Source organism: Acomys russatus, chromosome 12 (genome assembly GCF_903995435.1).
Source record: "Acomys russatus chromosome 12, mAcoRus1.1, whole genome shotgun sequence".
NCBI lineage: Eukaryota > Metazoa > Chordata > Mammalia > Rodentia > Muridae > Acomys > Acomys russatus.
In genome coordinates, this window is record NC_067148.1 from 28,732,173 (window position 1) to 28,876,351 (window position 144,179).

The 144,179-nt window shown below is 46.6% G+C and overlaps 3 protein-coding genes across 4 annotated transcripts; 1 reads left to right on the forward strand and 2 right to left on the reverse strand.

The window, feature by feature from the left end:
* The first annotated feature begins 32,094 nt into the window (after window positions 1-32,094).
* Igfbp5 (insulin like growth factor binding protein 5) lies at window positions 32,095-45,576 on the forward strand. 2 transcript variants are annotated; one of them, XM_051154120.1, is made up of 4 exons: window positions 32,095-32,790; window positions 43,450-43,682; window positions 44,198-44,317; window positions 45,417-45,576. In XM_051154120.1, the coding sequence occupies exons 1-4, from the start codon at window positions 32,457-32,459 to the stop codon at window positions 45,546-45,548; spliced, it is 819 nt and encodes a 272-aa protein (XP_051010077.1). In that variant the 5' UTR covers window positions 32,095-32,456; the 3' UTR covers window positions 45,549-45,576. The 2 variants fall into 2 exon arrangements, with proteins under 2 accessions (XP_051010077.1, XP_051010078.1); XM_051154121.1 differs by having other exon boundaries at window positions 43,453-43,682.
* On the reverse strand, window positions 44,539-44,788 carry LOC127196438 (small nuclear ribonucleoprotein G-like). Its single transcript, XM_051154123.1, has one exon. It carries the CDS (start codon window positions 44,767-44,769, stop codon window positions 44,539-44,541), a length of 231 nt encoding a protein of 76 aa, XP_051010080.1. The 5' UTR covers window positions 44,770-44,788.
* Window positions 45,577-55,257: 9,681 nt separating the features above from the next.
* Window positions 55,258-82,714, reverse strand: Igfbp2 (insulin like growth factor binding protein 2). Its single transcript, XM_051154116.1, has 4 exons — window positions 82,243-82,714; window positions 58,381-58,607; window positions 57,563-57,703; window positions 55,258-55,601 (listed from the first exon to the last, which is right to left on the reverse strand). Exons 1-4 carry the CDS (start codon window positions 82,625-82,627, stop codon window positions 55,437-55,439), a joined length of 918 nt encoding a protein of 305 aa, XP_051010073.1. The 5' UTR covers window positions 82,628-82,714; the 3' UTR covers window positions 55,258-55,436.
* Window positions 82,715-144,179: the final 61,465 nt, after the last annotated feature.

The window sequence follows — 144,179 nt, forward strand, 5'->3', positions numbered from 1 at the left end:
CTCATGGGTTAAAACACAAAGGCCAGTGGCAGGGAAATCCCTTTCCCCTGAGAAATTAATAAGCTAAATCAGATAGAAATAAATTCAATCTTCTCCCTCTCCTCTTATTATCCTAATTGGTTTAATTTTGTGGCAACTTCTCGGCAGCCTTACAATGAAAAAGCAACTTATGGTGCCCTGGAGGCCGAGAGAGTAATTATCCGTGGTTTTCTTCTAATTCACTAACAGACATTCTTTGGCTCCGAGGAGCCCTGGAGAGCAAAGGAGTAAATAATGAAGATTAGAAAACATTTTTTTTCTATTCCTTATGAAAACTCTAAACTATGATAGAAATAATTACTCGAGACATTTTTTTCCATGAAACACACACAGAGTGTAAAGAGCGCAGGTGCTAGCCCTAAATATGGTCATCACGTTCACTGCCTTCATCTGCCTTCATACGGCTGGATATGAGCTTGGTTCCATTCCAGAATTGGAACGATTAAATTCTTTTTGATGGTTCTAACTTTAATATAAATTCTCTCCAGGGTCTTATCCCAAGCCTCTTGTGTTTTGTGTCTTACTTTGAAAAGTTCAAGTGGCTTCTCTTTAACTTTGGTCTCCTTCTAGCAAGAGGCACTTTTGTGTCTTCCTTGCAATTTACTAGGAAAAAAAAAAGTCCAGAATGTTCTGTAAGGTTCCCGGATTCATTTCCTGCTTCTTCTTAGGACTTACTGCCTTATCAAGACAAAAGTGAAAACCATGTAAAAGTTTTTTCAGCTTCTTGTGATTTCCAAGCTAAGCGACATTTGCCAATGCGGACACTCACAGCTCATCCAGGGCAAGGGTTGCTGCTGCCGGAGGCCTTGGTGACAGCTCCTAGACACCAAATTCACTCCCAGCAGAGAAAGGAACTGTTTCACTAGGTCAGAAGACTAGCTTTAACAGGCACTGAGGTGATTCTGTACCATGCTTCCATTCTGTCATCCCACCTCAACCTTCCTGCAAAATCCTTTGATAGTTCTAAAAAAAGAGCAGAAAGTCAGAATCCACCACACTTGTCATCAGAAAGCAAAGGCCTCAAGAGTATTTCCTGAGGGATGGATGGAAGGGGACTCTACCCCATGTCGCCTTCTCTTGCTTCTCAAGTCAGCAGTATGAACCTCGAGTGTGGCAGCTTCCCAGTCCCAGGGCTATGTAACCGAGGCCTTCAGTTGCCAAGCAGGGAGCAAACCTCCCACACAAGTCCATCCATCTCAAGATATGTGGACAGTATGCTATTACAAAGGAGACAGCTTCAGAGCAGGAGTGGGGGATGGGGTGGGGTGGGAAGAATCACATGGATGGAGAGAGGCTGACATTAATGGAGCCCAGTGCCAGAAGACTGACAAGGCCTACAGCACTATGGCACCACACTTCCTAGTCTGTCTTTCATTCTGTCCACGTGATCCATCGCATGTGTGCATGTATGTATGTATATATGTACTTACATCTGTATGTAGTGAGGCCTCCATGGGACACACCTGCCACTCTCTCTTTGTCACCGCTTCTTTGTTCCTTCCCCGTGATTCTTTGGTCTTGGAGAGGACCCCAGGGTTCATCTAATACAGTGGCTTATACTGCAAAACAGTAAATTTTCTTCCAAAGTTTAGGACCAATGTGGCCATGCCAATCCTCATCTTCATGGGTCACATCTGCCCAAGGGAAGTTGGGGAGGCTCCAGCTCCAGCTGGATGAGAAGACAACTCAGTCACGTGGCTAGAAGAGACGTGATGGGGTAGCTTTAGACAAAGGATCATGGGCAGAGTCGTGGTACCTCAGTGCCCCAGGATCATTTCTCTTTCTGCTGGTGTTAATTACTGCTCTCATTGCTGTGACTGACAGAAGGCCTGATGGAAACAATCTAAATGAAGGAGGATCTATTTGGGCTTGCTCTTTGAGAGGGCCCAATCTATTATAATGGAAAAAGCTATGGCAGACTTTGTGGTACCGGGAGGCTATAGCTGAGGTTCTTTCATGTCAACAGACCAAGAGACAAAACATTCTGGACAGAACTGAGGCCAATCTATTATCATCTAGGCTTGCCTACTGGCCTATAGATGACAGCCAGGCCCTGTGGTCAAGAATCAAAACAGTGTCACCGCTGGAAACTAAGTGTTGAAAGGCACAAGCCTAGAGGGGACATTCACATTCAAACAATTTAACACCTCCCTTTTTTATCCACTACGTCTGTGTTGACATTCATGGCTGCAACAGGCTACCATTGGCAGTGCTAACCAGAAGCTTTCATGTCTGTTAGGAGAAAACAGGGAAAGTTCTTCCATGACAAAGCATGCAAATTCTCCCTTAATCTAACCTGACTGCTCTAATTGGAGTCACTTGCATGGCCAACAGCTGTCACCAGACTAGACTGTGGGTTTTAAACTTTTCTTTTAAATTTCTAAAAAAAAGTGTTCATGCTTGGTAATACAGGCCTATAACCCCAGCTACTTTGGAGGCAGAGGCGGGAAGATTACAAAAGCAAGCCAAGTCAGCTTAGTGAGACCATGTGTCAAAAAGTAAAAACCTAGCTAAGAATACAGCATACAGACAGTGCACTTGCCTAAAATGCATAAGCCTCTAAATCCAGTCTCCAGTAACATATACATGCTCACATACACACACACACACACACACACACACACACACACACACAAGCCACATGCTCATATACTCACATACACACCTAAAACTTACTGGAGAGTCCAGAGAATTTATATTCAAGTAGGATATAACTGTTGACATATATTATATTGGAAATTAATACTGAGAAAGTTAGTATTTATCAGTTCATTTCAAATAAAGTCTAATGTTACAAATTAACATAATGTTGACTTGTTACAAAAACTATTTTTTAAAAAGAAAAGTGTGGCATTGTTCCACTTTCTTCTTCTTCTTCTTCTTCTTCTTCTTCTTCTTCTTCTTCTTCTTCTTCTTCTTCTTCTTCTTTTTTTTCAAATTTATTTTACTTCGGTTTGATGGAAGACAGCTGGGTTCTTATTTCTGTTGCCTCTGCATTCAATCTGTTGCAAGACCACATGACAGGCAACGAGTCTTGGAAAAGTCCAGGGTAGCCTGAGGGGGCGGGGGGAAGGAAGTGAAAGTTTAGGGTAGATGCCATGTTGACTTCTGAGACACCCTGCATGGACTGATGGCCACCTTTGGTGACTGCTGGCTAAGCCTCATGCCAGGAACTTCCCTGTAAGGGATGGGATCCCAACAAGAGTTGCTCCCAGAAGATGGGACCTGGGAATGATGGAAACTCCCAGAGACAACCAGACCGTCTGGGAACCAACACTGTAATGGCATCCTGTGTTTAGGGGAGAGAAGGTGGGGCCAGGTGACTCAATGAAAAGCCTGTAGCAGTGTGTGGACATCCACAGCTTAAAAAAAATGGAGTCCCTGCTTGTCCACCTCAGTGCCATTTAAGAACACTTCTGTGGCGTGTGTTCAATAAATGTTTAATCGGCTCATGAGCACCCTACTCATGTCCACTGATGACTTAAAATGAAGGAGAGAATTAACACTGCCCCAAGGAGGAAGTCTGAAAGGACAGCCTAAGTCTAAGGAAACCAAACCACAGGGCTCCCTGCCTCCCTGCAGATAGTTTCCGGTATGACAGACCTCTGCCAGCGGGGAAAGTCCAGCAACTGTCAATGACTCCAGTGACCTAGGCAGAGCCAGTTCACCCTCATTAAAAACAAATGTGATGCAACATCTCTGGGCCCAGGACTGAGTCCCACCTTACACTGGAATTAAGAATTGGAGAGTGTAATGGAGTTAAGGTACCATTTTCTCCATCCCCAGCCACCTACAAATCATACTGCAATGTCACCATGTGGCACCCTAACCTCTAGCCTCCTTCTGAGCATACTCAAGGCTAGGAAGACTTCCTAGTTCCTCAAACAGTCCCCATCACTGTGTGTGTGTGTGTGTGTGTGTGTGTGTGTGTGTGTGTGTGTGTGTGCTACATGAGTGAACTCATGACTTTGCAAATGTTAAGCAAGTATTTCACCACTTAGCTACATCCCCCCTGAAGATTGCATCCTTCTAAAGATTCTTAGTAAGATACTAAGCAAGTGAAAATGTCATTCGTACAGAGGATGGATACACTGAATTATCCTAGAACGTGCTTGATAACCAAGGTTCATAAGGCTCAATTCCTCCCTCTCTCACAACCCAGTAACCCAAACCCCCTTCTGTGGGGCTCTTCTGGAATTCTTGATTAGCTTCTACAAGCATTACTGTCCCCAAATGGTACAGAGCTCAGCCAACACTGTGAGCTTCAATAAACAGCTAACTGTTCTTAGGCCTCCATTTTTTCAGCTGGGAAATGAGAAAGTGAGATTGAATGATTTCTCACTGAAAGTAAATCTAAGACCACCACCACGATCCCGTGATCCTGCTGGGAAAAGTGGGGGTTTTTCTAAAATGTTAGAAATCACCTTGACAATGAAAACAAACAAACTAACTAAGCTGGAACTGTAAACAATACATGTCTTTTGACTTCAGAGCGAGACTTCTGCCCAAGGGGGTCCACCTGCTCAGAGCAAGGCCATAGATCTGAATTCACCTGGGAATATGTTGGGGCAGAGAGGCACCTACCAAACAGCTGTCAGGGCTATGGCCAAGGTGCCCCGAGAACTCACATAAGGCAGGCACGCCCATCCTCACATGGCTCTAGGTCTGTAAAGGGCTTGGCACTGCAGGTGGGCATTAGAAGAAAATGTGCCAGAGTCTTTTCCCAGTGCATTTGGGAAACATTTTCCCCAGGATTTGGGAAACCACTGCACAAACCATAACTAAAAGAGGCAGAGTGGCAACTCTGCGTGGGATGGGGATGCCTAAGAGGAAAAAAAGAAGAAAAAAGCAGGGAAAAATAAGGGTTTATTCGGGACTTGGGCCAATAATCCCAGCACTCAGGAGCTGGAGGCTGAAGGGTCTAGAGTTTGAGGCTAACCTGATCTATAGAGAGAGCTCTGGGTAAGCCTGGGCTACACAATAAAACTCTGTCTCAAAAAAATGAAGAAATAAAAGAAAGAAGAAAATAAAAAATGAAAGAGAGGAAGAAGAGGAGACAAGAGGATGAGGAGGGAAATTATTTCCATATTCAAGAAAATGACACCTCACTGTGCAGATAGAAAGAGTATGGCCCCAAGATAGTCATGCCACGAACCCCAGCCGTGTGCTAACACAGTGCATGCAAAACGAACAAGCTGGAGCTGTGGAGGTGTTCTTCCTGAGAGTGTCTGGCTCCGAGAGTCCTGACATGCCCTAATTCACAGCTGGGCTGTTAGAATATAAAAACTAACCTTTCAAACCCCCATGCTCCTCATCTGTGTAAGGGGCATAATTATATTCACCTCCTAAGGTTCTTTGGGGGTTATGGGAGATTATTTTTAGAACATGTTCAGTGAGCCTTCGGTGTGCCTAATAGGTGCACAGTAATGCGAGCAGTGAAGGCAGGATTGGCAGTCCTTATTTCCTTAGACCCTCCTTCGCCTCATCCAGCCCTCTGAGACAACTAGTGCCCACTCCTGACATCATGGAATTTGGACCAGGTGATGGAAAAGGGGAGGCAGAACAGAAAAATTCTCCCACCATGGAAAAATCATCTCTAATAAAATCAGACAATTTTCTTTCTTCTCTGCCCGCCTCCCAGCAGGCCTCTTGGCATGGGGCCTGAAGCAAGACAGCCAGTGACCCTGCGAGTCATGTGGACTTCAACCAGAGCAGCAGGGAGAAGTCCTGGAGGCTGACCTCAAGGATGACAGACCAGGCAAGTGTGGCAAAGCAATTCAACTAGATGATCCTCTCAGCAGACGGATGGCAAAGGAATGTTTTGTGGTTGATGTGAGAAGGGACGCATGGTTAAGGTGATGTTGAAAACAGCGTTAGCTAAAATGCAATGTGCCGAATTAAAATGGTTGTTCAGAATCCCTTTCCCATATACAGTGTGCTCGTCTCTTGTTGAGGACATCTGGGAGAGGGAAGGTGAGCTACTGCTCCTGATACTGTCACATGTTAGCCAGAGGTGAGGGTGTTTCTGATAACTAACCAGTGAACAGTGTGGGGAGAGCCAGAAGGAACACAGCGGAGCTTCCTTGCTTAACTCTGTTGGCCTTGTGGTTATTCCTGGACATTATCTCCTGGAAGAACCTTCTTGGACCTTTTGACCAGGTCAGATGACTTCCTTGGTCTCCCCGAACACAACACTAGCACCTGTGGGAATGGAATGCTTGGTTTTCTTTGCCTCACACTGGGCCCCAGAGTCCAGACCCCTGGTTGAGGTAGAGGTGTGTGTGTGTGTGTGTGTGTGTGTGTGTGTGTGTGTGTGTGTGTGTGCACGCGCACGCATTTATTGTTGGCTGTCTAGTATTCGGTATGTGCCAGGTCTGATACATGCTTACAAGGTACCTGTTGAAGAACTCTGTGGGTTCTGGGTATGAGATGTGCGAGTCTATTGTCATCCTGATGAAGAAGCCCTCTCCAGTTGGACTCACTCACTGGTTTGCCAGTGGAGAAATGATCATGGAGCTTAAAATCAGATTTTTAAAAAAAAGAAATCTAAGATATGAATTATTGGTTGAGGCTACAGGTGGGAGCATTCTTGCCTGGGCACAATTTAAGGACCATAAGTTGACGTGAATTTCTTTTATTAGGAGTTTTTACAAGATGACACTGAAGGCTTGAGAAAATAGAAAAACCACACAAACACAAGCAAAATCTATTTGGGAAATGGGGTGTATTTCTGGGCTGTCATGGGTGGTTTGTAGGACTGGAAGAAAAACACTGAGGGTTAGGCAAACTAGATCCAGAGCTGGTGTGAGAGTCTGGGGGCAAGAGAAGGACCTCTGAGCTCAGGAGGCCACTCATCCTCCTGGCCCCGTCACTAAGCTCTAGCAGAGAACACCCAGCTGGCATAGCTTGTAGCTCATATCCACTTCTTTCTTACACAAGAACAGGTCACCTTTGGTAAGACTATAGCCACACTCTTGGGTAATTCTGTCACACAAAACAATAGTAGTGTCATTAGCAAACAAAATACCTTTCTGATTATAATGCTTTGCCAAATTGCCAGAATGCAAATGGTAGACCAGATGACCCAAAGAACATTCCAAATCGCCTTTGGTGATTCTTCTAATGACTCATTTATAAATACACTCCTAGGATTGTTTTAAGGAACACTCAATGGAACTAGGAGAACAAAGTAAATAACGTATTTTGTCCCTCCTTCTAGACATTTAAAAGCCAACATTTCAGAAGAACCAAGCCTTTGGCATTGTCCATTAGTCTTTCTCTGAGATGGTGGAAAAATCATGCTTTCCTTTTTTTAGTGTGGTAATAAGCAAAGAGGCTGAGGCATGATGGGGTATGCTGTTGGAATAACCAGCTTTGGGTGTAATGGACATGTCTAATTTATGTAGAGATGTGTTCAGAGCCGCAGGTGCACGTGTCAAGATAAGCATCTAGATGTGTGGATGTGCTGTAGGCAAGCTGCCCTCCTGTTGGAGCACCTGGGGTTTGCAGACTTGGAAAAGACCTCCCTGTGCATGCAACTGTCAGCAATGATGGATGCTTAGGCCTTGGGTAGGAGGAAAGTCTGAGTTCTGGGAACCTGTTGAAACTTAGTTCCATCTTCTCCATCCTTGACTCTTAGTGGTTGGTAATTCTTTCCAGGACATAGAAGCCAGAGCACCACAGAAGTAATGAAGAATACAGAATAGGAGTATAGGGGCATTCGGATGATGGGGAGAAGAGGAGAGTGTGATAAGGGCAGAGACCCAATGGTGGAGACCAAGTGATTTTTGCATGTCAGAAAAAAACTGTGATGATTTTCCTTTGAAACTGTTGTTTAGACCAGAGGTTCTGTATTCTGTATGTAATATCAATCGCATAGTTCCTAATTTTCAAAACATAAGAGTCTTTTCACGGCCTTCCCAAATCCCTCTGTCTTGTTTTCCTCTCCTTTCACTTCCCATGGTTTTGATGTTCACTTGAAATCTCAAGGAGACTGACAAATAAGCACTCAAAATGTTAAATCCCACAAACACTAAGGTCCTCATAAGTAAAAATAAACTATCAGCAAACCTTTTCTACCATAACCACACTGACAAGATTTTCACATAAGCAATTCATGTATGCATGCATGTATGTATGTATGTATGTATGTGTGTGTATGTATGTATATTTCACATATATAGGTTGTTGTTAATTTACCAGTATGGCCTAATAAACATTATTAGGCCTATAATTATTATTACAGCAGTATTTTCTAACCCACTAGCAATCAATCAAGACACAGACACCTGTTATATTTTAAAATAGCCTTTGTTAACCTGGGTCAGGGCAGATATTAATCCCCTAAGCTACTTCCCATAGTGGGGCAGGGTATAGGATACCTGTCCCAATCCCATGCCTTCTGTTTCTAATCATTTCTATCAAGCTACCTCCCACCCATAATCCCAAATACTTGCTAATGTTCTTTATCTGGGCCAAATCTCCATCCACAATGGCCATGTGCTTCTCCTCCACCTAAGCCATGATGGCGAGACCCATTCTCTTCTCTTCTCCTCGGGTCCCTCTTCTTCCAAGATTCTCTCTGTCTCCCCAAGCCCAGAAACCTTAGCTACACCTATCCTATTTTCCCTGCTCAGGGTGATGGCCTTTTATTGGTCAAACAGGTTAGGCTCTTAGGCAAGGTGGGTCACAAAGACCGCAAGCAGTAATTAGCATGGAAATACATCAGACCAACCTCCAACATATATGTGTGTGTGTGTGTATGTGTGTGTGATTGCCAGCTCCAACTTCCACCTCTCTCCACCACATTCTGACTCAGGAGGTATTCAGATATTTCTGAAGGTAAGTTAAAGGATTTACGTTAGTCCCCACTTATGTTGAAGAGGGTAGCCCTGCTTTTGTAGCTGCAAAGAGTTCGCTATGTAAATGGCGCTCCACCTTCTTTAAGACTACATTGGATATTTACAAGTGTTGGAATCTGCCCCATATCTTGTAATGATAAAAACTGCTTTTACCCCCTTTAAGACTTAATCATAGGGCTGGAGAGATGGGTCAGCAGTAAGAGCACTTGCTGCTCTTGCTAGAGACCTAAGTTTGCCCCCAGCACCACATGGTGATTCACAGCCATCTGTAACTACAATTCCAAGGGATCCAATGCCTTTTTCTGACTTCTTCAAGTAGTGTGTGTGTGTGTGTGTGTGTGTGTGTGTGTGTGTGCGCGCGCGCGCACATGCGCACACAAGGCATTCACACATATAGAAAGTAAAATAAATCTATTTAAAAGTTTAACTAAATGAAATTCTAAAAGACATTTATATTATGATATTAAATTATGTGGATTAACATTCTAAATTCTTCTGCTTTCTTCCTGTGTGATATTTAGGAGTTTTCAATGTCTCTATGACTCGTTTTCCTCCTTAGTGGGACAAAATTGCAGCTCCTAGTAAGGAGGAAGCACGCTGACGAACAGAAAGTTTGAGGAAGGCTCTCTTGCACACAGAAAACACTTCACAAAAGTCAACTGCCATTGTTATCAATATCATGATTATTTTAATATCGATTATACTCTCTCAGCGATACTATGGATACCAAGGATTTGCTCATGGCTGTTAAGTAGAGATTTTGCTTTGGGGCTTGTATGCTTTGCCATATTCCAGCAGCCCCTTCCAGACAGGGACCATGCCATACATGATTTATGCATCCTACGTTGCCTAGGCTGGGTCTCTGTATTAAGTGAGCCCTCAGCAATGAATTGTTGAGTCTTTGTCTCGCCTAAACCTCTTCTAACAACTGGTTTTCAGGAATTGCCCCTCATCAGCCTAACTTCCTGATTTACAAGATGAAACAAGTAAGTTGTTAAATTGTCTAATGAGCATAAGACCTGCAGCCAGCCATAAATGGGTTATCTGCATCAAACCCTTACTCTCAGGCTTGGGGACCAATGCAGAAGAGGAGGCAGGAAGGTTGTAAGAGCCAAGGTGGTAGAAGACTTCAGGAAACAGCATCTTCTAGACACACCAGGGCTGATACACGTATGTACTGGGAGAGACTGTGATAGTACAGAAAAAAAAAAAAAAAAAACCTACATGAATCCAAGCCAGACAAAATCCTAGCAGGGAGATAAGGACCAAGTCCCACCCCTAACCAAGAAGCAATCTGTTGCTGATAGCTACCGGAAAAGGGAAAATCAGTCTCTCCAATGGGCACTGGGCACATCAACCATATTCCAGGACAGGACTCGTGTTCAGGAGCAGCTGACCAACGCAAAACTGACTCCATGTTTCACTTTGTTTTGTTTGTTTTTTTAATGTGTTTGTACTTTCTTTTGTTATGGCTTGGTGTTTTTGTTTTTGTTTTTGTTTTTTTGTCTTTTTTTTTTTTTTCCATTTGAGGGAGGTTTAATTTTGGAAGGAAAAGAAAGAGCATGAAGTTGGGAGAAGGGGATCTGAGAGGACTTGTGGGGAGGGAAAGAATGTGATAAAAAAAATACTGTATAAGGTTCTCAAATAATAAACACATTAAATTAGAAATTGTCCAGGCTTGGGGGTATGGCTCAGTGGCAAAGTGCTGCTAAGCATGAACAAGAGCCTGGGATAAACCCCTAGAAATGCACATAATACACACACACACACACACACACACACACACACACACACCAAATAGAGGCATATGCACACACAAAATTTGATGAGTTAAGAGAAAGTTCCAGACACCCCTTGAAGTAGGGGACATAAGGGCAAGTTACTTGTTCTTTGTGCCAGCTTAAAGCAAAACCAAAAAGAACAAGGCTCAAGTATAGCTAAAGGGGATTATGATAGATATCAGGAATGCCCTATGTTTCTCTAGATCAAAGCTTTGGTACAGGTTCAAAAGAAGAGTTAAGTGCTTTCTTCTCTGGAGATTTCTAGGAAAGGCAGAGCCTGCTTGAGTCTTTGTATGGACAACATCATGTGAACAAACAGACATCCCTCCTGTGCAGGCCTGATATTAGAAACTGGGACCAGAGAACTGAATGTGAGCACCTAACTGCCTAGCTCCTGGACCTGGAGCACCATCCAGATCACAGCAGCTGTGACTAGGGCCACCTCTTCCTCCTTTGGCACAGCAGGAATGATCTGGGGGAGAAGCAGGGGTGAAACTGTAAGGACTTGATAATGTCGTCATTTCTCTGTAAAGATGTGATGATGTCATTTTCCTGTGGCAGTGTAAACCTTTTTTTTTTTTTTTTTTTTTTTTTTTTTTGAGAAAGGTACAATGTAAAAGCCAGCTTTGTCAGTGTGAGCCAGTCTCTTCTTTTTAAACATCTTTTCTTCCTCGGTGCTCTGAACACAGCCATTTCTAGGAAAAGAAAACCAGAGGCCGCTTGAGAGGTAGTGGCTTTGGATTGTGACCGAGTAGGGTAAATCTGGGGTCTTGTCAAGAAGGCTTCCCAGACTCTCTTTCCTCCCAAGGATCAGATGTCTCCAAGTAGCCAGACATCCTTCTGTCTAAACAGGAAATTCCCTAACTCTGACCCCAACCTTTCCCTCCTTTTCCTGTTTTATTTACCCTTTGACTGGAATGTAACATAAATATTTAACCTCATTTATTACCTGAAAATTATCTGTGTTTATTCTATTTAGTAGCAATTAGTGGGCTTTTTTTTAAATGCACGATTGGGCCAAACCAATGTGCCTGATTTTTTTCCACTTGAAGCAATCTGGCTTGGTATTCAACCCACATGATTGACCACTGCTCCTCCAGCTTCCCACACATCTCCCTTCCCTCTTCCTTCTGGCCCTTCCTTCTGCACATCTCTCTCCTGTCCAACTTTCAAAGGCTCCTAGAAAGACTTCTCTAATGACCATCACACCTTATCCTTCCTTCCTTCCTCTCTCCCTCCCTTCCTTCCTTCTTTCCTTCCTTCCTTTCTTTCTTCCTTCCTTCCTTCTTTCCTTCCTTTCTTTCTTTTGTTTCCTTCTTCCTTTGTTTTTTGTGTATTTGTTTGTTTGTTTTGAGACAGGGTCTCTCTTCCTGCAGCTTTGGCTGTACCAGAATTAGCTCTGTAGACCAGGCTAGCCTCAAACTCACAGAGATCCTCCTGCCTTTGCCTCTGCCTCTGCCTCTGCCTCTGCCTCTGCCTCTGCCTCTGCCTCTGCCTCTGCCTCTGCCTCTGCCTCTGCCTCCTGGGTGCTGAGATTAAAGGCGAGAGCCACAACAGCCTAGTCAGATTTTTACTTTTAAGAGATGCTATGTTCTCTAGAAGATGGACAGACAGCAAAGACATGTCACACAAGCATCACTCTCTTTTCTGCTCTGTTTCAGTGGCCTGGGTAACAATCGTACCCTGAGTACTGAGTCGTGGGGCTCCCTGGGCCCTCCATGTCCCACGGCATCTATCACCCACACAGTGGAACACTACTCAGCTATTAAAAACAAGAAAATCTTGAGATTTTCTGGCAAATGGATGGAACTAGAAGCAATCATCCTGAGTGAGGTAAGCCAGACCCAGAAAGACACACATGGTCTATACTCACTTATAAGCAGATATTAGCCACATAATACAGGATAACCACACTACAGTACACAGACCTAAAGAAACTAAATAACAAGGAGGGCCCTAGGGAGAATACTTAATTCTCATTTGTAAGGACAAATAGAAGAGACAGCAGAAGCAGTTGAAGAGAAGGAACAGGACAGGAGTCTACCACAGAGGTCCTCTGAAAGACTCCACCCAGTAGGGGATGGAAGCTGATGCTGAGACTCACAGCCTGGAACACAGGGACTCTTATGGAAGAGTTGAGGGATAGAAAAACCTGGAGGGGACAGGAGCTCCACAAGGAGACCAATGGAACCAACAAATATGGGTAGAGGAAGGAGGTCCTGCAGAGGCTGATGCACCAACCAAGAATCATGCATGGTGTGGACCTCGACCATCTGCTCAGAAACAAAAGAAAGGCAGCACAGTCTCCCTGTGTGTCCCATGATAGGGACTACTTCTGACATGGACTCTGGCCCCCACTGGTTGATCACTTCCCCCTGGCAGGGCGGCCTTTCCAGATCACAGAGGAAGAGGATACAGGCAGTCCAGATGAGACTTGATAGGCTGAGGTCAAATGTTAAGGGAGGAGGGCTCCCTCCCCCTTTCTGAGGACCAGGGGAGGTGGAGGGGGTGAAAAAGGGAGGGGGTCTGAAAGGTGATGAGGGAGGGGGCTGTAATCAGGATGTAAAGTGAACAAATTAAAAATAAGAAAAAGAAAAAAAAAAGAATGAGCAACACTCCCTTTGTCACAAGCAAATGTGGGTCATGCTTGGAGATTTGCCATCATAGTTCATTCCACAATCAGGAATCAGTGGGCCTGTCCCACCATCAGTTCCCTTGTGTCTGACCTGGTTACACATTTTTAAGGTTTATTTTTCTTTTCTCTCCCCCCCCCCCCAGTAATGGTGATTGAGTACAGAGCCTTAGATGTTTTGTGTTGGTTCTTTTGGAAGGTTGGAGAGGTGAGAAGGATTTTGGGAGGAGACAGGGAGTGGAAATCGTGATCATAATATAGTCTATAAAAATAACTGTTTTCAGTATTTTTTAAAATGTTCTCATTTAATCGTCTTGGGTAATTTCTTAGGTATCTGAGCTCCCCCTTTGTACCCTTTACTAATGAATTTATTTGAAAGTTGGGATGATGGTGTGACTCAGAGGTAGACCTCTTCCTTACCATGCCCAAGACCCTGGGTTTCGTGCCCAGTGCTGGCCGTTAACAAGAACTCATTCAGCACTTCGTGCTTAGTAGCCATCTTACCAAAATTCATACTTGCTTTAGGGAGATGCACAAAAAAAGAAAGGTAGGGAAGAAGAGTGGTCCAGAGACAGATCAAGGCTGGGAACCCCAAGCCTGCCCTGACACTCAAGGGAAAACCGTCTTTCTCATTTTAGCTTTCCCATATGTAAAATGGGATGAGTGATTTGTACTCCCTCTGTGCCACTGGGTTGTTGTGAGGCTCAGTGAAAACTTTAAAGGAGCAGGAGCATTCCAGACTGTAAAATTCCATAGAGATATGAGTCAGATGCAATATGGTGTAGTGGAAAAACACTGAACTCAAAGTCAGGTTGAACAGGGGGCCCAAGGGCAGAGTCTAACACTTGCTTCCTCTGGGACTTTGAACAAGTCACGTAATCTTAGTTCCCTTATCTATTTTAAAAAAAAAAAAAAAAAAAAAAAAGCTTATTGTGAGAGAAACCACATGTAAAAGATGTAAAAGCATCAATCATTGCCTCCTGGTACCAAGCAGAGCTCCATTCTGTATCAGTTGGCTGATTTGCATCAGATGAAGGGAAAGCAAGGAAGACCATGAACCAAAAACAGACTGCAGTTTCAGAGAGTCGCTTGATCGGAGCAGGCTTGAAGGGTCTGCCAGCCATCATGAGGCATGAGAGTGGAGAGGCTGTGAATGGGGCAAGGAGAGGGGAATGATGGAGTAAGGCATTTGGGAACTATTACAGCATGTGCTTGTACCTGGTAAACACTCAGGAAGAAAGTTATGGGATGCATTCTCCTGCAGAGAAGCCCTCACAGGAGGTGGAAGCTGAGCAACCTTGAAGAACCACTCTGCTCCTCCCCAGCTTTTGGAGTCCACCTAGCTGACCCTGCCATGGATCTGGAGTGAAGGTGGCGGGTGTGGCTGACTGAATAAGTAGAAGAACAGCTCCTGGGCCAGAAGAAGTGTCAGCCAGACCACCCACGGGGTCATCTGCTCTGTATATGGCCACTTGTGGGCAGTTTTTCAGGGACACACACACATACAAAAATAAATAAATAAATAAATAAATAAATAAATAAATAAATAAATAAAACGTTAGCTATTATCTCAACAACTTGGATGAGCATTTTACTCTTGTTATTTCCAAAGGCTATATCTCAAGGTCTTTGTGAATACCCAAATTTAAAGAAAGAGAAAAATTAGAGACAATCCCAAGATATTTTGCAAAGAACTTTTGTTGTTGGTTTAGTTTGTTTGGTTTGGTTTGTCGGTGCAGATTTTATGCTGTAGCCCAAGCTTGTCCGAAACTTACTGTGTAGCCCAAACAGGCCTCAGACTCACAGCGTAGCTTAGCCTCCCTCCCAGGCACTAGAACTCCAGATGTGAGCCATGCCTGGCTTTATAAAGAGATTCTTAACTCTGAATCTAATTTCCATCAATATAGGCTTAAGGGAGAGATGGTCTAAGTGAGACTAAGGGGTGGATGAGGTGCCATCCACATTAGAGAAGAGGACCCTGAGGCAAACGGACTCTGGCTTTGTCTCAGTCCTTATCTAAAGAGGAGTTAAAGATGTGGCAATGAAGAATGCATTGAAGGGTCAGCAGAGGGCTGCCTTATGCTCAGGTGACCAGATGATAGAGGTAAAGAGAAAGCAATGGAACGCCTGCCTTGGTAGGTGAACCCTCCAACTTGGCCACTCCCATGGACTGAGACAGCTTCTCTTTGGTCCATTTGGCCTTTCCCTGGAGTAGTGTGCTCTTAGAATTAGAGCTGGGACCCACAAGTTCCCAGACATGTTAGTCAAAAAAGAGAGGAGAGGATGCTTGCCTGGGCAATGCAGAAACATTTGGATCCAAAGTAGTCCTACTGTACAAACAGAAAGAACTCACTATAATTGGAGAGCAATAGCCAGTAGCTGGCTCCTCACCCTTGTCCCTCACCTGTCACTACTTAATTCTGCCCAGGTCCTGAGACCTTTAGCATCAAGACACCAGAGGACGTGTCTTAAACAGAAAGATCCAGGGGCCACCATTCTGGGCCATTCAAAGTGCTCTGAGAAACTTTTCAAACTTCTTTGCAACTTGTAATGCTGCACCCACCCACCTCATCCCTACCTTCCCCATCTCCCATCCTTCAGGACTCAGTCAGCCCCTAAAAGTCTCTCTTCCTCTCCCCTTTGCACAACCCAAACCCAGCTATGCTCCACTCTGTTAACTCTTCCATCCCTCTTCCTGCCAAGGACTGACTCAAGCTTTTCTATACTTCCTTAAGTCCTAGCCCAAAACCCTTGCTTGCCACACCCATGAAGCCATTGCTGGAGCCCCCTTTTACATTGGAGTTGATGTTTCTAAGAAAAGACTTACTTTACCCCGATTATGCCTAAGTTCTTGTAGCTCTTTCTTCATATTGTAACTCCAAAGAGGAGAAAGAGTGTGATTAAAAAAAAAAAAAAGCAGTCTGAAGCCATAAGAAAAAGGCAGAGTTGGGGGTGGGGCATGCTGCATACTTCTCTAAGACTTTTACCTTGTTCATTGTTCCAAATGGCCTGGTGGGGAATTTAATTAAGGACAGTTGGTCAAATTTTGGACGGATGTTGGAGTTCCCCAACAATCCTTGAGGAGTTGAGAAAGGTTTGAAAATACAAAGATAGTAAATTGAACAATCGCTCAAAGTAGAAAAGCTAGAAACACCGAAATGACTCCAACCCAGTCTTGGCTTCCCATCGTGACACAATGAACAACTGACACACCCTTCCCATATGCCTCTGTACCTTGCTTCCCTTATGCACGTGTATGCACATCTCATCTCCAAGGAAACCAGAAGATGCCAGGACTCTGAGAAGAGGTGCCAGGGTCAACAAATAAAATATAGGATACCCAGTTTGATTTGAAGTTTATATAAGCAACAAATATTTTTTAGGTAAGTATGCGCCGCAAATAGTAATGAGACAGGTGTACACTAGAATCTGTTGTTTTTCTAAATCTCAATTTTAACTAGGCATTCTGAATTTTATCTGGCTTTCTTCTCCCTAAGGCATCTAGTTTTAGGAACCCCATGGAGGCATTCTCACCTAGACCCACCAGAGATGGACTCTTTTCTCATGAACATAACCTTGAGCTGTTGAATCTCCCATGTTTTCACAGAGTCATCTGAAATTTACCCCAGCTACAGATCTAAGGAACAAGGGACTCTTCAGATCCCCAACCATCTGCCCGGCTGCAAATCTCACAAAGAAATGTGGTCCATGACTCAAAGGATAGGGAGGAAGGGATGCTCAAACCCACAAAATGTCAATGGCCTTTGGCATCCCAAATGGTTATTATTATTATGCTACCCATTCTAAAGTCTTCCTTTGCTTCAGTCCTGGGAGAGGAAGTTTGGGTTAAGGAAGAGCTGACACTATTGGCTCATCCAAGAAGTTTAATTCCCAGGTGCTAGGAAAAAAAAATATCAACGAAATAGTTCCAATTTTTTTTCTAGTTTCTAGGGTAACATCACAGATATGTCCTGTACAGTGCTGTTCAGTTTCTCCCCAGAGGAGTGCTGTGTGCCTATTATTAACGACTCCCAACCCTATACTAAGTAGGGACATGGCCAAAGAAAGATGGCCTCAGAATATCAAACAACCTGGAGAACTGTGCTGCCTTTAAGTTAGTGAGCTCTCCTGCCTAGCAGAAAGGAAGAAAAAGATCTCCCAACTCCCTGATAGGACTCTTAGAAACACGTTCCTCCAGGTCATCCCTTGTTGGGCATGTGTGAACAAGGCTCTTTCGTGTCTTTGACTCATTCTGAAATGAACTCTACTGGCACTCAGGTGTCTGTGACAGCTTGACAGGGAGCCCGGGAAGGTTGAGAACGGATACGTTTCCCCCCAAGTCTCCGAAGCTGACTTGCCTTTAGTGAGTCACCCTTGCAGCCAGCCTTCTTGGCTTCAGCTTCAAGGTGGACAGAATGGATTCACTTAAGCACCCAGGTATTGTGTGTATACCAAAGAAATGATGCCTGTGAATGTCTCAGGGCTTTTCAAAGGATACAATAAAGACCCAAAGCATCCATGTCTTACATAAATACGGCTTGTCTCAAAACATTCAAGTCATGTGCTGGGCATAGGGGTGCACATCTTTAATCCTCAGCACTCAGGAAGCAGAAGCAGGCGGGTTGCTGTAAGTTCGAGGCCAGCCTGGTCTACAATGCGAGACCAGGACAGCCAACACTACACAGAGAAACCCTGTCTCGAAAAACAAAAACTCTCAAGTCAGATGTGAACCCAAGAAACACAGCTCAGTGGTAGAGTACTTTTCTGGCATAGCCAAGGCTATGGGTTCTATCCTAAGCATGACAGAGATCCAAATGAGGGGCTGGGAATATGGATCATTGATAAACTGCTTGTTGGCTTAGGGGTAGGGCTCTTGCCTAGCAGGTCTGAGGCCCTCGGTTCAACAGCTGGTGCTGAAGAGAACAAGATAAAAACAGGTCTGTAGGTCCCCAGGCCTCTTCACCGAAAAGCTCAGAGTCTTTAGAGGCAGGGGAAGAAATTGATGCCAGCATTCCTAGAACACAAGTGATTTAAAGAAAATAGATGGAGCCACGAGGCTCCCTGGGAAAAAAGAAAAATAGGATGAAGTATTCAAAGTGCAACATGGGGAACAGTGTTTGACACCCCAGGAAACTCCTATAAGTGATTCATTCGGGTCTATCATGGAAAGCTAGCAAGAAAACAAACGCTTAACACGTGGCACCTGCTTAACGTGCAGCACCAGGAAGGTGGGCATTGCATGAAGAAAGTCCCAATGCTCATCAATGGGGCCAAGCAGACATTATGATACCCAGACACCACTTAAAATCAGGAGATCTAGGAAGATGTTTGAATAAAGTCAGTCTATGGGTGACAAAGAACAGAAACCCAGCTACTTCAGGGAGCACACTGAGGGGAGAAGTCCAGGGAAGATTAGGTCAGAACCCCCTACTTGTGTTATATTCTAAGAATCTGACATGCACTGTCCTGTTTTGTAAGCCCTCCAAGTCTGCACGGTAAGGGAAAATATTCCTGTTTTACAGGTTAAGGAAAAGGAAAAAAAAAACCTAAAGTCCAAATTGTATGAAGGTCACTCAGTCTGTAGAGGTACTCTGGCCCAACTCTGGCCTCGACTATCTTCTGCCCAGTGGCAAAACTGGCCACTGAACAAGGCTTTTCCTCTGCAGACAGAGTCAAAAGAAACATGTTCTTAAAGGGCAGTCTACTCTGAACAGCTCCATAATGAAGAGAGAACAGGAGGGAGATGAATATTAAGAGAATGGAAAAATGCAGGAGTAAGGAAGAAATGATATCAATTTAAGAGCAATAGGCAGAGACAGAAAGGGTGGTACGGGGGAAAAAACCCCAAGGCCATAGCAAAGCACTCACTTTAAAGGACTGATTCTTGTCCCCTTTGTTCCAATACTGGAAGTACCTATTTAAAAAAAAAAAAAAAAAAAAACAGCAACAACTCTGCAGTTGTTTCAGCAATGTGCAGGACAAGAACCCTTAGTTCCAAGCCTTCCCAAAGCCAGATACAAAGTGTCTCCAATTCTCTCCATGCCCCCAACATCTTTCTTGACAAGGAAGAGGAACAGAAGCTGGCCAGCCACACTACACGGAAGACATGGAAACCCAAGATTCACTTGAACTTTACGAAAGTCAAAGATAAGCATGTTGAAGCTGGTGACAGGACCACTGTGGGCTCAGTGCAGATGTTAGGACCACAGTGGGCTCAGTGCAGGCGTTAGGACCACGGTGGGTTCCGTGCAGGTATTAGGACCACAGTGGGCTCAGTGCAGTCATTCTCAAGGAGAGGGCCAGCAACAGAGATCAAAATCAGGCCCTGAAGAGAAGTCACAAGGAAGAAGAAAAGAAAAAGAAAAAGAAATGTCCACACATTCTCACAGATACACACACAGGGAGAAAAAAAAAGACCAAAGAGAGAAAGGAAAGCTGCCTGTTTGTTCGCATGAAGGACATCTGGACTTCTAAATGAGATCCTGACTTGGGCCTCTTCCCCATTTTCCAGCTGGACCCAACCATTCAGTGCCTGGCCAGAGATGCCATGAGTCAGCCACAGATTGGAGCTCAGTCCCTCTGTCCCTGTGCTCTGCTCTCTGCCAGACCACACAGCCTCCCTCCCCACCCTGCCAAGCTGGCTTAGCTCCTCACCCAGGTAACACACTTCAAAGGCACCAGGGTAAGCTGGACCGGTCTGGGCCAGCCTCAGGACAAGAACTGATTCCAAAAGGCTCTGGCCCAAACACTCCTCATCAATTTTCCTGAATGCCTTTCCCCACTTGCCTCACTTTCCTCACACTGTGAATAACCCCTGGAAGTCAGAAGTGGAAAACCTAATTTTTCATAAGCCTCGTCAAGCCTCACTTCTGCACTGCTGCTCTGAGTGGCTTTATTATTGTGAGGTTGACCAGATGTCAGCCAATGTCAAAGCACAGCATAGAATAGATTTTACCTTCTTCCTTGGAGTTAGTCATATTGTCTAGGGCAGTTGGAAGACCTAAGTGACCAGAGAAATAGGACATCATTCAGGGTGTCATGAGAAGCTCACAAATGGCTCTTATAGCCAGTACATGAGCTACTTGCATCTCTCTTAGGAGGTGCTGCTTTGTGCCCGTTCTTCCATAGAAAACTGTAGTGTCTGGGAGCCAGGTACCACATTCACTGATGTGTTCCTAGTAATGTAAAGCAGGGCACTTGGTGCCAAATTGAATGCAGCACATGTCTGGTTACTTTAGTTTGTTTGCTGGTGGCCTCCTTGGACTTTTATGTAACTATAAAACAGAGATTTGGGAGGGGAGGTCAAGGTAGCTTCCTTACCCATGGTCTTCCCTCATCTCTGTGTTTGTGTTTTGTTTCTTCTGGGTCAGCCTTATTATCTTACTGATGGTTAGCCTGAGAATGAAAATGGACTTGCCCTTTTGAGCATCGTGAAAGACAGAAGTCTAAGAGAACCCTTGATGACCCAAGCTATTGTACAAGGCCTTCGCTATGAGTGCTGGTGAGACCTGCAAGCTGCTTCTAACCACCAGACCGTGGCAAGGGACACGGGACATGGCTTTCGAGCTCACGCTACCTTATACGGCAAAGGTGGTAGGACTCACAAGCATAATGTGAATTCCTAAGCAATTGACTTTTGAGTTATTTTTGAGTTACAAAAGGATTTCAGTAACTCAGGGAGTTTTTTTTTTAATGACAAACAAAAGTAAGCAGATAGATAAAGAAATACAATCAAAAAGAACACCAACATAACTTAGTAACAAAAAGACAAGTAACCCAATTTAAAAAGGGCAGTGGATATAAGTAGACTTCTTTCTAAAGAATGGCCAATAAGTATATGAAAAGATTCTTTTTTTTTTTTTTTTTTTTTTTTTTTTTGTTTTTCAAGACAGGGTTTCTCTGTGTAGCCTTGGCCATCCTGGACTCACTTTGTAGACCAGGCTGGCGATCTGCCTGCCTCTGCCTCCTGAGTGCTGGGATTAAAGGCATGCGCCACCACGCCCAGCTATATGAAAAGATTCTTAACAGACAAGTACTCAAATCAGAACCACAGCAAGACACTGTGCCATACCCAATAGGATGAGTATAATAAAAAAAAAAATAACATAATGTGTTGGCAAGCATGGAAAATTGGAGTCCTGGTATATATTGCTCCAGGAAATACACAAAGGTGCTGCAACTGGCAGCAAACCAGTCTGACAACTCCTTAGAGAGTTAAACACAGAGTTAGTTATCATATGAACTAGCAATAGGTATGTCACTCAAGAGGAATAAAAATACATATCCACACAAGACTTTGTATATGTCTGTAGCAACATGACTTTCTCATAGGTTTTTAAATTTTATTTATTTACGTGTATAAGTGCTTTGCCAGCATGTATGAAGAGGTACCATGGGCATTCCTGCTGCCAGCGGAGGTCAGAGGAAGGCACCAGTCCCCTGGATCTGGAGTTCTGGGTGGTTGTGAGCCCCCATGTGGATGCTGGGAACTGAATCCAGGTCTTCTGCAGGAGCAGCAAGTGCTCTCAACTGTTGAGCCATTGCTTCAGCCTCATATGCAGCATGATTCTTAAAAGGCACAAAGTGTAAGATGGGAGATGGTCTATAGACATAACACTGCCCCTAAAGTTGAATAGCCCCATTTTCACCATACAGTCACATATCACCGAAAAATGGGGATGTATTCGGAGAAACATCTTGGGAAGCAGTACGACTGTGTACTTAGGCAATCCTAGTGGGAGCCTACCACACACCAAGAATATATGTATATATTTTGTATCTCTCTATATATACATATGCTATAATATATAAAATTTATATTATATTAATGCTAGGGCTATGATAGATAAACCAATGCAGGATTAAATTAAGCACAAGAGAAAAACCACATAATCAAGAGACATGCTAATCATAAGATGACGACCTTGCTGATGGCATAATATTTTGCAATATGCTGTGTGTGTGTGTGTGTGTGTGTGTGTGTGTGTGTGTGTGTGAGTGTGTGTAAGTGTGTGTATGTGTTCATACATATTCCTATATGGGAGAGTGCACTCGTGTCTACAGGTATGCACATATGTGTATATGAATATGGAAGTCAGACAATAATTTCATATATTATTCTTCAGTGTTTTCCATCTTTTAAGCTAGGGTCTCTCATTAGCTCGGGACTTCACCAAGCACACTAGAATAAGTACTCATGAGCTTCCAGGGATCTGCCTGTCTCTGCTTTTCATTTTGCCATCCCTAGGACTACAGACATGTGCCACAAGACCCATCTTTTTAGCTCCCTACACTTACAAGACAAGTGCTTTACCAACCGAGCCATCTCCCTGGTCCTTACAGTATGTATTTTTAAAATGTAAGTAGGTAAAGTTCATTCTAGGAACAGAAATTATGTATTATAAATACATAAATCAATAACATAGTTTTTGTTACCACTTTCAACTTTCTAAAAGTTTTTAAATGTTTTAAGCAAAAAATAAAGGACGATGACATTCAAAGTTCGAGGCTCAGGGAAAGAAAACCCATCTTTCTTTCTCCTTTCAACCTTTCCATCCCTAGATGGATGGATGGATGGATGAATATATGAATGGATGGATGAATATATGAATGGATGGATTTCTATAGTTAGTTGGATACTGTGTGCTTGGTGGTCAATTGTTTCATTTACCTGTGCCACATATACAGGGGCATAAGTTTCTAGTGAGTGTTTATGCTGTGTAGAATACTCATTCACCAACAAGCTGGTAGCCAACTTTTCTGGCCCTATGGTGCCTCATCTGTGTATGAAACTTCTGACCTGTGATACACACACAAATAGACAGATGATAGGTAGGTAGGTAGGTAGGCAGGTAGGTAGGTAGGTAAGTAGGTAGGTGGATAGATAGATAGATAGATAGATAGATAGATAGATAGATGATAGATAATAGAGTCCATAACATCTCAGGCTACTCATGTTAGATACATGTGTTCAGTTCATGGTTTTATCCACAATGTCTCTCTTAATTGGACAAAGAATCCACATCTCAGCCTAGGCAATGAGCAGCCTAAAAAGAGGTCCCAGGGGAACAGGTCTGAAATGATTCAAAAGCTAGTCACTGCCCAATTAAGTTGAATACATTCATGGCTCCATCAGTAGGCCAGGAGTTGGAGCTGAAGACCTATAAATAGATTTCCTGGAGTTCTGGGAAGCTCGGGGTCTTTAAAACTGTGAGCCTAACTTTAAGTCTTGCATTAGCTGTGTTGTTAAAGACAGAGACATTGATGGTTGTGGACCAAGGAAGAAATCGCGAAATACCATGCATGCTGCCATCTTGAATAATCAGAATAATATTCAAGCAAGTAGACCATTGTTTCTCAAACTGATGTGGTCTGGCAGAGCCTCTTTCCTTCCTATCCCCTCACCCAACTCCTTCAGGATCCTCCCCAACTCTCCACCCACCCAAATCCACACTTTTCTTGCTCTCATTTGAAAACAGTCAGCTAAAAAATAGTAATAATAAGATGCAAAAAAATTAAAGTAGAGCAGGACAAACTAAACAAGTGAGGGAGAAAGAACCAAAGAAAAGACACAAGAAACACATATAGATGCAGAGACACACATATTTGCACACAAAGAAATCCCATGAAAACACAAAACTGGAAAGCATGATATATATGCAAAAGATCTGTTAGGTTAGAAAAAAAATGTTTTTAAAGGCCTAAAGCTGTATGAGACAATAAACCTTCAAAATTATCATTGAGTTCATTTTGTGTTGGCCATCTACTGCTGGGCATGGGGCCTCCCCCAAAGCATCGTTTGTATACTCAATGAGATGCCACCGGAGAAAACTAGTGGTTATTGATTGGGGATAACTCCTGGGTTAGGGATACAGGCTTCGGTCCACTTTCCCTTTCATTGCACAGCAGAGCTTTTTAAGCTTTTTGTACTTGTGGCCCCTTTCTGCCTGAGTATATAGGTATATAAAATAAGTATACAAATCAAATATCTACTGATAATAAACCATAAAAAATAGTTTTTAAACAATCATTGATATATATACTTGATTTACCATTTATGAAAGACAAAGTGAGCTGGTGAGATGGCTCAGCATGCCAAGGTGTTGCCTGCCAAGGCTGATGACCTACATTCCATCCCTTGTACGCACATGGTAGAGCAAACCAATTCCTACAAAGTAGTCTTCTGACTGCCATGTGTATTGTGTGAGCTACACACACACACACACACACACACACACACACACACTAAAATGTAATAAACTCTACTTAGTAATGAGAGAGATGTTTGCTCCTTTTTACATAAGGAATTGAATCTTGGCGCTTAATACTCAAGGGCACGGGGTATCTACAATATTTTTAAAGTTGATCGATATTTTGCTTTACAGCTGTAAATGCAGAGAACACCACTCCATAGAGATAAATGGTAAAAAGTGATGTGTTTATGGCCATTTCAGAAACTGTTAGAAATTCTGTCCTAATCCCAACCCAAAACTCACTTGACAATTTTTTTAAAGGAGACTCAAGCCATCTGAGTCATCTTTAAACTAAGACATTCTAGCACAGTACAGTCTGAAGATATACTCATTTGATGCTGCAGGAAGATGGTAGGAAAATATTAAAAGTCTTTGTTCTCCGTCATCAAGGCACTATGCTCCTGTAAGAGCACAAAACCCTGTGTGTGCAGTAAAGTCAGTGTAACTCATAAAAGTCTAGCACCTGAGTCGATGTGTTTCATGCAGTGTACACTGGTGTGTATGACAAAACGGCATGTTCAGTGTGAGGTTTGCATGCTGCATGCTCAGAGGAGCTGTGGTAAAGTCCCATGATGCAATGCTGGTGAGTACTGCCAGAACCACGTTGGATTCATTACGACTTGACTCTGAGTTCTGTTTTAATCATCACACTTTTAGAACATTTACTATTGTCATAATTTTCACAGGCCCCACATTCAGTTCCATGACTCCATGTGTGAGGGACATGACTCGTGTTTAAGAAACAAAGTCCAACCAACCAAGGACAAAACATGCAACCATCATCAAACCCCTACCCAGATCTAACCAAGGGACAGAACATTCTCCACAGTTAAGTGGAGACTGGGGACTGACTTTCACAGGATCTCTGGTACCCCATATTGGCCATGTCCATTGTTGGGGAGGCCCAATAGCACTCGGAGGAAGGATAGCGGACTACCAAGAAGAGACTTGATACCCTAGCACCATATTCAGGGGGAGGAGGTCCCCCTTGGTCACAGTCATAGGGAAGGGGGATTGGGGTGAAAGCGGGAGGGAGGGAGGAATGGGAGGATGTATGGGATGGGATAGAAAATGAGATGTAATATGAATTATTTTATTTTTCAATAAAAATGTGTTAAAAAAAAAAAAAAAAAGAAAAGAAACAAAGTCCATACGTGTATAGAAGTTGCCTAAGGGTGCGCATTTGTGTTTTGTTTTGTTAGTGAACCTGAAAACTGAATGTGTCTTAGACCATCTTGGATGCTCACCTTCTTGTCTTGCTGTAGAAGGGTGTTTTCCATTTCCCAAAACACCAAAGCTAAGGCATACACCCCACTCACAGTGCCAGGATCTGAAGACAGTGGAGAAGAGCCCAAGTGGAGGCTGCAGGACACAGAGTCAGATTGTAAAAATGATGGGTGCATTTGCTTCTCGCATGATTTAAGAGATTTTCCGGTAGGAATTTTGCCTATACCCAATATCTGCATTGCAACTTGGCTTTACAGCCAACCACTGTGGAGCCAGGTAGTGGTAGTGTACACCTTTGATCCCAGCCCTCAGGAAACAGAGGCAGGCAAGTCTCTGAGTTTGAGGCCAGACTGATTTACAGACAGGAGAGCTAGGGCTATATAAAGAAACCCCATCTTAAAAAAACAAACAAACAAACAAAACACCTAAGCACTGCCAGTTAAGCAGTAATAGAAGGATTAAATTATCAAGCAGGACATCAACCACCACGTGCAACACTCAAAACCCCTTACACTTTAACAGTTAAATATCACAATCAGAAATATCAGCAAGAACTCAGCCTAACACCAACCAATGTACTAAATTAGTGTTGTCACTAGTTTTGTAGAACCGGGAGCTTTGGTTGACTCTGTTTACATTGTTGATGGATTTGACAGTGATGGGCTATGCTGACTTGACTGTAAGAAGGCACACAGCCTTCTTCTCTTACACAAGCAAAATGGCTTCATCATGGAAAATGAAGACAGTGCTTTCCTACCATCTCTCCTCGTCATCAAATGAGGAAGTAATACAATTTGTTTGGTTTTTAAAAATGGCTGTTTGAGTTGTTCACTTGAGTTTTCTTTAAAAGTTGTTCAGAGGATTTTGGTTTGGAATTAAGACTTCAGCCTATTGGTGCACATTTAGGGTGTGCTCAATTTTAAGGCTAACACTGAGAGTCGGGATTTATTTTATTTAAGACTCATTTTTATATTTTTGGTTGTGAGCCTAGCCTTTAACGGCTGAGCTATCTCTCCAGCCCAAGACTCGTTTTTATTTTAGAGTGGAGGAGGGTGGGTGCATATGTTTGTGATGTCTGAAGGAACCAGAAGAGGGCGCTGGATCTTCCAGAGCTGGAGTGACCAGATAAGAGTGCTGGGAATCCAATTTAGACCCTCTGTAAGACTGGCTCGGCCACCTCTCCAGTCCCCAGAATTTATTTTAAGAGTCTGTTATCTTGTAACCAGTTTCTTATGACTAAAAGGAAGGCGACTTGAGGAAAGCCATCTTCTCCCAGTTCACACAAATTTGTCCTGCATGCTGATCCTTCTACCTTCTCGCTCACTGAACCTAGCCCCCAAACCAGGCTCTGTGATTTTATTTGGCCTTTTCATAGCTCAAGCTCATCGCATTAAGCCTGTTTCAGGCAGTGAACCCTCTGTCTCTCTCCTCTTACTCCAATTCCCTACCCACTTTCTCCCCCACCCCCACCCCGTCCCTAGAGCCCAACCTCCGCACCCTGTCTTCTAAGTCACAAAGGATCACTTTTCCTGGTTAATCTCATTTTCCAAAATTAACGCAGCTTCTGAGCTGCCTATTGTAGGAACGTGCCAGATCCCGTGATCTGAGAAGACAGGAGGGCTCCAGGCCCAAACTGTATTTATGGAGCTGTGCTCTGCCCTTTTCTGCCTGGATCTGCTCCAGATCTCCTAAATGTTAATTCGTTAAACCATGAACGCATATACTGCTCACATAGGGATACTGATCGCTCTGAGTCATGGCTGGCCTCTTCTACTTTACAACATCAGCCTCAGGGTCAGTTTCAGCTCCAGTTAAGTTGCCCACAGCGGCAAGCCTCACTATAAAATTTGAACTTTAAAGCGGCGCATGGCTTGACCGTCGAAATCATCCTCTTCTCTATAAGAAATGCCATATAAAGCCTACAAGTCCACTGTGCAAAAGGCTACAGAGCTATCTGAAGAAAGGGTCCCCATCTGCACGGAAGAGGATGGGAGAGGGTGGGACAGGTTGGCTGTCCCTTGCAAACACTGTGTTATTCTTGAGAAAGTCTCCAGCCAGGACGGCAAAATGTACAGAGCAGACAGCTGTGTGTCTTGATTGTGTGAAATAGACAAATTAACATTCTTAAACCATGTAAAGGGAGACAGTGCCATGTGCTTTGATGATGATGATAACATCAGAGGAAATTCTAGAGCTTGCTTGTGTTGAATGAAAAGTCACCATATCCGAGCTGGTCGAACCTTGTCTCCAGGGTAAATCTTGAGTAGACGCTAGAGGTACATTTAGAATGGTTTCTTAACTCAGGCCAGTGTAGTGATAACACAGGAGCAGTGGGCAGGCTTGGCAGCATATGTGGACACATAGGGTGTGGGTAAACAGGTATGGCCCCCTCTGTCAACCTTCGCTTCTCCCTTGCACCTAACCCCATTGTTTTTTTGTTTTGTTTTGTTTTGTTTTTTTCTTTTAAATTTTATTAATTTATTCATATTACATCTCGATTGTTAGCCCTTCCCCTGTTTCCTCCCATTCTTCCCTCCCTCCCACTTCCCCCCTTCTCCCCTCCCCTATGTCTGTGACTGAGGGAGACCTCCTCCCCCTATATACGCTCTTAGAATATCGAGTCTCTTCTTGGTAACTTGCTATCCTTCCTCTGAGTGCTGCCCTAGCCGACGAACAGGATATTCTCTACCGTTGAGTGGAGAGTGAGATCTAACTCTCACACGAACTCTGGTGCCCCTTTTCTGACCACGTCCCCTGGATGGGGAGACCTGGCGGCACCTAACCCCATTGTTAAAACTTCCATTTGTCCCTTCTTTTTCTTCCCCTGCATGAGAGGAGACGTGTTTTCACTGATGTATCTGTTCTGCCACCTAGCCTTCAATGATGTCACTACACCAAAGCAGCCTCGAGCTGCTCCTCTGCCCCGACTCAGTCCCGCTCAACTTCTTTACTGTGGAGTGGCTTGAGCCTGGGTGCCTGTTTTTAAAAGTACCAGAGTGTGGAATCCAGATGAGACGGGGGCATTACTATGTACTCCTGGTACATCTTGGTATGTATGTATGTATGTATGTATGTATGCATGTATCTTGGGGGGGAAAAGTTGTTCAAGTAAACAGCACAAACCTGTCGTTCGCTTTGCTGTTCTTGATGTTTAATTCTAATCATCACTTAATTCTTTGCAAATCAGAGGAGGAAGTGATCTCAGGTGATACGGGATGTGGTGGATGGTACTTAACTTCCAACATCTTCAAGAAGATTGGGTTCAAAACTTCCAACATCTTCAAGAAGATTGGGTTCAAAGGCTTACAGAGCTCAGCTATCCACACACAGGGAATGTTTGTGGCAGCAAAAGTAAGCTAGCCATAAAGGAGCCTCTGGGAATGAGACCAGATTTGAACGTTACTACATTAAGTTAGCCATCTCAATGAAACTCTGTTGATATTAACTCCCCCACCCCACCCCTCATCTTCTAAAAGTTATTGTAAAGAGCCTGGAGCTTTTCGAATACAGGGCAAGGAGAATGGGATCCCGGGAAGCTCTTCTGCCCCAACACTCAACATGCTCATCAGTAAATGCTCCATATGGACTGTTGAGCATAAAACTCATCTCACCAGTTACCTATCTTTGAACAAAAATCCCTACAGACAATCTCAAGATGCTGAGGAGTCTTATTTTCTTACATGCTGTTAAGAACCTAACCCAAACCCATGCCCTTGAAGAGCAGAGTCTATCTCTGGTTTCCTCCTGCCCTTTTGAAAGTGAGGATCAAAATGGCTGCTTAACATAGACATGCTTTCATCGATCTTGCCCCAAGACCCCACCACCATCCTCCAAGGACCAGCTCCCCACACTTTCTCTTCTTTCTTCTCTCTGTCCACCTCTAGTCCTCACATACTGGACTTTCCTCCCACAAGAAGTCAGCTAGGAGGAAAAAAAAAAAGCTATCACTAGAGGCCATCTTTTGAGAGTACAGGATGACAGGAACTGGGCAACTTAGGTCCCCTCAGAAGAACAGCTCTCAGCTTTCCCACTTCCTTCTAATGCTATCCAGCAGGATGAGGTGAACCCAGCCGCTACACAATGCCGTTCCACCACTGAACTTGACTTAAACGAGAAAATAACATTTAGTCTCTCTTGCTTCTATAGTATCTCAACGCAGTTTTTTAACATTCATTTGCTCCCTGCTTTACCAAGTAGAGACAAGTGGTTGAAATCCTTCATGCTTTTGGGGAGGGTGGGGGGCAAAGGGGGGGAATAAGTCAGTGCACGAAGCTCTTCCTCCTTCTCCTAACCAACAAGTCCTTTGGCAATGGGAAAAAAAAAAGCACAGCTTTGGGCTTGTTTTTAAAATGTGCCTTTTGGCAAACAGAGCATTGAGAATGTGGATCGGGAGTGTGAACGGCACCAGGGTAAAATGCTCCCAAATGGAGCTAGCAAGGGAAATATTGTTTCAAAAGCAGTCCTCCAGAAAGAATTCTTATCATAGATAAGGGTGCAGTCTAGTGGCAAAATTCGTGAAATGCAGCCCCTTTCTAAAAGAACAGAGCCCTTAGCCAGGAAGGAAGGGACTTGGAGAAAGGGCCAGAGCTCCCCCTCCCAAGAACTCCCCAGAGATAGTCACTGCTTGGCCATTCCTTCTTTTAACTTGTGGTGAGCAGACTACAGTCCACCTATTATGTCAAATTCAAAATATTTAAAGCTAAAAGCATCATATCCCTTCTTTCAAGGAGTAGCTTTTCTTTCGTTTTCATAAGGGAAGAATGGCCCCTAGTGCTGATCAACTGCCTGGGGTTTCAAGTGGCATGGTGAAGCCCTGGGTGAGGACTTCTGTGCAGGCCCCAGCGTCCTACCATCTCGTACCCCAAAGCTGTACACCTTTGCAGCAACCATGAGCCAAGGTCTCCTGTGATGTGCCCACTCCTGCCCACTCCAGGAACAGAAATGCCCCCTTGGCAGCCCCAAGGAGACTATCACTGTAGTCTGCCTCCCTTACCTTTCTCTCATTTAAAGGGACATTTAAGGTGTTCATGAGAAGGATGCCAGATAAAACGGACAGCCCACACCATTTCAGAGTCTGAGTCACTACTGCCAACAAAGCTGGGTGGGTATCCCTTCTTGAAAATGCACCCAACAACACACACACACACACACACACACACACACACACACACACACACACACACACACACACGAGCTTCCCTGGTCAGCTATGAGGGAGAAGGAAAATAGCCACCGAATATAACTAAAATCAGTATCCCACCAGAACAACAAGAAACTCTTGCTTTAATCCCTTTTCTCAGACTTTTGATGGGGGAGGGGTCTTTTTTCTTACTTTCTTTCTTTAAATTCATCTCAACTCCCCTCACCAGCTAGTATGCACTACTTGTCTCACAAACACACAAACTTTCAGTGGCCTCTTAGACACGTTTCCTCCCCACCCCCTCAACCCCTCACCCCTGGCCAAAGTTGGAAAGGATTTCTTGGTCTGGGCATACATGGCTAGCAAGAAAATGTTAAGTCCTAACAGCCAGTGTCCAAGCTAGTTGTCGGGGAATCTAGTCACTCTATTGTACTCAACCAGCTCCTGAAGATTACTCTCACCTATTCCTCCCTCCACCTTTTCCCTACACTCGTCAGTCCCCCAAGTCCTTTTTGTACATTCCGTGGGGTGGAGGGCACTGTTCAGGGAGAGAAAGGGGGAGCCCCCGTGTGTCTAGAAGGCCTCTCCCCCACCCCCACCCCGTGTGAGTTTGTGCTGCAAAGCTCCTTGGCATCCGTGCATGGGTTGGGTGTTGGGGAGCTCAAATTGCAGCTACAACTGGCTGGCAGCCAGGGGCCGTCTATTTAAAAGCGCCTGCTCGACCAGAGCCCGCAGTCTCTTTGGAAACTTCTGCCGGGGGTTAAAAGGAGCTAGGAAAGAGCTACAAAGCTGTTTGAGCTTTTTTTTTTCCCCCCCTTTTTTTGTTCCTTTTCGTTATTCCCCTCCTCGGTCTGCACCCTTCTTCGGACATCACGCAGAACCTGCGGGTTTCGAAGAGGTGGTGGTAGAGTGGGAGAAAAGAGGTGTTGGGGTCCAGGTTTAGTGCGGTCTGGGTTTTTACCCCTCCTGATTTTAATTTTTCCCCCCATCTTCTTGGCAGCCGCCGACGCTTCTTACCTGTTCTGCGGCAGCGGCGCAGCTGGTAACTGAGGCTTGGATGGCTGTGGGTGCGGTTTAGACTTTAAGCAAAAAGAAAAAACCAAAAGCCTTTTTTTTTTCTTGTCTCCCCCCCCCCCGCCCCGCCGCCCTGCACCTTTCCGCGCCTCCAAGCTCATTATTTCTGTTGCTTTGGGGTGAGCATTTCTGTGGTTCCCCCACCCCGCAATTCTGACTCGATTCCTCCTGGGGGTTTCTTCAATCTCCGCACACTCTCCGCGTGCACCTGGCGCGCCTCCTTTTTTCACCCCAACCTGTTGCAAGTCTTTAATCTTTGCAATTGGGACTTGAGTGCAGGCACCTGAATCCTCCTTGCCTCATATTTTGCAAATGTTAGAGGGAGGGCACCTGCTCTACCTGCAAGAGATTTGAAAAAAAAAAAAAAATCTCTAGGCGCCTTCTTGATCCCTTTCTCCACGCACTCTCACTCTCCTGCCCCGCCCCGAAGTAAAGCGAGACTCGGAGAAAATGGTGCTCAGCGCGGTCCTCCTGCTGCTGGCCGCCTATGCCGCGCCGACTCAAGGCCTGGGCTCTTTCGTGCACTGTGAGCCCTGCGACGAGAAAGCTCTGTCCATGTGTCCCCCCAGTCCTCTGGGCTGCGAGCTGGTCAAGGAGCCTGGCTGCGGCTGCTGCATGACTTGCGCCCTGGCGGAGGGGCAGTCGTGTGGCGTCTACACTGAGCGCTGCGCCCAGGGTTTGCGCTGCCTCCCCCGGCAGGATGAGGAGAAGCCGCTGCACGCCCTGCTGCACGGCCGCGGGGTTTGCCTCAACGAAAAGAGCTACGGAGAGCAAACCAAGATAGGTGAGCGCTCCCGGGGTGCCAGTTGCACGGCACACAGTGGGAGGGGGTGGGCACCTTGGACGAGTAAGGACCTAGGACCGGTTGAGACCCAAGCGCTTTGCGCAGCAAGTCGTTTAGACGCAGGTAGCTCCTGGGAGTAGATAAGGTGGTTCCTTGCACCTCTGACTTGGAGCCCTGGCAGATCCTGCTATCCTAGGCTGCTGTATAACCCTGGCTCTTCCAGTTTGCGACCCATCTCCTTTCGGCCTCCACCCCAGCCCGACCCTCCCCCACTCCTAACTCATGGCAATCATGATTCTGAAGGTTCTATTGAGTCTCAAAGTCCAAAGCCCGTGTATTCATTCTGAAAAAAGAACAGGTTAAATTATCAACTCCCTTCTCCACCCCACCCCATACTTTTCTCCCTAAACTTTAAAAAATCTTTTTGTTAAAAGGTCATTTTAACTGGAGCCTGGAGATGCATTACCCATCTTTAGAGCTGAATCTCCCTTGACGCCCCCCCCCCCCAAGCCTCACGCCCCATCTCGATGCCTCCAGAGTTATCCCTCCATTCCTATTTGGCCAGGGGTGCGCGCGCGCATGCGTGTACACACACACACACACACACACACACACACACACACACACACAGTCTTTGATAACTAATGTCTTTTGGGCAGAGGTGTTGAGACCTTACTCACATGTACACTTGCTGCTTTTGAACTAATGTGATTGATTATGCTCGATGAAAAAACGCATTAGACTGTAAAACGTCTCTTTTTTTTTTTCCTCCCAGGAAGAGAAGGAATACTTCAGGAGAGCTGGGGGAAGGGCGTTGGGTATGGGGTGGAAAGAGTCTGGTGTTTTGTGCTGAATGTCCGTCCCTGAATCTAATGCTCTTTTCCCCTCCTGAATTCAGATTTTTATCTAAGATGAAAGATGGACATAGGCTTGAGAGGTAAAGAGGGATGTGGGATGAAGACTATCTGAAGCTCCCAATGGATGTTGGCCCTCTCCAACCTCCCCTCCCTTTCTCCCCACTCCACCCTACCCTAGCAGCCCCACCCCCTACCAATCACTTAAACCAGACCAAAAGTGAGTGTGGCTAAATGCTGAGGGGCCCTGGAAACGCAGAATGCAAAATTCAAGGGGCGGAGACAGGAAGACCACGCGCTGGGAGCCACCCCTCTGCTTGCCCCGCCCCCACTTGCCCCGCCTCCAAGTTCTCTGTGCCTTGGAGTCTATGATTTAAATGATTGACAGAACTTCTTGTTCAATCAGAACAATTCTGCCTCAAGATAGGTTTCTTTGGGGAGTTTTCTGAATGTGTGTGTGTGTGTGTGTGTGTGTGTGTGTGTGTACATATACACATATATAACATATTATATATATTATATGCATATATAATATTTTTAATTATAATATTTATACATTATATATATATTTAAGCTTAACCAAAGATGCACAAAATCTACACTAGGAGAGATTAACAGCTATTGACTCTCCCCTAGAGGTGTTAAGACTTGGTTAACTGTTTCTTTGGTACAGTTCCTTACAAAGATACAGCCCTTCCCACTACCAGTAGTCCTCCATTACTCACGGACACTACAACGTGAGGGTTTTGGGGGGTTTTTTGTTTTGCTTTTTGTTGTTGTTTTAATACAAACTAAGGACGTACGAACTGCACCTGGTAGGAGATTCCTGCGACCCGTCAGTAGGTGGCGGAGTTTGCGTGAGCTCAGCTTCTCTACCCGGGAACTGCAGGTTTTGGCTACCACAAGTTGCATCCTGAGGTGATGAACAAACCGCGAAAGCCCCAGAGACCGATTTTCGGGGTTATTTTTATTACATCCCTACCCGCCGAAACAGTAAGAATCCATTACCTGGTTTGGAGACAAAATTGTGGCTAGCAATCCCCTCACAACCGAAACGTGCAAGTTATGACTCCGCAGTATTCTGGCCCCACTTTTATTTGCCCAGCCAAGGGATTGATTGGGAAGCGTTGGGCTAGAAGGTCTGCGCGCAGTACGCACGCGCGCGCGCTAATGCTGGGCCCACAGAGAGGCAGCATCCAACTTCCCAAGCGGACCGAGTGCACGCGCGCGGGTGCACACATACAAGCACACACGTACGCACGATTTTTGTCCCGCGCCAGATCACTTTAGAATTCCCTGCAGGCGCTTCAACCCGAAGCAACCCCTTCGCCTCGCCCTCACCTCAACCCCAGCCCACCTCAGGCAGGCAGGTGCCTAGTCACCTATAGTTGTGTCCTGGCTGAGGTCCACAGTGGCAAAGGTTGATACTTTCCTCCCAAATGGGAGCCAGCTGTCGGAGGAAAATCCTTCAACCTGAGAGCCATTAGGTAGATCCATAAAAAGCTAAAGATGACGTCATTCTTAAGGAGCGAAAAATGGATAGTGAAGAGAGGAGGTTGTCCTCTATGTTCTTTAGCAGAATTCCTGCCCCCTTCCCCGCCCCCGCCACAATAGAAATCTGAGTAGAGTGAGCATGGACATGCCTCATCTCCCGGGGAGGCAAACTATAATATATATAAAACTGTATTTATATTTGGCATGCAGCCAAAAGCACACATTATATATTCTTATATTATTGCGTTATGTAACACCCCCGGCCCCAGTACAGTGCATTTCTAGATTGAGAAGTGAAGAGCAGAGGAAAGAGAGGTGGCAGGCAGCCAAAGGTTCGGGAGAGGGAGGTGTACGTAAGCAGGCGGAGACTGGCTTTTTGCTGGGTGCGTTGCTTGGCAACTGGAGAGGGAGTAGCCTAGAGATCATCCAGTGCTGGGAGCACGCCTGGCCTTGCATTTTCTTTTGGCTAGTTCAGGGGCCAGCGATAGATAAAGAAACAGAGGGCAATGTGTATGAGGCTAAAGGGACAAAGGGGACAAGAGATGAAGGTGAGCCTAGGTGGGTTCAAAGGCCCAGGATTTGCCGAGGGCTTTTTCTAGAAAAAAGCCTGTGGCTTCAGCGATGGGAGCCCAGGATACAGGAGGTCCCAGGTAGTATCTCCTGGACTAACGGAGAAGTGAAATCCGAAACGTAGGGAGTAGAGGGTTGCGAAAGTCAATCCTGTCATTGAGAAATAAAGCAAAGAGCAACATCAAATGTGTGTGTGGTGGGCGGGGGGGAGGGGGGAGGGATGAGGGGGCGGGGTTGGGAGGGGGAACCTTACCTAAATGAATTCAGCCTTTGGCCTCCATCGGCCAGGCTGCAGCTCCAAGCTTGGTCCAAATGCCACGCTGGAGTCAATCCAGAGTAAGGGTTTTTTGGCCAGATTCATGTCTGGATTGAACAGGATTGTGGAAAATTGAAGGAGCCAGATACCTTTCCCACCGTGTGCCCTCCCTGCGAAGCAAGTCTATGAGAGCTGGCTTTGTGGAAGCCAACCAAACTGGGTAGTTTGAGCGACTAGGACTAGGAGGGCGCTTTAACTTGCCTTTGCCCTGGTCTTTCTGCGGTGTCAGCAAGGCCCAGTGACACTCCTTTTCTTTCCAAGTGCCCTTCCCCTCCCCCCCACCTTCAATGCCCTCCCCCTTTCTGCTCCCCCCCCCCCCCTATCCACTTCCAACTCTGAGGTGTCCCCTGAGGGCAGGACGTCTAAATTTGAAGAGCTGTTGAGTTAGTCCCTCCCGTTTTAAGCAAACAGGTGGGCCTGCAGCTGCACTGGCAGGGCCAAGGCTGACCTCCGGCCAGAGGTCACTGAGCCAGTTAGAGCAGAGAACAGAGGGGAGGCGAGAACCCCTGCTGACCCGGTCCTGAGAGGAGAAGCAAGATAGAGGGGAAGATAGATTTAAAAAAAAAAAAAGTTTTACTTTGTACCTGAGCAGTCAATGCCTGTGAAACCTTAAGGTGTTTAATGTGTGAGAACAGTTAAAATTTAAAGGAGGGATCATGACCCTCCAGAGCTACCACACTGAGAAGCTGGAAGGACTCTGTGCCTAACTAAGTATGAACAAGGGACACTCCTTACCAGCAGGGGGTATGGTGGGGGGGTGTTACCAGGCACCACAAGTGGGCAAGTGGGAGGGGTTTGTTTAGTTGCTGTTTGCACTTTAGCCAATTAGGCCAAAGTAGCAATTCTCAACAGCTATCCTTGGATTCCAAGCTGGTCAAGCTCACGTCTACAGAAACAAAGCAGGTAACCAAGGAAGCTGGTACATATGTCTGCTTCTGCCGCCCAGCCATGATTTCTATTATGATGCAGCTTGCTTTTCTTTCTTTAAAAACAAAACAGAACAAAACAGAAATCCAAATGACTTAACTGGACACTTGTTTGTAAAATGAAGTGGCCTTTCTTGCCGGGCCACAACTCTTAGGTGTGTCCTAGCTTCTCTCCAGGAACTGTCTGGATACTGGACCAAAGAGCCTTAAAGCTGGAAGAAACCCACAGCGACCATCATGGTCAAGCCCCACCCCACCCCCCCCCCCACCCCACCCCACCCCCCACTCCATTTATAGATAAAGAGACAGGGAGCTGAAACAGAAAGCCACTTGCCCAAGACAAGATCTATTGCGGTCAGGATTTGAACTCAGCTCCTCCCTATGGGTTGTGGCACTCTGTCCTGCTATTTCTGGCTCCTTCAGTAGCCACTAGCACTCTTCCTTAGGGTTGGTCTAACCTGCAACCCGTGGCCAACACTGCCAAATGCTACCCTCCAATGGTAGGTAGGTGTCGTGGAAGTGAATGGAAAACCATCCTCGTAGGGTTAATCTATTTTGTGGGCCAGCAAAGTAGTAAAGTGACCCAAAAATAGGGACTCCAATACCCTCTTGTTCTCATGGCCTCTTCTGTCCCTTTTCTACACAGTCTCAGAGACAGCTGGCCTGGGCCGCTCACTGGTTTGGTCGGAGAAAGCGATGAAGGAGGGTTTGAAGGGCTGGCATTCAGCACAGCCTCCAGGCCTATGGGCCAAAGCTCATTTCCTGAACACAAGAAGTTCTCCTAATGTGGCATGCAGACCATTTGCAGCCGTGTGTTTGTCCATGGTTCCTGTCTCTCTGGAGAACATGGTACCTCCTCGGCCTACTGCCCACAGTAACCTGCCTTGGTGGCACGGGTCTTCCTTGGGGATGGCAAGAGGATGGTGAGACCCTGAGGTAGGACAGGGTGACAGAAGTGACTTACAGGGCTTTTACATCAGAAAGAAAGAGGAGGGACCATCTGCCCCAATGTGGGATTATGCCCAGACTTTTCCACCTCTGCCTTTGGCTGAGAGGTTATAGCTGGCCAGTGAAGGAAGTCTGAGGCTCTGGGAAGACCCATCTTAACCTGCCTCAGAGGCCGGGGAAGCGCCTCCCTTGGGGATTGCTGGGGTAGGAAGCAGATAACCGAAGCCTGTCTTCCTACTACGGCCAACCAAATAGGTGGTCTTATACTTTAGCTCCCAAACTAAACTGTCATATCAATGGCTTTCCCCTGCCAAATCCTAAAGCCTTCACTGAAATTACTGTCAGAATGAAATCTCAGGGCCTCGTGTGATATCTCTGCCAGTTTGTGACTTTATATGGGTTCCAGTTATTGGATCTCTATATTATACGCTCAGGGCTGTAACATCTACCTGTCCCCCACCAAGGGTGCAATCTTTTTTTTTAAGGATTTATTTATCTATTATGTATCAGCAATCTTTTTTTTTTTTTTTAAGGATTTATTTATTATTATGTATACGGTTTTCTGCCTGTATATACACATGTAGGCCAGAAGAGGGCACCAGATTACATTATAGATGATTGTGAGCCAGCATGTGATTGCTGGGAATTGAACTCAGGACCCCTGGAAGAGCAGTCAATGCTCTTAACCTCTGAGCCATCTCTCCAGCCCCATCCTTCAGGAGTCTTTAGGATAGCACATCTAGCCAAAATATAACACAAGCCACATATGTAACATTTAATTTCGCAGTGACCACAATTTTTATAATTTTTATAGCAGACAGAAATTTTAAAGATTTAAAAAGAAACAGAGGAAATTAATTTTAGTAGTGTGTTTTAACAGAACATACCAGAAAATACTATCATCTTAACATGCACCCAAACAATGATAATGAAATCATCAACATTCTTTCACACTGTCTTTGAAATCCATGGCATCTTTTTATGTTTACAGAAGATCTCAAATATATATGTGTCATAAAGATGTCCCAAAACATACTTAAACTTTTTTTTTTTTTTTTTTTTTTTTTTTTTGAGACAGGGTTTCTCTGTGTAGCCTTGGCTGTTGTGGAACTCACTGTTGACAAGGCTGGCCTGGAACTCACAGAGATCCACCTGCCTCCGCTTCCCGAGTACGGGCATTAAAGGCATGTGCCACCACACCCTGCCCTTAAAATATTTTTCAACAAGCAAACTATCAGTTTCAAAATTAAAAGTTCGGGCTGGAGAGATGGCTCAGAAGTTGAGAGCACTGGCTGTTCTTCCAGAGGTCCTGAGTTCAATTCCCAGAAACCATATAGTGCCTCACAACCATCTATAATGAAATCTAATGCCCTCTTCTGGTGTGCAGGTGTACATGCAGACAGAGCACTGTATACATACATACATTTTTTTTTTTTTTTAAAGTTAAGCTACATGAAATTGAATGAGCACTTCTGGCCCTCCTCCCATCTTAGAATACAGTTGTTTGCCTTTGCTTTCCTCTTGGACGGTCAGCTCATTGTTCCGGTTGTTAGTGACCCAGGACCTCTATTACTGACCACAGTGGAAAACAGAATGGTGTCTTCAGGGATCCTCAGGAGTGAGCCAGCAGGGAAGCCAGGGGAAGGAAACTTCACAACATCTGCCCAGAACCCTTCCTCCCTATCTCTATATGCAAATGCACCCACACAGTGTAATTGAGCTAATTAGCATCGTCTGCAGCTGGGAAGCAGTCAGACTTGGGGCAGGGAGACTGAAACACTGCTGCTTACATTTGGGGGTGGGGGGAGCAACGGGCAGCCAGTTCCTGGTTCTCCCACAAGCCTAGTGTTGCAGCAAAGAGCAAGCAGCTGCCTGTTGGCTGGGAGACAAGACAAGACAGGGAGCGGGCAGAGCAGTTAGCCTGACTATTTTTGTCCTCGCCGGTGTCCTGGGCCAGCGCGATCTAGTAGAACTTACTGTGGTTATGGAAGTGTTCTATGTCTGCCCTGTCCAGCACAGTGGCAGCCAACAGCATGTGGCTGTTGGGGCACTGGAAATGGGAAGAGAGCAATTGAGGACCTGGGGGTGGAGGTTGTGGTATTTGTTCATTTAAATATCCATTCTGACTCCTGGATGGCACAGCCTCAACCAATTAGAAGCCTCACACACCAGGGCCTTCAAGTACTGCTTGTCCCTTCACTTCTCTGGGCCTTTCTGTAGTGAGGTGATCATGCTCTGAGGCAGGGGCATGACTGACATGGCCTCCCACAGCATCCATTAAGCTATCAGTTGCCCCATTTATGTTGCAGAAATGCTTCTAGAATCAACTTCTCTTTGCCTTTGGGGGCATACTTGCTTGTGCATTTAAAGAGTATTTCTCGAATACCATCCAAAGAAAGACAAAGATATATCAACTACAAGGCTGTGCCGCTTTAAGAAGACAACACTTAACATTCCACATAGAGAGCTCCCAGAGGGAGACTCTGTGTGTCCCCATCCTGTCTTCTGACTGGAAAAGGAGTTGGAGTCACTCCCCTGGTGTAAGTGGCCTGGCAAAGCCCTCAACCCCTGTTGGGCCATGAACTCCAAGTGTAGCTGTTTTCTCTGCTGGGAGACAAGCCACTACAGCTAAAGCTAACCCCAGGCTTCTCTTTGTGAGATCAAATTGAGCGAAAATCCAATAGTAGCTAACCCAAGACGAGGTTCTTCATGGTGCCAGAATGACAAAAAGCCAGGGTGAAAAGTGATACTTCAGGTAGCAACAGGTCCCACCTGGATTCACCGATTGATAGGACTAGAAAGCATGGTGGAGTGAGATGGCTTCCTGAGAACTTGTGTCTCCATACGTTGGTGAAATATCAGCCACCTGCAAGAAAGCCGCCAGAGTATGGGCTGGTTGGGCTTAGGAAAGGTAACTGCACAGTGCTGCAGTGCCACCTGCAGTGCTACCCCTTCCTGCTGGTGTGCCTCAGCAATCATAAATCTGTACCTGCTCCCAGGTGGATACTCCCTGTGTTTGCTGGGGTGTGGTGAACAGTGCCATCTCTGCGTTCATATGCTCGGTGTGTGTGTGTGTGTGTGTGTGTGTGTGTGTGTGTGTGTGTAAGAAACAGCAGCTCCCACTGTCCTCCACTCCTACACAGCTCTCTCTTGCCCACCCGCCAACCTTCTTAGTGCATAGTGAAAGCAAACAAATATGGGTAAGGGATTAATAAGATTCTCAAACTAGACACCCAGGTGCCAGATTTTCGTTGCATCTTCCCTGGAAATGAGCACAAGCTGAGTGTCCTTGGCCTCCTGCGCCACCTACTGGCCACTCAGAGGTAGAGCCCTGCCTACCAAACAGCCATGGTAGTTTCCTGAAGTGTTCTGTTCTCCTGTAGCCATCCCTTTAAGCACCTCAGTTCATTTTCTCTTGGAGAAGCGATTTGGGGGGTATCCAGGGTACTTGTGCCTCTTGTTTTATCTAAAGGCCAAACCTTACAGAAGCTGAAATCCTGTGTATGATTCGGCCACTAGGCAGCTGAGCGGGGTTAGCTAGCGCTCCACCTCAAGGCTGGCTTTTCCTTTTATCTTCCTAATTCTGCTCTCTGGAGCCTCCAGGTGACCACAAGACTCTGATCAGCATCTTTGATACTCAACTCTCCCTCTGCCTAGGAATAGGTTTCTAGCTTTCATGAGGGTGAAAAGGCACAAAAACTGGGAGGCACGTCAAAATTTTAAGCCCCTCCTTCACAAGCAAGAAGCCTGAAAATTAGGGGGGTGGGGGCACCCCAGAAGCCCAGACTTAGTGAGGCCCAGAGTTTGCAAAAGTCCTTTAAATTCCTTAAGGAAAAGATCTCAGGTCCTACTGTTCTACCTCCACAGAGCCTCCAAACTAGACATTCCTCCTGTGTCCTGTCCACCAAGTCCATACTCAAGAAAGTTGGGTTCACTCCCCCCAAGATATCCTCTTTTAATGCCTAGAGTGCTTCATTCCTCATTGGGCAGTCAGTCTGGGACTAGACATCCCTACTAGTTTCTGATACAGTAAAACCACGCATTGAGGAAGGGTAGCAGGTCTGAGGTCCGCATATAGAGCTTGACTCAGGTACAGCCTGCCCCCCAGCACTGTCATATACTCCTGACCACTCACATTTCCTTCTGGTAGTTGTTTCTCTTCCTTTCCTGTGCATACACACCCAACCCAGCTACCTACCAGGATCAGTGAAAGCCTCCCACCCACCCCTGCACCCCAGAGAATGCCTCGTTCATTAAGCTTGACAGGCCCAAGAGGAACATATGCTTGTGTGCTTGGTGCCATTTGCTCTTCTAACCAGGTTAGGCCAAATCTCCAGGCACTTCTGCCCACTCACACCGGATCTTCCTTCAGGTTGGGAGCTTGGAGACATCACATAATGCCTTCTCCGAAATGCCTCTTTCCTTACAAATCCCCGTTCATCTCAACTTCATTGAATTCTTTCCCCTATTCTTTCACATCTGAGATACCTAGCTGTCATCGTATCTAAGTATCTGAGGGACAGTTGGGTTTTCTTCACCCTACCTGATTATTTTGGGGTATCCCAAAGCCCTTCTTTCTTTTTTGAGTATTTGAAAGGAAAGGTGATGGAGTCTGGGCCCACTCCCCATCCTGCCCTTACATCTGGTCTTGATGTGTGTCAGCGTCGTAGACAATACCACCTGGGACAGCCATCTACAGTCAGGGAGCCGAGAGGAGAATGGTGGGCACCTATGAGGGGAAAATACTTACTGGAAACATGCACTGAAATAGGCAGGTGGCTTGACTAACAGGGACACGAACAAAATCCTGCTTCTTTTTTTTTTCTAAAGGTCATAAGTCAACTAAGTATAGATTGTCACCAAGTTGCTCCTATATATAACTGGTCTGGCCCCAGCCAGCTGTCGGCCTCTCTCAGACTGACCTGAGTAATGGCCAGCCTCCCAGGGCCCAGATCGTGGCACGGAGCCAGTTGGGAGCTAGCGTGGAAGGAGGAGGCCCCTGGCTTCCGTCTGTTTTGTTCCTCTCCAGGGCCTGTATTTACACCTTTCCTATCTCCCAGTCCTCACCACGGTCCCCACCCTCACCCTGGATCCCCAGGTCCAAGCATCTCTCGCCCTTCAGCCCAGCTGCTCTGAAAGTACAAAGACCTCTTTAAGAGGACAGACACACTTGGCTGTTCTTGTCCACGTCTGGGCTGGGCTGTCTTCTTCCCTTGGCCCAGCTCTCCAGATCCTGACAGCTCAGCCTTCTGTCCCCAGCCACTTCCTCATCTCCTGAGCCATGTCGCTGGCCAGTGAACTTCTTTCCATAACCTTCACCTGCTTTGAGCCTTGCCCTGCCCTCCTTTCTTCTCTAGCCTGCCTTCCATTGTACACACTAGTGAGACTTGGTCAAAAACCGCACCCCCACATGAAGTCTCCTACCCCACCCCACCCCTTTGCTTTCCTAGACCCCATCACATCTCTCTGAGCCTCTATGACACCTCCCGATCCTGGTCTCTAGGCATTGCTCTCCAACCTCAGAAGCTGATTCTCTGACCCCATCTCCCAGCAGAGAGAGACTCTCGTGAGCATGAGGAACCTACCACCTCTGAGATGGCAGAAGAGACCTACTCCCCCAAGGTCTTCCGACCCAAGCACGCTCGCATTTCCGAGATGAAGGCAGAGGCCATGAAGAAGGACCGCAAGAAGAAGTTGACCCAGTCCAAGTTTGTCGGGGGCGCAGAGAACACCGCCCATCCCCGAGTCATCCCGGCGCCTGAGATGAGACAGGAATCTGAACAAGTGAGTCTTAAGGATTCTCTCCTCTTTGCCCTGGCCACCAGCCCAATCTGACTCCCCCTGCATCTTACGTATGCACCTGTGGCTACAGAAGATGCATACACTAGACCTGTCAAAAAACCTATTGCTCAAAATGCTTATTGTAACAGTAAACACCCACCAGGTATATGACCCCCTAGAGCTATGGCCAGTTCCAAGAAAAAGCTAGACATTATCCTAGGATATCTGGGGAGTGCAGCTTATGTCTTCATTGTTTGGAAGGGTAGACAAGTTGAGGGTGGGTGACCTGAAAGATAAAATGGGAAAGCAGGGCTCTCTGCCTGACCACATGCAGGCTTGCTATGCAACCAGGGCACCAGACAGGTGAGGGAGAAGAAAGATCCTTAGGAACTTCTAATAAAGGTGATAGATTTTTCCTCCCGGGGTCCCTTTGGATGCCACACATGAGCCATCAGATGGCACATCTGAATGCTTTGCCCTGGGTCATGCCATGCCTCCCGTCCCTCCTGTTTTCACAGGGCCCCTGCCGCAGACATATGGAAGCCTCCCTGCAGGAGCTCAAAGCCAGCCCACGCATGGTGCCCCGTGCTGTGTACCTGCCCAACTGTGACCGCAAAGGATTCTACAAGAGAAAGCAGGTACGTGTCCCTGTGCCACGCTCCCAGGGGCTAGAGTGGACTCCAAGCACTTTACATTTCTTTTTTTTTTTTTTTTTTTTCTTTTTTCTTTGTTTGAGTATCACAAAAGTTTATTTAGCAAAAAGTTTCATATGAAAATGTACATGACCCAATTCTACATCACAATTACCAGTCACACAGGATCTTTGGGGAAGGATGTAGACGCCTCTGCTAAACATTGTTTAGACTCTTTCTAAGGCTTCTAACATGATGATGCTGTTTCCTCGGATGACCACCATTTTGATGTTATTCTGTTGCCCACTAGTTGCTGTCTCCACACACTCATCAATCACAAGGTTCATGAAGGGGTCGAAGCCCCGCAGTATTCCTTGTCCGTGTCTGCCACCACTTAACTTCAATGATAACTTCTTGTCCATAAATTTCTTCAGTTCAGGAGGGTGGGTCTTGCTCATGGCGACTCCTCAGCGGGCTCAGCACCACCCACTTTACATTTCTAACTGAGTGACTGTGACAGTACCTATAGGGGACCCCCTAATCTAAGTTAACAGCTATAAGCTAGACTTCCTTGGGGCATATCTTGACCCAGTCACTTGTAGCTATGTCTCCTTGATCTAGTTATTTAAAGGCCCTGTGCCTTTGGTTTCTCGTGTAAAACGGAGACTAGAGATCCCCACCACCCTGGTGAGGAGAAATAAGTGGTCTTTCTTGACAAAGCACTTAGACCAACCCCTGCCACATGACCCATGTTAAGCTGTGTCTGGCTGTGATAGAGCCACAGAACAATATTTTCTATTTTGATGGTCAAGGTCTTCCCTTGAGGAACGCTGGAGAATGTGAGCTTGGTAGTCCTGACATGAATGACAAAAGGAATATCGCAGGACCTACCCCAGGGCAGGGTGGGTGCCTGAATGGACCATTTTCTTTGAGTTCCTCCATGAGATGGAGATACCAAAACCCCAAGGATTGGCTAAGGGTATACCTTCTCAACTCTCAAGCATAAGGGGTCGGGGGGGGGGGGGGGGGGGGGGTGGAGGGGGAGTCAGACAAGAAGAGAGCCTCAGGGCACAGCTGCCTCACTACCTGTTGCCTCTTCCCCCAGTGCAAGCCTTCTCGTGGCCGCAAACGTGGCATCTGCTGGTGTGTAGACAAGTACGGGATGAAGCTGCCAGGCATGGAGTACGTCGATGGGGATTTTCAGTGCCACACCTTCGACAGCAGTAATGTTGAGTGATGCGTCCCTTCCCGTCCTCCCCATCTCCTACCCACCCCCCACCCACCCCAACTCCAGCCAGCGCCTCCCTCCACCCCAGGACGCCACTCATTTCATCTCATTTAGGGGAAACACATATACATATATATTTGAGGAAACTGAGGACCTCGGAATCTCTAGCAAGGGCTAAGGAGACACTCCCAACCGTGATGCCGAAAATGTATTTCTTTTTGAAGCAAGTTGAATGGACAGAGAAGGGAAGAAGAAAAAAAGCAAGAGATGGAAAGAAAGCATTGGTGTAGAAAAGAGGGATGACAGATGGGTTACGAGAGAGAAGAGAAACAGAAAGGGCCCCACAGCCAAGGCTGGATCTGTCCTTTGCTTCCAGTTCTAGCCTGGGGTCAGGGAGATGTTGGGACACTTAAAAAGCGTTGCATTCGGTGACACGCAGTTTAGATTGGTCAGAGGGAGAAAAGAAACAACTAAATGTGTCTGTGCCCCTCTCTCTCTCTCTCTCTCTCTCTCTCTCTCTCTCTCTTGGGTCTGTTGCTTCCTCCAGCAAGCAGTGTGCATGGCTAGACCCCTAACTCTCCTCTCCCTCTACCCAAGTGCAGGGTGGTTTGTCCCCAAATTTATAAAGACCAAAATGCACTCCATCCCTCTAAAAAACAAAGGACATTGAGTGATTGCAGATAGGTTTTTCCCCAAGCAGATGAGTGAACTCAGTATGTGTACAAATTGTACTCTTGTTGGAGATTTTTTTTTTTTAAGACATCAGGACCCTAGCCCCAACACTGGAAAGACTTGATTTTCCAGAGTGACAGCAAGCATTCAGAAGCATGTGGCTTCAGCCCTTGATTTCACTAGACTCAAAGCTAGCTGGCCCAGCAGCCTCTGTGGAGGAGGAGGATCGGCGGAGAAAACAAAGGAGCACTAATTACCTACAAGGCTCCATGTAGACATATATAGGCATATAAATCTATTTACTTTATTTTCCCCTCTTTCCTTCTTTCAAAGTTTTGCATTACCTCTTCAAAGTAGTTTCTTTAGGACTCTGAAGATCTTCCTCATTCTGGGAAAAAAATTCATATTTTACTGATGCAACCCAGAACACCAGCTTAGCCTACTTCTGGGCAGCCTTTCCCATGAGCTACAAGTTTGGCTCTTTTGTAGGTCACCAACTCAGACCTTGTCCTGATTCCCAAATGGTGCTTAAGTGTATCCACCAATCCAGGTAGCTGCCGGCACCCAAAGGTCCATCAATTATGCAGCCCAGGTCATCACATTTCAGCCCTCAAAAAGGAACTATCTCACACCACACCACACAAGCCCACCAGATCCATCTTTAACCCACTGGCCTGCCCAGGCCTTTCCTTCTCTATGGACAGGACTGAATTTTGAAAGTCTCCCTCAGATGCCAGGCTGGCAGATCAGAGACAAACTGACATGAAAGATGGCCAAGGAGGAGGCAGTTTGGGGGGGGGGGGTCGGGGAGAGAGAAGCCTTCCATAGAGAGATAGAAAATGGAGCAGAGATGGGTCTGGGGGAGCAAGAAAGCGAAAGAAAGCAGGAAATTCCAATAGAAACTCCCTTGGCTTCTCCCAGTTAATGAACTCTCTGGGACTTGAGAGGAAAATGGAGGGATTAGGGGGGCGCTTCTGAGGTACGACATGAGCTCAGTTCAAGTCACAGAGCCCAGGTGGTGGGTAACTGAAGCGGTATCTAGACCTGAGAAGCGTGGTTGGAAACAGTCATCAGTAGCCTGACTGGGTACCAATGGGACAGTGGATGCTCACAGATGCCACAGCCTCAGGTCAGCTTCAGCCCACAAGGAGGGACGGAGGCCAAAGAATCTTTCCAGAGTTTCCTCGTCTCCACCCAGTCCAAAAACATCCTCCCTGGGGTGGAGGAGGGTGCAAAGCCCAGGAGAACTCAGGCAGAGATCTTCACGGCTTGCTGTCCGTTGCCAGCCAGATTTTTGATCTAAGGAAGAAAAAAAAAATCTCATTGCCCACTAGCTTCATCAACAAAGAGGCGTTCAACAAAGGGCTTAGGACTGTCCTTGAAGACTGAAGATAGCCAGCCAGAAGAGGGGACTAGGACATTGGTATGGAAGGCCCCTTTTTGCTGTGGACACAGCTCTTTGTTCTTGATGGCACGGCACAGTAGAGGCCCCCCGCGACAGTGAACTTGGAGCAACGAAAACAGACAGCCAAGAAATAGACATGTGTCAACTCATAGGAAATTGATGGCAATGGAGCTGTGGGGGTGTCTCCTAGTGCCTGGACAGGACAGTTGGCTGGGAATGGAAGAGGTAGTTGATCTTCATAAGACAAAGGGCCTGATGGGGATGGCCACAGAAGGACTTAGCAGACCTGCAGGGTCAGTGCACCCATCTCCCTGCACAATGCCCCCAGCCCCCAACTTGTGCTTCAGCATGTCTTAGGCCAGTATCCTAAACCTTCTCTGTGAGTCTCTCCTCTCTGCCACTATTTCTCTGAATCTTGAGCAGTCATCTGACTGAGATTTGCCAAGTGGATACTGGGGTGCCGATACCCCTAAGAAAAGACTGAGCCAGAAACTGCCTACTCACCAATCCCTCCTGGACCTGGAGCTGACTCCTGACAGGGGTGTTCTTTTCACCCCACTACTTGCTGGACCTTGAATGAGCCTTTGCCCCTTTACATGGGCTCATTGCTGTGAGTCACAGACGGAAGACATTGTACAGACACTTTGGCCTTCCCCAGTTCAGCCTACCTCCCCCCAAAACTTGTGATTTCTCTCCACTGCCTTTAGGGAGAGGTGTGTCTAGGCAGCTAGTCTCTCCCTAGAGGAAGGTCATCTGTAATAGACAGATGGAACTAAACTTTCCAAATGGGAGGTCTGGCTGAACCCAGGACACAGACACCATGGAAATGGGGACATCGGAAGAAGAGGGGTGCCCTTATCCATGTCACAGGGAGAGGAGGCAGGCTTGCAATGGTCCTGTCATTTCCGAAGCAAAAGCTTCTTGGCTCCAGGCCAGCCTTTGGCTCCATTAGAGGCCTCTGATTTGGGTTTATCTACAGCCAAGGGTCTAAGAGTTGCCTATCTTCACCCCCCCTCTCTCCCATGGAAGACTTCTTCCCATCCCTTTTTGACAAATGCCTCACTCAAGCAGTGGAAAAGGTAGCTCTCTTCCCCAACTACTGCCAGGTAATGGGGAGGGGCCTAGCAGGGACTGAGTCTCCTCCCCGGGCCAGTCTTGACCAGCCAGAACAAAGCAGGGGAACCTGAGGAATAAAAGACTCCTCTGACGGCCAGGCCTAGACAGATTAGGCTTGGGAACATCTACCCCAGAGGAGGTGGAGGAGGTACCATGATCCGTCTCCATGGTAACATCCTCACCATCCTTCTCTCCCACCATCTAACTCCTTAGAAGATTGGGTTGCCATGGCAACCTCCAAACCACCTGCCTCTCCCAGGCAGGGAGGGCAGCAGTCCTTCCGCTCAGACCTCTAGAGTGGAAACCACAACTTGAGAGAGGAGTGAGCCCAGGAGAAGAGACCCTGGAGCCTTCTGGCTTTCATGATTCGAAAGATGGTAGGAGAAGGGAGCGAGGTTTTATCGACTAGGAGCCTGGGGGTTGTACTGTCTTTATTTTAAAACCACTAAGGTGCAAGGTTCCTTGCACTGTTGTTACTCCACCCTCTTTCCCCTTTTAGGTTTTTGTTTCTTTAAACATGCTTTCTTGATTTTCTAATGGAGTACAGACGTTAGCTACTTCACAGACTCTGGCCTCCTCTTTTAAGTCTTGCTGGATGGGGAAAAGGAAGTTGGGGGGGAGGCGTCAGAGGGGAAGGGGTTCCCTAGCCACCCTGCATCCATTCACCCCACTTCTCTGGTCCCTAGTCACCAGCCTCAGCCCCATCCCCAACACACCATCACCGTCACACAGTAGCCTGTCACATGGATAGCACAGTTCAGACAAGACTCCTTCAGATTCCGAGATGCCTACCGGTTGTTTTTGGGCTTTGTTTTGTTTCCGGTTTTCTACAGCAGCAATAACCATAGCACATATTACTGTAGCTCTTTCTAGTTTTTACGTTCAGACACCATAGTTCTCTGTTCTCTTTTTTCTTTTTTGTTTTCAACTTTGAAAAAAAATGCTTATACTTTTTACTGGTGAAATGGATGGAAAAAAAAAACAACAACAAACCAGTTTGTGAAAAACAAAACGCGGGAAAAAATATCATCCCCAATGTGGAAGAGCTCAGCTCCTGTTTAGCATTTTGTACTTAAGGAAATAAAAAAGAAAAACCCAGAAGATCTCACATTTTATTACAAAGTGAAGATTTCTGTATTCTATTTATTCAACGTATAATTTATGTTACTCCTTGATCTTTGTCTTTTGTCCTGACAAAGCATTTATTTAATAAAGTTATGCATTCAGTTAGCTTGCGTCACCTTCCTCCTGGGGCAGAGGGCTCTGTGAGCACCCAGGCTGCCTACAGGAGGGGAAGGAGAAGGAGGGATCCAGACCTGTGTGTGCCCTCCAGGCGGGTCCCTGAATGGAGAAAGGCCACACCTCACAGACAGCACCCTCAACTCCAGCAGGTCCTTCACTTGTCCTAAATTGCCACTTCCTTGAACTCTCTGTACCCCAGCACCATTATTTTTCAGCCCTACAGAGCTGTTGAGAGACTCCAGGAAGCCAAAGTACACGTAACGTACACGGAACCGTGAGCACACATGTATTCTACGTTGTCGCTATAATTTAATCTCCACCACTGTCAGGAAACAAAGTCGTCTAACCCATCCTCAGACAAATCTGAGTTTCTTCTCCTTGGTGGGAATACTAAGGAAGACATCTCTGGAATGTCCCTCGGTTCTTTACAAGTTGTTAATGCGTAGAAACTTCTGGCCCAGGTGAATCCTACTTCCAGCCCCCTCCCAGGCACCTCTACCTCGGTTTAAGCTCAGGGAAAAGCAAAACTATGAATTGACTGCTCAGATTCAACTATACCCTCTGCCCCAGTTTCCTGTGGCTTCCCTTTCTAGGTTCTTCCAGCCCTTGGCCCCTTTACCCAGTTCTTCATGACAAATGGTCATTCACAAAGATATTAGGACAGTACGCTGCCCCTTAAAAGTGTGCCATTGACCACACAGTACAGACCTACCCGGCCCCCCACATTTGGGGAGACGAACATGATGGACTGTCCATTCTATCCCTCAGCCCCAATGCTGAGGCTCTCAAGGGGCACTGGTGTCCAGCCCTTGCAGTGGGGCCTTGTTTCTCACTGTCCACTGGTCCTTTGTGGGCTGTCAAAAAAGTCTTCCCTGAGGCTTCTCAGCACTCCAGGTCAAGAAGCCAGAGACCTAAACACTGTGTTTTGGGTAAAAAATGAAGTGTGAAAGCTGCAGGCAGGGCCACCGAGATGGAACAGGGGTTTTATGTGGGGGCGTGAGCAGAGGACACCGCAGGTGGCTTGGTGTGTTATAACACCTGGGGCAGTCTTCTGGCTTCTCCACCAGAAAGCACTCCCCCTACCATTGCCCCATGTGATGTCTGAAAGGATCAGGAGCCATGATTTTCCTCCCAGCTCTTCCTCCTTGGGGCTCACCTCCATGCCAGCCACATGAACCCAACCCCACTCCATATCCCTCCTGTCTCCCCAGGGCCTTATCTGACCCTTTATAGCTATAATCTTCTAACCGGCCACTCACAGCCTGCGGCCGTTTAGCAATCTGCCTTTTGGCTACTCTCATCACAATTCATGATCAGGAAGTGAAACCTCATGTGGCATGTTCAGATCATGCAACTTAACTGTACACTCACAGGCTGGACTGGAGCCTGGGATCCACTCTCTCTCATCCTCAGTGTAAGGCAGTTGGCCCAAGACCGCATGGCTCTGTTACCTCTGTTACCCTATTCAGTGCCTCCTCCTGCCTCAATTCACCTAAGCCACACTCTGAGTCTTGGAGCGTTCTTGTCTCTGATGACGTCATCACATCTACTCAACTGTCCATGCCAGACCCCCCCGCACCCCCCTCCCCGCACTGCCAGGTATCAGTCCTGACTGCTCACTTAGCTCCCCATCCAGCAGTCCCAGCAATCAACTTCTCCCTGGTAATTCTGATCTCGACCACTCTCACCATCTTTCCTAGTCCTAGTTTGGTTCATGTTCAGTTCTGCCTGCCAGACTCAGCTCCATCCGTTCTTTCCATGCCTCATGCTCTCAGGTGGCCTTCTCTGCCACAGTTGACTTTCTGAACACATACCTAGTCTTACCCATCCTTGGCCTAAAGGATCTCCCAGTTTCCAGCCCAAAATTCAGTTTCCTCAGGAAGATACCCACATCCCTCCTGATAGGTTCCCCCATAAAGTTCCTCTTCAGCTGTCCCCCTGCCTGCGCCCTGTGAGTGCCACATATATCCTCAACCATGTTTGGGCCTCCAGGCTCAGAGTACAGCTTAGGGTTGAAGGTCTTCCGTGTGCTGTGCCCTCTTTCTGAACACACACACACACACACACACACACACACCTTTCGTTTAATTTCTATTTCTTTATTACATCTCTCCTTTACCTCTTCAAGATGGCTGCTGGTCATTGCACCACAGTACCAGCTGCTGGAGGTCACACTTCTGTCACATTATGCCATAAGATGTCAGGCATTGACCATGAAGCTGTTTCCAATGTTGGAATGTAAATACTACAGGACAAAGGCCACCATCTCTTTCAGCTCTGCATCCAAACACCACATCACTCCGCTTAGGATGCAGCAATCACAACATTTAACCAACACTTACTTTATGGCAGGAATCTTTTTCTATCCAGCAAGCAGTTCTTTGAGATAGATGTCATCCCGGTACTTAGTGATAAGACTTTAAAAGGTAGATAGATGTTAGAAATATGCTTAAAGCCATCCAGTTCATAGTCATGGACAACCAAACTCTTTCCAACAGCAGTCTGTGTTCCTAGCACACCGTAGGACGCTAGTACCAAAGATACACTTAGCAGAGGCAGCAGCTACAGCAGGGTGTCTGCAAGTCCAGAAGGCACCGAGGATGGCCAGACTTGTGGGCATGCACCTGTGGCATCGCCCAGAACGCCAAGTTTTGGTGTACAGCTTTCCCGTTGCTTTCTTAAGTTCTTAGTGAGAACAAGAGGCCTCATATATTCATGTCTCAGGCTCTGCAATGTAAGTCACCAATCTTCCCTAGAAATCACACGAGAGGTATACATAAAGATTCTTAGGCTCTGTCCACGGCTCCTAAGTAAGGAAGTCTGCAGGAGGGCTCGAGTTCCTACCTATGAGACAGCACCTCCGTTTCTCTTATTCCGGGTTCCTGGATCTCCCTTTTAAGAAAGTGCTACGGCCCAAACTGAGCTTGACTGCAGTTCCCCCATGTGGCCACATGTAGGCAGCATTACCTCAGTGTTTACCAATGGCCAGTCTTAACGCCTCGAGAGATCAGTGACACATTCAGTAGCCCCACCCAGCCAGCCCGGTCTTACCGCCGATCAGGGGGACTAGCAATGCTCAGAGCAGGTTGTGGCAGCATCAAGAGCCTTCCACAAGATGTTCTGGAAAGAACCGAAGCAAAGTGGCTATCGGAGGGGACCTGTAGCAGAAGAATGACCCTGAAACATCCCCCAGGAGCCCTCCCCCATCTGGTACAGTGTCCCAGCAGCTTCCGCAGGCTATGACTTTATCCTTGAAGCTTAAAGCATGCCCACTAGGCCCAAGGGGGAAGAAAGTGCACCCCTAAGGGATGCCCTACTCAAGGATGACTGGATACCTTGATCCTGAGCAAAAGGAACGTCTGGACACTTTCGCCCAGTAAAATGAAACCAGTAACCGTGCTTTTTCTGAAGATTAGTTGAACTAGTGATTTCGGGGGCAGCAGGACACCCGGTGTTCTACCCGGAAGTAGCACTTTTCCTGGCAGGGGTCTGCTCCAGGAATCTACTGTTCTGGCACCTGCCCAAGGTCCCAGGTGTCCCTGGACATCTCTGGATGTGCTAGATGATGAGGCAGAAGGCTGAGCAAAGCCGCTTGAGAGGCGCCAGAGGGGTCCGGTGCAGACTGGAACTGCGGCCCAGCCTCGCACTGGGGAAGCATCTTTGCCTTCCCCTTGTGAGAGGGCGAGGAAAGTCCCTGGGCGTCACTATTCGGGTGCAAACCTAATAGTATTAGAGCCCTGACACAGAACGCTGCTTTAAAATTATCTCCCGCACCCCGTATTCGGACTCGGTTTCTAGTCTCTCAGCGCAGATTGTTTTCTTTTTTGAGACAGGGTTTCTCTGTGTAGCCATTGCTGTCCTGGAACTCGATCTGTAGACCAGGCTCGCTTCAAACTCGGATATCCGCCTGAGGTGTGCACAACCACTGCCCAACCTCAGTCCCTATTCTTTGTCCATATAGATCCTTTTGTAGTTGCCTGACTCGCCGATCTGGGGCTAGTTTTTTTTAGGAACCTCCCAGGAGCAGCTTCTGAACAAGCGCAGCAACAGGGTCATCTACATTTCTTTGGGAGCACAAGTAAAATTCCTTGTCCTGGGTGTGGTGGTTTGAAAGAAAATGGCCACCGTACGCCCCAACGGTGTGGTGCTTCAGGAGGTTGGCCTTGTTGGAATGGGTGTGGCTTTGCTGGAGGAAGTGTATCACTGGAGGTTGGCTTTGAGGTCTCAGATGCTCAAACCAGGCCCAGTGCCACACCCTCTTCCTGCTGCCTGATGTAGAACTCCGCTCACGCTCCAGCATGTGTCTGCCTGTGCACCACCATGCTTCCCGACATGATGATAACGGGCTAAATAAACCTCTGAACCGTAAGCCAGCCCCAACTAAACGTTTACTTAGAAGACTTGCTGTGTTCATGTTGTCTCTTCACAGCAATAGGAACCCCTAAGACAGCTGGAAACTCCCTTTCTCAGGGATAAGAAAACCCCAGTGTTTCCCATTCTCCATCTCCCACGGCAATGTTATCTGAAGCTTTGCTGGTTTTCAAGGCAGGGTTTCTCTGTGTAATAGCCCTGACTGTCCTAGACTCACTTTGTAGACTAGGCTGGCCTCAAACCCACAGAGATCCGCCCACCTCTGCCTCCCCAGTACTAGAAGCAAAGGCGTGCACCAGGCTTCATCTGAAGGTTTTTTTGTCTTTTGTTTGTTTGTTTGTTTGTTTTTTGGTTTTACTGGTGTTGCTTTGTGGTGGTGTTTGTATGCTGTGTAGCCTAGCTAGGCTAGGCTCTGTCTTCCTTCCCCAGCCTCCCGAACGCTGGGATTGCAGACCATGCATCCAGTCTCCAGTGCCTGCTGGATGTTGCAAAGAAGACATGCCTTTGTTCTGCCTCACCACCCACCCTCCTGAGAAAGAAGAGGTCCAGGGGGTTGGAAACCATCTCTGGTGGGAAACAGCAGGATCCTGGGTTCCACCACAGGCCTGGATCTGGGTACAGAAGCAATTTTCTTGCTCCCCTGTCTGGTGGGGAAACAGTGACTTCCCTGTGCTTCCAGGTGTTAGAGACAAGATGGACTTGAGGTTCAGTTGGCCTCCAAGGCTCTTTCCCGGGGATGCCCCAAAGACTCAAGTAAGACACACACTTTATTTTTTTTCCTTCCTTTAATCTTAAGTAAAAGAGACACAGGGGTTCAAAAATAAAAATTTCTTTCCCCGTCCCCAAGCCTGCACCCAGCAGCCCCAGTGCCATCCTTTCCCTCCCTAATAGAAGCAGGAATGGAGGTACAGGTTATTTGCAGCTGGGGGTCGGGGAGGATGGGGGGGTGCTTCTGAGCTCAGTGTTGGTCTCTTTCCAAATATAAATACATGTGTCAAAACTGGGAAATCCCCCAGACCCATTACCCAGGCGCGCTCCACTTCTGCTGGTGTTTGGGGGTGGGGGTTAGGCAAGCACCGATTGGCTGTGCTTTACTGCACCCTCTGGGCGTGAACCCCACCAGTCTCCTGCTGCTCATTGTAGAAGAGATGGCACTGGGGGTCTCCCCGGATGGTGGGGGCTCCTTGGATCAGCTTCCCAGTATTGGGGTTCACACACCAGCACTCCCCGCGTTGTCCATTCAGAGACATCTTGCACTAAAGGATAAGAAGAGGAAACTATGAAGAGGGCCCCCCAAAAGATACCTCGGCTTCTTCATGCAACCCAAGGGCGAATACAATTCTGAGGCACAGAGGCCTTACCCAACCATGCATGAACACTGGAAAGCTTGTCAAAATGCAGATTCCTGTCCAGGTGGCCCTAAAATTCTGCATGGCCAACCAGCCACGGAAGGATACTGATCCTGTAGGCTCAGGGGCTATGACCAACACCGGGTCAGGCTACTGGAGCCACTCAACGAGGAAGAAATGACGCAGCTCCCAGGAGAGAACCAGAATAGTTTAGCCATGCCACTTTGTGCATTAGGTAACATTAATGTCCCCCCGCTTTATAGCTGTGAAACTGTAGCAAGGATTAAGTAACTTGTTACAGTGTGCATTTTCTAGAAGCTCCCACGGGTTGCTAAATGACCCATGCACAGCATTCTGGGACTCACCAATTTAGCCATTGGCCAAGTAGCCAAGTTATATAGCTTGGATCTAAGGAGAGAGCTGGAGACCTGAACTCGGGGCGTTCCCATCCATGGTCCCTGATATTATCATACAAGCTTCAAGAATGCCTATCCTGACTGGGTTTGGTGGCTCGGGAGGTACAGTACAGCATCTGTTGTTCATTAAAGGTGATCTTTATCTCCTCCAAGTTCCAACTGAAGTAATTAGCTTACACTGGCATCATATCACCTGTGTGACGACGGAGTTGAGGAAGCAAGACCCGAGACGGAGTAGAGAGTCTTGTGTCCCAGGCCCTGGCTCCACACATCCATTCTTTAAGTCAAGCCCGACTGGCTATTAGGATCACCAGGAGCATCCTGTAAACTACCCCATACTCCAAAGATCCAAAGCTCTTGTGTTAAACCCCGGCATCTGTATTTGTTAAAGCTCCCCAGAGCATCCCACTGCACTCAGCTCCTGCCCACTCACATGATGACAGCACAGACCACCCCAGTCCACGTTCTTCTTCCACTGTAACAGGTTGGTGGAGGAGGAAGTGAGGGGTGGGACACCTAAAAGGACGTATACATACAGAGAAGCAAGAGAGCAAAGGCTCCTGGGAGTTTACTTAAACGTCTGTAACTCTAGCTGCTGACTACTATGTTTAGAACTGTATTTTCAGTATTTAATCGCCAATCTTCCATCTCATGACATATCTAGACACCAGAGAGGCTACTTGGCCAATGGCTAAATTGGTGGTTCATGGACCTGTAGCAATACATGGGAGCTCCTTAGACATGCACACTGTCAGCCTGGAAATGGTGGTGCATGCCTTTAATCCCAGCACAGGCAGGTGGATCTCCATAAGTTCAAGGCCAGCCTGATCTACAGAGTGAGTTTCAGGACAGCCAGGGCTATACAGGAAAAGCCTGTGTCAGATAAAAAGAAAGAAAATGAAAGGAAAGGGAAGGAAAGAAAAAGAGAGAGGGAGAGAGAGAAGAGAGAGAGAGAGAGAGAGAGAGAGAGAGAGAGAGAGAGAGAGAGAAGAGAGGACGGCGGAGAAGGAGAGGGAGAAGGAGAGAGACTGGATTTCTACCCAACCTATTAAGTGACAACCTCTGGTGGGCCTAGGGATCAGCTCTCAGGTAAAGCAGTGTATGGTTTAGGTTTAACCCACTTCTAGAGTAGCTCCATCCAAACCTCTGGAAAAGCTGAAGTGCGTGGGCTTAAGCCCACTTTTCTCACTTCTCCAGAGCACTCCTTCCTGACAGACACCAAGCACAGATAGAAGACAGCTCAGAGAGTGGAGTCAGCCCTGACCTGCCTGAGGCCAAGGAGGGGAAGCTTCCTGGAGCTGACGTGCCATCCTTCTAGCTACAGAAGCCTGACTGGAGGCTCAACTCTTAGCTTCCAAGGATTACAAGCAGGTGCAGTGCAAACTAAGCTCAGGGCTGAGGAGGCGGGGCTGAGGAGGCACCTTCCTAGCCCAGGCTCCCTCTCACACTCACTTGTTTAAGGTTGTACAGGCCATGCTTGTCACAGTTGGGGATATGCAAGGAGTAGAGGTGCTCCAGGGGACCTCGATCATCTGGAAGGCGCATGGTGGAGATACGCTCCAGGACCTGATCCAGTTCCTGTTGGCAAGGGGTCTGAAGGCAGAAAGGGTTAGAAAAATGAGCCCACAAAACACTGGTACTAGAGGCCTTATAAATTGCCATTATCCATAGGGAAGGAATTTCTTCAACACCAGACGGCTAGTAGGGCAGCATCCAAGTCAGCCAACCCCAGTGTGCCCACCCCATCCCCCTAGAAAGCCACATGGCTGTGAATTTTCTCTGCTCTCTTATAACTCTGACAATAGCCATAAAGAACCAAACCAGGCTCTACTTGAAAGATTAGAATTTCTATCTCCAGTCTTGGCCCAATCCAATTCAGACATAGTCCCCAGCCCAATCTGAATGCTCTCCCTGGAGTTACTCTAACCAATGGCCCAAGCTCCACTCCCTAACATAACCCAAGCAGGACCAATTGCCCAGACAGCAAATGAGCTGGGAAGAGGCAGCCGCTCACCCCAAAGGGGTTCATTTGCACTTCTGGATTTTTTTCTGCCAGTGTTCCAAAGTCATACAGAAATGTGAAGGTTTTAGGGGGAGATTTCAGTCCACCTCAGAGACAGAGTGCCATGTGGCCTCAAAGGTCATCAGACACATCAGTGATATCACTAGTTCTTTGTTCACTGGTGGCAGAGCACGTGGGGCATGGTGTGATACCCTTCCCGGTGTGACACACCATCCTTCCCTCTGTCAGGCCCCGCCCTTCCACTGACCCTGGCAGGAGGTGGCCGCAGCTTCTTGGGCTCCTCCAGGCTGAGGTGTTTGCCACCTTTGCCCATCTGCCGATGCTGTTCGTTGACCTTCTCCCGGAACACAGCCAGCTCCTTCATCCCTGACTTGAGGGGCTTCCGGCCAGCGCTGCTTCCGCCGCCCAGCAGGTTTATGTTCCCATCCACGTGGTTCTCCACCAGGCCTCCCTCAGAGTGCTCATCACCGTTGTCTGCAGAGAAAAGAGGAGACACTCCTGACTCAGCCTCCCAGAGAGGAGAGGGGGGCCTGCTGAACCCTAACCTCAGGGAAGATGGCTGTTATTATACAGAAGAAGAGTAACACAGAGAGACAACCATGCGCCAGGGCACATGCTCCACAACTTAGCTCGATTTCCATTTCCGTCTCATGGTAACTCTTTAGAAGGTATCATGGGTTGGATACAAAATGTTCCCAGACACACTCGTGGATTTGAACTCTTGCTCCCCAGGTGGAGGCGGCTGTTTAGGGAGGCGGTAGAGCCTGGAGCCTGCCCGGTGGAGGGGAGCTGCTGTGGGTGGAAGACCCGTTTGTTTTCTGGTTCAGACTGTGTTGCGACAAGCCTCCACCACCCGCACTTACTGCCTCCCTCTTGATGGTGGATGAAGTCCTCTGAAACTATCTGCCAAGATAACGCATCCCTCCCCTGAAACTTCTTCCATGGGGCATCTGAGCACAGCGATGAGTGGGTGGGGGTTCCTCTGGCACCCCCTTATCTTCCACACACAGAAAAGCTGAAGCCCACAGAGGCCTGCCGCTTGACTGAGATCACATCCCTGTTCAGGGATGGACCAGGAGTTGAACTCGAACTGTGTGACTTGCAGAGAAACAGGAGATCCATTTTCACTTCTGCCCTCATCCTCCAAATCTGGGACGTAGGAGCACAGAAGGATGAAGACAGCCACTAGGCCCTCAACGTGGAATGGCAGGAGGTCATTCCCGGCTCCATCGGAAAATACCAGACTCACCCACAACCGAGAGCAAGTTTATGTTCTCCTTCATGGCAGACTAGCTGAGGTCTTGAAAACTACCACGGCAAGATCCCTGGGCAATGGCATGGGTGGCAAGCCAGTGGGCAGGTAGCTACTAACCAGGCTCCAGCACGCCCACCACTTACTTCATTTGCTCATTCTTGATGAAAAGTTCCTATAGTCTTTTTGCTCCCAGGCCCCTGGACTCATAGGCTGCTATTGTACTGATCACACCGGCTTTATTTGTTTAAGTCTACCTGTATGTTGCACCCCATCACACTGAGAGGCCCCAATCCAGGAACGATAGATGATTTCTTCGACTCTGTAGAGCTAGCTGCTCACAGACCATGAAACCTGATCACGCCATCTGCTGCAGAACAGCCACTCAATCTCTCAGGCTGTCTTAGAGCCCACTGTGCACAGGGGACCCCAGAAGCGGCCCCTAGTTCCCAGTCACAGCCTAGCTGACTCATGTCTCTCCAGGGTAAGGTGACAGATTAGGAATGGTGTGATCAGTCTATAACCAGGGAAATGTGTCCCAGCATATCCTAGAAGTCAAGGCACCATCAGCCCAGCCTCAGCCCATACTGCCCACAAGCCCACCTAAAAATCTCGGTGAAGCCAGCAGTGGTGGCACACGCCTTTAATCCAAGCACTTGGAAGGCAGAGACAGGCAGATCTCTGTAAGTTCAAGGCCAGGCTGGTCTATAGAGTGAACTCCAGGACAACCAAGGCTACACAGGGAAACCCTGTCTCAAGAAAAAAAGAAATCTAGTTGAATGTATAGGGGGAGTTTTTCTTTTCTTTTCTTTTTTAAAAGAAGTATTTATTTATTCATGTACACAGTGTTCTGCCCACATGTAAAGCCTGCAGGCCAAAAGAGGGCACCAGATCTCATTATAGATGGTTGTGAGCCACCATGTGGTTGCTGGGAATTGAACTCAGGACCTTTGGAAGAGCAACTAGTGCTCTTAACCTTTGAGCCATCTCTCCAACCCTAGGAGTATTTTTCAACAAAACATTATAGTCCCTATACCCAAATGGCATAGTCCTTAAAGTAGTTCTATAGAAACATTGATGCAAGGCATGTAGTCCCCAGTGAACACTGGAGAACCCAACGGTATTGAGGACACCACTGGTGCCCCTCCTAGGCAGCACTGCAAATTGGAAGGAGCCAGCAGTATCTGCAAAAGATAAGGTATACTTCCCTGCCTTGGGTTGATACAAACTAGATGATGTTTTCAACTAAGAGAGGAGTCAGCTTTTCATGCCAGGTACAGTACCGGGGAGCAGTGTTAGTAGCTGCACCTGCGGATGTTGAGCTGCCCTAGCATCCAAAAGCCATCGTCAGTAGAAGTTTGTTCTGCTCCTTCCCTTCCCTTTCAGTCTGACACCTGGCCTGCTCTCACTGGGCTCAGCAGCATTTAGGGGAGCTATATCCATGAAGGGGGTGTTCAAGTAAAGCCCTGCTGTGCCCCTTTATCAGCTGAGTGTCCCCGCACATCACCGCTCTGTGCCTCTGCTTTCCTACATAGACTGTTGTCTACCCAACAGTTCACAGGGCTGAGCAGAATCTGTTAGAAGTAAAGCAGTTCTTGGATTATGACCTGGAACAGGAGCTGTCGTGCCACTCTCAGCTGTCACTTTGATGATGATGGACATTGTCTCAGTTATTTGCTAACTCGCAATCAGGAAGCAAAGGGCAAAAAGATTCTGAGCATCCAAAGAAAAATCACTATGGCCCCAAGTTGAAAATGCTTGGTGTTTTTCACATATGACCCATGGAGAACCATTACACAAGAACCGTGATGGTTTACCACACTATCGGTCCAGGAAGCCTAGTTTCTGGACATCTGGTGTCCAGGGGACAAGGGAGATGGCACAGGTGGTAAAGTGGTAAAGTGCTTGTCATGTGAGCATGTAGACCCGAGTTCAGATTCATAGGTCCCGCATAAGGCTAGACAAAGTAATGTGTCCATAATCCCAGCACCACTGTGACAACATGGGAGTCAGAAACAGGAAAATCCTCTAGCTTAGTGCATGCCAAAACAAGTGGTGACAAGAAGTCCTTCCTCAAATAAGGTTAGACTGACATCCAAGCTTGGTTTATGACCTCCACATGCACACCATGACACATGTGTGTCTGCACCCCCACTCGTGAATACACACACACACACACACACACACCATTCATATACACACATACTTAAGAAAAATAAGAAAGAAATAGCATGTGAACAGTGCCAAGGGATATTAAAGGAAGAGGAAGGAAGAGGACACTAAAAATATAAATAAACAAAGGATAAGAATTCTGGGGACAAAGCCAATGTCATGTCACACATCTGTAATCCCAACATAGAAGACTGAAGGCTTGGAAGTTCATAACCATCCTAGGCGACAAGTGAGTTCAAAGTTAGCCTGGAATACACGAGACACCATCTTAAGGACAGAAGAGACCGACGTAGAGAAAATGAATATATCAACTCTTGGGTAGATCGGGCGTGGAAAACAATTCCACATCTTCCAGCATGCCCTCAACATCTGTGTTTTATAGCCCAAAGAAAGAACAGAGGATGATGGCCTTGGGGTGTCACAATAGGGAAGCGGCCAAGCATACACTGTTGAAGACAAAGGTCTGCCCAAAGCTCTTAATGCTGAGCTGCTTATATAAACTGCCTGAAACCTGAAATATTAGTCTTTCTAGCTCAGCATCAGCCATAGGGAAAGCTAAAGATTTCGCCTGTTCATCAAGGCTAAAGAGGAGTTCTGTTCAACCTGGGTTCAGTCAGACCCTGGAACCAGGCCCTGAACTTCCTCACACACACACCCCTCTCCCTTTCCTGCTCTGGGAGGCCAGAAGACGGGAAACCCAACTCTGCCTCTCCCCCCAAGAAAGGTCAAATTCCTCTATTCAGCTGCCTGCTGGGTCCCTCGGAGTATGGAAACTAAGTCACCCTATTCGCTGCACAGATTTCCTCTGTACTATCAGAGCCCTGCAGAGTCACCCTCTGGGACTGGGTCATGCATCTGGGAACTACCATAAGCACAAACGCGTGACCCTTGCGTTCTTAGATGGATACAGCGGTAGAGGGTAGAAAGAAGACCTGAAGAAAAAGCTCAGGAAAGTCTGAAGTGAGCCATATCGTGGGAAACAAACACAAGTCCTCAAATGCTCAGAGTTCTCCACAACCTCCTTAAACCAATCTTTGAAGCATCATGGCACTGTTCTGCTCAGTCCTTACCCCAAGCGCCAGGAGCTTCCCAACTCACTGGGTAGATCTAGCTCCTCCCCCCCACCGCAGGCCGCTTCCACCCACAGGCACACTAGTCCACAGCTCCCTACAGAACTGGGCACAGGGTCTTCCCAGGGTACCCAGAGCACTCAGCTTGTGGATCTATCTGCTCAAGCCCTCCTGGGCACTTAAAGCACAGGCAGTAGCCAAAGAAAAGTCCCTTGGCTGAGTTTTCAAGGTCAGTTCAACATCGAATGCCCAGAGCACCTTCTGCCAACTCTGAAAACATATCTGCAAAGAGATGGGCACCCTCGGATGATATGTGCTCAAGCTTGGAATCTACAGGCAGGGCCAAACTTGTCCATTAGACACGGCAGACACTGGAGACTGGTTTTTGTTCATATTAAGGTCAGAACAAATTTAGCTTTTTAAGTAAAAAACTCAACATATAATACTGATTGTGTTTGCCTTCATAAAAGCGGGTGTTATAATTTTACAATGCTTTTTTGTGGAAGGGGTTAGCTCGGTAGCTCTCCTAAAAGACTAGTTGCTTTCCTGTCCTGAATGGTTCCCAGCCTCCCCAAGGTGAAGGTCAGTTTGTGCATCCTCACAGAGGCCACCTGGAGTCAAGGGTAGCTTTCGTACTTCCTTTATCCATCTCACCACTGCCAGCAAACCTGCCAGTAAGACGGGAAATCCACAGGCACGGCTTGCTGACGCAGGCTCCTTTTTAAAGGTAGCAGGACATCCATCTCTTTCTCTGGCATAGATTGCAGGACCCAAGTAAACACATCGGGTAGCAGGAGCCCAGGGAAGAGGAATGAAATGCTGGCCAGGCTGAGACAAGCCTGGTGCCAAAGGTGTCCAAGGGTTCGAGACCAAGGTCTGTGTGACTAAGCCTCCAGTCCAGCTTTCCCACACAGCGTTGAAGTTATGAATAGATTGCTTAAGCGCTCTGTGCCTCTGCCGCTCATCTGTAAAAGACGGCAAACGGCAGCCAGCTTCTGGATCCTGCTAGAAGGATTTCCCAAGAGCTGTTCACGGTATGTGTAGAATGAAGTGTGGTGGGAGCATCTGAGGGAGCTCATAGCTGCTTCTACTTCTCCAAACCGGCCCTGCCTCACCTGAACAAGCATCATCCCCTTGCCCATACATTTTCTTCTAGCTATGGAGGCGATCCACAGGAAAACATTCCAAACAAAGAATTCCAACTAGAGATAAAATTTTCCCAGAGAACGAAAATCTGAAGCTACGTTCTTCTCTGCCTAAGAGAGTTAGATCCAGGACAGTATCTATTAAGTGACCACTTAGACTTGCAGCTAAGCAGGCTGTGTACAGAGGCCACCGCAGGAAACGGCTTCAAGGTAACCAGTGGGGACTTGCAAGGCCCCTGAAGCAACCTTGAGATTGCCCTCTGCCAGTTGATAAGATTAGCTGTTCTCCCCAGCATAACAATACCTAGGAAATGGTACAACACGGAAGCATGCAATTTCCCAATTATGTCAATATGCGAAAAGTAAAGCTTTTACAAAAAGAAAAGAGGCAAGCAATGAAATACACAAAATCGGAGCCCTGAATGGAGGGTCTGAAGAGCACGGGGGACTCCCTTGCTTGACCTTGCGGTATTAGCACATCCTCTCGCTTTAGACATGTGGAAATGAAAAAGGCAGCTGAGATTAAAGGGAACAGATGGCTTGCCCTATTTTAGAACTGGCAATCCTGAGGCCCGTGTCCATCTGGGTCTATGGGAGCAAACATATTCGGTATCATCAGAGGAGCTTCACGATTGGTCAAGGCCCCAGGTTGTCCTTTGACCTACCCTTACTAACCTAGCCAGGGAGCACCCACTAGAGGCTGACATCATCAGAAGAGGGCCACATGTCCACTTCATGCCTTCACACAACGGTTTTAAGACTGAATTTAGGCACATCCCCCTTTCTCTCAGGTAACCCTGTTTGACTGTAGCAGCAAGGACCTTACACAGTGAGTTAAAATCTCCATGTTTCAGAGTCCCGCCTTCTTCCAGTGCCATGTTCTGGTCCCAGCGCTACCCTTGGAAGTTCATGGTTCATGACCTGTGGGAAACTCTAAAGCGCTATTAGGAAAACAAATCTAAAAGCGATCCCTCCATTGTCCTGAGCACTTGTTCTGAGCACTTGGCTCTCGACCTTATCGAGGTATAGGAAGAGAATGCGTCCTTCTCTCCCCATCTTTCTAGTAGACCAACAGCTCTTCCCTTCCTTCTCTTTCTTGTATGTACCCTAAACAATGCCTACCTATTTCCCAGCTTCCTGTCTCATGATAATCTCCAACTCTGGGAGCCCAGGCACCATTAAGGTGAATGACTCACAGTCTTCAACAGCAGCTGGCCTTCCAGACCTACTTCAAGAACTGCTTCTGAGCAGGGGGCCACAAGAGTACGTGATGGTCGCTTTCCTAATTCTGCCCTGGCTGGCCACAGGGCTCACACAGCAGCACTGTGGTCAAGGCTCTCCAAAATCGCCACTCGGCCTAGACATACACTGGTCCTCTTCCTCTGCTTCCTCTTCAGATAACTCCTCTATTAATATCCGTAGCAACAGACAATCCAGTATCCCACTCAAATGGGGAAAGCACCCCGCAAGCCAACTGAGTGCCAGGCTCACAAAGTATCATTCTTCCATCGTTTTGGCCAAACCCTTCCATTTTTCTGATCTCTTAAGCATGCTGGACAGTGGAAATTATGGCTATGATTTAAATATGATATTGCTTTATTACTACCCTCATTCAAACTTGCACTACAGGCTGGGGGGAACCAAGCTTTACACAAGATGGATGGATGATCTATTTCTTGGATGCATAAATATAAGGTTGTCTGCCATGTAGGGGGAAGATTAGTTAATATCTAATAATAACAGAATAATCAAATACATGGAAAAACTAATAAGGCAGATCCTCAATATTCTCTGGTGTGATGTCTCCATGTTGAATTTTAAGATTTTTATTATTTCTTTTATGCATGTGGATTCTTTAGCCTGCGTGTATGCCAGTACACCATGTGCATACCATATCTGTAGAAGCCAGAGGAGGATTTCAGACGCCCTGGAACTGAAGTTACAGACTGTTCCGAGCCACTATATGGGTGCTTGGAATCCAACGTGGGTCCTCTGGCCCCCTCAGTTTGATTGATGGGATCTACATTTCATTTTTCATTCCTCACCTTTCACATCACTGGGGACTGAACCCAGACCTGTCTTCTTAAACCTGAATATATATCTTCCTCGATTGCTCCCTAGCACATTCTGCAAGGAAGTGAGGGAGGCAGAAGAAAGAGGTTCCTTCTTGTTTATTTATATGCATATACATACACATATATAAGCATATTTTTAAAGACCCTTGTGTGGAAGTTTAAATTAGATGATTTTGTTTTGTTTTCCTTATGTGGTTCTGGGTATAGCACCCTGGGCCTGACACCCACTATCTGCTAACTAACTAACTCAACCATGGAACTATATGTCTAGACTGGTTATTTAAATCCTATATGTAGCTAAATCGCAAAGTTCTCTGCTGTTTAATAGAAGTCTTTGGGCAAGATTGAAATGCTCAAATTCATTCTATGCAAAGAGGGGAGGAAAGGATGGGAAGAAAACAGACTGGGGGAGGCACAGGGGTCAGAAGTGCCCAGGGTGTAGGGGCAAATGCCCAGTACACACAGGGAACAGATTGTTTAGCGAAAATTTAAAGCCACTCCATTTGGATAGCTGATCACAAGCCCCACGCTTACCTACACGGTAACTGTTCCTTCTCAGCACATGTGCAGGAAGCAAGAGAGTCAGAAGGGAGAAGAGGGTCCAACTTGTTTGTTTAGTTAATATTTAACCTGAAGACCTTAGTCTTTTGAAGTGGCATTGTATTTTCCACCCATCAATTTTTTTTTAATAGGTCCAGGACAGCAGGCAGCAGTGGCCTCTGTCTCAGGAATCCAGAAAAGTGAGTGCATTGAGTTGCCTGAATTCTGAGCAGTGTACGGATGTGCCTGAATCCCAGATGGTGTGTGGAGTGCCAGAATCCTTGACAGAGTAGAGGAGTGTTTGTCATGGTATAAGTTAGGGCCCAGAACACAGCCCAGTTTAGTTAGTGAGTGACCCTCTGTGGGTTGGTAGGTCCATTGATCCTTTGCTGACATCCAGCTTCTGTCCTATCTCTCAATCTTTGTCATCTTTTGCACCCAGAAAGGAAGGCAGTCAAGTAAAGCCTGACACCACTCAGATACTCCCACCACCACTGCCACATTCTAGAAGAGTCTCCCTACATCCAGCAGACGAGCTCCTTCATAATAGACAGAATCATGCTTGTCAGTGTCACTAAATTCACAAGCCTTGGAGGCACATCCTGTGGCTACTGTTTATTACCCAGCTGAGCGTTGAAGAGTTCAGAAAACACAGTCAAGTGGAAAGCTGTGGAGGCGCATGCTATCCTTGCACAGGACAGCAATGGATCAAAGCACACAGAGAGCAGAGCACTGACCACCTGGCTGAGGGATCCCCTTCAGCCCTCAATTCTTGCAACACAGGCCCTTGTGCTCCAAAGCTTGACTCAGTTCTAGTGTGGCTAGATAAACAATGCTGGCTTAAAAGTCAAGAGGACCAAGTTTCTGACCCTGAACTTGCTCTCCCTGGTTCTATGGGTGATGCCAGGCTGGGTACTGAGTGGATTTGGCATCAGTGTGTTGTTCATCTATCTGCAAGTCAGAGAGTTTGACTAAGTCACCATTTCCAAATGAAACTATACAAGAGGGATCATCTGAAGCCTCTAAGAATAGCCCTGGCCCCAAGCCCGGGAGATCCAGAAGCAACAAACCTGGGTTAGGACCAAGGAGCCTGTATTTTAAACAAGAGTCCTCACCAGGGTCCCATCTTCCCATGCTGCTTCTGCAGTGCTTTCCTGAATGATTTAGTGAGAGAGAAAGAGACCTCTTCTATGGGAGCAAGACAGCCTCAGGCAAGAACTCAAAGTGTCAGCCTCAAGGTTTCTCCCCATTGGCTCCTAGGTCTGTAGAGAGACACCAATGGATGCTATGCACACATGCGTCCTGCGTCAGGCACCTTAGACATCTAGAGCGTGCCCTCACACTGCTGTTTCATCGCAGGCTCCCCCCCCCCATGCTACCCCCCACCCCCAAGTGAGCACAGCCTCTCTGGAGCCTCCCTGCCTGTGCACACTCAAAAGGGCTGCTTTATAAACACCACGTTCATTCCTGGAATCGCAAAGACCTGGACAGGGGCCAGGGCTGAGGCAGACAGTTTGAGAAAACAAAAACATGCTCAAATTCAGCCCAAGTCCCGCAGGACTCCACCAGCCAGGTTGTCCTTGAAGAGCCAGAGAAATTGATACCAAGAGGGCAAACAGAGCTACCAGTTTTCATGTCTTCCCATGGGTCCTGAACACTTCTGCTCCAGCTCAATTCACGTCATCCAGGAACCTGGCAAAGTGGCTTAGTGGCCAAAGGCCCAAGTGAGGAGTGTGCACCTTAGAACACACTTGGACCCGAAGTTACAGGGACAAAATAAAGTGCATGACCCCCAAATTCTGCTTGTGCACAAAGTATATATAAGCATTTAAAAATGTCTCAGTGGTTAAGAGCACTCACTGCTCTTCTGAAGGTCCTGAGTTCAACTCCCAGAACCCACAATACCCATATGGCAGCTCACAACTGTCTGATGCTGTCTTCTGGTGTGCTGCTGTACATGCAGACTATGTATATATGAATAGGGTGACATAATGGAATAACAAAGTAGCCATAAAGACAGCCTGTTTGTCAACAGGTAAATTCAAAACCTTAAAATTGACAAGGAAAACTAAATTTACTATAGCATTCATATCCGCCCCCCCCCCCCCACCTCTCTCTCGCTGTCTTGATTTTCAAGACAGGGTTTCTCTGGGTAGCCCTGGCTGTCCTGGAACTTGCTCTGTAGACCAGCCTGGTCTCAAACTCACAGATCCACCTGCCTCTGCCATCCAAGTGCTGGGATTAGAGGCATGCACCAATACAGCAAGATTTTACAATTTACTTTAGAATACTTGAACTATATTGACCACCCCCCCATCATACACACACACACACACACACACACACACACACACATTTATCTGCACACACACAAAAATGAGTATTATCCATTCATCGTATGTGCACAAATTGCTTTAGATAAAAAAGGTATCTTAAGTACTTCATGCTAGTAAGCAAAATATTAAGCATTCACAATTCTGATAGAAGACTGGTATTTTTATGTTTCTTACTATTTTTATGTTTCTTATTATTTCTAGACTTTTCTTTTTAAAAAAAATATAGTCCTTTCTCAGGACCGGTGTTATGTAGCTCTGTGGTAGAGGGCTTACATAGCATGTGCAAGGCCCTGAGTTCCATCCGCTGCACTGTGAAAATAAATATCTATAAGTCACTTCACCCACTGTGTTAGCTCGTTTTATGTCAACTTGACACAAGCTAGAGTAATCCAAGAAGGGGGAGACTCAATTGAGAAAATGCCTCCATAAGATCAGCCTGTAGGCCATTCTCTTAATTAGTGATTGATGTGGGAGGGCCCAGCCCACTGTGGGTAGGGCCACCACTGGGCTGGTGGTCCCAGGCTCTATACAAAAGCAGGCTGAGCAGTAAGCAAGCACCCCTCCATGGCCTCTGCATCAGCTCCTGCCTCCAGGCTTCCACCTGGTTTGAGTTCCTATTTTAGCTCCCCTCGATGGACTGTGTGACTCAGGGTATACAAGCCGAACAACTCCTTCTCTCCTCAAGTTGCTTTTGGTCGTGGTGTTTCATCACAGCAATAGTAACCCTAAAACAACCACCATCTTCCCATCACCTCTCTTGTCAAACAGTATGAATAGACTTGGAGAGCCGGAGAGCATTTTTGACTAGTCAAGGCCCCGACAGTGTGACATGGCAGGTGCCAAGGCCATTTTGACTGGCTGATGCCATGTTGCCAGTATGGCTTGCCCATCGATAGGTCTCTGTGTGGACTCCTCACCATTGCTCTGTGACATGAAGAGACAGGGAATGAGTCGGGGAAAGATGCAGAAACACTGGCAGAGGGCCAGTGACTAAAGAAAAACAAAAGGAAGAAATGAAGACAGCTCAGCCCAGGGAACAGAAAGTCAATCATACCCTGGTGAAGCCCAAAGTGTTAATCATGTAGGGTTCCAGCAGATCCCATGAGGTAGAAATGTCCAAGGGACAGTTAAGGAGACAGCTGCTCTGCTTCCCCCAAAAAACAAGTAAGAGGAGAGATCCAGGCAATTACCTAACTTAGGATTTCACACAAAAGAATAAAAATAAATGACAAATAGCAGGTAGGAAAAAAAAAGCAGAAAATCACACATCTCCTCTGGGATAACCTAGGAGGGACCTGTGAAGAAATAAGGACAGGACATTCTCCACTGTTAAGTGGAGAAGGAGATCTGACTTTCACACAAATTCTGGTGCCCCATATTTGACAATGTCCTTTGGATGGAGACGCCTGGTGGCACTCAGAGGAAGGATAATAGGTCATCAAGAAGAGACTCGATACCCTATGAGCATATACAGGGGGAGGAGGTCTCCCTCAGTCACAGACATAGGGGAGGGGAATGGGGGAGGGAAGCGGGAGGGAGGGAGGAATGGGAGAATACAAGGGATGGGCTAACAACTGAGATGTAATTTGAATAAATTAATAATAAAAAAAGAAATAAGGAGGATGGATGGTGTGACTATGGAGGGTGCAAAGCCACTTGACTTTCAGTTAATAAGTCATTGCTGGACCAAACATCCTAGAAATTCAACTTTACTTCTCTGGTCTCTGGCTGTTGAATGCTTAGTCCCCAGCTGGTGGTGCTGTTTGGGAGGTGGGGGAGGGGGGCTGCCCTCTTAAAGGAAAACATTGTTGGAGGTGAGTAAAAAGACTGCAATTACTCTGCACTTCTCTGCTTCATGCTTGCAGTTCAAAATGTGACTCTCTGCTTGCACCTTAGCTGCCATGCCTGCCTCTTCCCTGCATGAACACTGGGATCCCTCAGGGTGTTTTATCATGGCAACTGGAAAGTAATCCATACATGAACTCACTGAGGTGCACAGGTGAAATCAATGCATGTAATTAAAACAAAACACCATCAATCTGGGGACTCAACTCCTCTTCTGACACCTCTTAAAAGACACAAGCTTAGGGCTGGAGAGATGGCTCAGAGGTTTAAGAGCACTGGCTGCTCTTCCAAAGGTCCTGAGTTCAATTCCCAGCAACCACATGGTGGCTCACAACCATCTATAATGAGATCTGGTGCCCTCTTCTGGCCTGCAGGTGTACATGCAGGCAGAACACTATACATAATAAATAAATATTTAAAAAAATAAAAATAAAAAACTAGCTTAGTCGTGATTTCCAGACTTACAAATTATCCTTCATAAAAAGGGGACCGTTGTGGGAGGTGAGCAATAGAGAGGGGCATAGAAGGGTCCAGGTGATCTGAAGGGAGAAATGGGAAAAATAGAGGCTCTAACTAGGAAGGGGGAGGGAGACAAACACAGACAAAGGAGGCTAAAATCACAGAAATGATTGTGGAAAGTCATAAGGAAACAGACCACTAACTACCTAAAAAATAGCTACGACACAGAGAAGTCAGTATATAAATATACTGGGCTACCATGGAAGGCGGGTGGAGGTGGGGGTACAGTAGCAGGAAGAGATGGGGTGGGGACACTCCCTGAGGCTTCAAACATAGACAAAGAACCACAGGCAACCAAGGAATGTTGAGAGTAGGAGAAATAGTCTCCCCCAGGAAAGAGCACACTGATTAACTCTCCAAAGCATATGGTCAGCCCCAAAGACATACATGTAAATGACACTATACGGTTTGAGCAGGTTGTGTTTATACATTCAGGAATGTACATATATATGCAATTTGAAAGAGCAGCAAGGGCAGGGATAGTATGTGGAAGAGTTTTAAGGGATAAGAGGAAAGGAAGAAATGATGTAATTATAACCTAAACAAATAAATAAACTTTTAAAAATTATTCATCACCACAAACAGACAGAAAAGAAGTTTGCTTTTCTGGAAGATCATGTGCTTTCCTCCTCCAGACTGAAGAAGCAATTCCTACCAAACTTGACTCTCCACTGTGTTTCCTGTCACTGTAAAGGGACTTTGTTGTTTAAAAAGATCTTCCGAGAGCTTTGATCAAAGGCTAAGTCCCCAGCTCATAACTGCATTAGATTCATATGTATGTATGTATATGTATGTGTGTATATATATATATATTCTGACTTTGTTACTTGCACAAGATTTAACTTTTGAACTGTTTTTCTTGTATTCTAGGTGGTATGACAATATCTTTACACAGCAAGGCTGCTCTCTACTCGATTGTCACTTATACATTAGAAAAGCTAGTTATGCTAAGAGCAGCCCGCATCCTGCACTGGAGTTCCTTCCTAAAGCGCTGTTTTCTTTTACACCACACCATCCATCTCTGTCCAGGCCCCACGGCAGCGAGAGTGGTTAGGGATACAGGAAAGGCAGCAGAGCAATGCAAGCATGAGACAGGAGGGACCTGTGCTTCTTCTACCAGGGCCCATATCCAAGCCACTGCCCCCTATACTTGATTCTGATGATGTAGCCCCACAGTCCTGTTCCAAGAAATTGATCCCAACTGACCTTTCCAACCAGTCTTCCACTAGCTTCCCCTCCTGCTGTGTTCTTCTCAGTCTCCATCACACCACTCCCAGATATTCCACAGTGACACACTGAACCCAGAGGAAGCAAAAAGAACTGTAAAACCTGCAAGGATGTCCAGGCTTGCCAGCCACCCTCTCAAGCCAGCACACCAGTGTCCTGAATATAAATAAGTGTCTTTAAATAGGTCACCGTGGTTCTTGCTTGCTTCAACTAGAAGTCCACTGATTTGTGGCCGATCTAACACTACATCACATCCATGACCATCCTTGACCATGTTCTCTTGGTTTAAGGAACAACCATCCAAACGAGAGACAAATTGGTAGAACCTTAAGGAAAAAGTCACAAGTCCGGGCTAGTAAGATGGCTCAGTGGGTAAAGGTACTTGCTGGGCAAGGATGGTATCCTGAATTTGAGCCCCCAAGAACCCACACAAAGGTAGGAGAGAATAAACTCTACAAAGTTATTTTCTGGCCTCCAAATGTGCTTCATGGCATATACCCAACCACAAAAGCCAAGCCCTCTTGACCCCTTTTATCCTGCCCAGCACAGCGCCACCACGATTGGTACAGAACCAGTCAGCATTATCAGCAACGGGAGATCTCAGGCTACTGGGGAAACTGTTTTTCTTGGTCTTTTCTTGTCCTGGGGCACTTTGGAAAGCAAGTTCAGCATCCAGAGGAGACAGGACATCTCCATCCAGAAGTTAAGACAGTAGTCACAAAAGAAACTGCCTGGGGAAGTTGCATAAAGAAACACATTTTTTTTTTTGAGAAGTTATGCTTTAATTGCTGCCACTCAGGGAAAAGAACTTTTCTAAGAACTCCGTTGAAACAGAACACAGAAAGGAGAATCTGGATCCACGGGCTAGCCTTGGCACTTGACCCAGAACACAGCCTTGATTCCTTCATTTGACTCTGAGCTGCATGATAGGGAAACGCCTACAGCAAGGCATTTCCAACTGTCACGGATTTTATTGTCTGCCCATGGTGATGGTACCTTGGCTTATGGCTACCAACTCTCTCCCACCCCCACAGTCTCAGACCCAGCCAGCTGGAAGCTAGCCCCACCCCCACCCCATCCTTTCAACCCATCAGGATGAAGACACTAAGTAGGCTCCTCTGGTCTTCCAAGCTCCAACAACCTGCCAAGGCCTTCAGAGCCCCCCGGCCCCCTTCCCTCCTCTACATCCTGGCTCTGCTTAGTCCCTTGAATGAACACAGGCTAACACACCTACACCCGGTCACTAATTAGAAACCTCCCCAGGCTTTGCTCCCCGCCAACTCCACCAGGGTCTGTGGGCAACTCCTCTGCCCAGCACCTGGAGGTGTGCCAGGCCCTGTCCCCTTCTCCGCAATCTTCACTTCTGCCCTGCTTCCTAACAGCCAGGAGGGGATGTGGGGCAGACAGCCAGAAGGCCTTCAAGGCTTCCAACTGCCTACCTCCTAAAAAAAAAAAAAAAAAAAAAAGAGAGAGAGAGAGAGAAAATAAAAGAAAAAAGGGGGAATTCTTGACTGTAGTGTGCTGTACTTCTCTCCAGGGAAGCCAGCTTTCTGAGCAAGGTCTCACTCTTGAGTCCTGACTGACACCCAAACTGAGCCAGCCCAGATCAGAAGGGGAGGGGTTAGGAGGAGGGGACAGGGGATGGTCCATTCCTCCCTCTTGCTGCTTACAAGGGCGGGAGGGACTCCAGAACCTTTTCCAGCACTCACAAGTCTTCACCGAAGGGCTTCTCCTTCCCATCCCCCACCACGAAGCCCTCAGGGTCTAATGCATCCCAGAATCCCCAGGGTCCTTCCTGGGTTCCAGTCTCAGTACGTGCTGACCACTCTTGATTTCCTGAGGCTCCACACCAAGTAGATGCCTAAAAATAGTTGCCACTATGTACATCCAGGTGACTACTGAGGGCTTTCTGGGGTCCCAGGTTCCTCAAACATTAGGAAAGCCCCAGAACTCAGAAGACCCTCTCCAGCCCAGCTTGGCCACGGAGGATCACTCTTCTCTGAAAACTGACAGGCAGCAGGACCCTCGGCAGTGGGGTCAGCAAACAATGGTCTGAAGAGAACACCCAAATTCTGTGCCAGGAATTCTGTGCCAGGATCATGTTCAAAATTCCTGGCACCAGAGGCTCAGAGACACCGGACCTGAAAAAAAAAAAATCCTCATTGTCCCAGAACAAAAAGGGATCTTCACTGGGTTTGACCACTGCCTGCCCCTGAGCACACCACACGTGCTAAGAGTGCTACCGTGCTGAAGCCTGTGTGCAGCCAGCTTCCTGTGAGGGAACACCATCCTTGCCTCAGTGACACGTCAGCGACTCTCCAGTCTTCCAGGCTATGACAGCTGGAAGGCTATGTCCCTAGGCTGGCTGGCCAGGTGAAGGCAGGAGGACCCAGTCCTTCATCATTAGCTAAGTGAGCAGAAAAGCTGGCACAAGAACCCAAGAGTCTGAGCTTCAGAGTCATCTCTGTCCCTCTGGTTTCTACTCTGGCCACTGTCAAGTGTGAATGACAACCCTGGAACAATCAGTCCCAGAAATTTGGACATGGGCCCCAAAAAGCACTCAAGCAGCCTAACTCACCCATAAGAAATGCAAACCATTTCTTCTCAGCTGGTTTTATATTGCATTAAAGTGCAGTTTCATTGTCCCTTCCGCAAAAGGACTCTCTAAGCCCCAATGAACACAGGTCAGACAGAGACAGTCTTATTCCCATTGTAGGTGAAAAAGTAGAAACCAAATGACATTACTACCACACCAAGCACTGGGTGTTACTGTATTGTCTACTTTGTTTTAATTTTGTTGATTTGGGGCAGGGGATGTCTTGCTTTATGTAATCGCTAATCTGATTTGTCAACTTAAGTTCTAAAATCAAATGAGAGATGATGGGCTTCTAAGCATGTGGTGGCCGGGCAGGGAGAGCATCTCAATCAACTTAATTCAAAAATGAGAAGAGCTGTCCACTGTGGGTGGCACCATTCCCTGGGCTGGGGTCCTTGACTGTGTAACAGGAGGGAGGAAGTGAGCAGAGAATACGCACTCATCCCTCTATGCTTCCTGAATGTCGTCTTCCTGCTGGCATGGTCTGAACCCTTGAACTGGTGGCCAAAATAAATTCTGCCTTCCTTGAGTTGCTTTTGTCAGGGAATTTCCATCACAAGTGGAAAAGTAAAACATTTTGTTTTGAGACTTCAAACCCATGACCATCCTCCTACTTAAGCCACCCTAAAATCATAAAGCATGAACTATGTATGGTCTGTCTGCATTGACTGTGACACACACACACTTAAGTCATGAGCACCACCAGTCTCTGATTTGTACATGGCGTAAGGAAACTGAGGCTCAAAGTGACTAAACCTCTAAACCTCTTCTTGTATTTGGATAAACAATTGACATGTGGGATTGGGTCCTACAGAAATGAGCAGCCTGCCTGACTTATCCAGTCTGGCCTTTATTTTAAAGGTCAATTCATGAAATAGAAAAGACATCACTTGTCAAGATTAAGTTGGCTAATGTGTATGACAACCTACTGTGGAAAGACGCTTCCCATGGTCACAACTAGTGTAATATATACACCCTAAAGGAAATAAAAATTATCCTTACTTCACTAAACCTGTTTTCTGGGAACAACCCCCACTCTCACCCCATTGCCACAAGTTTTGTTTTGTAGTTTTGATTTTGGGTGGTGGAACCCACAGCAAGGGCCAGTCTGTCCTCTAAGTCTTGATTGACCCTGCCTCCATCTCCCAAGTGTTGAGATTCCAGATATTTGGCATCAAACCCAATGACCACATTGGGACCCAGTTAGTTGGAAAGCAGAAGCCAGGCTATTTCCCCACTGCTGCTATCTACCCATTCCTCTTCCTACCCAGAGACTCTGTGACTTTCTGTCTTTCTCTGTATCAAACGTCATACACTGGCCTCTTATGTTTTCGAAGTGTACTCTCCTCCTCACCAAAGCTGGCAATGGTATGTGCCATGGCCTACCCAATACCTACATACAACAGGTATCCAGCAACAAAATCTCTGGCAGACAAGCTCAAAGGCATTTTTCTGTCAATAGCTCTCCCCTGACTTGACCACAGAGGCAAAGGCATTCAGCAGCAAGAAGCCAGGAAAAAAAAAAAAATCTTAGTTCTCATGTACTTAGTCCCACCACTGAGCCCAGGCAAGCACCTAAGATAGAAGTATAAAAATAAATAAATAAATAAAAAATAAACTTTGTCCCCTAGGGGCATGGAGGAAAACTGGAGCCAAAGGAGGCAGTTTCAGAAGAGGATGAGGACACAAGAGGGGTTGACCCATCTTCTGATGGCTGCCTGCCACCTCAGGAAAACGCCGGCCAGAGATAACAAAGAGAAGCAGAATGATCTGGAACATCTGCCAGCCAGATCTCTGGCTCCCTAGTGAAGCATATGTAACTTCCTCCTCTTTGCCTCCATTTTAGCAAACCCAGCATGGCTAGCCCATCATGAGCACAGTGCAGTGTTCCCTACCCATGGAAGTCCCATCTCTAATGCCCAGCAACACCCCTTCCCCGCCCCTCTCCCTGATAGTCAGTCAACCAACCCTTTTCATCCCATGTTGAATTTTGTTCAACATTCCTGTCTCTGGTCACCTTTAGGCCTCCCTCAGATTGAAGCTGAAGACAGCTGGGACTGACAGATTATCCATGCTACTTTTTTTTTTCCCTGAACGCTGTCCACTTACTTAGCATGTGATCGAAGATTCCAGCTGGGCCAGCAGTAGAAGAGGCACAGGAAGAGACAACCATGTGTGTGTTGGTTGGGGGAGGGGAGTGGGGAGTGGGGAGCTACAGAGACTTCAAGGACAGGATAAAGTCAGAGAAGAAAGAGCTGGAAACAGAGAAGGTAAACAGTAAATGCTCACCTTGGGCACAGTAGTAGAGGACTGCAGCATGTGGCCCAACCAAGGGAAGCAAAGGTCTCTGCCTTCCTTCTGTCCCTCTAGCAATGCCCTACCTCCCAGGTGTGATTTACCCTCTTCTCCATTCCATTAGAACTTTCAGAACTTCCTATCGGCTCTAACAGCAACTCCTCTGACTTTTTATAGCAGAGAAGAGCCACTCCAAGAACCAACCAGAAACTCATCTGATAATGAGGCCTCTCAGAGTAAACATCTCAGTAGATAAATGAGTGGACTCTGGCTTCCAAGCAATCCAAGGCATTTATTATATTTTTGAAGATTTATTTACTTAATGCATTTTATGTATGAGTGCTCTGTCTGCATGTACGCTTGAAGGCCAGAAGAGGGCATCAGATCCCATTATAGGACATTGAGAGCGAATTGAACTCAGGACCTTTGGAGGGGCAGCCAGTGTTCTTAACCACCGAGCCATCTCTCTAGCCTATCATCACCACCACCACCATCATCATCATTATCACTACTACAACCATTTGTGTGTGTGGTGTGTGTGTGTGCGTGTGTGTGTGTGTGAGAGAGAGAGAGACAGACAGACAGACAGAGACAGAGACAGGCTGCACATTGGCCACTGCATGGCTCTAGAGGTCAGAGGACAATCTGGAAGAATTGGTTCTCTCCTTCCACTGTAGTTTCTGAGGATTGAACTCAAGTCATCAGGCTTGCAGGGCCAAGTGTTTTTATTTCACCAGCCCCAAAGTGCTTTCATAGGTTTCATTTCACTGAGCTGCCCCACCTTCAGGAAATGCTCTGCCTGAATACTATAAGACACCTGGCTAAGGCAGACTGACAGTGGGACCCATACATGCCTCCCTCTTCCTTCGGCTCACTAGCAAGCCCAACAGTACAAGGCGGCTGAGCACTCCTCCATAGAGAAGCCTCTCATACTGGAAGCCAGTAGTTTCCTTCTCCCAACTCTCCCACCTGTTTTAACTCAAAGCACCCTTACCCCTAGTTTGTAAAAGGAGTTTCTATGTTTAGAACATCTTCAGCATTATTACACAAGTTTGTTTTGATTTGGGGGTTTTTATTTGGGGGGCAGGGCAGGGAGGTGCAAGGTTTCACTGTGTAGCTGTGGTTGTCCTGGAACTCACTCTGTAGACCAGGCTGGCCTCAAAACTCAGAGATCTGCCTGCCTCTGCCTCTAGAGTGCTGGGATTACAGGCATGTGCTACTACTGCCCAGCCCAGTTTTGTTTTTTTTTTTTTTTAATTTTGATTATTTGTAATTATTGCACATGTGGGAGGGTAGGCCCACAGGCATGGTACATGTGCTAAGGTCAGACGACAGCTTCATGGCGCGGGTTCTTCCACCTTTACACGGGTTCCGGGGATCAAGTTCAGCTTGCCACATGAAGGAGCTTTATTACCCACTGAACTACCTCTGCCAGCTCACAGGATTTGTCCTTCCTTGAGCTTCCTTCCATCTCTTAAGGAACTGGGTCATCAGTGCCAAACAAAAGAAACCACGCAGGAAACGCTTCCGATGTTTGTAGAAAGTGACACAGATCAAGGACTTAAAATTGAGGCAGCTTCCAATCTTGGCCCTTGGGCCAACGCAGGCCGAGGCCACTGTATAGGCCTCTTTCATCCTCCTTCTACTGGCCTGACTCTGATGGCTTGGTGCACAGAAGCCACACTGTCTTCACCAGTTCACAGACCAACTAACTCCAGAAGTCCCCAAGCTGTCCCTGAGCAGTAGCCCTTAGTACATGCCTCACCGCCCTTCCATGGCCCTCAGTGAGAGGGCAGCAGCTTAGCCAGCCGGGTTCAACCTTCTATCCAGAACCAGGGCCAGGAGGTGAAAGGTGGTGCTAAGAATCAGCCTAAACAGTGAGTCCCACTCATTTCAGAGTCTTTTACCATTTTGAACTCGGTATGCAAATTTATGCAAGACAAGATGCAAAGCAGTGCTCAGAGCCAGAAGTCCCGTTGCTCCCCCCCCCCTTTAGCTTGAAGCCTAAGTGAACCACTGTAAATCACACACACACCCCACACCCCATAACTGCACAGTCAGGCCTCCACACTCACCACCTATCAGTGGGCCAGCTCTTGTCAACTATGGGACTTAAAGTGACTGAACATTTCTATAGCACCTTTATATGTGTTCAGGGCCAGACGGCCACTTGGGCAGCCCCGCCCCTTAGCATAATCCCCTGCATTGTATAAAACGGGGGGGAGGGGGGGACTTGGGGGGGGAGAGAAATGGAGGGCAGGAATGATGCTGAGGAACCAGCCTGGCCTGAATTTTGAAGGGACTTAGTTTGGCCCAAGCTACCCTCCAAATCCCTCCGTAATTTTTTTTTCCCTCCCGTACCCTTTTGAAGCATGGACTTGCGACAGGTCTCAGCGGTCCATTTTCATTTTGCTTCCAGGCCTTGCCAGTCTGGTTTCTGTTTCTGTGAACCAAAAGGCCCAGCCCATCATGCTTTGGGATGCAGGCTCACCACCAGTCACTTCTACACACTGATGTGCCCACCCCCACCCCCCAGCCCTGCCTTCCTGCCATCCCCAGGAAGCCAGCAATACAGTCCCCGAGTCCCTGGGAACAAAGACAAAAGAGCTAACAGCAAAGCCGGAACTGCTGGGGTGTGCAGCGTGGAAATAAGAGGGTATGTTTAAAATTCTCAAAAGCAACCTGCTCAAAGAGGAATGCTGGGGGAGGGGGGCTTGGGGGGGTGTTCAGCCTTCAGAGCAGGGAGATGGGCAAAAGACAGTGGTGAGGCAGCCACCCTCACTGCCAAGATCTGTCTGGACCATGTATAATAACTGGGACTTCAACATTCTCTATACAGTCTTTAGTCTTTGCCCCAACCCAAAAGCCTCCCCCCACAGGCCTAGAAGCCTCTGCCTTTGCCTCTCTTCCACACACCCTTGCAAAACCAAGCTCCTTCCGAAATGACCCCTTTGACAGCCCTGCGGTCCCCGTTGACCACTGCTTTCAAGTATACCTACTCAGCTCCCAGGTTCCACTCCCATCCCACCCACCCCCCACCTTGTTTAATGTACCCTCTTCTAGACCCGGAACACAAAAGAAAAGTGCGGAAGGCATCTGGACCTTGGGAGAAGGCTGAGGCAGCAGCTGGGATGCGCTGGCAGCAGGGAGTCCCATAACCAGGCCAAAAAGAAAAAAGGGAAAAAAAAAAATCCAGAGTAACATTCTTCCTATGAACTCAGGCCATTGTCCCCTGGCTCCCCTGACAACCTCCCTCCCCCCCCCCCCCCCCCCCCCCCCATCCCTGAAGCCTATAAGGAAAAGTGACCCAAGAAACCTGACACATCTGTTGCCTACAGAAGACTCCAACCACTTTCAGAGTCTTGGAAAGCTGAAAGGCTGGATATTTCAGGCTTAGGATAAAAGCAAAGAAGAGTGGGGAAGAAAAAATATTAGACCCATGAAAGGAAAGTACACCACGGTTTAGTATAATGGTCAAAATCTGCAGGGTTCTGCAAGGTCTTGGTTTACCCTGCTGAGGAAAAGGACTGTGGGGCCCCAGAGGTGACAGAGGACGGGAGCTTGGGGAGAGGACTTCTTTTTATTATTACTTAGAAACAGGCAAGGATTAATCCCAAGGAAGGCTGAGAGAGAAGAAACCCTGACAGTCCCCTCAGAGGAAGCCCTACCTTGCTCTCTACTCAAGGTCAAAAACGCCTCTAAGAACTAGAAGGCTTCAAATTCTGACCTCTAGCTCCATTGGGGCGGGGACAATAGCAGACCAAGGGAAAGAATAGGGCGCACAAAGAACTCGAAAAGCAACGAGAATGTTTGTACTTTCTGTCTTCCTTCTTTCCTTCTTTCCTTCCTTCCTTCCTTCTTTTCTTTCTCCCTTCCTTCCTTCCTTTAACCAACACCTCCTGGCTACCCATAGTCTCAGAAACTTGGTCAAAACCTCCTTTTACACGTTAGCGAATAGAGGGCACAATTCAGCGCTGTCCCCAAGATGAAATAAAACAGGCACAGCTTTCTCCAGACAGAAGGAACAGAAGGCGTTGGTGAAGAAGAAGAAGAAGAAGAAGAAGAAGAAGAAGAAGAAGAAGAAGAAGAAGAAGAAGAAGAAGAAGAAGAAGAAGAAGAAGAAGAAGAAGAAGAAGAAGAAGAAGAAGAAGAAGAAGAAGAAGAAGAAGAAGAAGAAGAAGAAGAAGAAGAAGAAAAAGAAGAAAAAGAAGAGGAAGAAAAGTGAATTCCTCTCACTTGTGTTCTTCAAGCTAACTTTTTTGGAAAGAAAGGTTCCTAAACAAAGAACTCCACCTTTCCCAATCCTGTGGGATAGTTAGAGTTCCCTAGATTTAGGAGGAGGTAGGGCGTGACACGCACCCACGTGAAGAGTTGTCGCTTCCCGGCTCCCGAGCGGCTCCAGCATTCAGACCTGTGAGGCCCGGACGCTTAGCCCGGCTACCAGGGTGCGGGCATGCAGCTGGCCATCCGGCTTAAATTACACAGATGGAGCCCGCTCCACTCTCCACGTGCGATCTAACCCTTCTCCTCGCCTCCCAGTGCCAGAAAGAAGGAGTCCCTCCATTCGATCCCTTCTCACCCGTGATCTGCGGTGTCACCTGCGAGCGATGGCCAGCAGCATTCCCACCGGGGAACATTCGACCAGTGGTCATTAACTCAAGTTGTTTCAAACGAGTTTCAAGTTCCTACACGCTCCCAACCCCCCACCCCATCCCCGCCGGCCGCAGCTCCCAGTTCTAACCACTCTCCTCACCACTAAATCCGGACAGGGAATACCGTGGTGACAAAATGTCTCTCCTCTCCTCCTTTACCCCATCAAATCCCTCTTGGTCCACCTCCAGTCTCCCTCCCGGGGCTGTCTTTCGGGTTCCCGCTCTCAAGAGTCTCCCTGGATCTGGTTAAGGATTGGGCTCTTTAGTGTCTACAACACTCCCAGGGTCCCGTGGGACTCTCTTTCCCCACGTGAGGGCCGCCAGCCAGGAGACCCCGCTGAGATGCGAGTTTTCCTCCCAAACTAGTGCTCACAGTCCGCATTACCTGCTACCTGCTGAGGGGTGGCGCCCATGCGACTCTTTTCACAGGTACCCGCGCCGGTGACCAGCGCCTTCAGGGGCAGCTCGGAGCCCGGGTTAGGGTAGCAGCGTAGCGACTGGGCGCAGCGCGGGAGGTAGACGCCGCAAGCTTCGCCCTCCTGCCGTGCGCACACCGGGCAGCAGCCGCAACCCGGCTCTCTCACCAGCTCGGCGCAGGGCCCGTCGGGTGGGGGTCCGCAGGAGGCCAGACGCTCTAGAGTGCAGGGAGGGCAGCGGAACAGCACCTCGGCGCGTACCCCGGGGCCGCAGCCGCCTGCGCCCAGCAGCAGCAACAGCAGCAGCGACGGCAGGAGCAGCGGCAGCCCGAGGCCGCCCAGTCTCGGCAGCATGTTGGCTTGTGGGCAGCGTTAGTGCGGCGAGCTAGCGGGCAGGTGGCACAGCCCTAGAGAGCACAGGAGACGCCTCCTTGCCTTCTTTCTCCTCCCCCGCCGCTGCCGTGTCCTAAAAAGCCTGCTTCTCTCCGCCCCCGCCCCCCTTCTCCCCTTCTCCCCTCCCCCTTTTGGAGACCACTCCCTTTTCCCCCAAGGCACTCCTGCGTGCGGGCACGTGCTTGCGCACACACCCACTCGCCCACCCTACGTTACTAGAGGAGTCTACGGGTCCCCTACTCCTCCCTGGCCACGACTTTGCACCCTCCAAGCCTTGGCTCGCCCGCTTCGAGAGAGTAAGAATAACTTGCAAGCGTGGGTAGAATCGGCGTGGAGTGGGGGAAAGCCCGTGCTTTTGTCTGCTGTCTTTCAGTTTAGTTAGATTTGGAAGGACTTAGTTTGCGCGCTCCCCACGTGGCCGGCTCTGAACCGACTGCTAGGGAAACACAAAGGCAGTCTTGACCTTAAGATTTCGGCGCTCAGGCCGACTCCCCACAGTCCTGGTGTTGCTAGGAACAATGACCTTGAGTGAGTCCCGTGTAAATTTAGTCCTTCTAGACCAGGCTCGTCCCAAACTGCACCTCCTAGCAACAACTTCGGTTTCCCAACCCAGAGCTCAAAGGCTACAACAGATGAAAACCTGGTGTATTTCCTAGTACCTGTCAAACACCCTCTTCCCACCCCCCACCCCCCACCCCAGTCCTCTAATCCCCGAGAGACCTAGGTCACTATTCACAAACCCACCGTCTTTGCCTATGCCAACAACTCTCCCCACCCACACCGCCTCCACCCAAAGAAGTCTGAAGACACACCCACTGAAGGGGTCTTGAAAAGGTCAGAATAAACCCCCAAGTGTGAGCGAAAAGCCCTAGCCCTAGGCTGTTAAGAGCTCCCTCAGGTAATACCGATGAAAAAATGTGCCTGCCTCCATTGTTTCTGATTGAGTCACCCAGTCTCAATCACTCCAGCCTGGACTGGACCTTAATAAAGACCTTCCTTCACTCAGTGAGGCATCTCCCTTCCCCTACGAGACTTCCCCAAGCCATCCTTTCTAACTTTAGAGCTCAGGTCCTAAGTCGTTCGGTTCAGCAGCTATTTGCTCACGAGTCTAGTCTGGCCCCAAAGGTGAGTTTCATGCCCCTTAGAAGACAAATTTCTAATTTTAAGAAAATAGGAGAGGAAGCGCTGTCGGGGAGAGTTTGACGATCGTAGGAACCTTGGTGGGAGAGTACTATTCAGACGGAAGAGAAGGCGGATGGTTGCGAAGTTAAAGCTTGGAGATTCCATAGAGGGAAGTGGAGGGCTAGCAACGGAGCGCTCACAACACGAGGACCAGCCGAAATGAGGACGCAGAAATGTAAGAGTGAGACTGCAACTTGAAAGTCACTTTGGCCAGTGACCAAAACCCCTGGGGAGATGGGGGAACTGGCAGGAAAATCAGTTAATTGTGCTGAGATTTGGCTTAGCTTGGGGCGTAGCAGGGACACAGCATCAGTGTTTGAGCAGAGGGACGGACCTCTGACAATAACCGGAGCTATACAGAATGAAGACCTTACAGAAGAAAAAAAAACGACACAGGCTGGTGGAGGCTTCTGTTCACATTGTCTCCATGTGTCTTGTGCCTGCCTTGGAATATGTTCCTATTGGTCTCACCGACTGAGTCCCTCGGCCCCCCCATGCCCCCCACCTTAGGGCAGAGATGGCATCCAGCACCATGCTGTGTCATAGACATTTATCACAAACTGCAAGTGGGAGCCATATTACTACCTAGATGTCCTAGTAGCCACATTAAAACACAGTAAAGAGCCAGGTATGGAGGTGTCCACCTTTAATCCCAGCACTTGAACAACAGAGTCAGGCAGATCCCTGGGTTCAAGGACAGCCTGGTCTATGGAGCAAGTTCCACATCAGCCAGGGTTACACAGAGAAATTCAGTCTCAGAAAAGAAAAAAGGGGAGGAAAACAGTAAAAAGAAATAAGTGGCATCTGTTTTAATAATATACTTGAATTCTGTTTATTCAAAATATCATGTATTCAGTAATGAATATGAAAAAATTTAAAGACAAGATAACCCATGCACATCCCAAGACAAACTTGGAGCCCACCTTCGGCTCCATCCAGAGTGCTGAGATCACAGTACGAGCCATTGTGGATTTCTAGAACTTCTCTTTCTGGTGAATGTGACCACATTGATCTCTTTCCCGTTATCCCCAGAGAATAGCCAGCTTTCCCCTCCACAACCCCAGATACCCACACCCCAAAAGCAGCCTTATCTCAGTTCTTCCCTAACCCCATAACCTCTGAGGTCTTTGTCCAGAAAAGCCTGCCAACCCAAGCCTCTGCATTAGCGGGCTTTTTTTTTTTTTTTTAATGGAGTTGGCGGCCATTGTAGAAACAGGACATGGTGAAGTCTGGGGCACCCTTGTGATTTCAGGAAGATCCCAAGTTCAGGGTCAGCCTGCACTGCCTAACAAGATCTGGTCAAAAAGGGGCGGGGGGAGTGGGGCTGTGGAACAGGACTAATGCACATATTAATCTGCTACTTAGGAAGGTGAACTTCAATGCTTCCATGGTCCTCGCGCCTCACCTGAAGGCCCATGGCAGGAAAGAACAGTTGTGTTGTGCGCTAAGATGGAGAAGCTGCTAAAGAGTCAGTGTACTATGTGTGCACTGAGTATACGCCTTCTCATCTTTATCTTCTGTGGGCACAGTCACGGTCATGGGTTCGTGGGTCGGTCATGGCCACACTTGGGGACATGGCCTCTGTTCACTTATTATTCAGAAATCAATGTGAGCGCACACTTTTCCTGCTTCCCCTAAGACTGGCTCAGCTTTCTGAACTAGAAGTGCAGTTCCAAGCCGTCAAATGTTTAGCACGTCTGTAATTTGAACTGAGCTATGCTTGAATCTGCTGAAACCTAGAGGCACGGAAAGGCTTGACCATAGCCTGAAATCAACTTATTGCCTCTTCTGGGTCTTGACCACTTTGCCCGAGGCCCAGGGCCCATGCCAGTGCCTGGCACACACAGACTTGATAATCGTATTTGTTGTTAAGTGAACCTAAAGTTGAGAGACTCCTACACTGTTGCTTTGACCATTGTTCCTGGAATATTTCTTTACATTTCTCACAGAGACTCTGTAAACACATTCTTCAGCTTGACAGCCTGTCTTTGTTGGGCAGTGTGGACTGGTTAAGAGATAGAGACAAGCTGAGACTGGCTTTCTCCCTTTTAATCCCTGCTTTCTTTCCATTAAACAGTATCATACAAACTCCACCCTCGGAGTACCATCTGTACTATTACTTACATAATTTTTAATGTAAGTTAATTCGCTTTTTTCTTAACTTGGGGCTATTTTAAATGGAAACTCTATATCATTACCATAAATGGAAACCCAGTAAGGATAGCCATATACAGATGGTAACCATAAAAATAAACACAATAAAAACAATTCGGGCTGGATACTGTTACTGGCTGAAGCCTCCAATCCTGGAACGCGCTCCTCTGGGTGAGCCAGTATGAGATGTGCTAAGGGCTAGCCAGACCCACACTGAGATTTTATTGTCACCCAGTGATCAGAAAGGTAGGAAATATATTTCTAGATATTTTATTGAACTATAATACGCAAGCCAAAAACACATATCATGAACTTGAAACACATTTAACAAGCACCCAGATGAAAAACCATTAGCTAGCATCTTCCATGGACTTTGCAGATAGTTCCTCCATTATCCACTAGGATACACACACCTGCACTTCGATGAACCCAGATGAGTGTTACTATTTCAGGAGCAGAGAAGAGACCCAAAGGATAAAGGGCCTGCCTTGGGCAGAGAAGTAAGTGTCCTGTAGCCCCTCTGCCATTCTGTGTAGCTGGCCACGGATTAGCGTTTCTTTGGTGAGCACTGGCAATAATGAACAACTCCACTGGAAATTCCAAAATAGACAAAGAACATCACTGTAGGGAAGACTGAGAAGGAAAACTGCTTAAGTCAGGGCTACATTCTTGTTTTGTTTTTTTCGAGACAGGGTTTCTCTGTGTAGTCTTGGCTGTCCTGGACTCACTTTGTAGACCAGGCTGGCTTCGAACTCACAGCGATCCACCTGCCTCTGCCTCCCGAGTGCTGGGATTAAAGGCATGTGTTACCACCACCCGGCTCAGGGCTGCATGCTTGATGGGGATTTTACTAACAAGCTTCAAGCGCCAGGCCAACCACTTGATCTGGTGCCTGTCCTTATCATTCTTGGAAAATCTTCACCGGAGCTGCTTCCCAGGTGCTACCTCGGGTTCTGGTGTGGCTCTAGGAGCTCCTGAATCAGAGAGGGTGTTGCTAAAAGGATCAGATGGTAAAGGTGAGGGGGGATGTGAGCCCTGGATTCTGAAGCGATGCTGCGTAGGCTCAAGTTTCGGCCCAAACTCCCATAGTTAGGAGAAAGGACTACGGGTCTTTTGTGTTAAACTTTGAACTTCAGTTTCCTTCTCTGTAATCAGGGTGATAGTTCTAGTATCTGTTTCCAAGGAGCACTACAAAGACGAAATGAGACAACCAATGTAAACCGTGTAGCCTCTAACTCAGTGGTTCTCAACCTTCCTAATGCTGCAACCTTCTGATGCAATTCCTCATGTTGTGGTGACCTCCATAAAGACACCATCATTTTGTTGCTACTTCATAACTATAATTTTGCAACTGTTATGAATCGTAATGTATATATCTGATATGCAGGATGTCTCATAGGCAACCCCAGTGGGGGTTGAGACCCATGGGTTGAGAACCATTGCTCTAACCGAAGACAACTGCAATTCATACTACTGTCATGTGTGTGAGAAAGGCCTGGAGACCTTCACACTGTGCGAGAGTGGAATGTGAGATTGGCAGTTCCTCAGCGTGCGATCAGGAAAATACTAGCATCACTCCCTCTCATAAAGCTGGGAAGAGGCTTGCAAGGGTAGCAGAGTTAAGGGGATGTCCCAGTGGGAAGGGTAGGAATTCTTCTCCAGTGTGTTGGGAGGCAGGCAAGGGATGAGCGGAGTCATAGAACTTCCAGAAAATATGTAAAGGATGACAAGAAAGCAGTCAGGGCACGGTGACCCTGTTCAAGAAAGCCAGACCTGTAAATCCTTCTGCCTACCCTAAGTTGAAGACCTGGCCAGTCTGCACACCAGAGAAATAGAGGAGGACAGGGACAACAGTGGGGAGGATGAGAGTAAGAGCACCACAGCTGTGCAGACACTTTTCCAAGCACGCACTCTCCTGTGTGTCAGAGGACGCTCAGAGTCAGTGACCTGCCTGTGGTCACCCGGAAGCATATCAAAATAGTACATGTCCACTACCCCCCACCAGTGGTTGGAAGCAGTAAAAATGCAAGCTGTGTGGCTGTAAGCGCGCTGTGGCACTCATGGTCACCATAGTTCACAAACCTCTCTCTGGAGAAAGAAGAGATCACTCGAAAAGTTTTCAGGTACCAAACGAAAGGATGACTGCAGAGGCAGCTAGTGAGGTAGAGGATACAGATTCTGAAGCCACACCCTAATGACCTCCAGGTGCTGTCCTGATGGGATGATGCTCTAAGGCTAAATGGTGAAGCTGGAATAGGGCAGTATCTCCTGTCAGCCTGGATTCTGGGGGACTGCATGAAATAGAGATATGACCTTCTTGCCGAATGTCTTGTATAAATGAGTATAAAATAAAACTGTGTTGTAGGTCACTGAGACTTAGAAGAGACATTTGGTTTTGTACTATAAACCAGTCTGTCTTGATTGATGTAATTATTTGCTGTGTGAACTTTGGACAAGTTACTTAACCTGAATGTGCCTCAGTTTTCTCATCTGTAGAATGGAAATATACAACTATATATTGTTGTATATTGTTAGGAATTCTTAGTATTTTAGGCACTTGAAAGTTAATAGCAGCCAGGTGTGGGGGTGCATGCCTTTAATCCCAGCACTCAGGAGGCAGAGGCAGGCATATCGCTGTGAGTTCAAGGCCAGCCTGGTCTACAAAAGTGAGTCCAGGACAGCCAGCACTGTTACACAAAGAAACCTTATCTCGGGGGAAAAAAAAAAAAAAAAGAAAGAAAGAAAGAAAAGAAAAAAGAAAGTAGTTAATAGCAGGGGACAGCTCTGTGGATCTGGGTTTGGTTTTTATAACACACATAGTATTTCACACCCATCTGAAATGTCAGTTCCAAGGGATGAGGCCCTGTCTTCTGGCCTTCATATGTATGTCGAGTGTGTGTGTATGTATATGTGTGTGTGTGTGTGTGTGTGTGTGTCTGCATATATATATATATGCATATATATATATGCAGACACACACACACACACACATCCCATAAAATTAGGTAAGTCTTTCAAAATTAACAACCATACCTAAACATTGCAGGTCCTATGAATTACTTAGTCCTCATATTCTTTTTTTTTTTTTTTTTCAAGACAGGGTCTCTCTGTGATAGCCTTGGCTGTCCTGGACTCACTTTGTAGACCAGGCTGGCCTCGAACTCACAGCAATCTGCCTGCCTCTGCCTCCAGAGTGCTAGGATTAAAGGCGTGCGCCACCACCGCCTGGCTACTCCTCATATTCTGAAGTATCATGTTCCTAGTTGTTAGGATAAAGCAGCCAGAAGGTACCTGAGGCAGGTTGGGGGCCAAGGTGTGCTGCTAAGAAATCACTCCTTGAAACACAAGAGGTTTATTGGGAGAGAGGGGAGACTGAAAGGCTGTCCCAGGACATGAGACAGACAGACAGACAGAAAAGAAAGAAAGAGAATGAACAAGACAGAGACAGCTATCTGGAGTGTGTGGGCGGGGGGGGGGGGGGAGATTTTTAAGGGAACACATGTCACAACACACCTGGAAATGAGTGATGACATAAGCTGAAACGCAAGAACTATCCATTTCAATTAAAACACACACACACCAGAGGTCTTAGTTTACACCAGTGGTTTTCAACCTGGGGGTCAAAACCCCTTTGTGTGTCCCATATCAGATATTAACATTACAATTCATAACAGCAGCGGAACTACAGTTATGGGGTAGCAACCACAGCATGAGGGACCGTGTTAAAGGGTCACACCATTAGGAAAGTTGAGGCCCACTGATTTACACACTACTAGTCTTGCCTCTGCTTCTTAAAAGATGCTGACACAAAGCCAGGCATGGTGGCGCACACCTTTAATCCCAGCAATCTGGAGGCAGAGGCAGGAGGATCACTGGAGTTCGAGGCCAGCTTGGTCTACAAAGTGAGTCCAGGACAGCCAAGGCTAACACAGAGAAACTCTGTCTTGGGGGAAAAAAAATAGAAGATGCTGACACAGTCTATCCAACTCCATCATGCCTGCATTTCCTTATCTTTAATATGGACACTTGTCAATCTCATGGGACAGCCATGCAGATTTTTGAGCACTGAAATGTATAGGACTTGGGAAAAGAGCCCTTCTTGCCCTTCTTGATTGGCGTTTTGTAGGTAAGGAGTTAGAGATGGTTCTCTTCAAAGAGAGACAGAGAGAGAGAGACGGGGGGGGAGCCGAGAGCCCAGAAGGAAAAATCCAGAAAGCATTCCAGAACAAGGGGACCCACCCAGAACCCAGATGAGCACCATCATCCACTCACTCACACCTCGCAGACACACAGCCACCCCTTGCATTCTGGTCATGTCTCACTGGATGATAAACTAAGCTAATGGACCAACAGATGTGTCTCAAACTCGTTTTTTGTTTTTTGTTTTTTTTTTTTTCTTGAGACAAGCTATCACTATGTAGCTCTGGCTAGCTTGGAATTCTATATGTAGACCAAGCTGGTCTCAAACACAACCTTGACCGTGAGTTTCTGACCTTCCTACCTCCGACTGCTGAGTGGTGAGATTTCAAGCATGGCCCCTTCTTATGTGCTGAGGACCAAACTCAACACTTCCTGCATCCTAGACAAGCATTTCTCCGACTGAACTACATGGAAGTTTACATTTTTAAAAAAGATTCATTTCTTTATTACATATACAGCGCTCTGCCTACATGTGTGCCTGCACACCAGAAGAGGGCACCAGATCTTATCATAGATAGTTGTGAGAGCCACCATGTGGTTGCTGGGAATTGAACTCAGGACTTCTGAAAGAGCAGACAGTGCTCTTAACCGCTGAACCATCTGTCCAGCTCCCCAAAGTTTATACTTTTAACAACCACTGCTACTTTGTGGTTCTGGGCTTGACTCGGCCCAGTGAGGTAGTTCTCACGTCATTAAAGTATTCAGTGAGCAGGACTGGAGTCACAGGAGACCCACTGAGCCGCCACATAAAAGAGCTGCTCTTGGCTGGCAGCTGATACAGACTTCTTGTTGCAAGTTGAGCTGAGTGATCCATGGCAGTCCGTGCACATGGCTTCTCCTCCATGTGGCTTGGGCTCCGCAGAGCACGGTAGCTGGGTGTTGAGAAGCAGTATGTCAAATGTGAGTGCTGCAAGGGGCCAGGTGGAAGCTACAAAGTGTCCTAGCATCTAGAAGATGCACCGTATCACTTCTGCACTCAACCGCTCAGTCCCAAGAGTAGCCCATGTTGAAGGAGGGGACAAGATAGAATGTGGTGCAGAAGATACTGCAGGAGGGTGTCTTCAAAAAGCTTAAGTGTCACGGCTTCCACGCCCTCCTAACTGTCGGTGACATCTGTACAACAGGCCATGTCTTGTTTTCAAGAGCTGTCCTGTGTCTATTTCCCAAACTACTGGCCGTACCCTGAGGAGCCAGGAGCAAGTGCTGTTCTGAACTATGAGTCAGGCCCCCTCCAGGCTGCCACTCCCTTCCAGCTCCATAGCATACAGTCCTTAAAAATCAGTGCAGAGCTTCAGGTCTAAGGTAGAGTGCTAACCCATGAAGCTAATTACAGATTACCCTCCCCTTCTGGAAGGTTATTACCATCAAAGAGATACAGAAATCCTCTGTGGTATTTGGGCCATAGGGCATATTGCGTTAAAGGAAAGAATGGGCAAAACCTCTCTCAGCCAGAATTCTCCAGATGAGCACTTGGTGAGCTTTTTCTGTGAAGGGCCTTGTGATAAGTACTTCAAGATTTACAAGGCTTCATGGGGGTCCCTGTTGCAGCCACTCAGCTCTGCCATTGTACTGCAGAAGCAGCCAAGGACAGTATTCCAACAAATGAGTATGGCTGTGTTCCAATAAAATTCTATTTAAAAGAACAGATGGAGACCAGAATTAGCCAGAGGACTGTGCTGTGCCGACCCCTGCTCTGGGGCCTCCTCGGCTCAAGGGAGCTGACTTTTGAAGGCTCCCATGTCCAGGAGACAATGTACAGCTTGAAGGATTGCTTCCCAGCCTGCATCCAACCTACTCTCAGGGCATCTCGCATTAACCCCAAAGGAGCAAGAGAACACGGTGGGAGAGGCAACTATAACCACTTCTTCATGAGGGTTCCCACCCTTGGTCCTTACTCCCTCCCAGAATCCTACAGTGAGGTGTTCTGAATCCCCAGCACCACGTCGGCAAAACCTTTATCCAGCCAGGCCACGGCGGATCCTATCTGTTCATCTAACAGAGGATAGAGGCAAAGAAAAAAACCAAACCAAAACAACAACAACAAATCACTCCCTGTAACATCTGGGAGAGAAAGAAGGTAAGGCACATGCCTAAATCTGAGCCAGAGAGTACCAGTTTCAGGGACGGGTTTTTAGCAGGATGGAACATCTGTAAAGGAACAACAGGATAGCTGCCTGTGTCTTCTCTCAGTCTACATCTGTTTGGGGACCCTCTACCTGCAATCATTAAAGAAACCTTTCAGACCATACAAACAAAAGCCAATCTTATTCTGGTGGGGGAGCTCCCGTAAGCCCGGATTTCTTGATCCAAAATTCTGTCTCCTGGCTCCTCATCCTCCTGCCTGCTCCTGGAATCCCTGGCCCTCAACCCGGAGACAGATACCATCACTTGAGAACTGGGGGCTGATCACCACTCCGAAAGACCCTTGCTTTCTATTCCTCACATTGGCTTTCAGCATTGTGTTTGTTTTCTTTCTCTGCCCCTTTCTTCTCAGGGGGTGAGGGGAGGGGGGATGGTTTCTCTCTCTCTCTTTCCTGCCTGGCTCAATGAGTCTCAGCCACACAATACTGTCTGAGCAAACTTGTTCAGGCCCCTACAATTATCTCATCTCCCTGTTATCCCTCCACCCCCCCCCCCACCCACCCCCACTCTCGCCCTCATGAGGCCACTAGAAGGCAAAGCTAAACAAATAAAGAACGGGGATCGACCCAGGCGTTTCCAAGGCCCTAGCAATGGGAAATTGCAAGCTTGCAGCTCAGCCTGCCTTGTTCTTCCCACAGACACTGACCTCCCCTGTTCTCTCTCTATGTCATTCTCTCTCTCTTTCCCCCCCTCTCTTTTCCTCTCTCTCTCTCTCTCTCACACACACACACACACACACACACACAGACACACACAAACACACACACAGACACACACAAACACACACACACAGACACAGACAGACACACAAACACACAGACACATACACACACAGGCACACAGACAGACAGACAGACACACACACACACAGACACACAAACACACACAGACACACACACAGGCACACAAACAGACAGACACACAGACACACACACACACACACACACACACACACACACACACACACTGCTGAGCTCCTCTACAGCTGGAACCTAAACCACTACAGGAGCATGCTACAAGGCAGGCATGACATCTGTGTGTCCATCTGCATGTGCACACTGCTCCTTTCCCCTCTACATGGCAGATGCTTTAGTCCCGAGGCTCCTTCCTGGCCAATCCACTTGTCTCAGCAGAGAGCTACAGAAAGCAAGAAGCTACTACAGGCACATTTGATCTCTGTCATCCTTTCTACTTAGTGATGGTGAAAACTGAGTTTGAATCCACCCTTCGGCAGCCCTGCCTAGAAGGCTGTATGAGTTTGTGCTACAGTTTTACTTATCAGTTGCTAGGTAATTAAACTAGAGACTGTCTTCTCCAATCGGGAGTCAGGCAGGAAGACTGCCCCTGCTCCACCCACCAGGATGAAGGGAGAAGGGAAGGAGGTTTTAGTGATGGGAAGACAAGATGAAATAGTCTCACTTGGCAATTAAGCCATGGAGTGAGGGGTGAGTAGGTGGGAGTGGAGATAACAAGGAATTGGCCCTTAGAAGAAAAGAAAGACTCTCAATTTGGAGACTTCTTCTAGGTCACTTTGAGGATCAGGGATGGTCTCATGGGGCACTGATGTCTTTGGATTCAGCCCTTAGCACACCCTCCCCCAACTCCCCAGCCTTCCCCCCATCCTTCGTCCATGCCCCAGCTTCCACCCCACAAGCCTTTCCTCATACACAGAAGCAATAGGGCCTCTATCTTCCCAGTGTTTGCAGAGGAACAGCCACAGTGGCTCCCTCTGGAAGTACAGCCTGAAGAACGGAAATGGCGTTGCCTCCTAGACCCAGGTGGTTAGGCAGGCATCCCGCCCTGACTTCCAAAGCAGTAGACACACCTTCGCCTGCCTCCGGTGCCTGGCTCTGGTCAGTTAGTGAAACTTCACCGATTAAGCCTTGCTGTAGACAGAGCACATGCTACCCAACACCAGCCATTCAAACATCTTCTCCAGGCTGGATGTGGAGACACATGCTCACAAGTACAGCCCTAAAGAAGTTGGTGCAGGAGGACAGCAAGTTCAAGGCTAGCCTTGGCTATGAAGCAAGATCTTGCCAACTCCATCACCCCCTCAAAAGAATCTCCTCCTGGTTATTGCCACATTGCTGTGCTGCCTTTTATTTCTCTAAGATCCATGTTTAGACTTACTTATACTGAAAGCAATACAATTCCTGAAAGCACAGATTTAAAATATGTTTTTCAATTGCACATGGTAACAAAACATACAACTTGTCAAATAAAAGAAGTTCCTGCAGGGGAGTGTATGTAGCTTTGTCAGAATACTTATTTAGCGTACTTGAGGGCCTGGGTTTAATCCTAAACACCACAGGAAAAAGAAAAGCATTCCCTTGGAATGCCATGTCAAAATCAGTGTGTGGGGTCTTGCTAGAGGAAGGAGGTCCCTAGGGTGGACTTTGTGGTTACAGCCTGTCCTGGGTTCCAGGTTCCCTTTGCTTCTTGTCCACTGAGATATGAACAAACAGGCTCACACTCTGACGGCCACAAGAGACTCTTCTGCCTCAATGCCTTCTCTGCCGAATAAACTATAACCCCAAACCATAAATGAAAATAAATTCCTAAATTCCCCTTCCTTTAAAGTTGCCTTTTTAGAGTATTTGGTAACAGTGACAAGAAAAGTAACTGTTGCACATATGTCAGTAAGAAGTGGGGCAGGGATTTCCATCTTTTCAGTGGGTTAAGTGACATAGGCTTGTCCCTGATACTCAGTCCCTTCAAGTGGAAAATCAGAATAAGCATGCAAGCTCAATCTTTGAGAAATAAGAAGTATTGCAACGGGCAGAATGATAGAATGGATAAGCTAGCAGCTCGGAAGGGAATTTGTAATAAAAGACACAGATGGAAGAACAACATAAAAGCTCAATAGCATGAGAGTTTTCCTTAATATATACACTGCTGATGGGAAAGGAGTAAAGAGAACTGAACATACACAAAAGAACACCAGATACCTCAAGAGAGGTGGACCAGAGTGAGTCCAGGACAGCCGAGACAATGCACACCCATTGAAAACCACAAATAAGGGAGTTGATAGAGAATTCCAACCTTGCTCTATAGAGCTAGAATTCAAAGAAGAGGCCAGTGAGCTTCTAGAAGAGCCTTGGAGAACTTTGAAGCCTAGAGAGTGGGCAGGGGCGGGGGGACAACACAGTGTCTTCTCAGAGGCAGTGTTAAAAATCTACCTTCTCCCAAATTGGTTGGGAACATCTAGAATCCTTTCTCTCCCACACCTCAGTTCCATCTTTTTGGTTTCAACCACGCACGACAGAAGCCACCACAAACCGGTTTTCTGAAGTTACTTGTGGTTGTTGGCAAAGGGGCCAAGGTTATAGGAGGCAGCTGAGCTGTCTCTGCGGTGTCACCCAGCACTATCTCCGGCCTAGGTCTCTATCCCCTACCTTTCCTTTTTAAAAATAGAATGTCTTTTTTATTATTATTATTATTTGCCAGTTTTGTACATTTAAATAAGTTGTCTTGATCATATGCACTCCTATTTCTCCCTCCTCCTCCCCAGGGACCCCAGCTCTCTCCTCCCACTCCTCCGAGGCACCCTAACTTGTCCCTCCTACTTTCCTGAGCACCATACTTCCTAAAGTCCACTCCCTCAACCACACCCAACTATTCTACTTCCCTTTCTTGTTTTGTTTTTTTTTGTTTGTTTGTTTGTTTTGTTTTGTTTTTATTTTTTGTTTTTTGAGACAAGGTTTCTCTGTGTTAGCCTTGGCTGTCCTGGACTTGTTTTATAGACCAGGCTGGCCTCGAACTTACAGCGATCCACCTGCCTCTGCCTCCCGAGTGCTGGGATTAAAGGTGTGCGCCACCATGCCCAGCTCTACTCCCCTTCTTATCCCTCCTTTTCTAGTTAATACACTAGGCCCAACTAGTGCCGCCTGTTAACAATGTTGACTGATCAGGTTGACTTGATCTTGTGCATTGTAGCAGATCCTAACTACAGTGAGTTCATGGCTATAATAACTATGTCATGTCCCAAAGACAACGTTTACAGCACTCCTCCCTATCCTCTGGCTCTTCTTGTCTTTCCACCTCTATCTGTAATGTTCCCTGGGCCTTGGTAGAACAGATGTTGCTATGAAACGTCCTATTTAGGGCTTAGCACTCAATAGACACTTATTCTAAGCACTGTTGCCATTCATGACTCTGCATTAACTACTGACCATTACAGAGATTGAGGACAGAGTATAACCATAAATATTTAGAAAACAGTTTAACAATATGTCACTTTTGTAAAGCAACAGGAGTAGGTTTCTCCCTAGGCCCTGGGACCTTGCAAGTCATAATCTTGACCAGGTTGTACATTACCAGGCCTGAAATTTCTTCTTATGGAACATGATTCAAATTTAATCCAAAAGTAGCTGGTTACACCCATAACCTTCATTCCACTACTGCCCTGGTGGTACATCTTCCCTAGCAAGTTGGTACTGTAGCACTCAGAGTTGGCTATAAGGATAATATTGACATCCTTTCTCCCCAGTATCCTGCATAACACCTATGGCACTATGAAAAGCCAACAGGGAGGAAATCTTCAAGTTAATTCCAACTAATGTCCCAACACGAAAATGCAACAGGAGTGGGGTACCTGCTCTCTTTCATCCACAGTCTCTGCTTGTATGATATCATCACTGTTGAGTCCTTTCTGATGTCACCTCTATAAAACCTTCTTTTCCTCTCTGTAATCTGTTCTCTGTATACCTGCTCACAGCACAAACTATTAATATTTATCTTACTTTGGTTATTTTGTGACAGGTTTTTGATCTGTATTGTCCAGGTTGGCCTTAAACTCACAGCAACCCTCAAGTCTTAGGTTCCTGAGTCCTGAGAGTACAGTCTACACTACCACACCCAGCTTATTTTGTTGATCTTTAGCACACTGTGCTCATTCGGAGGTTGTCTTACTTTCTCTCTCATTTTCTGCCTTTCCACCATCATTGATGACTCTTTTAAAAATGATTTTTACCCATTCCGACTACCTCCTAGCTTCTGTTTCCTACTTATGACTAAAGATTTTCTGTGCCCCAGCCCCTGTTAGCAGTAAAGGAGATTGCTGGAGGTTGGTCTGAAATACTTCAATGCTAATTACTGCTTGCTGAATCTGTAGCCCAAGGTTTCTATGTAACCTTGCCTAATGAACTTCATGATTGACCAATAAAAGGCCAACACATCTGGGCAGGGCAAATGGGATAGGCATGGCTAAGGTTCCCAGGCTTTTGGGAGACAGAGAATCTTGGGAAGGGGAGAGACCAGAGAGGAAGGAGACTCACCATGGACCAGAGAGGAAGGAGACTCACCATGGGTTAGGTGGCGGAGAAGCATGTGGCCGGCGATGATGAAGATTTGGCCCAGATGATGATAATTAGCAAGTATTTGGTACTATGGATGGGAGGCAGCTCAACAGAAATTATCAGAAGCAGATGGCATGGGATTGGGGCAAAGGATGGGATATCTGCCCTGCCCAGAGGTTAACTAAGGCTATTTTAAAATATAACAAGTGTCTGTGTCTTGATTGATTGCTAGTGGGTTAGAAAATACTACCATAATAATAATTATAGGCTTGATAATAAACATTTTAGGCCTACTGCTAAATTAACCACAACAGGAGATGCTTAACTCTGCTATATTGTAATGATCTTCATTGGCTGAGAGACTCCTCAGAAGGTGTCATTGTGGGCAGAAGGGAAATCTACCACTAATTACCCTAACTCTGCCCCCCACCACCACCCACCATGCATTGCTAGGGTATAGTACTGGGAACCTTGCCAATACTTTCTAAATTGTGCTTCCTGCCCAAGATGCAGGATGGAAAATCAGTAATTATTTCCATCCATACCTTTTACAAAATAATAACCAGCCCAAGGTTCAGGCAAGTCAATGACCTCAGCTTTGGTCCAGAATTCTGCTCTCTGGACTTTGAGTGTGTAATGTGTCATTTGAATTGTAACACTAAAGAACTCTGAGCTCGAAACAACCCAAAAACAAAGCACAACACATTTCAGAGGTGATTGTTTGGAGGGTCCAAACCCTAACTGTCTTAGGTAACTCACAGTATAACTTTTTTTTTGAAAGTCACCAAGCTTCTTGAAGCGCCACTTTCCTTGTCTACAAAATACCCAATTGATGCTTTTGAGAGTGTCTTCAATGTATGTGAGACCCGATGATGGGACTTTAATGTGGGGCACTGGCCTCTTATAGCAATCACCTGATTTGGGGGACTATAGTCCAGAATACAAGATGTCTGGCACCCATGGGTGGAGGGCTTTATATTGCAAGCGTTAAGTACCATCACTGCCTGCTGTCCAGCTTGGTCCCAGTTGACTAGAACAGGACCTTCTCTCAGGGAAAATATTGTTTTTCTTGCTACTTGTTTGACCCACCAGAGTCAATATTTGCAGAGATAAGCACAGTGTGATGAAGTCACATACTGGGGTTTGCTTATGACTCTGACCCCACCCCATTGCCATCTGGTCCCTTTCAGGCCACAGAGCGAGGTGAGTGGGTGCGTTTTAGCAGAAGGTCCTGTTACCTACCCATCCATCTTGTCTTGGGGCACTGTGTGTGGTAAGGGACTGAGTCAACCAGCTATGTTCTCACTGCTACTCCGAATCCCAGGCAGAAAGTTGCCATGGCCTACCAGTGGAACTGGCAGCTGGTACTCCTGTTCTTCCCTCCTTCCTTCCCTTCCTCCCTTCCTCCCTCCCTCCCTCCCTCCTGGGCCTTCCCAGTGAGTCTTCTCCATTTGATAGCAATGGCCTAGGAAGGTCTTCCTATACTTAATAACAACAACGATAACAACAAACAACAACAGCAATAATAATAAGCTTCCTATTTCCACTTCACATAAAAAAATGCATAGATTTCTCCTCACCCAATTCAGAAGGCTTATTTCAAATGATCTGACTTAAATTATAGGCTATGACTATGCAAAGTTCCCCTGGAAGTGGCTTATAGGGGAAGGCACCCCACCCCCACCCTGAGCAATTCTCTCCATCAGCTACCCATAGAAGCCACCACAAGACCAGGGTGACGTCTAATTAGGAGAGATACTGTGTGTGTATGTATATATATATATATATATATATATATATATATATATATATATATATATATATATATATATATCTGGGCTGTGGAGGACAGAGATGATGAGCATAGCTTCATATAGAAGACCCGCACAGAGAGCCCTGAGGACACACAGTCCAAAGCCGAGACAAGGCTGCTTCTCACACGGACAGCTCTGTGTGCGTGTAAGAGAATTGTATTCTCAGCTATCTGTCACTACAGCAAGTGCCTGATAGAATTAACTTAGGAGGCAAAACGACTTGTTCGGGCTCACAATTCTGGGTGGTCTAATCTTTGGTCAATTGACCCCACTGTTTTGGGCTGTGGGAGATAGCACATCAGGTGGATACACGTGACAGAGCGAAACAACTCACCTTGTGTTCAGAAAGCCAAGAGACAGAAGGGGGTGGGGGAGTTTTCAATCACCTTTAAAACATTTCCCCCTAATGACTTAAAAGGCCTCCTACTGTTACTGTACTGTGTGTGCTATGTGAGCAGGGTGAGGGACGGGGGGGGGCGTGCATTTCATGTGCCACAACCTGAGTGTGGAGGTCAGAAGACTTTTGGTGTTTAGAGGGAAAAAAATTCTTTTGAAGGTTCAGAATGGTTCCCCGGCACCTTGGCAGAAGTGATTCTCTCTAGCTGGATGTAGTAAGCTGTTGGAACTCATTTAGGTGCTCAACTCAAAACAATGGCTTCCCATCAACTTGGTACTCTCCACTGTGCCCGAGGGAGGGACTTGAAGAGCAGTTGCTGAGCTAGCAAGCATGGACTACGAAGAGAAGCTATGTCCTCCCAATTCCTCCTAAGTGAGGTAAGGCCTAGCAAGGGCCAGCCGACAGTCAGTGGACAGTAACCTCAGAGTAGTCAACTTGCATCAAGAAGTATCCATAATTGATAACTGCTGTTCACATGACCTGGTGCAGGGACGTCAATGCCTCCAGTGCTTAATAATAACATTAGGCAGGAGCCACAATTACACACAAACACACACACACTTTTATGTTTAATAAGAGAAGGAATAAGATAATAAGATGCCAGGCAACAGATATTATATTATATTATAGTTATTATATTATATTATATTATTTATTAAATGAACATGAGGAGAGAAAAAAAGGGAGGAGGGGTACCCCAGAGAGAGAGAGAGAGAGAGAGACAGAGACAGAAGAAGAGAGGAGAAGAGAGAGGAAGAGGAAGGGGGAGCAAGGTAAGACTGTCCTTTATATAGCCCTGGGCAGGGCCACGCCCCTGTGGCAGGTAGGCAATGACATCACAGGTAGGCAGACTGAAACAGAATCCTAACACATACCCTCTGCTTTTTCGAGACAGGGTTTCTCTGTGCAGCCTTGGCTGTCCTGGAACTTAGGCTGTAGACCAGGCTGGCCTTGAACTCAGGTCTGCCTGCCTCTGACTCCTGAGTGCTGGGATTAAAGGCACCTGCCACCACTGCCTGGCTTAAATACACCCATTTTAAAGAGGACATTTCTCATGCCTCAGAACAGTTCTCTTTTCAAACCAGCTGGGTTCTAAAACATTGCCTCTTTTAATAGCTTCTGATGAAGGGCCAGCTTGTTCCTAACTCATCACAGGCCTGAGTTTTTGTAAAATACAGGCCTAAAAGAAATTATTAGAATGCCCAGCTTTGGAAGATACAAGAATGTCAAATTGGCCTAGAAGCTTCAGAGTGCTTGCTCCCCTTCCATACTTACTGGTGGGGCCCTTGTTAGCATATTGCCGCCAGTCTGCCTAGCAACCAATGACATCATTACCTGCCTGCCACTAGGTAGGCCAGCTACAAAAATGGCAAACCCACCGTGTGTGTGTGTGTGTGTGTGTGTGTGTGTGTGTGTGTGTGTGTCTGTCTGTCTGTCTGACCTTTCTCCTCTTTTGCTCTGTCTGTCTGTCTGTCTGTCTGACCTTTCTCCTCTTTTGCTCTCTTACCTCTTTCTCATACCTCTTGCCTTCTTACCTGTCTCTGTCTCTCTTCTCTCTCTTCTTCTCTGGGATACCCCTACCACTATAATAAACTTCTCCATATCATATCGGTTGCCTGGCATCTTATTTTTCATATTTCATATTTCATCCCTAAAACAGAAGGCCTGATTGAGGCCCTGATGCCAGAGTGGTATTGTGAGTTTCTTGCTTTTAAAAGAGCTCTATGGTCTGGAATGCAGCATCTGAATTGTGACCCTCACCTCTGGCTCAGCCTTAAGGATTCATGACACCCTCTTGCACTGTTTCTGCTTTGGTAGAGCCGCTCCTCTGCCCTAGCCCTGGATCAGGACATGGGTTAACTTGATCCTACACCAACCGCCCCTTCCCCACCCCCAACAAGCTAAGCTCCGGCCTCATCTTAATGGTGGTGGCCCAGCTCAGCAGGAATGTTTGCCGGGCCAGCTGTTTTAGTTCATGCATTCATTAATAAAAGTACTGAATGCAGCCAAAGCCACCCGTTTCTTTCTTTTGTCTTGTCTGAAAGGGGGCTGGGAGGGGGCAGGAGAGCGAGCAGACTTAGGGGACGTGTCAGACGTGCCACAGGAAGGCCTCTGCAAGAGGAGGAGCTGTGAGGAGGGAAAGCAGGTGGGGGGAGGGGAGGGGTGGCGTGATGGGGAGGAGGCCTATGACCAGACCGGCAAACTGACTTGTGGAACCAATCCCCGGGCAAAGGTGGGGGGGGGGGGAGGCTACACCTGAGAATAAAGAGACACCTGGCCTCTGCTTTCTGGAACAGGAGGATTAAAGGCTGATGACAGGCATGGGCCCAGTGAATTGGGAGCCAACGGGAAGGGGTGGGGGATGGGGTGGGGGTGTCTTTGATTTCTGGTCTCTTGGTAACGGAAGAGTGGATTTTTTTTTCATACTCCATATGGGTCCCAAGTTAAGGTCCAGGCAGTGAAGTCAGCGACAGTCCTGTATGTAGGTCTTTTTGGTGGGGAGGGGCTTGAGGACCCTGGGGAATCAATCCCCCCTCCCTCCCTCCCTCCCCCTTCTGCACTTTCCCATTGAGCTGCACCCACCCCTGGCCTCAGATCTCTTGTTCAGAGACTAAGTGAAGCAATTTGGTCATAGGGTTGTTGGCCAATGCTGGAGGCGTCCTCTTACCACAGCTACAGAACTGGAGCTTCCCAGAGAGGCTGCTGCCTAGCTTACAGTGAACTGACTGAATAGCAATCTCAAATGCACAGCCATCTCTAGAGCACATGGGCTGGCAACATGGTTCAACGGGAAAGTGTTCCTTCAGCGGGCACAAGGCGCAGCACCACAGAATAAAAGAAAAAAGGACGGAATGCATTATATGCCACATTGGGTTTATTTTGTCTTACCATGATCAAAAACAAATTTGGGGGGAGGGGTTTGGTTTGATTTGGTTTGGTTTTTCAAGACAGGGTTTCTCTGTATTAGCCTTGGCTGTCCTGGACTTGCATTGTAGACCAGGCTGGCCTCGAACTCACAGGGATCCACCTGTCTCTGCCTCCCTAGTACTGAGATTAAAGGCATGCGCCACCACAGCCCGGCCCATGATCACATTTTAATGCATAAAAATGTGTTAGCTTATCTGTAGTTGAAATTGAACTTGTGTCCTGTCCTTGAGTTATTAAATCCAACCATCCTTAATCCAGCAGGAAGGCTGAGGCTGCTGGGGATGAGCCAGGGCCACAAAAATGTCACATCCGCTCTCACAGACAGCAGGAAGTAGAGAGAATTGGGGAGGAGCCACCTGGCTCTTTCTTCCTTCTGGGCCTTTCCTGTAGTCTACCCAGTCAGCTAGCACCACCTAGAAGCCACAGGGCTGAGGAACCCCAGAAATGCAGGAACAGGAAAAGAGAAAGAGTCTGTGAGCACCCACATCCTGCAATCTCAGTTAGTGATCCAGGACATCTTCTGAAGTCTGTGCTCTCTGTTTCAATCCGTGACAGGGAGTTACTGTCTACTGCTAAGGTAGCTGACGGAAGTGCATTTGAGGACAGGATCTATGCACAAAGACTGCAGAGCTAGGAAGCCGAGAGGTGTGTCTGCTGGGCAGTGTAGGCTATAGACTCTAGTCCTGTGGCTGTGAAAGCTTCCGTGCCCTGTCTGAAAGTGCAGGGCAGTTTCCTGCAACCTCCACCCCAGACCTGAGATTCCTCAAGACCTGTCAGGGCTACAGGTCTTTGGTCCATGGTTTCTCCATTGCCACTTCTGTCAGCCATGCAGGGAGGGATGACAGTTTCCTCTCGTCACTTGTACCTCAGGTGTACTAAATTCAGGGTTCTCAGTGCATGACTGAATGGAAGAGCGTGAGTGGCTGTGTGGAGAAGCACCCAAACGCGAGAACATGATGGCCAGTGTGATGTCCCAGCTCTGGCACTTATACACCAGCTTAAGCGCAAGACAGTAAAGTCTGAGGGTTTCCTTTGCTTCCTCTGAAAAATGCAAATAGTAACAGAACCTCATAGACTAGACGTGTGGGTCCCCAACACTGTAGACGTGCTTAACACTGTGTGGGGACCTGTCATTATTTATCAATCATCCTCCTTAGATTTAGAAAACAATAACCAATTCACTCCCAAATGCTAACATTCAAGTGGTTGCTTCCAGTCTGAATTACGGCCCACGAGAGGGCTGCAGAACCGTGTTGGCAAGAATAATATACATGTTTGGTAGAAGTTATTATCTGCTGCAAAAGGCAAGCATATGACGGGTGGGTGGGGGGGAATGGAGAAAGTATAGAAGAAAACAGCATTGCACACAAGCCAGGGAGTAAGTATGTGGGAAGTATGTGACATACAAAGACACAGGTTCTCACACCTTTAACCCAACCCACACACAAAAAATAAAAAAACACACCTTCTCCATCCTTGTCAATAACATCTGAGACATGCCTTCACTGTCCTTCTGTTCTTAGCCCAGGGACAAAACCCTCATCAGATGTGGGCTGACATAAAGATGTACTGCCTGCACATATGCCTGTGCGTGTACGTGCGTGTGTTCATGCAGTTCTGTTTGTCCATCTGTCCAGGTGTAGCGCAGTCCACTCGCCTATAATGTAAAATGCATTTTTTTTTTAACTGGGATCCAAAAACTTTGATGACCTTGCTTTAGGTTAAATCCCTCTGCCTGTGACAGAAATTCTTGGTGTGGCCCTGCTTTACCAGGTTCCTGAGCCTTCTTCCTAGGCCCAGCTGTGTCACAGCCAATGTTTAGCTGAGAGCCCTGCTTGCGAACTCTTGTTTCCAGGAATCCCTGGCTCTCAAGAGCTCATACCTTCCACTCTCCCTCCATGGTGCCTCATCACCCTGCTTGTCTTCAGTAAGATTCCTGTTGGGTCTCCTTAACTGGAATGCTCCCCAGCCTCTGATGTTTCTTAGTGGTTTCCCATCCCCTGACGCCCCCTCCCCTCCTCTTCCTGGCTACATCTCTACTTGTCCATGCTCAAAGTATTTAGCTTTGAGCCCAATCTCTCTCCCAAGCAAAAGTCCTCCTTGTGATAGTCCCTATAACACTCATAGTAATTCTGAATAAAACCTTCCTTGCTGCATGTGATGGGAAATCTTGTCTAGTTGGTTAGATGTATCCATGGGGGTTTCCTAAAGACGAGTAGATCAGAGTCTTCTGACCTAAGCCATGATTGCATTCATTGATGGGCTTAACCTTTGAGTCATCTACTAGGAGGCAATAGAACTGTAGAAGGTGGACCTTTGTTGCATAATGGGCTGGCAGGGGCATCATGTGGGGTCATTCCAAGGTGTAACTCACACACACACACACACACACACACACACACACACACACACACACACACACACCAAGAACAGCCCATGCAACAGATCTGATATAAAGGAGGTTTATTGTGGGAAAGAGGAAGAGGGCCAGGGTGAGTGGGCCATTAGAGCAGAGAAAGGGCAGAAGGGGGCACCCATGACAGAGGAGGGGAAAGTGGGGACAGAGGGAGAACAGAGAGATGGAGAGAGCTGGGGTAGCAGTTGAGTCCTTTTACCCCTACACACATCTGGAGCATCTGGCGGCGGCCTCAGGTGATGACACGAGACATTGCTAGGACCCTGAAGGCAGTCCAGCTGAATCTCCTCTCTACTAACAGCCTTAGTTCAAGAAGAGTTTTCTGGAGTCATGCCTTTAAAAGACAAATTCTGGCCTTGGTCCCATCCTGTGGCTCGTCTCTGTGTCCTCGCTGTCATGAGATGAGCAGGTGCCACGTGCCCTCACCACCATGGTCATCTTTCTTCACTTGAACCTAAAGCAGAGACCAGATAAGCAGGAACTGAATCCTCTGAAAACTCTATGCCAAAATAAATCCTCCCTCCCCCAAACTGCTTCTCTCAGGGGTTCCCTCACAGCAGTGGGAAGTCCAGCAGACTGTTTAAACAAGTGTCTTACAACAATTGTTTTTTCTTTAACATCCACAACTCTACTCTTTATAGTTAAAATATTTTTTTAATCATTTTTTAGGGGGTAAGGGTGCTTGGCCTGCATTTATGTCAGTGTGCCATGTGCATGCCTGATACCCAAGGAAGTTGGAAGAGAGCATCAGATGCCCAGGTACTGGAGATAGTGATGGTTGTGAGCTGTGAAGCCAGGTTCTCTGCCAGAGCAAGTGCTCTTAACCACGGAGCCAACTCTCCAGCCCTGCCCTTTATGCTTTCTTGTCCCCCTCTTCCCACTGCCTCCTCTTACTCCTCCTTCTCTTTGCTGAGCCTTAGAAAGCACCCTAAACTAAACAGCTGGAATGGCTCAAACTTAAGCCCACTTAGCAATGACCATTAGTCACCCAGCAGTTTTTTCCTTTTAGTCTTCTCCAGGTGTGTGTGAAGCCTGCCCTTAGGGCCCATTCTTTGCACATCCCTTGATAGCCAACAGATCCACCCCCACTATAAATGCTAGCGCATGATGTCAAATTTCTAACTATCCCACATGCAAAGCTATGACGAGGTCTATGGGTACCAGGCTTTTGCCCCATACGGGTGGTTTTGAAATTGAAGGAGATTTCACAGTGACTTTACTAAAATATATTACAGCATTGGGGTATAGTTCAGGACTAGAGTGTAGGTTTTGATCTTTTTAAAACCTACTTTATCTGGGGTTCTTTAATTTCTTTATCTCCCTTCCAACCTACCTACACTAGATAGGAGAGAAAGGAGGTTAATAGGGACCATGAAAGTAGACCTTTGTAGACTCAGTTCCTTGGGGGCAATTCCACTCTTTGTCCTCAGAATTTGAACAGCAAACACAGCAACAGGAACAAGCAGTAGTGAGAGTAACAGCAAACACAGCAGCCTCTTCAACATCTGCTCTGGAGCATCTCAAAGCAGAGCGATGAACAGCCAAGTGATGTGAAGCAATGCAAAAACCAAAAGCCAAGCCTCTGTTTTGTTTTGTTTGTTTGTTTGTTTGTTTTGCAGGGGCTCCTTCTTATCTCCTCTCAGAGTCCATACCTAGATGTTTTTCAACTGGAAAAGAGTATGCCCTCCCCCATGAGGCAGTTCCCTCTCTAGTGGATAAACATCACACACCCTCACACAAGTCTGTTTCACACCCTACACCTGAGATCAAAACACAAACATGTTTACACCCACACACTAGAGCACTTGGAGCATCCATGTGTGAAACCTAATCCCCAGCACTGAAAACAAAAGTAAAATAAAACATCGTCTTAGCATTTCTATTGCTATGAAGAGACACTGAGACCACAGCAACTCTTATAAAGGAATCGTTTAACTGGGGCTGGCTTATATAGTTCAGGGGTTTATCCATTAATGTCATGGCAGAAAGCATGGTGGCATGCTGGCAGATGTGATGCTGGAGAATAGCTGAGAGTTTTACATCTGGATTGGCAGGCAGCAGGAAGAGAGAGTGAGCCATGGGGCCTGACTTGAACATTTGAAGTCTCAAAACCCAGGCTCAGTGACACACCTGCTCCAACAAGGCCACACACTCCTACTCCAACAAGACCACATGCCCTAATGCCACTCCCTATGAGTCTATGGAGGCCATTTTCATTAAAATCACCATAAACATAAAAGTTGGGTGTCATGATACATGCTTGTAACCCCAAAACTTGGGAAGATGAGGCAGAAGGATCCCTCTGAATCTAGGTCAACCTGAGCAACAGGGAGATTCTGTTTCAAAAACTATAATAATAATAATAATAATAATAATAATAATAATAATAATAATAATAATAATAATAATTAAAACAAATAAGAACAACAACAAACACTCATGAGGAAAAAAATATCAGAGTGCTGGTCCCCACTCTGATGCTTAGGTACAGGGCAGCGGTTTCTCAACCTATGGGTCACAACCCCTTTTGGGGGGTCTCATATCAGTTCTTCTGTATATCAGATACTTACATTGTTATTCATAACAATAGCAAAGTTAGTTCTGAGGTAGCAATGGAATGATTTTACGGTTGGGGCTCACCCCACCCTGAGGAACTGTAATAAAGGGTCATAGCGTTAGGAAGGTTGAGGACCATTGCCCTAGAGCCTGCGAAGTTACTCTCTCCTAACTCCCTGCTGCTGCTCTTACAGCTAGCCTAGGAAAAGACACCGAGAATTCAAGAAAACATCCCAACCCCCATGTATCCCCTGCATGTCAAAGCAGCTTCTCATAAGGCATTATCAAAATTCCAGGCCCCTAATTTGACAATTAGAATAATAATGATAATCATGGTTGCGGGGCGGTCGGGGGGGGGGGGCGGCTTGAGTCTTTACATACATAAGGCTTCATGAACTAGGCAGTGTAAATAGCCCCTGATTTCAGATGAAAATAGTTATTAGGTGATGGAACCCAAAGCAGGCAGTCAATACACATCACTGCTCCCATTGTGACTCACAGTCACCTTCTAACCTTAAAGAACTGCTACTACAGTAAAAGCACTCAGACAGTAGCACATAAAGATTGATAATGACCTCTCATGTCCCCGCCAGGATCACATGGTCCAAGAGCAAGTCACTGGCAGACCCAGTGTCTAGAGAGAACCTGGTCTTCTACTGAGATGGCTTGTGACGAGAAACCCTCAGATGTAGATACATGGCATGGGAGGACCATAAGGAATGAGCTTATTCCCAAGGCTGTTTTTGGAACACTAGCAATGGAGCCCATATCACCGAGTCATCCCTCCTAAAGGCCCCAGCTCTTCTCCTCTTCATCCCTCTCCCATGTTGTCTCTGCTTCCTTCTTCTTCTTTGACAAAGGCTTTTTTGTTTGTTTGTTTGTTTGTTTGTTTTTGTTTGTTTGTTTGTTTTCAAGACAGGGTTTCTCTGTGTTAGCCTTGGCTGTCCTGGACTTGCTTTGTAGACCAGGCTGGCCTCAAACTCAGAGATCTGCTTGTTTCTGCCTCCTGAGTGCTGGGATTAAAGCCGTGCACCACTATGCCTGGCGACAAAGGCTTTTACTATGTAATCCAGGCTGGCCTCAAACAAGCAACTTCCTGTTTCCCAAATGCTAAGATTACAGACATGCTCTGCTCTCTTTTATTTTCTGTCCCACCTCTTACTACTGTTGCTTTGGGGAATGTTACGGGTTTAATATTAAACACCTACATAGGCTTGTGTTTGCAATGCTTAGTCTCTTGGTCATGCTATTTTGGAAGGTGTGGGCACTTGCGAGGTGAGGCCGAGCTAGAGGAAGTAGGTCACTGAGAAGGAAGCTTTTGTAGAGTATGGCAGCTCCGCAGTCTCTTCCCCTTTCTCTGCCTCATTTCCATTATTAGTTGAACATCCTCCAACAAATGTTTTCATCACCATGATGTTCTGTATCATCACAGGCCCAGAAACAGAGGGTCACATGACCATGGAATGAAGCCTCTGAAGCCCTAAGCCAACATGAATGCTTCTTCTTTGACACTGTTCATGTCAAGCTTTCTTATCAGGATGCCAGCTGAATTTTGGAAGGGACACTGTCTTTTACTCATTCTCACACATGCAGACCCTCCCTATCACACTCTCTCTGGGTATTCACCATGATCCAAAGTTCACCGTGAGTTAGGCAGTCTTCACTCAGTGAGGGCTGTACTCAAACCTGCAGATCAGTGCCGAAAAGAGGAGCAGAGAGAATCAGGGAGAGAGGTGGGGAGGGACAGCGGGAGGACAGAACAGGGCAATGGGGAAAAAAAAAAAAAAAAAAAAAAAAAACACTCTTGGGGATGGAGAGATGGCTCAGAAGCTAAGAGCACTGACTACTTTTCCAAAGGTCGGGAGTTCAATTCCCAGCATCCACATGGTGGCTCACAACCATCTGTAATGAGATATGGTGCCCTCTTCTGGTATGCAGGACTACACGCAGGTAAAAACACTGTATACATAGTAAATAAATACATCTTTAAAAAGAAAAGAAAAGAGCCGGGCGTGGTGGCGCACGCCTTTAATCCCAGCACTCGGGAGGCAGAGGCAGGCGGATCACTGTGAGTTCGAGGCCAACCTGGTCTACAAAGTGAGTCCAGGACGGCCAAGGCTACACAGAGAAACCCTGTCTCGAAAAACAAAAAAAAAAAAAAAAAGAAAAAGAAAGAAAGAAAAGAAAAAAACACTCTTTTCTCACCCACTGTGGTGCTCATGGCTAACAAGGAACAGAGATCAGGTGAGTGAGACCTCATTCCAAAACAATGTTTTGTGTGATATGAGAGCCTTCAGGAAAAAAGACCCAGAGACTAGAGATTTTTATATATTTTATTTAAGTTTAATACAGACTTATAATTGAATTTTAAAAGGAATGGCTGCCAGGCATCGTGGTACATATCTGTAATCCCAGCACCCAAGAGGCTGAGGCAAGAGCATCATGATTTCAAGGTCATTCTCAATCGTCAGCTATATAAAGAGTTCAAGGGCTGGAGAGATGGCTCAGTGGTTAAGAGCACTGGCTGTTCTTCCAGAGGTCCTGAGTTCAATTCCCAGCAACCACATGGTGGCTCACAACCATCTATAATGTGATCTAATTCCCTCTTCTGGTGTGCAGGTGTACGTGGAGACAGAGCACTGTATACATAATAAATAAAAATTAGGAAAAAAAAAAAAAAAAAAGAGTTCAAGACCAGCCTGGGCTACCTAAGACCCGCTCTGAAATATTGACAATGGAGATGAACCTCGGGAATTTAACACAGCTTATTTGTTCATATTCTTCATGGTAGCTCTATGTCTTCATTCCTCCTCTGTACATATAGGGCGATACACCTGCCACATGAGGTGCCTATGACCTGCTGCTATACAAGGGAGGTATGTCAGAGAATCCTTTTGTGGCCAGCTCCCACATGGACAACTGGGAGATTTAGAGAAGCCCCTAATGCCATGGTTAGGTCCAGCATACTGTGCCTCCTGAGGAGTTAGGAAGCCTTTCTAAGGTGACATTTTTACCAAAACGAAAGGAAATGAGGACATAAGGAAATGAGGAGATGGGGTCGGCAAGTGGAAATGGAAACAGTGTGATATGTTCTCGCGTCTTCTCCATCTCACTGGCTGAGAAGAGTGAGCAGACAAAGGCTTGTAGGGGATGAGGTTGGAGAGCCAGGCAGGTATCTTTAAAGACCATGCCCAATGCCTTAGGAATCCAAGGAAGAGCCGGGCGGGGAGGCACATGCCTTTGGTCCCAGCACTCAGAGAGGCAGAGGCAGGCTGGTTTCTGTGAGTTCAAGGCCAGCCTGGTCTACAAAGTGAGTCCAGGACAGCCAAGGCTCCACAGAGAAACCCTGTCTCTAAAAAGGAAACAAAACAAAACAAACAAAAGGAATGCAAGGAAGGCACTAAGCCAGAAAAGTGACAGTTCTGGTTAGGACTGGGTCAGCTTCCCTGTGCTTCCATAGGGACAAACCAACTTCAGGAAGACCAAAGTACCTGAAAATGGATCTGGTATCTAAATAACAGGGAGGGTTGATATGTGAGCTGTTATTCTGTCTAGGCCTTGGAGAGTAGCAGAGGGAAATGGTTAAAGAACACAAAAGAAGGGCAGGGAAAGAAGTGAAGGCCGGATAAGTCCATCCCTGGGAAGCTCGGCTTCCCTGATGGATCCCAAGGAACAGCACACAGTGGGTCAGAACAGGCAGTGTTCAGCTGTCTTGCCTGGGCCTGACTTTGCTCAGGAGTGGGAGGCGACCATAAGAAGTGTGGAATATGGTTCCATCTGGGACCTCACTCCTGTTATGTCATCTAAGCGTTGATGCTTACCGTTTCCCATTAGTGGCTCTGCTGGCTAGTTCAATGTAAATGTCACACAAGCTAGAGTTATCTGAGAGGAGAGAACCTCAACTGAGAAAATGCCTCCATAAGATCAGGATCTAGGCAAGTCTGCAGGGCATCTTCCAAAGGGTGCATGCCTTTAATCCCAGCAGTTCGGAGGCAGAGGCAGGTGGATTGTTGTGAGTTCAAGGCCAGCCTGGTCTACAAAGCAAGTCTAGGACAGCCAAGGCTACACAGAGAAACCCTGTCTTGAAAAACACAAAACAATACAAAAAAACAAACAAATTAGTGATTGATGTGGGACTGACCAGCCCATTGTGGGTGGTGCCATGCCTGGTCTGGTCCTGGGTTCTATAAGAAAACAGGCTAAGGAAGCCATGATGAGCAAGCCAGTAAGTAGTGCCTTTCCATGGCCTCTGCATCAGTTCCTGCCTGCAGGTTTCTGCTCTGTTTAGTTCCTGTCCTGACTTCTTTCAACTAAGACCAGTGACGTGGAAGCATAAACCAAATAAACCTTTTCCTCTCCAAGTTGCTTTTGGTCTTGGTGTTTTATCACAGCAATAGTAGCATGACTAAGACAGTGGTCATGAAAGTAGGAAAACTGGAAAGTAGTGATGGTTGACCAGATGTATACATGTACTAAAAGACATTGAGCTGAACACTGCCTAGGGGTGTGTATTTTAAAATCTTACCTTTAATAACCTTGTCTTCAAAATGAAAGACATTTGGCTATAAGAAACTCATCCTTTGAAACTTTAAGTGTATAGGCCTCCAGCACTTAAAATTTTATATATGTATATGTATATATATGCAACCAGCTGACAAAACAGCAAGTAACCACAGAAGTCGTGCTTTTGTTGTGGATGACAAGAATGCCAGTGTTCAGTACACAGGGAAATTATACTTTTGAAGAATGCTGGAAAACAGGGAAATATGTACAGAATAGACGGCTTTCTATAGGCTAGAAAATTACATATATGTCAGTTTTGCCATATGTATTTGGTTGGTGGGATTTTTAGATGTTAGTTAGCATGTTCATTGTTTATTTTGTGAGCATGGGGGGTGGGGTGCTGTGTTTCTTTGGGACAGTATCTCAATATGTAAACCAGGCTGGCCTTGAAGTCATAGAGAGCCATCTGTCTCTAACCGCCCCACCCCCACCCCAGTGCTGGCATTAAAGTATGCATCACCGTTGTAGTGGATGTAAACCTGTTTTTGTTTTGATCCCAAGTGTGGAATGTGAAACTGCCTCATATGAGGGCATGTGATGTTTGTCCACTGGAGACAGACTTGTGAGAGAGTGTGTGATGTTTGTCTGCTAGAAAGGGTATTGCCTCGTACAATGGCATGGCCTTTGCCAGTTGAAAAAAAATCCCCGTACAGACTAGGGACGGGTATAAAAGTATCCCAAAAAGCAGAGATCTCTTTGCGTCGCTTTGCATACTTTGCATTGCTTGGCTGTGCATAGTTTCACTCCTAGAGAGAACACTCCAGAGAAAACGTCCAGGAGTCCGCTTTTGGTCCCTGTTGTTGCTCCAGCGGCTGCTTGTTCCTAAAGCTGTTTGCTGTTGAAATCCTGACAAGGAAGAGTGGAATCACCCCCCAAGAAACTGAATCTAAAAGGATCTAACTCCACTCTCGCTACTAATCTTCTTTCTCTCCTATATAGAGTAGGTGGGTTGGACAGGAGATAGAGGCATTAATGAAACCCAAATAAAGTAGGTTTTAAAAAGATCAAAGCCTACAAACATGTTCAGCCTTATATGCTTTTGAGAGAGTCAGGGAGGAAAGAGAAAGAGAAAAGAGGAAAAACAAACAAACAAACAAACAAACAAAAACTAGGGGGAACAAAGGGAGCCCAGTAGTAACACTCAAGTGGTGTGATTTTTTTTAATTTCTCTTATCCCTATCATTTTACTATTAATTTTTTTCTGTAGTGAATGTGAATAATGAATATTCCACCATAATATGTGGGTTTAAAGTAAATTTCATACAAAATAAAGTTATGGGGGGGAAACAATATTCTAGCTTGCTTTTCTGTGGCTGTGATATACATTATAGCAAAACCCAACTTGGCTAGGAAAAGGTTTATTTCACTTTGCAAATTACAATCCCTCATCAAAGGAAACCAAAGCAAACACTCAAGACAAGATCTTGAAGCAGCAACCATGGAGGAATGCTGCTTACTGGCTTGCTCCTTCTGGCTTGTTCAGACACCTTTCCTGTACAGTTCAGGCCCACCAACCCCAGGGATAGCACCACCCACAGTGGCCTGGGCCCTCCTATACTAGTTAGTAACCAAGAAAATGTCCCACAGACGTGCCACAGGCCAATCTGAACAGGGCAGTTCTTCAATTGAGTGTCCCTCTTCCCAGATGACTCTAGCTTTGTGTCAGGTTGGGAGCTGAAGTTGACTAAGGCAGCCATGATAAATTGTGATCTCACATCAAAAGGAAAAGGAAATAAGCTGAACTGGAAACAATGGACTCACTGACCATTTCAAAACGTTCTGGCTTCTCTCTGGTTGTGCTTCTACTGTGCACATGTGCTTTCAGCCTCATGAACAGGAAATGTAGAATCTCATGAATCATTAGCTCCCCAAATGGTAAACTACGTGTGTGTGTGTGTGTGTGTGTGTGTGTGTGTGTGTGTGTGTGTGTACTATTTTACTTATTATACACTATGAAGATTTAATTTAGTTCAAATATTTTGGGCTGTGGAGATGGCTCAGTGCTTAAAATACTTGTCATGTAAGTATGAGAACTGGAGTTCTAACCCCCAGAACCCACATAAGAGCTGGGTGGGTGTGGTAGCCAACAGAGACAGGGAAATCCCCAGACAAGCTGACTAAGAGATTAGTCAGATCATAGAACTTTGCGTTTGATTGAGAGGCCTTGCCTTAATAAGTAAGGTAGAAGGCTACAGAGAATGATTTCTCGCAACAAGCTCAGGCCTCCACAGGCATGTGCACACCCATGCACAGGAAGACACACACATATAGCACATTCAAACATACACACACATATATAATACACACATGAAATTTTTTTTAAAAAGAAAAAAGATCTTCCTGAGACACTGTTATGTTAAGATCGTTTCTGGACTTGACAGGAAACAGGAAGGTGAATGAGGCATGCAGAACTGGCCTCTTTCCTCCCGTGGTTCTGTGTCAGTTGGGGAGACAGACGTGGACAGATAGGACAACACTGAATGACATGGAGCATGGGGCAGAGGGGGGCAGAGCCAGAAGGGTGAGGTACAGGGGCACTCAGTCAATCAACAAATGATTCTTTTAGAGAAGGCTCTGTTACTGCAGACTTTTCTGGCGGCGGCAGCTGGGCTGTGCCGTGAGTGGACTGAGCTGTGCTGTGAGTGGGCTTTTCTGTAAGGAGTTAATAGTCATCAGGTATCTGCCCTGAGCCTCTGTGTGCTGACTTTTCCCTTCCTCTAATCCTCACAATGCCTGGAGGCTGATTTGGGGCTTAATTGGGAGGGGACAGGAGAGCGCAGGATCCACAGGACCGTGGCTAGACAGCCAGGCTCCTCAGCCAAGCCACCTGCTCTCTTGTCTGTTTCTGTGGAGTGCCTAATTACGCAAACTGCAGCAAATGTCTCGATCTTTGAGCCTTGATTTCTTCATCTCTGAGAAGGGCATGAGAGCAGCACTAAGCCAGCCGTATCTGTGGCCAAGACATTCTGGCCAGTACTTGACAAATAAAAAGGCAATGTAGACATTGCTGTCTTATATGCCTAGGCCACAAAGGAAATATTCTGGGCTTCTTTGCATTTCTCTCGGTCATGTGTCAGATTTCGCCCTACAGAGCCAATGTGTGATGATGATCCAGCAAATGTATTTTTTGTTTGTTTATTTGTTTTGTTTTGTTTTGTTTTTGAGACAGAGTGTCATGTAGTCCAGGCCAGCCTAGAACTTGCTTTGTAGCCTGCGGTGGTCTTGAACTTCTATGATCCTCTTAGCTCAGATTCTTGAATTGGGGGGTGGGGGTGGGCGGGTTGCAGGTATGTGTCACTAGGCCTGGCTCTCCAACAAACATTTTTGATCCTCTACTATGGACCCAGCACTGTCCAACTTGGGAAAGCAAAGATGAACTGACATGACCCTCCCTGGGGCTGTTTGCAAGTTAGTGCATGAGAGAAACACAAACAAAATAACAGAACGAGCTGGTAATTAGTAACAGCGATGGCCTAAAATGCTCTAAAGTCCCAGAAAACACTCTCACCCCTCTATCTCTAAATGTGGTTCCCATTATTATGTTTATAGTATTTTTTTTCCACAAAGGAAATCAGGAAACAAATATTCCTGGGAGTCTGGGGATGCCAGACACAGGAAACCACCTACACTGGCAGACACTACACTATAAGCCAGTACCATTTCCACCTTTGCTCCTACGAAGAACATCCAGCTGCCACTCTCCAGTCACACTAAGGAAGCTGGCCCTTGGTGGCAAAGTTAGATCACTCTTCCTAGGTCATGCCACCAAAACCTTCCAGGACTAAGGTGTAAAGCCAAGGTCTTATTCTCTCCACAGCATGGTCCTGTCTTCCATATAATATTCTACAAACATCCAATTCAGTGCTCACAGTAAATGGGGCATTGTGCCCGTTTTTGCACATGGAGAAACTGCTGCTCAAAACTTAAATGATTTACTTGAAGTCAAAGAGCTACTAAGCATCAGGACTGACTGCCCCTGAAGCTGTGGTCCCTGCCTAGATGCCCAGATGTTACACAGTTTCCCATTCCCTCCCCCAGAGCTACTAGTGAAGGAAGGCAACCAGGATTGTAAGGAAGGAGACATGAATTCTAGACCTGACTCTGCCATTCACTAGTTCAGTGACCTTGGATAAAGTGTTCTCCCTCCTTGTACCCAGAGGACCTCATCCCCAAGAAGGATGGGTGTGGACACTGAAAATAGAGTAGGAGCCCAGAGGCTGCTTAGACAAGAAACCCCTCAACAGTGTCAGCAACCTCTGCTGGGAGAAGCAGATCTTTGCCAATGTCAGCAAACTACCTGGAGTGTCGTGTGTTGGCTAAAGCATCACAGTCTTTTCCCGCGGGGAAAGGACGCAATGTGAAGAGAGAATCAGAAAGGGAGCAAAGAACGGATCCAGGCAGTGTGTGCACACGGAAGGGAGGACAAAGGAAGAAGGCTGGGAGAGCACAGGAAAGAAGTCCCTGCGAGCGAGGAACGCCTTTGGTAAGAGGTGTCCCTACGTTTGGGATTTTCTGATACTAATTAGTAGACGGGTCACCCTGGATCAGAGAGCTTATAAGATGAGCGGGAGCCTGTACACGCGGAGCACGTGAAATCGATGAATTAGGGAAGAAGTCTTTCTCCTTTTACAATAGACCTTGCAAAAAAATAATTCCAGCAGGAGAATAAATAGTCCTAACACGTTTACAGAATTGCCTGGGGCCAAAGAAGAAGAGTGGACCTATAAAACAAGGCTCTGGGGATGCTGTGCCTTAACGGTCCCAGAGTGACGGGTGGAAACCAGGGCAGAGAAAAGAGAAGAGGGGAGCGTGAGCCAGGGCACAGAGGAAGGAGAAGGGGAGTGTGGCCAGGTGTAAAGGAGAAGCACTTCAAGTTCTGAGCTGAAGCTTTGGCATGGAGGAAAAGGCAATGGGTTATGGGATGAGCTCAAGGAAACCTGTGAGGTCTCTCCCCACCCCACCCCCAAGGAGGTTACAGCAGGACAATGTCAGTAAGATGAACAGAGAAAATGGCTCAGTTGGCAAAGGGATTGTCATGCGTGCAAAAATGACCCCCAGCACCCATTTGAGGCACACCTGAAATCCCAGCACCAGAGACGCGGGGGCAGGAGGCTCCTTGAGGCTTACTGGGCAGCCAGTCTAGCCAAATCGATTAACTCTAGTTTCAGTGAAACTCTAGTTTCAGCACCCGTGTCAGGCAGCTCACACCTGCCTTTAACTCCAGCTCCAAGGGGATCCAATGCTCTGTTCTGTCTTCCAAAGGACATATGATGTATACACACACAGAGACACACAGCACACTTGGAATATATGTAAGCAGACATATAACACACATTGTGAATACACACAGAGACACATAACACATATGGACTATACACACAGAAACACAACATACATGGTATATACACACAGAAACACAACACACATGATGTATACACACAGAGACACACAACACACATGACATATAAACACAGAGAGACACAACACACATGTACTATACATACAGAGACAATTAAGCAAAAGCAAACGTTAATTAAAAATAATAAAGTGGAGAATCTGGAGAGATGATGCCTTCACAGTTATGAGCACTGGCTGCTCTTTCAAAGACCCAGGATTCAATTCCCAGTAGCTCACAACCATCTGTGGCTCCAGTTCCTAGGAATCCAATACCCTTTTCCAGCCTCCACAGGCACCAGGCATACATATGATGCACATACATACATGCTACTCACATACATAAACTATAAAATAATATGACAAAAACAAGATAAAGATAAGGAGCAATTAAGGGAGGCACATTCATGCATGTGTGTCCCATACACATATGTATGTCAAAACACGTACATGCACACTCATAGCCTTCCATGTAAACCTCTCCCAGGCACCCCAAAATAAAACCAATGAAACAAAAGATGTAGAGAAGGAAAAAAGGCACTTAAGAAGTGAGACTAGGGGGCTGGAGTGATGGCTCAGTGGTTAAGAGCACTGCCTGCACTTCCAAAGGACCCGGGTTCAATTCCCAGCACCCACATGGCAGCTCACAACTGTCTATAACTCCAGCTAAAATAAAAATAAATAAACTAAAAAAAAAAAAAAAAGTGAGACTAGTAGTCCAACCAAACCTTACTGTGCATAGAGGACTCCCAAGGGAAGGCACTCAAGAGTTTGCCCGTCTTTCCCTCCTGAAGTTGAGATATTTGGCTGTGTTTAGAAGCTTCAAGGACTGGATGCAGACACAAAACTCTGCATCTCTTCACATCAATATCACTGGACTTCCCTCTCCTCTAGATAGGATATGAGGGAGCTGGAGTAGGGAGAGAGTTTGGGTTGGATCCCTTAAAGCAGGCTCTGAAACAAGGATCTGAGACAAGTGGTTGACTTAGGGATTGATCCAAGGATGCAGCCACAGGAAATGCAGAAGGGAGGCATTGGAGGGAAGGCAGTCAGGACAGTCAGGAACTGCATCCAGTGGAGACCCTTGAGAACCAGTGAAGCCCCCTCTCTCAAAAGTATGCTTTCAGAGAGGTGAAGGGACCAGGGCATTTCTTCCTCAGTGACCACCAGCCTCTTTCCCCATGTTAGCTGTAGGCATCCTGCAGAACTCTTCAATGGAGTGTTGATGCCAGTGCTCACAAAACCATTGGCTCAAAAATGGAAGGAAACAGGAACATGAAGAGGTTGTGATCAGAGCATGGAACAGCTGTCCAGCAAGTGACCCAAGCAAAGTGGCCTTAGGCAGAGGGTGCTCATTATTAGTGTGGTTAGGCTGTCTGGGTAGCAGGGGTCCCCCAGTATGCTTATGGGGCTGCTGGGGTAGTCAGGTGGGGCAAGCGACTGTGGCTGGAACTTGAAGTTATGCTTACAAAATAAACAGTGGGTTTTTCTTAGATTGGGAGAGCTGGCTTAGGAAATGCATCGATAAAAAAGACTTCAGGGAGTGAGCCAATGTTTCCTGCAGGCCGTCAGCCTTGAGATCAAAGCAATAACTGGACCGCCATCATGGATGTTACAAAGATAGCATTTGGAGGAAATAATTTTGTTTCAACAATTTAACTCTAAGGAACTTGATTAGACATAGTAAAGATGAAGGTTATACTTTTACTTTTTTATTTATTCATTTTATGGGTGTGCTTGGAACACATATAGAAGTCAGAGGACAGACAACTCATGGGAGTCAGCTCTTTGCTCCCACCATGAGGGTTTCTGGGGATCCAACTCAGGTCTTCAGGCTTGGTGGCAAGTGCCTTTACCCTCTGTGTCCGCTCACCAGCCTCCGTGCTTTTGAGGGCAACTCTGAGTAACTGTCAGCATCTTGAAAGCTGACCTGCTTTCTCTCGCTACACTCAGAAACCCACCACTCCCTGTGCTGTTAGGACATCACAGGTAAAAGAAGTCTCACTCTCTGATGTTGCTTAGAGCAGGGAGCGAGTTTAGGGAGAGGGCAGAGGGAAGACAGAATTACATACCAGTCGTGATCAGAAATGGAATGCTTTGGAGGGAAAAAAAAAAAAAAAAAAAAACATCACCGAAGATCCGAAGATGGAAGCTGTCAAGGAGCCTGAAGAAAGAGGCAGACCAATCCAAGATTGATAAGAATATGGAATGTTAGGGGTTTAGGGATAGAAGTGTGCTTTTGGCCACAGTAAGACCAGGATTCTATACAGAGAAGTACAAAGGTCACCAGGATGTATCTGCACCTTCTCAAAAAACTATTAACATGTCAGACTGTGTTTACAAAGCCATGCAGGTGTAGCACTAAACACTGGGCTGTCTTAACAACCGTGTTTAATTCTATAGGCTTTAAAAAGAACGTGTGCTAGGGTCACCCAGCGGGCAAGTCAGCAGTCTTGACCAAGATGGCTGTGGCTAGGACAGACTGAGTCCCTGAAAGGGCCACTGACTCAACCTCTATACTAAAGGTGGAAGGCTTCAGTCTGGCCCTATACTGTTGAACCTGACTGTGACAGTAACGAATAAACCACTAACCAAAGTTCAAGGTGATTGTCACTTTCTTTAAAACAAAACAACAACAACACCACAATCTTTTTGAGTACCAAATGACTAGAAACAAGATGGCAATGGCCGTGACATAATGACTTGACAGATGTTAAGATAGAATCCTGAGGAACTCCTCTACTGTTGGTGGCACATAAACCTCTCTCTAGCCAATGTGCTCCCCGCAACAGCGAGCGTCACCTTCCTTCCTGTTAGCCACTGGTCAGTTGTGGGATTCTGGCCCTCCGCAGGATCTCCATCAGTTGAACGGTGATCTAATAAAAGAATAAAGAAATAAAAGAATGACTAGACAAAGCCCCATCCCAGCCTGGGCTTTGCTGATAACAGTAACAAAACAAAGGATAAAGTGGCCTGGATTATATACCGCTGCAGCTTTGTTTAACTTTGTGATGACAGTTGTTCAGCTGGGTTAAAGGGAGTATGTGACTTGGTCATAAACAAATAAATGAGTGAAGAAACCTCTCGGCATCCGTGATTTATAGCTACAGAGCTATTACTCAGGGCAGCCTATAAACACCTTGCCACACAGACAGGGCAAATCCGACTTTCTCCTTTTGATGAATAATGAAACCACAATTTAAATAACTGAAATGGCTAGTCAGCTTGCTCAGATTTAAACCCAGGGCTCTCCCCAACCCGGGTGGCTCACTGTGGGGGGAGGGGTGACTTCTACCCACATTTTCAACCTGGCCCACTCCTAAGTGCCTCTTCTTTCCATCCTTTTGCCTATAGTTAGCATTTGATCTTGTTTTGTGTTGGGTTTTAATTTTGTGTAAATTACGCAATTGCATTATGAAACGTATGATAGAAATACGTCTTCTCTCATAAACCAAAACATCCACTTATCCCACATCTTACGGATATCAGAAATCTAGGCCTTCATTTTTTGTGCTTCTGGTCCTTTCTATTATTCTGCCAGGCTGTGGTTTCCCTGGCTTTGTGTCTCTGCTCTTTCTTCCTCTTCACTTTCCCCCAGGACCCCAGAGTTACTTTCTCTGGAGCTAGTGTATGCCCACTCTTTCTTTCCAGGGCTTTGACCAGCTGGCCCCACATCCCAGGAACCCCTCAGAGGGCAGGCTGGCAGCTGTTGCTCCCACTGTGGGGTTTAAGCAAGTTCCTTAGGAGGCGGTCGACACACACGTTTTATGAGTCAGCTCTGCCTCACCAAAGACTCTGATCTTTATGGCTAGCCCATCCATTTCTTCTTTCTGGGTGTGACTTTCTTGTTTTTTGCTTTCCCTGGGGTGGGGAGAGTGCCTGATTTTTTCAGGCAGCTTTTCAAGCCTCATATGGTCTGCCATAATGTTTACTCTGCTGTTGCAGCAAGCCTCTTGTAAAATTTCCTTTGCAGGCTTTTTTGGAGCGTTGTTTTAGCCACGTCTCCCACTGGCTTAGCCTTCTGGGTCTATTTGCTTTTACTGCAGAATGGGTGCAAAGGTGCGTTTCAGAACGCTTCTGGTTTTTGGGGGGGGGGGCTCCTGACTCAGAGGCCCAGTGGCCCAGCGTTGAGTTTGTGGGGAAGCTGCCATAGCCAAAAGTTGTGCCAAGGATTTGGGCCCTGGCTCATAGATTTCCATCCCCATTTTAAGCCCAGATCATGCACTGGTTTGGCTGCTTCATTTTACAGATGAGAAAATAGATCCCATGGCAAGATGATGCATTAAAAGGAGACCCAATGTCTGAGGTTATGTCACTGTGCTGGGCCATATTTATGTGGGTTCTCCTGACCCCCATCCAGGCTCCCCAGACACTTCCTGTCTCCTGGTATTCTTACTTTTTCATATGGTTACACATAGTACACACACAGATTACCACACACAGGCCTAACTCTGGAATTTATAGGGTACAGAGCAGAGTGAAAAGTGGGGTCCAGCTGGGGTTGTTCCTGTGAACATGCTGCTGTCTGGACGCATAGTGGACAGGTGATTTCCCAGGAAATTCCAACCTTGGTGTAGGAACCCTGGGTCAGTGGGTAGAGTGTGGGTCAAAGGCCCTTGCTCAGTTACCCACTGAACAAGCTGTGGCACCGCAAGTTGACGGAGTGACAGCCACACCTTACCTCCTCCTATGAGACATCTTACAGAACACACCCAGGCCCGGCCTTGTCTGTGCTTGCATCCATGTCAGGGGGGATTAGTAGCAGAGCATGGCACATTGATATATTAGACAGAGAGCAGCTGGGGCTGGGAGACCAGATAGAGCTCAGGGGCCAGGATCAGAGACAGATATACAGGAGCCATGCCAGGGAGGTGGTGGGAATTAGACCACATCAAGCCTCCTGTGAATGCCCATCTGACTTGACTTGCAAATGCAATCATATATTAGGGATCTAAAGAGAAAGGAAGAAGGGAAGGGGGAAGGGATGGAGGGAGGGAGGCAGATAGGGAGAGAGGGAGGGAGGAAAGGAGGGAAGAGAAGAATACCAAGACAGCAGAGCAGAGCACTAAGCCTACATGACTATGCAGCTACTGCATATATGGTGCTCAGGCTGGACTCTGGGATTTGGAAGATCCAGAGAAAAATAGAAAGTAGGGTCACCTGCAAACTCCTTAAAGACCGTAGCGTTACTACTCCCACATGGGCCTCTAAGCTCCACAGTTCATGTGTCATCTGAGCCTCATCTCTGCCTTATTCCTACTACTCACAGCTCTTTGAGTCCGTCAGATCACCTGTTCTTGACGCCATAGACTACAGACGCAATGACAAGACACTGGCCTGCCATGCATCGCATCATCGGAGTTCTGAGGCTGGTATTTCAAACGAGCGCTGCTGTGCCTTAGTTTCTTCTTTTGCTTATGGTGTCCAGTCATCCCTTCCTCTCTTCTTCAGGACTGCAGCAGGTTAACAGCACACATGCTGATACAGAGGAAGCATGCGCAGTAAATGAGCCAGAAGCAGGCACACATCTGTCTCACATAAACGTTCCTCTTATCTGCCTGATTATCAGCCTATTTTAACTTGAAGCGTCCTTGTTTGTTTCCACCTAAGTAACTTTAAAGAGGAGCAATCTTATTCTGATGGCATAAACTAGAGACCAAAATTACTCACCTTACAAAAGACAATCATAAAGGCACATGGGAAATGACAGGCATGGGAATCTCACCAGACACTTAGCTTTCTGGAAGCACACAGCCTGGGCTCTCTCTTCGTCAAAGAAGGGAATTAGCAAGCTCTTAACAACGAGCCCTCCTCCTCCTTCTCTTTGATTTAATCTTCAAGGGAATACTTCTGTCACATTCCATTCCCTGTTGTTTAATGCCCCGCTGGTCCCTGTATCAGTTAATGTCATCTCTTGTACCCTGGTCTGTTTGTCATACTTTGAGAAATACCAAAGAGGAGACTAAGAAGTGGGAGAGCCAAGATCTGTGTTCATGTACCAAGACTGCAAAAAATTTAAAGCCCCAAACAAGCCAATCAGCAATAGAGTCTGCTGACACGTGGATTGGAAGGATAATGCATACCGGTTCTCCCACAGTGATGGCCCCAGAGGGGGAGAGAACAGACTGTGGTCAAACGGACTGCATCAAATTAACGATTGCCTTACTTATTTAATTAAAGGTGCTAGACTCAAAGGGGAACTAGGGCTTAGTAGGAAAAAAAAAAAGGAAAAGAGATTAAAGAAGAAAATTATAGATGGAGCAGAAGACTCGACTGCATGAGCCTGCTCAAGCTGCTGCGACCCCTGACACAGGCAGAGAACTTAATGGCAGAAGTTAACATTCTTATGATTCTGGAGGCTGCAGATGCCTGATCAAGGTATCAGTCGGGTTGGTGCTCTCTACAGCTTCCCTCCTTCACTTACAGGTGGCTGTCCTCTTCCTGTGTCCTCATACACCCCTTTGGGCATGTCCACATCTGCAGTCCCCTGTCTTACAAGGACCCCAGTGATGCTGTACTTCGGTGCGCCATGGTGATCTCCTTTGGTTCAGTTCCTCATCTCACAATATAGGCACATTGGAATTTGGGACACACTCACAATTAAGCACAGAACAGGGGCCCTTAGGAGTCTCTTGTCCCCCATGCTTCGGATTCTGATGCCCCATCCTCCTCTTTCCAACAGCCCTGCAGTTTCCTGACTGCTTCCTTACCTGTTTCCCTGCTTCCTTCAAGCAGCCCCCTGAGTCTCACCTGTCCTCCGTCCATCAGCTCAGCCTTTCCTCCTGCGGGAATATATAGCTGCTTTAGGTCTTCCATTCAGCCCTATACCATACAGCTACTTGCTGCTCAAATGGAGGACTGGAGGCAATATGTGAAGACATCCCCAATCACAGATCCAGCCATGAGATGACTCCAATGTGTCTTGGATATGTCTGCAATGGACATGGGTAGTATTTCTTTGCCCGTTTTTTTTTTTTTTTTTTTTTTTTTTTTTTGTTGTTTTTTGTTTTTTGTTTTTTTGTTGTTGTTGTTCTTTGGATCTTCTCAGATTAAGTCACTTTATATAAGTCACGTATTTAAGACTCCCCCAAGATGGCGTCCAAGTAGGAAAGGCAAAAGATTCTCTGGGTGCTTTAAGTAAAAAGCATGCGATACAGCAAATACTTAAGCCGAAGGGGGAGTGTGAGAAGCAGACAGATGACACACTGCAAGAACAGGAGCTATACTGAAGTAGTGATGTAGGAATGAAACCTAAAGTTCCCCACTCCATGGAATGACCATATATGGCATAGGTGTGTGTGTGTGTGTGTGTGTGTGTGTGTGTGTGTGTGTGTGTGTGTGTGTGTGTTAGGCCCAGGCTTACTTGAAGCTAGGACCTTCTATTCCAGCTAAGCCTCTGTTGTTTCTCATAACTTTCCAGCCAGCATAGTTCATAGCCCAATAACGGAATCTCTTTTTATATTGCCTGTTTCAGTGACATTTGCATACATAGCCCTCTCCTTTCCCTGTAGAAGCAGAGCTGTGGCCTTGACCTCGCTCTTTGACACAGACTTAGGAGCCATCATTACACTGAAGTGAGTGTGGAAGAAAGGTGATTCAATTCTCAGCTCAGCTAGAACAATTTTCTCAGAACAGTGCTTTTTCAAATGGGATGGAGTTGATTACTCTCCAACTCCTGTCTTTGTTCAACTGTCTACTCTCTAAAACACACACTGGTTGGAGTCTTAGCCCTGTCTCCCTCCCACGGCTGGGTCCATCTCTCCCCAAAAAAAGATGGCCATCCTTATCTTGGATGGTTCCTTGCAGTGTCTCTGAGAACAAGGCCAGGCAAGCCCTTCATTCCTGAAGAGAATAAACACAGGCTCCCACTCGGCCTGCCCACTGGAATTCCTACCACTGCCTGTTGCAGCCCTGGCCCTTTGCACCTGAGACATTTTCCAAAGTCAATTGAATCATTCTGCAGCCAACTATCAGGTTGAGTTCCTGTTTCTAGGAATTTTCTTGGCCACAGTATTAGTGTCTGGTCTGATACCCATGTGAACAGGGCTTCCTGCCCCAGGGTCCTTGTTAAGCTGCTGTCACTGGTGTCTTCTCTTAGGGTTTATTTCTTAATCTGCTTTTGTCTGGGGCACAGCTTTGTGGACTGGAAGGGTCTCAGAGCTTTGTATAGGTACAGCCCTCTGCTTCTGTTTTCTATAATGCTCAGCAGGTTTCTTTCCATCTGTGTAATGGGGTGTTATAATAGATTGAAAAATACCTCGACTCTGAGATAGCCATGTCCTAGATTCTGGAAACTGCCAATGTAACTTCATTTGGAAACGGGGGGTCCTTATAGATTGATTAATGATCTTAATATGAAGAGATTTTTATAGTGGGCTTTCAATGCTATCACAAATGTCCTTAGAGCAGGGACACTGCAGGAGAGGACATGCACAGAAAAATCAGTAATATGATATTGGAGACAAGTGGCTAGGAGCCAAAGGGCATCAGTAGCTATCAGCATCCAAAGTGTGGAGACTTACTATTGGAGGCTGAATTGTTCTCCTCTCCAAATTCATATGATGAAGGTCTGGTCCAAGTACCACAGAATGTTACTATACTTGGAGACAAGACTTTTAAGAGGTGATCAAGTCAAAATGAGGAAGGAACTAGACTGGTGTCCTCATATAGAGAAGAAGAGACTCCCAGAGGAAGGCCAAGTGAGGTTAAGGTGATAAGAAGGCAGCCATCTGGAGAGAGGTCACAGGGGAAGCTAGCCCTGCTGACATCTTGACCTTAGATTTCCACTCCCAGTAATTTCTGATTTTCAAAGAGCCTGTGGCTCTTTGTTATGACAGATTTAACAAAGGAAGACACCTGCCAACACCAAGAATGTTGATTTCAGGCATCTGATTTCCAGATTATGGGAACTAAGTTTCTGTGCTTTCATGACACCCAAATATGTGGTCTCTGTTATGGCAGGCTTGTGAAACTAATGTGAAAGATGGTAGATGTCTAGCCAACGGGTTGGTTTCCATGATCAGAGGGGTCACGGTGGGCCTGGTTGATGGTGGGTGAGTACCCTGCATATTTTAGTGTCCTCTGAATTCCCTTCTCATAGAGGCCATTTTATATTTCATTCTTCTGCCCAAGTAGAAGAGCCTAGAAGAGAAAAAAAAATACACTAGCCAATGGCACTGGGGGTGGGGTGGGGTGGGAGACATTGCTTAGGTTATGCTTTGTTGTTTGTTTCCTGCCTTAGTATTCTAGCCTCCTCTAATGAGCCTCGTTGATCAGCGTTCCATGGAGAGCCAAATATTGCCTGTACTAATACTTTTTATTCAAGTGTTATCTGCCCTAACACTTCTTAGCAGTGGCTGTAGTTAGCAACATAGAACACTCACTCTATACAAGGTTCTCTGCTAAACGCTATATCTAAATCTTTTATTTAAGCTCCTGAGAGGACCTTTTGTATAGATAGCATTGTTCTTCCATCCTTAAAGACAGGGAAGCTGAGAGGGCTGGACAAATGGCTCAGTGGTTAAGAGAATTTGCTGCTTTCTCAGAGGGCCCAGGCTCAGTTCCTAGCACCTACTTCCAGAAGCTCACAATTGCTTGTAACTGCAGTCCCAAGAGCTCTGCCATTTTCCCTGTTCTACATGGGCACTCTATGCACATGGTACATATACATACACTTGGGCATACATTTATACATATTAGATAGATAAATGATAGATAGGAGATGGACAGATGATAGCTAGATAGATAAATAGAAGATGGATATATATATCCAGCCATTAGCATGTAGAGGAAGAGCCTAGTGAGAAAAGGTGGATTGAGTAAAACTGGTACTCATGAGGGATCATGGACTCTGGGTACTATTGCTGCTACAGTATACAGAAGAGAAAAATTAGGTCTAGGGTTGTTAAAAATACTTCTCCCCAAATCACACACAGAAAACATGGTGTTACTGTTGACTCTCACTTCCATGTTCTTTCCAACACCCCAAGTCAGTGAGAAAGTAACCTGACCCAGAAGGGAGAAGTTGGGGCTTCAAAAACTCCTTCGAATCGTGGCATTTATGGAGTGTTAGGTTCTGTACATGGTGTAGATAGTGTTCTTTAGTTTGTGCAATGAGACTGTGAGCTGCTCAGTCTCTACCCAACCTTACAGACTTGGATCTAAGATTCCTGGAAAAAAAAGGCCTAATTCTAGACCCTGACATGCACAGACCTCATCTCATCTCATTAGCTCAGTCCACCCAGGCCTTCGGTGGGAAGACTCTAAATCCCCATTAGTAATAGAGAAGAGTCTCAAAAGCCTTGACTCTACATCAGGGGTGGCCAGTCTGCGTCTAGATCAGAATCAAAAAATAAAGGACACATAGCAATGAATCTGGCCTCCCCCATCCCTGAGTGAGGCCCATAGCACCCTTAGGAGTCAGGAAACTATTTACCTGGCAGCTTAACTTGCACATTTTCAGTTGTCCCTTCCCTGTGAAGGAAGCCAGATCACCGTGGAAACTAATCTCTTTCCTAAAGTATGTATTTCATAACTTAACCCTTACCAGAGAGGCTTCCATGTGCCTTTCTTCTAAACATTTTGAAAGCGCATCTGAATGGAGTTAAAACAGTATTTTGAACAGAGATTTGCAGCTGTAAATTCATTGATCCTTAAAGAATTTTGACCCCAAATCCCAGAAGGTTTCCCAACCCTGGCACTGTGTACATCACGGACAAGTCATTCTGTGGGATGGGGGGTTTCCTGTGTATTTTTACATTGTGTGGTACTGAACATGAATGGTATCAACTAATCAATGGTACAAGATCTAGAACAGTTTCAGATGCTGGATATATATAATTATCTAATTAATTCTGTCTTCCTCGCCCCCCCCGCCCCCCCCCATTGCTCTTTCCTTTCTGACACTCTGATGTTCTTCTTTGGACCAGTGCATGCTGGGTGTATGTCTGGGCAAGAGAAAAGGCTGATTCTGAAATGTCATCAAGTTTCAGAATTCATAAAAGCCTTCCTCTACCCAGTGTAATAAATAAATAAAACAGAACACTGCTTCTGGCCAAGAAAAAGAGAAGTTTCCATGAATGTTTATTCCCCATCATCTGACACATCACTTACACATCACACACACACACACACAGAGTCTTGCTTAGGATGTACAAAGATGACTGTCACCCATCCAAATAAAGATATTAGCCAGATATAGTGAGACGGGCCTGTAATCCCAGTGCTGGGGAACCTGAGGCAGAAGGATCATAACTTGGAGGCCAGATGGGCTTACATGGTCAGTTCCAGACAGCAGGATTCTGCCTCTAACGGTAGGGATGCTGAGAAGGTACTACCTTGCTCTTCTGTCATGCGTGGCTCTAGTCAAAGATTTACTACCCTCTCTCCAGCATTCAGTGTTTGATCTCTGAAATAAAAAGATTGGAACACAAGATGTCTAGACTCCTGTAGAGTGTCTAGCTCAAGTATTTTTTCCCGGTCTTGTTTGTTATAATTGTGGAGTATGTGAGGTACGTGAGTGACTGGGGGCATGTTTGGGCCGCAGTACACATACAGAGGTCAGAGAATATTGATTTCTTCTTCCAGTGTGGGCCCCAGGAATCAAGCTCACAGTACGGGCTTGGTTGGCAAGTGCTTTTACCCGCTGGCCATCTTGCTGGCCCTAGCTGTAGTGTTCTGGGTCTATAGTTGCTTGAAAGAAGTCAACAGTTATATTCTTGGGTGGTCTCCTTCATTTGAGATGTAGTCTATGGACTCCAAGCTGGCCTAAAATTTGTCATCTTCCCTCCTCAGTTTTCTGGATGCTGAGAGGCATGTTCTACCACATGCCTGGTTTTATGGCTTAGGATATTCTAGGCTTCAGTACCTTTCTAAAAAGGGTATAGGCTCTGGGTTCTGGGGAACTTCCCAAAGATGCCAGCCAGCCCACCTATCGCAGCTGCCTTCCACCAGATGGCTTTGGATCAGCCTCTAACATGCTAAGGCTGAGAAATGAGAATCAGTCAAAAACAAGAACTGGTACCTTGAGCCAGGGCACAAGGGCTGAACTGGGTCCCTAAAAGGCTTGACTGAACTAGAAGTCTAGTTACTTTGGCTGTCAGAATTATATCCAACTCGCTGAGACACTGAACATGAAAATTATTAGCAGTGACCATAACCACAGCCACCATTTTCTGGGTGCTTGCAGTATGCCAGATACTAGGCTAAGCGTGCAACAAGAACCTCACTTAATCTAGGTAACTGCCCCTAAGTACATGAGGTGTTAAGTGACAGAGCTGGATCTGGGAAATGAGACCCACCAGGTTTGTCAGACTCTTAAGTTTCCTCAATGCCTACCTGATGCATTCTCAGGACCCCTGGTAGACTTCGAGAAAAGCCTTTGCTCATCATGGCTGCTCAGGGGGACTAATCAGTAGGTCACCGTGTTTCTGATTTAATTACCTTTGGGATAAACTGTTGGGTTTTGTTTCTGTTCACTATGTTACATTAGGCCATGCTAATATCGCAGCTAGTTTATTGCTCATTTTTGCATCACAATACCTGGCAGAAGCAATTAAGGGAGGAACAAGGTATTTGGCCTCCTGGTTTCAGTCATAGAGGTACAGACATGGGAGAGTGTCTTTGTGCCTGGCAGCAAGAGTGTGCAGGGAAGGCTGCTCACATAGCAGCAACCAGGAAGCAGAGAATGTACTAGAACCAGGGGCCCAGCTATAGCCTTCACAGGTCTGCTTCTAGTCCCTTGCCCCTGCCAGCTGGGCCTCACCTCCTAAAGGGACTAAAATCTCCCAAAATAATGCCATCAGGCTGCGAGAACAAACATTCAATACACCAGCTTGTGGGAGACCCTTCAGATTCAAAGCACAGCAGCTAACACACCCATCTTTCCCATCCCAGGAAGTCTTGTTAATATGTCTAGGCTGTAAACTCACAGAATCTGCGTTCTCTAGATACTTCATTTAGTAGCCTAAGTTCTTTGGGAGACCATAGGAGACAGAAACAACATGGTGGACTGAAGTTTAAAGACCAGCAGAGAACTAGCAAGAAAAGTATGATGCACGTGCTGTTTATGAAATCCCTAGCATCTCTCAAAACTCAAAAAGTTGCCCTTGGCCCTCCTGATACGGAGACTCTTGACCTGGGGTTGTTAATCAGCTAAACCCATGTTCTCATTATGGTCTCTGGCCTGGCCCAAGTCCTATTTCCTTACTTATTTAAGCCTCAGATCCATTATCTGTACAAGGCTAGGAGTAAATCCATTAGAGGATTCTGTTTGTTATTCTAAGAGGTCATGTGCTGTCCTAGTTAGGGTTTATCACTGCTGTGATGAAACACCGTGACCAAAGCAACTTCTGGAGAAAAGGGTTTATCTGGCTTACACTTCCAAATCAGTGTTCATCATTGAAAAAAGTCAAATTGGGAGGGAGGAATGGGAGGATACAAGGGATGGGATAAACATTGAGATGTAACAAGAATAAATTAATTAAAAAAAAAAAAGAAAGAAAGAAAAAAGTCAAATCAGGAACGTAAACAGGGCAGGAACCTGGAGGCAGGGCTGATACAGAGGCCATGGAGGAGGGCTGTTTACTACTGGCTTACTTCTCAGGGTTTGCTTAGCCTGCTTTCTTCTAGAACCCAGGACCACCTGCCCAGGGATGGGCCCACCCACAATGGGCCGAGCCCATCTCATCAAGCTCTAATTAAGAAAATAGCTTACTGGCTTGCCTACAGCCCAGTCTTTGGAGGCATCTTCTCAATTGGTGTTTCCTCCTCTCATATGGCATTAGCTCATGTCAAGTTGACATAAAACTACCCCGCACACGTATCCACGGTGGCCAACCCATGAACTGTTCCAAAGGGTAGTGCTATGTGTAGTAAGTACACTCCCACCAGCTGCAGTCCTGGCTCCTCGTGTTTGTCATGCCCTGTTTTACAGGTTCAAAAGTTTGCCTGCCTCTGGACTTTTGGCATTGGTCTCCTTCCCCTTTCATGATCAGAAATAGGTCAAATGGCCCTGAACATAAGCATGACTGACCAAGCACCATTAGCTATGAACGAATTCAGTACAGAACACCAGACCAGGCAGGAGGGAGCTGTGTCCTCTGGGACAGAAAATCTGGCAGGATACACAAGACCAATACCCACCACAAGATTTGCCTGCAACAGCACAAGACTGTGGATAGCTAAACACATAGCTGACACAGAGGACACTGGCAGAAGTTGCCTTTGACTTTTTGCCTAAGTTTCCTCCTACCTCCAGACAAAGCCTAGTCAGAGGCCCTGGGATCTCAAAGACATCTTTATGTGGCTGCAAACACAAACAACGTACCAGAATCAAAGGAGCTTGCTGGCGTTTGGGGGGTGGGTGCTGCTGCCCAGACGGTGACAGTGATTTGTGTGTGGGTTGCTTGTTTCCACTCACCAAGGACAGAGCTCATGTTTGAGCTTGTAGAGTGTTTCCCACACAATAAACAAAAAGTGGCCACAACATGACCCAGGCAAAGCAGTGCACGGAGAAGCCATCGACCTAGAGGTTGGGATCCTGGGTCTGGTTCCATGGTGACTACTGCCTAGCTCCTAGCCTGACCTTCAATGAGACCTCTGCCCTCTGATGTGTAAAACAAGGGCTGTTGATCCATCAGAAGTTTTCAAACTGTGCTCCATGACCCTGGGGTTCCGGAAACTCTGGAGCTCATGGACATCAGTGAGTCAGGAGGACAGGTGAGACACGGCTGGAGACTCTGGACTTTCTGGGGCTGTTGTTTCCTTACCTTCAGCCGCAGAAGCCGGCTCTCATCTTGTCATACGCTGAGGCACTCCTGCAGATTTCTTAGAAACGTCACCTAACTCATCTCTATTTTACTTACCTTTAATTTTACAGGGTCTTTACAAAAGAATCATGAAGCAGTGACACAAGTAGGTCAGCATCACCCGAGGAATATAGCAGAGACTCTCTCCTCCTCCCCCTCCTCCTCCTCCCCCTCCTCCTCCTCCCCCTTCTCCTCTTCCTCCTCTTCTTCTTCTTTTTCTTCTTCTTTTCTCTCTCTCTCTCTCTCTCTCTCTCTCTCTCTCTCTCTCTCTCTCTCTCTCTCTCTCTCACACACACACTCTCTGTCTGTCTGTCTGTCTCTCTCTCTCCCCCCCCCCCTCTTGTGCCAGGTCTATAAGCATGACAATCCCTTACCCTTTGCCTCTTAGTCTCTTTTTTGACAACACTAGCAATTGTTTGGCGTTCCAGGAGAGAAGCCCCACTCTCTGCCTCTTTGAGATTTGGAGGGAAATCATGGCTCCTACATTCTAAAAGCTGTTAAGTTGATAACAGGAAACAGTAAGAGCTAAGACCTACCTAGAAAACCCCTCCTGTATATCAGCTCTCACGATGGCCACCTGGAGTCAAAGACAAAGACCAAGGGAGAGACTGGCATGTCCTCCTAACCAAGGAGCAAGAGAGCAGGCCCATTGGTTACCCAGGACATCCTAGAGCAGCTGCCATGTTTACTTTCCAGCACCGTCTTCTTATCTATTTGCCTGAAGTCAATATGGCATGATTATTAACAGATTTCATTTTTCACAAAACAAAACAAAACCTGAGCACAGGGTCCAAGTGTAGTGGCACATACCTTTAACACCAGCCCTTGGGACGCAAAGGTCAGTGGATCTCTGTAAGTTTGCAGCCAGATTGGTTTACATAGTAAGTTCCAGGACAGCAAGGGTTATTTAGAAGAGAGACCTTGTCTTGGAAGAAAGAAAGAGAATGGGGGGGGGGGGGGCGAGGGTGGGGGGGGGACTAAAGGAAGGAAGGAAGAAGGAAGAAAGAAAGGAAGGAAGGAAGGAAGAAAGGAAGGAAGGAAGGAAAAGGAATAAGAGCATAAAGTACAGAAAGCTGTGGCCTCTGCTTTTGCAGTGGTATGGTCCATCTCCTACAGTTGCTGAACCCACGAAGTCCACAGCTCACATTAAGGCTTCCTTTTAAAATCAGCTTTTGAAAAAATCAAACATACTTTTGTTGATATTTACATTGAGATACAGAAATTTGTCTCAAGTCCAACAATAATGAGGGGAAATATTTTGGCCCTCAAACTCCCCCTCTTCTGTCATGTTAGGATTTAGTTACTGTTTGAACTATAGTTGTCACTTTTCTAGGCTTCATTCTGGACCCATTTGTGCAGATTTTCAACTTTGGATATTTTTCAGTACCAGGGATTAAACCCAGGACCTCACATATCTTAGACAAATTCTCTTACCATTGAGCTACATGCCCAGGTGATATATTCTCTCTCTCTCTCTCTCTCTCAGTCTCTCTCTCTCTCTCTCTCTCTCTCTCTCTCTCTCTCTCTCTCTCTCTGAAATAGTGTATCCCTAAGTTGCCTCAGCTGGCTTGGACCTCAAGCTCATGATCCTCTGATCTCAATTAACTGAGCGGCTGCAGTCATGGGTCTGAACAACCAGCCCCAACAAACATTAGAATTCTTAAATCTATAAGGGAAAACAAAATCAACATCAACAAGTCCACTTGAACTGTCCAGGAGCGAGGTCCACAACATTAGGCTCTGTGCTCATTTCAGAGACATACAGATCACACTGTTGAAATTTTCTCCGTGTTGGGCTGGAAAGATGGCTCACTGGTTAAGAGCGCTGCCTGCTTTTCCAGAGGACCCCGGTTCAACTTCCAGAACCCACATGGCAGCTCACAGCTGTCTGTAACTCCGGTTCCCAGGGCTCTGACACCCTCACACAGACATGCACGCAAGCAAAACACTAATGTACATAACATAAAAATAAATTATTTTAAAAAACACAAACGTTCTCCATGTGTATGATTCATGTGTGCGCATCTATGTATAGGCGAACTCACCTGGGTGTGTGTATGTGGAGGCCAGGAGTCAACACTGGGGTCAGTAGTTGTGTGTCTTTCTCTACCACGCTCCACCTTAGATTTTGATTTTTTTATTTTATTATGGGCTGAGGAGATAGCTCAGAAGTTAAGAACTCATGTTGCTCTTGCGGAGGACCTGTTTTCAGTTCCCAGCGCCCTTATGGTGGCTCACAGCTGTGTGTAGCTCCAGTTCTGAGCTGGATCCAACACCCTCTTCTGACCTCTGCAGACACCAGGCTGCTCACATGTGGTATACACACACACACACACACACACACACACACACACACAGGCAAAACACCCATAAGCATAAAGTAAAAGAAATAAATCTTAAAAATTCAGTTTTTTTTCTATTTTCATTATTATCGTATGTGTGTAAAAAAGTTGGGGGTACCACAGCACATGTGCAGAGGCCAGAAGACAACTCTGTGGAGTTAGGTCTCTCCATCCATCTTGACATAGATTCTGGAGTTCAAACTCAGATCACCAGGATTTGCAGCAAACCAGCCCCTTTCTATCCTGATCCATCTTCCCGGCCCTCCGCCTTATTTTTTTGAGGCAAGGGTCTCTCCTGGAACACTGTTTGGCAAGAATGGCTGGCAAGCAAGGACCAAAAGATTGTCCTGTCTCCAGTCCCCCATCAATGGGGTTACATATGTATATCCCTGTGCCCAGCTCTTACCTTCATTCTTCCTTCTCTTCCATGATATTCTTGAGCCTGGAAGAATAATATAAATACACAATTTAGAGTTAAGCACTGGGTCTCTTTATTTTCAGCAAAGTAACGAATTATTCACTTCTCCATTTATGGATGCTCAGTACAAAAAGAAGCTTGTCTGGTCGAGATTGAGTGCGGTGAGTCGATGGGTACAAACATGAATGTTTAGGAAGCAATTTGGCAGCCTCACTTAGCGAAATAACAGTAGGAAGTTCTATTATAGGCCTAGGACCTTCCCCACCACGGGCTTTTGACCAAGACTACAGACCACACCTGAAATTCCCGCCTATAGGGCAGGCCTCAATCCAATTAGAAAACAGCTAGATGTCCCAGAACAGTCATGCCACCATGGTACCAATAGGCATATCTTGTCTGGCAGGTCAATACTGTAGCTTGCGGCATCCCATACTGCGCAGCCACTGGTGCCTTTTTTCCACAGCAGCCTGCACCGCACCATGAAATCTAGCCGCCAGGGAGGAAGTTCCTAGTCAGCTTATGATTGATTTCTCTCTGTGTTCTATAGCCAAAATGTATTGTTTTTAGCAATAGGATCTTACAGTGTGGTTATGATGGCTAACCAAGGGCAATTGTGGGAGCGGAGGAAGCCCAGAGGGAATGGGGATTGTTGACATGGTCACTGTAAAGGACATCAATGCCTCAGCCCCATGGGAGTGGCAAAGCCTTCCTGGGGGTCCAAGTGCAAATAATTAATCAATAGAGGCTTCATGAAATTCTTACAGGATTCATAGGGGAACTGGGTTGAGTCGAGCCTGAATCATCCCCAGCAAGCTTCATCAGGGAGCTGTGCTTTCAGAAAGCAGTGTTACAGGAGTCTCCGTGGTGAAGGCATTTCTCTGACCACCCCATGTAAACCTAAGCATTGCACAGTTTTCAAAAGCGCATCCTGGTCAAGTTCTGGGAGACTGTGAAGATTCCCGCAGCCCTGATTTGCATGGGACATGGGCAGGAAAACCGAACCTCCAGTCAGTAACTTCCCAGCCCGTTCCACGGGGGGAAATGTGAAGCTTCCTTTACTATGGAAGCAAGTGAATAGTCACCCACCGCAGAAGTGCCACTAAATTAAATCCCTGTCCTATCAGCTGCCGCCACCACCACTGCACATTGTCTCAGCCCTGGTACTAAAGTTCAGGTTCATTGTTTTAAATCTTGCTATAATTTCAGCCAAAGTTGAACGTAAGCCTGCTGGAAGCGGAAACGTTCAGTCTCTTGTATTAGCAGGAAAAGGTCAGTGGGAGTTAATGTTATTGTCATGCTGTGTGAGTGTCTCCCTTCATGCTGGGCATTCTAGGCGTTTTGACAGATACGTAACATCACGTGTCCATCGTTACAACATCATGCAGAATAGCTGCACTGCCCTAAAAACCCATTGTGTCCCACCTAGTCGTGCCTCGCCTTGCCACTACCCCACACTCCCAGCCAACCACTGATGGTTTTGCCGATTCTATAGCGTTGCCTTTCCAAGGATGTCAGAGAGTTGGGGGAATCACACAGTATATAGCTTTTAAAGCCTGTTGTCTGTTTGGGGTTTTTGTTTGTTTGTTTTTTGAGACAGGGTTTTTCTGTGTGGCCCTGGCTGTCCTGGAACTCACTCTGTAGACCAGGCTGGACTTGCACTCAGAGATTTGCCTGCCTCTGCTTGGAGTAGAGGCATGCACCACACCTTTAATCATGACCTAAACCTGTCATCTTTTACTAAGCAGCATGTATTTGAGGTTCCTCCGTCACTTTCTCATGGTTGGATAACATTTTCATTATTGTTGTTTACTCCTTTGCATGGCTGTAGCAATTTCTTTATCCACTTGCAAACGGATACAAAAGAGCATCTGGATCACATCTAAATTTTATTAACTATGAATAATGCTGCTAGGAACAGTTCTGGGCAGGTTGTTATGAGGATGTAAGTTCTCTACTGGTTAGATAATATAGCTAGGAGAGAGACTGCCAGGTCACATGCTAAGACGATGCTTACGTGTATAAAAAGTGCTAACCTTTTCCCAAGGGGTTGTCCTATACCGCACTCCTACTCCAGCACAAGGAGAGATGGTTACAGGGTGTGACTGAAACATTAGATACCCCCGACCTTTTTCTTGGTGTCTGTGTTTCTACTAACTATCATTTCTAGTAGAGGAAAACTAAAACTTTAAGGGTTGGGGATAATAGTTCAGTTGTAGAGATCTTGCCAAGCATGCTGGAGGACCTGGACTCAATTCCCGGTAATGCAAAATAAGAAAGAAAAATTAAAACTCCAGATTAGCATTAATTGCATTATTTATATTCTAGAGTGTTGGTTTTCAATGAAAGGGTAAGAATGCTGACTCACATGCAGAAGGATCACTGAGTTGATAAGAACTCTGTTCTTACCAAAGGGTTGAAACACTGCCCCAAACCAACAGCGAAGGCCACACAAAGAAACCCTGTCCCAAAAAACATAAACAAACAAACAGACGACAGACAAATAAATAAAATAAGTGAGTAAATGCTGTGTCTTAGAACCCTCTTCCTTCTGCATTTGAAACCAGCTCTGACCTGAATGGCAGTGACCTTTCAGAATGGGCTTGGTCAGCCCATGTTGACAGCGGACATGAACGGGGAACCCCAGTGTTGTATGAGACCAGTTACCAGATTCTAAAGCATGCTTATAATGCACTAATGTGAGTGTCACCTAACCACATCCACAGCATGTCCTCTGGACACTATATGAATGGGGCACTGAGGAGAGGAACAGAGGATACATCTCTCTGCTTACCTCCCCTCCTCACAAACTTATTCCATCAACCCCTCAGTCTTCACTTACAAAAACACAGGTCAAAGATGAAGCCACTGCTGGCTTCTGTCATCTTGACAGTCTCTGGAGATGCCTAGGAGACAAACCTTTGGGTGTGTCTATGAGGCGTTTCTAGACTGGGTCGGCATGGGTGGGAGACTCTCTAGCTGCTGGGATCTTGAATGGAATAAAAGCGAGAGCCGAGGACCTGCTTTGTTGCCTTCTGTTTCCTGCAAAGACCTCAGTGTGACCAGCTGCCTTGTGCTCCTCCCTCCGTGCCTCCCCTGCAACGGCAGACTCTACCCTCCAATTGCGACCCAGAATCAACCCTTCCTTCCTCAGTTGCTTTTGTCCGGTCTTTGGCGAAAGTGATGAAAAAAGCAGAACCCTTGACTAAGCACAAGGTCTCTACTGGTGTGCGCTGAGCATCTGCCATGCTAGCTCTGGTCTCCTTGAACCTTCCTTGCCTGTTCCGTTCCATTGCAGGCCAGAGTTATCCCTACAAAGGGAAAAGAGAACCTTCTACTGGCTGCCTAAGGCTTAAGCCATGGCCGCAAATGTCCCGTGAGTCCTCTCTCTACGTCAAAGTCTACATTAAGTCCCCGAGCTCCTGCTGCTGACCCCGAAGAAGTTGTCTCCTGAGTCTTCCCACTTCCCCGGTTTGCTATAGCCACTCGCGTGGGTCCACAGCCGCTCAGCGACTGCCTTGTGGAGTTCCCCCATCTGCCGGGTCTCTCCTGTGATAGAAGCACCAAACTGCAGCCAGAGAAAGTGTTCTAAAGAAGAAGAAGAAATCAGTCGGCTTCCTTTATAACCCGCTTATCATAACTAGCTTTGATACCCACCCAGAGGCCCCCCAAATTTCAGGTTTATTCCGACCTTTGCTTACAGGACAATTTCTGGGTTGGCTTCTGCCTGACTTACTGCAGCATCCCTCACTAGTCACCTCGTACTCAGAGTACGTTTTGCCCTTTGCTAATTCGCTATGGTTTCATCTCCTCCAGCTGCCCTTGCCCTTCCTTGCTCCCTAGTCTAATTACTACATTATCCCCACTGTTGCAGCCACGCTGCTTCCATCACACAATGCCTGTAAAGCTATGTCATCGTGACTTTTCTATATCTCACATTGCAGTTGACACGCCGGAGGGCAGGTGCTCTGCCTCCAGTACTTCAAGTTCCTGGCTGTCTCATGGTCACACTCAGTGAGAATTCTCTGGAAGAACAGTCTCTTCTCCATGCTCCCAAGTGTGTCCTCAAGTCCCAGGAGAGTAAGAAAAAATAAAAAATAAAAAGCTTCAGGACAAATGACTGATAACTGACTCATCAAGGAGTACCCAGCCCATGCTGGCATTTTCCTGGGGCTAGACCCTTTCTAATTCACTCACATTCGTTAGCAGGCTGTGTGTGACTCTTATTTATTGATTTTTTTTTTTTTTTTTTTTTTTGAGCAAATGTCTCCCAACTTTTTCCATCACCACCAACGACTCAGGAGACTGGAGGCTGTATAAAGAATACTAACCCACCCATGAAGATAGGGTTCCAGAACTTCCCATGACCAGACAATGCTCTTGTTGGGACCAGGGTGACAGTGATAGAGAAAAAGACGAGGGTTAATAGATTCCATTTGCATTTGAAAATGTCACTGCTGTACACGGGGATGGTTCATCCAAAGCGAAACAAAAGCATTTGCTCAGCATTTATTCAGCGCGTATCTCAGCACACATCGGAGTGCAGTAAAGCTTCTCCATGCTGTTAGAAATAAGATGGGCAGGGATGGGGGGGGGGGGGGGAGAAGCCAAACAAGCAGGCAGTTTGGAATTGAGAACAAGGAGTCCAGGAAGAGAGTCACTTCCACACCACAGTCACTGCAAAGCGATCCTTTGGAAAATTCTTATTAGTGAACAAGCCGATTTCTTTTGTCTCTTTGTATCTTTGGAACAATTCAAGAGTTCTTAGCAGCCTTCTGTACCAGCCCAAAATCCTCTGTGCTCTGTTTCAATGCTGAAGCCCCAGCCCCCCGGTTTCGAGCCATATCTCACTATATAGCCGTGGTCTAAAATGGTTACTGTTTTGTCTCTGTCTCATAGTGCTAGGGTTACAGGCATGTGCCACCACGCCTGCCTCCTCTGTAGGCTTTGAAGCCATTCTCTCCGCGTGCCTCACAGTCACTCCACCAGATGTGTCTTTATGCAGGGTTTCTGCTGGGTTACAGGTCCTAGGCTCACACTCCCTCATGGTCTTCGTGGCTTCTCCACGGCACTCTCAGCTGACATGGACCTTATTCCTCCACATTCTCTATTATAAACTCCCCTCCCCACCCCACCCCCCCCCCACCCCCCCCCCGCCAATGCCCTGCAGTTTCACTGTGGTACAGTTTGGGATTTGCTATGATTTCTGGGCTAAGACATCCTTGTTGCATGTTCGTTCCATTTTAATCCCCTTCTCTCCAAACACTCCTCACCCAGTTGGCACTGACTTCTCTCACATGCACATTCAATGTTTCTATCTTATTCCACCGTCTTCTACAGTCTCTGTCAGCTTTCGCCAAGTCTCTAGCCAGATGATCTCCCAGTGTTAGCCGCAACTTTTTAAATGCCTCCTCGGCTATATCTAATGCATTAGTTATCGTGTTTATTGAGTTCCAAATCCCAATGAACTTTTTTTGGCTCTAAGAAAACATACTGTTTATTTTATATTTAAAATCTAACTGATTTTTACTTACTTTTCTAGATTTTTTTTTGTTGTTTTTAAGATACTTATTTTATGTTTTAGACACTTTAACACTCCTAATTTATGATCTAAAGTGGCTCTATAATCCAAGGTTCTGGAAGGTCTAATCCTGTTGTTTGCTGGGCCTGTAGACTCTTGCTCACCCCCTCCCCTGTGTGTCTTACATGATTTAAGACTGCAAGCTCATCTTCAGCGGAGCTGTCACCTGGAGAGAACTGATGTAATCAGTGTGTGTTCCCAACGCAGTCTAATTGGTCCAGACCAAAGTTTATATTATCTCTTAGCCTGGGGATTTCTAGTTTGTACAGAAACTATTTACATAAAGCCAGACATACCAGAGGGTCATGATGGTGGTTTTGAATTCTTAAAGGAGGTCCTTCCCTCTCCAAGCTAGAGTTCAGTTTCAAACAAGCAAGCTTCTTTCCCATTATTCTAGGCTACAGATAAACCTCTAATACTAATTTTTGCAGGATGTTATTGTGCTTCCAGGATCCTGACTTTGTTGATGCATCGGCTCCTCCACATGAGCTTCCACAAGCTCCAGACCTAATTTCCCATCCCTAGAGATTAGTAACATCCAATTCACTAAGGGCGAAACTACTCACTTGCCCATAGGTTCCGCGAAGGTCAGTGCAAAACTCACCTTCCTAGTTTTTGCTTCCCTCTTCAGATCTAAACAACAGGCACTGTTTCTTGTTAGACACAAAGCACCGTGCTAAGTGTTTATTACACACATTGATGCAGTTAACTCCTTGTTATAATCAGACTCCTAGACAAATGAAAAAAAGCAGAGGAATGAAGAAGGAAAATGACAGATCCAAGGCTCGAGGCCCATAAGAGAAGAAGCTCAGATTTGAACATTGGGCAAACTAGCTTCAAAGCCCAGGCTCTTTTTGGAGGGATGGAAGGGGGTTCCAGACAGGGTTTCTCTGTGTAGCCTTGGCTGTCCTGAACTCGCTTTGTAGACCAGGCTGGCCTCAAACTCACATAGATCCTCCTGCCTCTGCCTCCCCAAGTGCTGGGATTACAGGTGTGCGCACCACCATGCCCAGCTGCAGAGCCCAGGCTCTTAAGTATGCTTTTCATTGCCGTCTTGATTAGGGTAGTTAGGAGTTTGTTACTGTTCATTCTGTGGCACTGGAGAGTAAACCCAGGCTTCATGCAAGCCAGGCAAGTGAGAGCCATGCCACTGAGCTCCAGCCTCATTTGGGTACTTTCCTGACTAGAAGCTATTTAGTTGTCCACACAGCTTCTTTCAATAAATCTGAAATAAGGACAACTCTTAAGTGCATATAGTTTTTTAAAAAAGATTTATTTATTTATTATGTATACAGTGCTTTGCCTGAATGTACACCTGCAGGCCAGAAGAGGGCCTGCATTACATTATAGATAGTTGTGAGCCACCATGTGGTTGCTGCGAATTGAACTCAGGACCTCTGGAAGTGCAGTTGGTGCTCTTAACCGCTGAGCCATCTCTCCAGCCCATACATATACTTTTTAGTACCAAACAGATATTCTCCAGTTACCGTCACTGCTAACTGGTACCACAGAGAAAAAGTCACGCTCTGTACCTTGTGTGAGAAGCCACTCTTCAGGCCCCATCGTGAGTGCGCCTATCTTATTATTATTTTTTAGATGCCTCTTTGTCTTCCAGTTAAAGAGAGAAAGAAAGGGTGTAGATTTAGGTGGGTGGGGAGGCGGGGAGGATCATGGAGGGATTGAGTGAGGAAAAACCATAATCAGAATATAGTGTATGAAAAAAATTAATTTCAGTTAGAATAAATGAATGAATGAATTGGTTTGAGCTGTTTAAGAGTACACTCGCTAATCAGGGGTGCTGTGCAGGCTACGGCCCCAGTCTTCATTGACCCAAGAAGCCTTTGAACCTTCCAATCCATGAAGGTAGTCAAGTTTTTTCTCCCTTTCTCTTGAGAAGAAAGCCTGAGGCATAGCGATATCATGCAGCCCTCCGTCCTCTCAGCCCAAGTGAGGAGAATGGAGGTGAGACAGGCCAGACAGTAGGAAGCTGCAACATGGAAGTCATCCCAAGGTATTGTAGCCTAAACAATGACTAAAAGCAGAACACATATATATGCTGCGCATAATGGTGTGTGCATGTAATCCCAGCCCTAGGGGAATAGAGGCAGGAGGATCAGGAGTTCAAAATCACCCACAGCTACATAACAACTTTGAGGCCAGCTGAGGTTACGTAAGACTCTGTCTCAACAGCAACAATAAGTAAATAAAATAAATATAAAGAAAAAATAAAAACCCAAAATAAATCAAGCCAGCTGTGCATGGAAATACACACCTTTAGTCTCAGCATTCAGGAGTCAGAGGCAGGTGGATCTCTGAGTTTGAGTCTAGCCTGTATTACAAAGTAAGTACCAGGTAAGCCAGGGCCTCATAATGAGCGTTCTCAAAGGTAATTGCTTAACCCAAATCCAACCAGCCAAACAACAACAGTAAAACCTTTTCTTTTCTAGCTGTTTCCATGTGTCAGGCAAGTCTCTCAAGAAGGTAATGAGGTAAGTAAGAATTGGACGTCACTTTGACCATTCTCTCTCTACCCCCTCTCTCCCTTCCTCTCCCCCTCCCTCTCTGCCACCCCACCCCCACCCCCACCACACACAGAGCTGCTTCAGGCTCCAGTGAAGCCTTGCCTCGCCTGCTGGCACAGCTTCAGCCATTTGATGTTTTTCTGCAGGTGTGCACCTGGGGGCAAGCATTTCAATGCTCTTGGGCCTATGTGCTTAGAGGCACTGAAGCCACAGCGCTGACCCGCGGTGCTATGGAACCTCAAGCCATCCCATGGAGCTTTGGAATCTGAAACAGCATCTTTCCTTTGCCCCACTTCTTCCCTCTCTTGTCTGGTTTCTCCCTGTCTCCCCCCCCCCCCCCCCCCGCCGCCCCATCCCCCATCCCCCGCCCGGGCTCCTTGTCTCCTCTGTGACCTGACTCTGTATCTGTGTTTACTGACATAAAAGCATCTCACAGGACTGCTGTGGGGCTGTTACAGGCAGAAACTGACACTTCTTAGCTGTTAGGAGCCACGCTCCTTCCTAACCGCGAGGTCTACAAGAAAATTAGTAAGCTGGAGAGTCTCAGGATGCCAGACACTGAGTGCTCTTGTCCCATTTCTGTTGCTGTAATAATGCATTCTGACTAAAAGCAACCTAAGCAAAAAAAAAAAAGGGTGGGGGGTATTTGTCTTATAATCCCAGGTCCCTTTCATCGGTGGATCTCAAGGCAGGAAGCTGAAGGTGGGAATTAGAAGGCAGGCCTGCTTTCTAATCTCCACAGCATTACCTCTGACCGAGGAGCTCACTTCACAGCCAGAGAAGTACAGCAGGAGTTGTGG

Excerpts from the sequence above, each read along its gene's own strand:
- Igfbp5 (XM_051154120.1), top strand. The coding sequence starts at position 32,457 with ATGGTGCTCAGCGCGGTCCTCCTGCTGCTGGCCGCCTATGCCGCGCCG. Across the intron at positions 32,791-43,449 it reads CGGAGAGCAAACCAAGATAG|CAGAGAGAGACTCTCGTGAG; the intron begins GTGAGCGCTCCC and ends CCCATCTCCCAG. Across the intron at positions 43,683-44,197 it reads TGAGACAGGAATCTGAACAA|GGCCCCTGCCGCAGACATAT; the intron begins GTGAGTCTTAAG and ends CTGTTTTCACAG.
- LOC127196438 (XM_051154123.1), bottom strand. The coding sequence starts at position 44,769 with ATGAGCAAGACCCACCCTCCTGAACTGAAGAAATTTATGGACAAGAAG.
- Igfbp2 (XM_051154116.1), bottom strand. The coding sequence starts at position 82,627 with ATGCTGCCGAGACTGGGCGGCCTCGGGCTGCCGCTGCTCCTGCCGTCG. Across the intron at positions 58,608-82,242 it reads CACCCCTCAGCAGGTAGCAG|ACAACGGTGATGAGCACTCT; the intron begins GTAATGCGGACT and ends TTTTCTCTGCAG. Across the intron at positions 55,602-57,562 it reads GCCTGTACAACCTTAAACAA|TGCAAGATGTCTCTGAATGG; the intron begins GTGAGTGTGAGA and ends CTTATCCTTTAG.